This window comes from Carassius gibelio, chromosome A5 (genome assembly GCF_023724105.1).
Source record: "Carassius gibelio isolate Cgi1373 ecotype wild population from Czech Republic chromosome A5, carGib1.2-hapl.c, whole genome shotgun sequence".
Lineage (NCBI taxonomy): Eukaryota > Metazoa > Chordata > Actinopteri > Cypriniformes > Cyprinidae > Carassius > Carassius gibelio.
This window is the reverse complement of record NC_068375.1, coordinates 25,690,019-25,795,557: the sequence shown is the minus strand read 5'-3', so window position 1 is coordinate 25,795,557 and position 105,539 is coordinate 25,690,019. Positions and strand designations below refer to the sequence as shown.

Sequence of the window (105,539 nt, the reverse complement as noted above, 5' to 3'; positions counted from 1 at the left end):
CATACACAAACAACAACCATCCACTCTCTTTAATACAAATCACACAGACAGACACACACACACACACACACACACCTCAACACCATACTCTGCCTATCTAAAATGACACACCAGCCAGCTGGGACACTCAGTAAAGTAGAGAGAGAGAGAGAGAGAGAGAGAGAGAGAAGGAGGGGAGAATATTGGGCAGGAAGTAGGGTGTTTGATGGGGTCGGCAAGACCGTTAATCACAGAAATGGTTCTGTTAGCCATGACAGTTGAATCCACAGCAAAGCACACAAGACGACGCTGGCACACACATGATGTCATCCTTCTTTCCAGATCCCCTGGATTAATATTCCAATAACAGGAGAGAAGAGCTGGCTGAAGGTTGAGACGACATCCCTCCGTGCATTACTCGCCGTTTCACCACATGACCCGGGCAACCCGGCGCTCTCATGGCTTGGCGTTCTACACAGTGATGGGCTTTTCATTGCCAGTGTACAATATCAAATACAGACTTTGCTGAACTGTTTCTTGTAGATGTAAGTTGCATCTTTATAGCTATTGGTATAGGTAAGTAGCTTTTTGGTGTATATACATGTGTGATTTCTTTTATGACTTTTTTTTTTTTTTTTAGTTATAACCACACCTGATTATATTTGGTCTGAATAAGGAACCATTATTTACTGTGTTGAGGGTAAGCTCACCTGAAGGCCACCCCTCCACCAGCACATTAGCTGTGTTCTCCCCCATCCACGCTTCCCCTGCAGCTGTCGACCCCCGACCTCCTGATCAAATCAATAGCTCTCCTCTTAGGCCTTCTGCTGGCAGGCAATTGCTATAGTCTACGTTTCCTCACCTAGACAAAAGCTAACCAGGAGAGATTAATACTTTAATCCAGTGCAAGTCCTTTAGTGCAAATATAACTACAGTACACACATATGTATTATTTTTTTTTCTTTGAATAAATGAATACTTTCATTTTGTAAGAACTTGTTACTTTGAACTAATGAGTAAAATGCTAATAATAAGAAGATGTTTTCTTGAGAAAAAAAGCATATTAGAATGATTTCTAATTTTTTTTACATTGTAATAGTATTTCTCACTAATATAGTTTTTACTGTATTATGATCAAATAAATGCTGCCTATATATATATATATATATATATATATATATATGACTCATGGTATGTCATTCAAACAGCTGTTTGTCTGTTGGACCAGTTGCTCTTTGACACCAGACAAGGTCACATGCATAAAAAGCAGGATCTCCCTGACTGAGGGATCCATGTTAAAGGACTATGAGGAGCTGACGAAGGTTAACTGATTATGTGGGGGTGTGTTCATGAGGAAAAAAGAGAGAAATAGTTATGTAAAGAGAGAGAAAAGAGAAATAACTTATTCTGTTCCCTATGCTTTCGGTTTAAAAACAGAGCCTCCATTGTGTCACTATAGCTTCTGGCAAGAGTTGGAGCTCTAGTCTATGACTGACAATGAAAGGGCCTTAGAGCCGTATGAAGTTCAAGCTGGAGCTCTGTGTATGTGTTCGTGCCTCCCTGTATGCTGGGGGAGGTGGTGGGGCTGGTTCAGACACCAGTGCTACATGATTCACTCTACAAGACATCTGGCAAAACTGAGCAATTTGGCTGTGTATGCCTGGTTTCCCAGCAACTGTGGCCCAGTTCAAGAAGCCACAGCTAAAGGAGGAGATGAAATAGGCTTTTGGTTTTACTCCAAGAAGGTAACAGAGTGGATCTGGTCCTGTGATTTAAAGAAACACTTGTCATTAACTAAATTCAATTAAGGCTGAGGCTGCATCTGACAATATCAAGCCAGTCTCCTTACATCTATTTCCTTTGAGGTAAAACCAAACAAAACTTACCAAATATCACTGACAACAAATGATGCTTACCAGCCTTTCTTCCTTGCTTGTGGTGTTGTTGGATACCACTGCAAACATCTATCCTTGAACATGGTGTTGTTTGTGTTTGTGTTTCCTAAAGTTCGGCCAACAATATAGGGTTGTGCCAATAGATGATAGTATTGTAGATTGACATTGTCGGAGATATCGCCTTTTGCTGATGTCGTTGACGATATAAAGGCGATAAAAATAATAATTATAATTGTCATAGGTGAGATATATATAGTATAAGCATTTCAGTGAAAAGCTCAAATGAACATTAACTACAGAATTTCTGTCCCTTTTTTGTTGAATGACAGTAGTAAGTCCAAGGGCCCAATTTTAACGATCATGTTCTTCAGCATAATTTGAGATGATCTGAAGAGCATAATGTGCTTCAATTAAAGAAAGAACATCTGACATCGGTACAGTCACAAGGTACATGTCAATTTTTTAACCTAGCTTTGTTTATTTCCAACAAAGTTTAAATTAGATTCTTTCAATGACGTTTGCCCCCTATGTCTACATTATCAAACTCATCTGTAAACTGCTTAGAAAGTGAAACTGAAAAGAGATTTCTATTCCACTAGAAAGGAAGAAAAGAAAAATTGAAAAAATGGGGTTTAAAGAATGAAACAGTCAGTCCATCCATCTGGCAAGCTAAATCTGGTACCACCCTCTATCCGTCTTTTGACCACAGCTGTTTAACCCCCCCAACCCCCCCCCCCCCCCCCGCCTTCCAATCACTTGCACACGTACACGTACACGCTCACACACTAAGACCCCCCGTCTAGTCACCACCCAACACTGTCTCAGTGAGATAAAGCAGTCATTGACAGCCACGTGTCTCAGTGTTGAAGTCTGTGTACGGGCCAAGTGTCCAGACAGCTGACCAGACATCAGTCTGTCAAACCAGCCAGCAGACATACATACATGCAGCTCAAAGGGACATAATGAACCAGGATTAGCAATGGATTTCTCCCAGACACTCTTATACAGTGATGATGCTGGTGACTAATCCAGACGCGCTCTGTGCATTTCCACCATAGAGAAGGTTGCTCTGGGCCAGTTGATATACGTGCTGTTTATTATTAGTACTGTTTATTATCATGCAGCACAGCTACTTCAGCCATTTTATTTTCTCTATCCATCTAAAAGACTAGTGGCTAGTCTAAAAGACTTGGCTAGTGTTCTTTTGAAGTTGCTTTCAATGGGAGCGCCACATTTTTTTAAACGCGGGGCCGAGAGCTGATCAATGTTCAACTTTGGGTAAAACGCAGCGCTTATCACTGTCTTTTTAGTCTTCAAACCAATCACAGCGGAGGAGGGGCGGGACTAATACCAACCAACCATAACACCCTGCTTGTTCTACGACTGAACTGAACAACAATGGAGAAGTTAATATTGCTTGTCTCCGAGTATTTACTTCTTTACCAGATGGAATTGCCAGACTACCATATTAACGTTATGAAAACTAAGGCTTGGAGAATGATTCTGCCATATTACTTCAGCGGATATTCTGTATCATAGCAACCACAGCATCTCAACTGAAAGAACGCTGCGCTCTCAATCGCTCACAGCTGGGAGATTTCAGCAAAGTGCTGGCGTTTTCAACACTTTGGTGAACACGTGGCCTAATACTCTAAAGAAAGATGAAGGACAGTCTGTTTGTGGCCAGGTTAGTCAGGTCACTGTTCACTTCTCAAGTCAAAGGAACCATGGGCTTGGCTCTGAGAAAATGTAACAGATTCCCAGTCTGAGCAACAACATCGACACCAGCACCATTCTGGTGGAAAGTTCAAATCTCATGTAGACGGGCTTCTGAAAGGAAACAGCCGTTTGACGTACATGTAAAGAAAGTGAGAGTTTACAAAAAACAGATTATGTCACAATAAGCCAGTTTGGAAAACACAAATGCAATTATTGCCACAGCAATCTCCACGTGCATTCAAGACAGAAAAATTGTGGATATTATAGTGTATAGACAAGCTATAAAAAGCCAGCCAATCAAACAGGAACAGATGATTTCAGCCCGTTTTTGACATTTTTGTGTGCAATATTAATTTGACAGTAGAGTGAATACTGAGGGTGAGGTGCAGGTGTGGGGTCTGCAGCTGTGGCTAGCATAACTTCACCTCTTTTATTAGCTGCGCCACTATTAGCTTTAGTTTTGTTAAGTACATTACATAACAGAAACTGTCCTCATCCTACACTACCATTCAAAATGTGGTGGTCAGTATGTTGAAAAATCAGTTTCCACAAAAATATTAATTAGCATAACAATTTTTGTCGTTTTTAACATTGATAAAAAATATGTAATATTTCTTGAGCACGGAATAACCTTATTAGAATGTTTTTTTTTAAAGGATCATGTGACACTGAAGACAGGAGTAATGGCTGCTGAAAACTCAGCTTTGCTATTTCAGGAATAAATTACATTTCTAAATATATTCAAATAGAAAACAATTATTTTACATTGTAATAATATTTCACGATAGTACTAAGATCTGATTAAAATCTACTGAGAACAGTAGTTCACCTTAAATTGCCTTCATTTTGTGTAGTTTCATTACTGTTTTTTAATCAATATTTTAGTATAGTACTTATGGCCAAATGACGTCATTAGCACACAGGTCAAAGGTGAACCTATGTACCATGCCATATCTCAGAAAGCAAAGAACCGAACATCATTTTCTCAGTCTTTCACTAACTCCTTCCCTCTCTTCCCTCTTGGTTGCACTGTGCACTCGCTCTTCTCCTTTTTCTCTGGAACGTTCCACCCTCCCTCCCTCTCTCAGTCTCCTCTACATTCACTCCTCTTCCTCTCCTCTGTTTTCTCCAGGGTCATTGCAATTACTCCTCTCTCCTTCACTCTCTCCCTCTCTCTGTCTGTTTCACTCTCCCTTTTTTATTCTCCCATCGCATACATGTGAGATGTACTAAAAGCATCTCTCTTCTTAAGTCTCTACATCTTTCACCCCTCCTACTCTAGATCTTTTTGTTTTCTTCTTGTCTCATTTCCACTAGCCTTGTCTCACTTACTCTCCTTAACTTCTATTCCAGACTCTTCTCTTCGTTTTTCTCTTACCTGCTAGTCTCTCTTCTCTTTTCTTTGGACTTACACTACTATACTCCTCACTTTTCACTCGCTCCTACTCCAGTTATTTACCCTGTTCCCCGTCCCTTGTTCCGTGCTTTCTCTCTCTCTGGTGTGGGGAGGAAAGTGTTGCTGCAGGACTGCAGGGCTCAGCAAAGCCACATTCTATTTTCTGCCACTTCCTCTTCCTCTTCTAACCGTTTCTATGGTTACAGCAGGAGCCCACAGAGGCCGCTCCCTCCTCAGTCATGGAAGAGGAGCCAGGGTTATCACTCTCCTTTCTCTAGAATTCTATTTCTTTTTCACTCTCTCTCTCTATATTCATATCACTCCATCCATCCATTTCTGGGTGTCCTCTCTCGTTACATTGCACTCGCTCACTCTCTGTGTCCTTCATGACTCCTCTCCCTCGCTCTATTTTCTCTCTTCTACGTCCTCTTTATACTATTTCCCATCTGTTTCATTGATTTGACATTTCATACGGCCTTCTCTTTCCCTCAATTTCAAATTTCAAAGTAAAAGTTCAAAGTATTTTATACATACAATATTATCAAGACATCACATATACAAAATAACAGTGACAGAGGAACAATAACTGTCCTTTCACCTTGACTTTTTTGTTTTCCGTCAGCTGTTTGGGGCCAGCATACACAGGAAAGATGCTTCTTCAAGGGTGAGAAGAAAAGACGTGACCTCTATTCCATTAGTGAGACACACCAAACCAACCACCTGCTGAGTTACACTCACAAACATGGAGCGTGGTGACATTTCTTGGTGATGATAGGGACAAGCAACCAACACCACTTGCAATGGATTTCAACAGACTCATTCTAAAACTGGGCCAGTGCAACATACCGCACGAGTCACTGGGCAAAGGTCAATGACAATGAGAAGGCAGCAAATTCTTCTCCATCTTTGCTCACACAAGCAGCAATTAATGTGCATAAACACTGCTTCATGTCTACTCTTCAGGGTCTCTTGCTCAATAGTGCCAGTTCCCTGAAGTAGTTCTATTTGATCAAGATTGTAAAATGTTTTTGTGATTTTGTTGATGTTATACTTCATGCACTTGGCACTGTATTCTGTGTTGGAGTGGTGGCAAGCACTTAAGGTAGATCTCTTCTCTAACCAACAAGGTCCCAAAACAATATAGCACTCGCGGATGCTGTCTCTTGCAATGATCTTAGAGCTAAATGCAGACTGTTTTAAAACCTCAAATATAGAGGTTTAATGGATAGTTTTGATACTGGTTTACATTAAAACGCTGCGCTTTTTTCAAGGATATTTCGATTTTTTTTACCTTCAGTGTTCAATTATTTCAATGGGTCATATATTTCAAAACGAGTGTACCAATAGTCTGTCGTTTTACCAGTATCAGAGTGTATATTTGTATATACCCTCATGTTGTTTCAAACATGTATGACTAACAAAAGAAAACTTGTTTTGGATCCCATTAACCTTTATTGCAAGTATAAAAACAGTTCTTCTTCAGAACATTTTTGGTGGATATGAGGAATGACATGGGGGTGAGTAAACGATGACAGAATTTTTTTGTGCAAACAATTAATCCTTATTAATCCCTTTTTAAAAAGTGCTTGAAAGATACATCCAGTATGTTAGTATTTGTCTGTACAGATGAATAAATGTTTTCAACTTATTCTCACTCAGAGCAGTCAAGACATGTTTTAGTTATGTTCACTTAAAGTGCCAAACCAGTGACTGTGTATTTCTGTTTGTCTAAGGTGGACACCTCTTTCAATCTCTTTCTCTCTTTTTCTCATGTAATTTTTAAGGCAAAGGTGTCTGTGTTAGTTGTACTCTTATTTTCTTATGTACAAGAAATATGCACAACTTCATATTACGCGGCGAGCCCTGTTTGTCAAAGTAAGCAGCTATTATTTTACCAGTCATAGAATGGGAAACATTAACCTGTCAACAGTAGTTTTCTGTGTTCATATATTTAAGTAATGGGTGATAATTTTAATAAGTACCGCATTTTCTTTACTCGTCTTATTTTTGTATTTGCAATCAATACAGCCTGTGCGTAGTAACACTTTATTTCTTTATTCAAATCTATTAACAGTTGGTCGCAGTGCCATGGACTTAATGTCTCATCTGCTGTCATTATTCTAAAGGTTAATTAGTTAACATTAGTTAATTACATTAGTTGACATATATACTGTACATAACATAAATAATAATGAACAATATTTCCACAACATTTATTAATCGTAGTTTGTGTTAATTTCAGCATTTACTTATGCAATATTAAAATCACAAGTTGTGTTTGTAAACATTAATTCACTGTGAACTAACATGAACAAAGAATGACTCTATTTTTATTTACATTAACAAAGATGAATAAATTGTGTAATAAATGTATCGTTTATTGTTCATTCATGTTAGTTAATACATAAATGTTAACAAATGGCATCTTATTGTAGAGTGTTACCAAAAATTCTTTTGAACTTGACAGTATTTTCACTCTTGTTATTTTATTGGAGCTTCAAAGAAGACGGAGAAAGCCAGAGACTTGTGCCCTGCTGTTATCAGTATCCTTATGTTTGTTGGGTGAAAAAGAAAAACTCAATAAACAAAAGTACGAAATAATTTGATTGATGCCCCCCACCCCCAGGGTTTCTATAGATATCACGATATATTGGTATCATGAATTCTTATGGCCACAATAACCATGATATAAAAAAAATCTAATATCATCACAGCACTAATATATACAAATTAATAAAAAGATATAAAGGTCAGATATATGGGCCATTTCTGACCCATATTCTTAAGTTGTTTATCCTGCATAGTATAAAATTAGCTTAATTACAGGGGTAGGTTTTATTCTTCTGTATAGTCTCCAACAAGACTTTCTCCTTCAGTCTTTTCTTTTTATTTCATCTTCCATGTGCTTCATCTCCCCTCGTCTTCCTGTTTGTCTGTGCTGCTTTAAGGACACTCAGCTCAAGGTTGTATTTAACCTTGTGGTGTGAGCTCTTTTGTCTCAAACCTCTGCAGGTCTGGTGTTTATGAGGAAGAGGTTTGGATTCCTAAATCAGTTTGTTTGCTGGTTTTGCCAGTCAAAAAAAAAAAAAAAATGACACCAAACGCCCTGCTGCTCTACCATTACTGCTCATATAAACACAGCACATTGTCAGATATAAATACAGCATCATGGCAGCAGATAGAGGTCGACCGATTGATTGGTTTTGTCGATTATTCGGCACTGATAGTTGACTGCCAGAAAAATCTGCAAAAATCCATGCCGATAGTTTTTCCGGGCTGCGTCCATTGCTGGAGCGGCTGAGAAAGTCTGCTGTCATTAGACAGTATGAAAGCACCTCTAGGGGCGGAAATCACTGACACCACATGCTGTTTGTTTTGACACATGATACTGCGTGCTGCACAGAGAGACAATTCAGATGAAGATTTAAAACAGACAGCAAAACAGTGTGTATACAACATAGTGCATGTTTTCACCTGCTACATCATAAGAAGAATGTCATCTACGCTAATATTAGTCTCTTTCATTTTTATTTTGAGGTCATCCTAGCCATACGGATCCAGTCTGTATCCAGATCAGATGGTCATCATAGCCAGCCAGATCCAGATCTATCGGCCCTGCATTAAAGTATTAATGTTGAATTTTAGTATTCTTATAAATTGTACTCTATTCACAGATTTGATTTTTTTTATTACGTTTTTTCACTTCTGAAAAGTTAAAAGTTAATACAAATTGTATTTGACCGCTCTGATTTACAGCAGTGAATTAATGCCTTTAAAAGATCATAAGGACTCTTAGAATCTCCCCTTGAATCATACCTGCAATGCTATGGCCTCTGTGTAGATATTTAAAGATGGCCATCTTTAAGCATGACTTGAAATGAAATGGTAACAATCCATTTGTTACGTTAACTAAGGCAGATAAAAGCTGCAGAAGTGTGTTAATTTCAATATTTTCTAATACATTTTGATATTTTAAAGTTGCTTCTGAACTATGAACTAACTTTAATGATTTATATATAATTAATATGAATATTTTTTTATTCATTTACAAAGTATGGTTCAGTACACTTTAAATAAAATGGTAAAACACAACTTTAGTTTTCATTCAGTATCCATTTGAAAAACTATCACTTGATTAATCAGTATCAGCCAGTGTGGTCCAACCTAGCTATTGGTATCAGTAAATCCACTATTGCTCGACTTCTAGTACAGAGTACAAAGCAGTAATCACAGTTATTAATCCAGTGGCTGTTTCTAACACCGTGTCTACACCTGATGCAACAGCTGTCCCGCCGCACCACAACAGCTAAAGTCAGTAAATCACTGCGCCACATCCAGTGTAGACAGCATCACTGATTTTAATGGGCTTTAATCTTAAAATGGAAGGCAAAGCTGAATTTTCAGCAGCCATCCCGCCAGCCTTTGAACATGTCTTAATATTATCAATGTTCAAAACAGTTCTGCTTGATATATTTGTGGAAACAAATAATTTTTTTGGGATTCTTTCCAAATTTGAATTTGACTTATTTAACATGTTTATTTTTAAAAAGCTACTCACACACATGCCCAACCATCTTTAATCACAACTGCTATCAATTCCAAGCAAACAAATATGACTGATAATGAAGATTTTTGCCACATCATTTCAAGCCCCAAGTGCTACCCAACACAGTCCTAGATATTACATAATGTAATTTAAATATGAAATGTTCTTTCTCGTTTGAAAGCCTTGATTTCCATCTACCCATCATCAGGTAGTAACAAGTTGTAAAATGTCAGTTCTGTTGCTACTTTCAGTTGTCTTATGAAGATCATGGGCAGTGCATGTGTAGAATCTGTACATGAGTGCTCAAGTACCCATGGGTAACAGCTAAAGATCTGCAGGCAGCTCATGTACTTCACAACATCTGCGTTCATGAATCTAGCATAAGAAAAACAGAAGTAGAGTGGAGTTAGTTATCACAGAGGAACCCACTGCCAAAGTCGAGAAGATTTTACACAGCACAAAAAAACCCCCCCACACAATTAGTTTTTGTAACATGATAATATTACATTGGGGCAATTGGTGTATAGAGACCATCCAGGACATATTTATAACATGCAAAACAAACAAGACATTTCCACCAAAAGGTAGACACGTCCTCTACAAGAGAGAAATTGGAGGACACCACGGAGGTGTCAGGTGTGTCCTCCCCCTCTCATCCTGCTCAGACCCGGTGTGTGTTTGTTCAGCTGGGTCCCAAACACAAGCAGCCGTCTGCTGTGCGCCGAGGAAAACCAGGGGAGGGGAGGACTGGGAGGAAACAAAAGGCAAGCGTGGTTGGAAAGGAGAGCCTCTCGCCGGGCACAAAGCGACGCTCTGAGTGGGGGTGGGTGGGCGGTCGTTGTTTGGGGTGTTGTTGCCGGAGAAGTGGCAGCTGAAGGGGACGAGAGAGAGGGAGAATGAATGAATATGAATGAGAGAGGACGGCTGTCCTTCTACAGGACCCCCATGACCCAGTCAGGGGAACAGACCCTTTTTCTGCGTCTCTGTCTCCCTCTCGTACTCTTCGGCTGAGTGAATTGGCAGCAGGTGGGGGCACAAGAGCACATACACATATGCATGCGAGAACACACAAACACATTCAGAGAGTCTGTCTGGGACTTGTAGCCACTGTCTTCAATTGAGGCCACACGCTACAGTGAGTCAAACCGGTAATGACGATTAGACGCACATGTGTGTGAGTGTGTATGCTGTGCGTGAGTGTTGGGTGGGGTGGGGGGTCTTGAAAAACCAAAGCTTTCTATCTAATTTATGAGGTGAGGGTGTGGGGAAAGAGAGAGAGAGTCTGACATAGGAGGGTCTGACAGTAGTTCCTCCATCCAGGATTTCTGAATCGATTCTAGAGACATATAATCATTGATTCGAGCATGGTCTATGAAAGATGTGGCTGTGTGACAAGGATCCTCACAGCTACACCTCCAGACAAAGACTTGAACATTAATCATTGCTATATATATTCATCTGTATATAATTCTATCAAAAAATTAAAATATAAAAGCACAGATATCAAATTTTACACATACCAATAAATAAGTAAATCATTTATTCAACACGTAAACTTCTAGATGTGTATTTTCATTTTGTTTTTGTATTTTGATAAAATTCTGTACAATCAAAATAAATATTAAATTAATTAGACTATCAGACCCCACAGTGTTGGTGTCATATATTCAACAGAGCATTTGAAGAAATAGATTGCATTGCATTGAATATTTTGTTGTTGTTAAATTATTATCTGTTTGCCTTGTTATTTCTATAATTGCTATAATGATGCTAGAACACCTTTATCTAAATCACAAAATAAACCAATGAGGAGGGGGACAGAGAGAGAGAGTGCCAGCTGAACAAGTAGTGAATGAAAGGATGCAGGACAGAGGATAATAAGGCTGCTGGTAGCACAAACACTCACACTTTTTCCTCCTTACACACACACACGTGCACACACGCATGACTGACTTATGTGTGGAAGCTTTCGCATGTCTGTATGAGAAGCAGACACCATGTAAAACATGCAGCTTCAGGGAAGGGGAAGGAAGAATGAGGTAGAGAGAGAGAACTGAAGACACTTTACTGCTTTACGGTGCTATATCTGTCTTTCTCCCTCACACACACACACACACTGGCCAGAAGGCTAATTACTCTGCCTACTGTCTATGTTCAACAGCAAGACAGCATCAGACACAGTCCTGATCTAGCCAAAGGCCACACTCACACACACACAGGCCCATCATCCAGAAAGAATTCTACTCTGAAACATTACAGAAAATAAGATGGCCAGGGAATGCTAACAAGAGTTAATGCAGAGCTAATGCTAATAAGAGTTCAGAATCACCATCTATTAGACAAGATGCACTTACAAACGATACAATAAACAAACCAAGTACTATATATATTAGTTAAAGTTGAGTTTAAAAAAAAAAAAAAATTATGTATGCAAATTGTGTAATATCCAAGGTACACATTTCTAGTAAATGTGCAGTTTATTCTCATATTGTATTTTCAGAAATTTTGTCCTGTCCCCAAATTTGTCACTGCCAAAACCCAGTAATAATAGTTTAATTAGAAGGGTTACATCTACATTCTAAATACATATGCTTTTTCAGAGGTAAATCAATAATTCAATTTTTTACAATATTTCAAGTGTAATTTATGGGATTTGTTGTACTTTGAATCAAATGTTTCTTTGCTCAAGACAAAAGTTTGATCATACTGAATTCAAAGTTAAGGATTCATTAGTTTGAATATTCATTGAACTTAAAACTATCATAACATTTTAGTTGATAATTCAGTATACTTTTTTTTCTTTGGAAAAACCATCCCATGTTTCGGAAGTGACTGCACATTTTCGGTAGTGACAACAATAATGCTCTGCTGGAGACTACATCACATTACAGAATTGTAACTCGCATACTAAAACACTACTAAACCATAAAAAAAACTTAACCCTACACACACACATATATATATATATATATATATATATATATATATAGCGGCTTACATACAGTGACCCTGCACAGTGTTGGGAAAATGTGATTGGTACAGACTGGGCCGATCAAACCGAATGGTTTATGACATCAAATACTACGAGATTCGGTCTCACAGCACTTGGCCATTTTTATTTAGTGTGAGATTTACTTGGGCAGCGTGAGAGCATGAGAAATGTGTGTGTTTCATGCCAAATTCATGCATACATACATAGTCAAAGTTGTTGCTATACAGTAGATTAGCTGATAACAATACATAAATAGCTCTATTTCATTTTTTTTCCTGTTTTTATGATCAAATAAATGCAGTCTTGAGGAGCATAAAAAACTCCTTTAAAAAACTATATGTGTGTTGCTGCAAACCCCTTGCTGACCTTGACCTTCACATCTCACACACATTCTCCTGCAACAGAACTGTGATATATCGGTACTACTCTCGGTAAATGGAAAATCATGTCAATAGTCTTAACTACAAGGTCATCAATTCAGTGTGGATAGACATGGTAAAGCTTATATTTGAGAAGTCCTCCTGCGCACACATTCACAAACACACCCAATTCTTCCCTCTCGTCTCCACATATAAACACATATGCACCCTGCACACAAACACACTGAGAAATCATATGGCCCCAAGCCCTCATTTGCATGGATTTGCATGAGATGCTGTATGGGGATTATTTATTCATGAGCCATCACTACATGCAGATTTCAAAGAGGGACCTTCACCCTGACAGAACGAGAATACAGTGTTTGCTTCTGGACAGTCCGTGGCCTGCATCAGTTGAAAATGAGTTCAATCCAGACCACGACATGCAATTCAAAATACACAAGCTTTTTAATGAAGCCATGAAAACAAAGGATCATACGTTTACACAAAGGACCTCATTGTCACTATTTTATGTAAATATTTTGTAAAAAAAAAAAAATCTGCAGTACATTATTTAATTTTTGCAGTTAGTTTTAAAAAATTAGATTTTTGCACACAAGGAGAATCATGATTTTAGACACAGCAGAATGTTTAACAAACAAGTAAAATAATAAGGATATGACTGATGAACTGAGGACTTTGTTAACAGGTATCACGTGTTAAATAAAATGAAGGATGAAAAAAACAAAGGAGCAAGGAGCCTGTTCATAACCGTCAATCACAGCCAAGTGTGTAACAATGTATCCCAAACCTTTTGACAATTCTCCTATCCTTTCTCCATCCTGACTATGTGTGTTTGTTGAGGACCTTATTGCTGTGTGCATAATTTTTACAACTAACTACAAAAAAGAAACTAGATACTGCAGAGCATTTTTTTTAAAATGTGACTTAAAATAGTAACAAAGAGGTCCTTTGTGTGATCGGAAGTTGGAAATTCTTAGGTCCCAGTATGAACTTTTAACTGGAACGCCCTCCCAAGTAGAGGTTCCAACTCAGAATCTCGAAGGAATCGCAACAACTCCAACTTCAGGATCCAACATGGGTGTGACATCATTCCCAGCTCTGACATCAGACTTCCAAGGTAAATCGAATGCAGCGTAAGTTCAGAAGTAGAATTCACCCATGGGAGTTTGATTGACAGGCCATCTGACCAATCAACATGCTGAACCTGCCATTATGTCCGACAAAAAAAACAGACAGGAGAGTATATTAATATGGCTGCACTTGTACTTGAAAAATGGTGTGTACTGATGTCTTTCCATGGTTGAAACAAGATGTTCTGATGTACATTCATGTTTATTTCATGCAATAATGAGTAAAGAGGAAGAGATAATCAGTTCACGTGCTGCTTGAAATGAGGAGCTACAGCACTCTGTCACAACTCATTAAACAGCCACAAAACAGTATTTATTGTTTGAAAAAATGACAAAATTTGAAAACTGAGACTTTGTTTCATACCAAAAGTATGTTGCTCTTTCTTGTCTGTCAGAACGTTGTCAGTGTCCTCTTTGCTCTGCACCTTTAGTTTCAACTTTAGTAACTAAAGGGGGTGGGTCTTTGCAAATGGTCAGTTGAGTATAGATGATGCAACAAATTGAGAGATTGAATAATACTTAAACAAATTTTTTTATTAATGAATATTTACACTACAGTTAAAAAGTTTGGTGCTGGCAAAATTGTTTTTGTCTCTTATGTTCACCAAGGCTGATACAGTAAAAAAAAGAAATATTGCTAAATATCAGTTTAAAATAACTGTTTTATATTTGGATATATTTATTTTAACATGTAATTCAAATAAATAACAAAATACTGACCCCAAACCTTTGAACAGTAGTTTACAAAAAAGTATCATAACCTTAAAAAAACTGTTATTTAGTCATTAATTTAAATAGGTAGATCTCTGATAGCAAAGCAAATGGAACCACTCAGCCAGACAAGTGTTGAGTAAATATTTAAAAAAAAAAACTTGTATTAGTGTGCACAATCATTTTTAGTAAAAAATAAATAAGGTTTTCTTGTTAATAATAATCTAAACCTAGCAAATAATCAAACTTCCTTGGACAGCTTCAAGTCAAAAATTATCCTAAAGTGTCCTGGGTAGGCCATAAAACTATTTAAGGATCACTAAGTTCCCAGACATGTTTTTTTCCCCTTGAGCAACTGGGGCTTTCCCAGTCTGACCTTTGTCATAATGGGCTTTCCCATACAAAGCTTACATGCTAGTAGGCTACTACGATGCTAACACTAGCTACTTGTTTTCAAGTTACATTAAGACAATCTAAGACAGCTAATTTTAAATAAATCGATTCTACTCCAATAGTAAAAGTTAGTACACACCTGCTCAACATTTCAGAGAGGTTCTCAAGACAGTTTGACCTGATGTTGATATCAGTCAGAACAACACCTTGAATGCCAATAAATACACTAATTTTAAAAGGTACAACTGTAGAGAGTTTTTTAAAGATTTGTAAAACATAACCTCATTTAGCACGACATAGAACTGCTTGGAGAAGCATGAATTTGAGGGTCAGTACATGCGACGGAAATACTGAGCAACAGAAGGAGAAAGAAAGAGAAAGGGTGTACAGGAGAGGTGAAGCTGAAGCAGACCCAGTCAGTCCATATAAGGCCAGTCTGAAAGAGGAGAGCAGCCTCAGGAACGTAAGCAAGAGTTTATGACCTCTACGCTGTAAAACCATTGGAAGAACATTTTACACTCTTCCCATCAGCTTATTGATGATACGGGGCAAAAGATAATACATTTAGTGCCCAAATTTAACTGAGGCTTACTTGTGCAAAAGTCACTGCTATGATGCTAAGGTGGTTTCCAATAAGTTGCTACAGTATGCAGTCGCTAAGGAGTTGTTAAAGTATTCTGAGTGTTTATAACTAGGTCTGTTTAAAAATTAATTAAACATGTTAATTTGGTGCAATTAATTTTGGACAAATAACACAATGAAGTCATTAAACACCTCGCCGAAACATGTATATCATCTATTACATGCAGTTGCTGGCAAACATGATGTAGGATGATGACAGACTGCATGATGTAGTCTATTGAAATGCAGTTTTATGCCCCTAATATTCAAGATACAAGTGCAAAAAAATGCCCTCTATGGGTTTTTGGCCCATACTTATATCATATGATATAGTTGAGCAATATCACACAAGCAAGAGTACTGTTTTTCCCGAATATCTGCACAATTGCAAATGTCATACTGATAAAAAAAAAAAAAAAGTTTAATAAGGAAGTCAAACTTGTTTTGTTTTGCTCAATTATTTTTTATATATTATTAAGGGTGAATTAAAAAAGTTTATTTCTAAAGCTATTTTTTTGTAATGTTGATTCAATGCTTTCTCATCCAATACAATGACTTAACATTATGTTTTGGAGAGCAATTTCTCAATTTATGTGGGATTAATTTGTGATTAACTAGATGTATTAATAGGCACATCATGTAATCAATAAGACTTAAACTTTAATAGCCTATATAGGACCCACTTTATATTAAGTGGCCTTAACTACTATGTACTTATATTTTAATTAATAATTTAGTACAATGCACTTATTGTGTACATACATGTTTTTACATTGTACTTATATTTAAAAAAAAATGTAATTACATCTGTTTTTAATTTCTGTAATTAAATTTATAATTACACTGTTGACCCATGCTTTACACCTTAACCCACCCTTAAACTTACCCATACCTCCAACCCTCTCCCTAACCTTACCCCTATCCCACCTCAATAGCAGCAAAAGTGTTTTACAATACAATAGGAACACAATTAGTACATTGTACTTATTTTTTATGTAAGAACATAGTAGTTAAGGCCACCTAATATAAAGTGGGACCCTTATATTTTATTTATTTACTGCTATGTGGTTGCTACAGTGTCCAGAGTGTTCTTAGTGTTCTGGCGATTGCTTGATTGTTTTGGTGGTTGCTAGGGTGCTGCTAGTGGTTCTAGGTGTTCCCATACTAGCTCAAGCGAAAGTCAATTTGATTTCAGGTCCTTCATATGGCTTGGTTACCTGCCTAAAAATAAGAATTTGGAATTGTCCACAAGTTTGATTGCTGAGAAAAGTAACAGCACATCATCAAGGCATCATTTGCGTAACAACAACAGTGTGGGACAAGTTATGCAGTGGCCACTCGTGTTAAGCCTACGTCAAATATTCTCATGAACGTCTTTAGTGAGAGTGCTAGTGATGGGACCTGAAAGAAGCACATGAAAGACTTGCCAGTCTTCTTAAAAATTAGAATAATTTCCCTTCAGTTCTGCGTCCCCTGCACTGCTATGCAAATACATGCACATACACTCACCAAGACGCACAGAGGGTATCTGCAACTCAAACATATTTGATGGATTTACAATACAGTGCAATAGCCTCACATGTTCCTATAAAGGAGATGCGTAAATACTCACATCCAGACACACACGTGGCATCTATACATTTTAAATCAGCCTTCTCAGAAAATAGAGCGTGTTTCCTCTCTGAAGCAGAGCCTCTTTTTATTTCAGTATTAAAAAACAAATTCCAACCTGCTGTAAAGACTCCCTCCTTCTCTCTCCCCCAATAATCCCCCCACCCTTCAGCCTCTCTTCCTCTCTCCATCATCTTCTCCCTCTCTCTAGCCTTCTCTTCACAGTATTTGCATAATTCCTCTGCCGTATTCTGATGTATGCGTGTGAATAATAAAGCTCATGGGCGCGGCGTGCCAGGCTGCCACTGTTCATTACGATCGCGCACAGCAAAGCTAGGCTCCGCAGGGCCCTCATTAGCTATTCCACTCCGAATAAAGGCTCGCTCACTCTCTCTCTTCCTAATGCGCTCGCTCAAATGCACCCACAACTCTCTCTTTTACTTTCTCTTTCCCTCACACACACACACACACACACACACACACACTTTTTTCTCTGTCACTCACTTTTTTTCCTCCTTTTTCGTATTTTACTTATTCTCTCTCTAACTGATGTGTGTCTGATGAGTTTAGGGTCAGCATTGGGAAACCTATTTTAGTGTCATTAGTTAGAGATAGTTCATCCCAAAAAGAAAATTCTGCCATAAACCTCATCAGTTCAAAACAGTATGATTATTATTATTATTTTTTTTTTTTGTGTGGAACAAACTAAGATATATATAAAAAAAGTATCTTTCCTTCTCTTTCTTTCTTTGACCCCATTGACTTAAACAGTTCAACATTGACAAAAACAGCTAAAACAAATAGCTTTTATAACTAACATTAAGAACCTTATTGTAAAGAACCAATTATTGGTTAATTGTCTCTTCCTATAGGTTTGCTACTATAGGACAGCATTCCATTAGCAATGGCGATGTCGTGTCTGTACAGTACAGTGTACGGTTTGGGTGCAATGTAAGTAGCTGTGTATAAATGTACCTGACAAATACATAAACGCATCAAGCTAAATACAAATGGTTCAAATGAAACTATATGGTTTAAATAAAAAATAAATAATGAACCCCCCCCCCCCCCCCCCATCTCTTTCTAACCCTGTAGTTATGGTTATAATGACCATGTTAAGATTCTTGACCTCATCTGACCTCCATTGCCTTCGGAGTGAGATGACCCACTGTTATAATCCTCCCACCGCTCCAATGTGCCACTTGAATACACACGCCTGTCCAATCATACACACACTCACACATATCCACCTAAAGACACACACAAACACACACACAGACTCTCTCTCTTCCCTTCTCTATTTCACCCTTCCTCATTAACCACTGTTCTAGCTAATTAACACATCCAGAGAACCATTAACATCTCCTCCCTGCACAGGGAGACGGAAAGAGTGAGAGGGGAAGTCCCCTGAACACTGAAGGGCACACACACACACACACACACTGTCCAGTTTCACCAGACAGTGGAAAGACTGGGAATTGTCACCTCGGTGAACTTAACTGTTGCTTTGTTCATTCAAAATGAGTTGGCTTTGCAGTTGTTCAGGCAAATTTCTTCTTAAATATTCAAATAACTGTGCCTCTGGGTTTGTTAATTGTGTCAGTCCAGTGTGTTTTTATTATTATCATTACTATTCCTGATCATTTCCTCTATAGTGAGTTGGCTTTGGTGGTAGCATAATTGTTAAAGCTCTGAAGTGGTAACACAGACATGCAGGTTTGATTCTATTAAGAGGTAACCCATAAACAGAGTAAAAAAAAAAAAATAATAATAATAATAAAAATCTCACCATTGTGACCCAACATGAGGCACATTACCCCAGTCTGTACGAGTAAGAACCACCGAAACCTGAATAAATGTACTGTAAATAGTTGGAAGAGCAAATTGAACAACAATTTACAACAGAAAATATAAAATATAAATAGAAACAGGGGTAACACTTTAAAATGAGTTGGTAATGCATTAGGTATTATGTAGAAAATACATTGGGTATTATGAATAAAAAGAAACAATAATGTTTTTTTACAGACTTTATTCATTTTGTTTAACATAAATTTCAACATTTACTAATACATTGTAACATTTAAAGTTGTCTAAATTAAGGATGTAACACTTGAATAAACAATAGCTCATTTATAAATTAACCTAGATTAGAAAGTTGTAAAAATGTTACAAAAAGTGTTCCCGATTAAGTCACGGTCATGCATCTACTCATGTTATGTCAAGATATTGATCACTGAAGATAAATCAAATGAAAAGAATGAAATGTATTCTCATCTGTGACATTTGCTGCAGTTCCCAATGTTATGATAGCGAATTGAAAACTTTTCTGAAGATTCTGTATTTTACATAAAAATGATATAAAATAAAGACCTGTTAGCTAAACACTGTAAAAAGGATCAAATAAAGCAAGCTAAATATCTATAATAATTAAATTATAGCATGTGACATTGCAATAAAAGCCTATTCAGAATAACTTCACTATATCAGATGTTTTGATATACATCAGAACAGATAAAGATAGCTACAGTAGTAAGTCATAGAAACAAAGACAGAAAGATAGATAATCACTCATAATTGTAGACAGTATTTTATACAGATTAATAGCTTGTATTTAGCTACTCATTGTTAAATGTAATGCTTAAAATGGACAGTCCTGGAAATGCAGTTATATTGAAAAGAAAGGAAATCAAATGGGTCCTCCACCCTTGTTCATTCCCACTGCTGCTGCCTTCCCTCTTGCCTGTGTGTGTGTGTGTTGTCTGGTTTTGGTAGCCTGTGCGTGCACACCCTCCAGTGACAGATGGCGTCAAAGGATCATGGCTCTCATTGTCCTCTGATGGCTATTTGTGTGCGTGGAGGGCAGCCCTTACTGAAGTGAGATACTGAAGCAGCTCCACACACCACTGAGGCCCCCTACTCAGTGGAGGAATCAGGGCTGCTGCTATATTCACTGAAACTCCTGAGAGCAGGGCTGCTCATCTTCATCGACCCACTCCCTCTACTTTAATTAACCCTCTGGGGTCTAAGGGTGTTTTAGAGGCCTGGAGAAGTTTTGACATGCCCAGACTTTTGTGATTTTTTTTTTTTTTTTTTTTTTTGCTGTTGCTTATAAACATATACATGGCTAAAGTCTGAAAGCACTGTATTCAGTACAAACTGGGTTACAATAATATGTATGTATGTACATGATTGTGTTTTTGAGAAAACAACATTTATGCATGGTTAGTGAAAAACTAAAATTTTGAAGTCACTGAATCACTTGTGTGCTAAATAAAAGTTTTAATTTTTATATATACTGACTCCAAGCTTTTGAATGGTATAGTGTTAAACTTGGAGTAAGACTAAAGAAATGATGCTGAAAATGTAGCTTTGATCACGGGAATAAATACAAATTGTTTAGTAAAAAATATTTCATAATATTAATGCTTTTGCAAATGCAACTATGTATTTCAGATCAAATAAATGCAGGCTTGGTGAGCAGAACATAATTCTTTACAAAAACATGAAAAATCTTACTTTTCGAAAGATTTTGACTGGTATTGTGTATATAAATGAACAATACATACCAGGAATTTCCAAAGTGTTCATATTTTGTTTATGTGCTCTGAAGGACATCAAAAAAAAAAAAGAAAAGATTTGAGGAGACTCATGGGAGTGTGTGCCTCGTTTGGGCTTAGATGTGTTCCAGGTTCCTGAGTGGGCTGCTTATTTGCATGGGCTCCTTTTCCAACAGGTTCTTTTGCACTCATATCTGAAATTAAAAATAAGCATGCTGTTTACACAATTAAACTATATTATTAACATCATTGTAATGGTCACTGATAATTTACTTCCTATAAGTAGTAATTTATAGGAAAAAAAGAACACAATTACCAAATAGCACATTTATTAGCAGTGATATTTACAGGTGCTGGTCATATAATTAGAATATCATAAAAAAGTTGATTTATTTCACTAATTCCTTTCAAAAAGTGAAACTTTTATTGTTTATTATATTATATATAATTTTAATATACTATTGTATAGTATATTATATTCATTCATTACACACAGAGTGATATATTTCAAATGTTTATTTCTTTTAATTTTGATTATTATAACTGACAATAGAATATTTATGAATTAGAATATTACTTAATACCAATACAAAGAAAGGATTTTTAGAAATCTTGGCCTACTAAAAAGTATAAAAATGAAAATTATGAGCATGTACAGCAATCAATACTTAGTTTGGCGCTCCTTTTGCCTGAATTACTGCAGCAATGCAGCGTGGCATGGAGTCGGTCAGTCGGTAGCACTACTCAGGTGTTATGAGAGCCCAGGCTGCTCTGATAGTGGCCTTCAGCTCTTTTGCATTGTTGGGTCTGGCATATTGCATCTCCCTCTTCACAATACCCCATAGATTTTCTATGGGGTTAAGGTCAGGCGAGTTTGCTGGCCAATAAAGAACAGGGATACCATGGTCCTTAAACCAGGTACTGGTAGCTTTGGCACTGTGTGCAGGTGCCAAGTCCTGTTGGAAAATGAAATCCATAAAATTGGTCAACACCAGAAAGCATGAAGTGCTCTAAAACTTCCTGGTATACAGCTGTGTTGACCTTGGACCTCAGAAAACACAGTGGACCAACACCAGCAGATGAAATGGAACCGCAAACCATCATTGACTGTGGAAACACTGGACCTCAAGCAACATGGATTGTGTGCCTCTCCTCTCTTCCTGCAGACTCTGGGACTCTGATTTCCAGGCAGTCCAGTCCTTTTTGTGTTAAGACGCTTCTGACGCTGTCTGTCGTTCATGAGTGGCTTGACACAAGGACTGCGACAGCTGAAACCCATGTCTTGCATACGTCTGTGCGTAGTGGTTCTTGAAGCACTGACTCCAGCTGCAGTCCACTCTTTGTGAATCTCCCCCATATTTTTGAATGGGTTTTGTTTCACAATCCTCTCCAGGGTGCGGTTATCCCTATTGCCTATTGCTTGTACACTTTTTTTCTACCAAATTTTTCCTTCTCTTTCCTTCAATGGTCGTCTTTTGGACAACTGTCAAGTCAGCAGTCTTCCCCATGACTGTGTAGCTTACAGAACTAGACTGAGAGATCATTTGACGACTTTGCAGGTGTTTTGAGTTTATTAGCTGATTAGAGTGTGGCACCAGGTGTATTCAATATTGGACCTTTTCACAATATTCTAATTTTCTAAGATAACTGAATTTGGGATTTTCCTTAGTTGTCAGTTATAAACATCAAAATGAAAGTAAATAAACATTTGAAATATATCAGTCTGTGTTTAATGAATGAATATAATATACAAGTTTCACTTTTTGAATGGAATTAATGATACTTTTTGATGATATTCTAATTCTATTACCAGCAACTGTACAGCTTACTTGATATATTTACACCTCAGACGGTCGCAAACACCAGTGACGGGGCATAACACATTCAAAATATTTACACCAGAGCAGATTTTCATGAACAGAAGTTTAGTTACATTCATAAACACACATATGCTTTGTATGTAGGCCTATACAATCCAACAACTAGTTATAAACATATATGGCTATATTCATGAACAGAGAATAGCCTATCACAGTAAGGTTTTGTTTAATAATTCTTACTGACAACTCATATTTAATTTTATATCGTATTGCTGTCTATGTTATAGAACATAAAAAAAAAACATCCTGGTATCGTGAAACATTTAGATGATGTGAATGAAACTTCATAATGTTTCACCTGATTATACATTTAGTTAGGGATTATAGTTTGGAACAAGTCTAACTAGTAAAATGTGTACAAGTTATTTGAAAACAAATAAAAGTAGATTAATAAAATAAAGACTTACTCATGTTTATGATTTTTTCTCGATCAAGCCACTTCATTTTTTTTTCTTCATTCTTCACAGCGAGTCTTTTCTGAGGTGAATTCTGTCTTATTCCTCTCTGCGCGAAGCGAACAGTAAAACTGAAAAAAACCTGAGGTACAGTCTCGCTGCTTTGTTTGCTGTGGTGTGGGTGTTTACACGCTGCGAGCTTCACGTGGACCTTTATAATATCTTTGTTATATTTGATGTTTTCTTCAATTATGTAAGGCTGCATGCTAATATAATTTTATTAACATTATTAACAGCATTAATAATGAACTAATATAATTTATTAAATATTTTTATTTATTTATTTTTACTGTTGTTGGTGCTAGCTACTTAAATTTGGTAGTGTGACATAGGGGTGTGCACGTATATTTGAAAATTAGATTATTCGTTCTGCTCGAATTATTCGCTAAATAAAAATGATCTTCGAATTGCGCAAACAAAAAGTTCACAATAAAACCTAATTTGGTTACTTTCTGTGATTCTCCACGGCATATTTGAAGATGTATGCAAGCAAAAAATAATTAATTAATGAATAAGGGGCCATTCACATATCGCGACTAAAAACGTGTGGAAACACTAGGCGCACCACTTTCTCCTTCTTTCCAAAGCGCTCGGGCAAAAGCGCACTTGAAGCGTCTGCCGTTGCTAAGCAACAATGACGCGCTCGCTCCATGAAGACGCAGAAATTTCAGCAAAGGATAAATGGATTTGCAGCACAAAAAATTGCTTTCAGTAGCTCTGCTACTAAATTTATTTCAAAATGGCAATCCATATACAGCTATGATCAACTGTTCCTTCATCTTGGCTGAGCTTTCAATTTTCAATTTCTTTGTTACAGGAAAGGATGAAGCTGAATGTTTAGTTCTGGTCACATGACCCTCGGTGCGCTTGCAGCATTCTGAAAAGTTGAGATGTTTTTAACTTGATGCATCGCTACCGCGTTGCTTCCATTATGAGCGCCTACATTGCAAATAACGAACTTGAGCGTGCAAAAGACGCGATATATAAACGGCCCCTAAGAACTGCGGCCTTCTACAGTACTTCAAATATGCCACAGAAAGTGACCGAATTCAAGAACGTTGTTGCGACATCTCTCAAGCAACGAATAAATGCTGCCAACTTGGAGAATGCAGTGAAAACTCCTCTTCTCGCGTCTGCCCTAGACCCTCGGCACAAACATCTCCAGTTTCTCGATGAAAACATGAGAGAAGTAAGAAAAAAAAACATTATCAGAACATTTTCTTTGATGCGAGTGGTGCGGATGCAGTCGCCGCCACCAACGATGAAGATGATGCAATGCCCACTCATTGGAAAAGGCTTAGCCAGTTCTTCAGCGATGATTACAGAGTCCAGCCGAGACGAGTGGGAACAGTTCTTGCTGGAGCCATGTATTCCACCAGGAGGATCCCATTCAGTGATGAAACACCGTTATTTGTGTATCCTGGCAACGTCTGTACCGTCAGAGCGCGTTTTCTCCGCGGCCGGCCTTATTGTTAACAGACTAAGGAGCCGACTTTTCCCCGATCATGTTTACATGCCCGTATTTCTTAACAAAAATGTACAACAATATAAAAAAAGGAAAAAAAGATTTGATGACAGTTTAAAAGTGTCAAAGTTACGGCTACGTTCTACAATAGCCTATTTGCTGCAGGCTGCTTTACGCTTTTTCTTTGTACACTTTTTTTTTTTTTGCTTTTAATCTGTACTTTTGTTTGTTTGCACGCATTGTTAAAGGTTTTCAGCTACAAAACACGATGTGTAATGTTAAAGTTTATTGTGTGTAAGCTTGTTCAAAATGACTGAAACAATGTTGCTGAAAAATAACGTCTGTCTCATTAAATTTAATTTAAATAAACAAATATTCGAATATTCGTTTTTTTAGCTCAAATATTCGAATGTGATATTTGCGGAAAACGCCCATCCCTAGTGTGACAACATTACCAGAAACATATTCAACTATGTGAATAAAGACACTTCCAGCTAAGCGAGATCAATTCTGTTGTGAAATGTATCAGACTGCCATAAGTGGCGCTATAGTGGAAATTAGCATAAACTTTCTTCTTTTCCAGTCCATTTTGTCATTCTTTCAACTACTGTCAAGGCTTAGAAACAGCCTGAAAAGCAAAGTCAAAGTCAGGAAAGTCGACATGTTTACAGCAACATATCTGAATAACACATCTGGTTAAATAAAAACATTTAAGGGGAACTCTATCGCCCCCTTGAGTACTGAGGTTTGTTACCACCAGACCAACGCAGAGCATGTCTAGTATGTTTAATTGGACCACATCAGCCATCTGTGTACTTGTGTCAAGTATGTTTCTGGCCTTATTTCAAGAGAACAGGTGAAGCCTTATGAAGAGTGAAAGAATACGGAAGTGAGCATGGGAAACTATGACTTGCTTAAAAACTGCTGCTGCAATGAAGGAGTGGCTGAGACTAGTGAATAGCACAAGGAAGAAGCGATTAAGGGTGAGAATGAGCAGGTACTTGAGTACAAATGAGTGAGACAGGCTGAAAGAATCTGACAGTATTCTGGGCCCAGTTTCTAATTTAATTGTGCATTATTAAGTCACTCCTTCGGTGTGTCTGCCTCCTGGTGCATGCTGATTAAAAATTTAAGGCTTAGCCATGCAGCCAGCCTCACTCTAAGACAACGCTCTCTTTCTCTCTCAAACACACACACACACACACTTCTCCTCTGTCGCGTCCTCTGCTGCCTATTTCTTCCTGTCTCTCCTTCGACTGTACCCCACAGTCCCACTTTACGCGATCTCTCTGCTTTCACTGTTTCCCCGGATAACGCACACCCTCTTTCCCTTCCTTCTCTTTCTCTCTGCTGCTGTCAGGGAGCACAGAGCGCTTGAAGACCCGTGGGAATGTCGCCATGGTAACGCCTGCCACTCAATCCCATCTCAGATGTAAATGACCTCGAATTTTATTAGCGCACAATTTCAAGATCCTCTCATTGCTTTCTTCCCTCCCTCCCTCCCTCCCTCCCTCCCTCCTCTCTCTCTACCTCTACACCCCCCCCCCCCAACCCATCACTCTTTCTCTCCCCCCTCCAGTTCACTCTGCACCCCGCAGCATTCGACCATTATTATTATGCTCATATGCAGAGCTGGATTGTATTCTAACCCAAATAAGAGGAATATCATGAAAATCTACATGTTTTTCCATATTCATTTCTTTTCCATAATTCAAGCATAAGAGAAATAACTGCATGTGCCTAGGATGATGTATAGCTTGTGGATGTGAAATGCTGCCACTTGTGATTGTACACCTACTTACACTGTTTTCTTGGCAAAAAATATGTGAAGCTGTATTATACTCTATAAACAGGTGTTTTGAATGGACTAAAGATGGTAAAATAGGGTTGACTGATGTGGTTCAGCATATACCGAGACAGCTTTAATATTAAAAGATAATTACAGATCAGTATGAATATTTGTATTAATATTTTAATCCACAGTTTTAAGCTACCTGCTCAAATGTTTCTTGATCTTATAATGGTATTTCCATTTCCTTGTAAATCACATTTATTACAAATAAATAAATAAGTCATCAACTAATTACACTATACACTATGTACACTAAAAAATGCAATTAACCTATTTAATTATTAAAAACTATCTTGAAAATTTTGTCATAATACACTAAATACAAATTTTCAATTAAAGACTTGGATGTACTACAAAACTTTTAAACTCTAAAGAGATTACAAAAAATTAGGCATAACACACTTGTATAATGTTACAGAGGGAAAACTGGGCATCATAGACTAAGTGAATGAACATTATAGACAACCAGATTTTCAAGTCATTCCAAACAAACTCAGGCAGAAATGTGCACCTCGTTGTTTGGAGGTGCATGGAAATGAAAACAATACGTTTTCTAAGATTGTCTCTAAATATCAAACATGTTTGAAATCCTATGACTGAATGGTATCATAGTCCAAAACTAATAACAAATGATATATATATATATATATATATATATATATATATATATATATATATATATATATATATATATATATATATATATATATATATAGATGTCTTTGGTAATCATACACTACTTAGTTTTCTATAAAATCGATCGGACTCTGACTGTCCAAAATCTGAAGCCCGACTGTGACTTCCGGCAACTAACATCAACCCCTCTAAACTAAAAAACTGAGGCAAAAATCTGGGAAAAAAATCATGTAGTCTATTTCAGCCTTAATTTACGTTTGTAAAACTAAGACTAGAACAAGCGCATTGAAACAAATAACATACTAATTACAATGTAATGTATGAGATGAGCAAGTAATCAGTAATGAACATGTAATCAGTAACACAGCGATTGCTTAATGAGTAAAGTTAACGCGGTAGTCATCATCCACCCTCAACCTAAGCACCTGCTTAACCTCCGTGAATTTGGAACCCCTTAAATAGAAATAGGCTAATCACCAAAACTATGCCATTCATTTATGCTATTTTTGTGCCGCAAAAACATACTTTTGTGCTGTGTTGGTGATTGAGATATTAAACTATTTTTTGCCTGTGTGATGCCACTCTCTACCTCATGTTGTCCTAAACAGCGTAGTTCATTTGTGAATGGTTTGTCCCGGTTTGTGCCATTAAAACAAAAACTGTATCCATTTTCCTTCCTTAGATTTGTTTGTGCTTGATTTGTGCATTAATATGAACATTGCATCTATTTCTCCTTACAAAAATAAACAGAATTCAGGGCAGTGACGTTATTCTCCACCCCATCGGTCCAAATCTCTCTAAACCAGTGTTGTTTGTTTGTGCCGGTTTGAGTGACGTCACTCTCCAACCCATGCAGTCTAAATCATTCCAAAATGGTGCCACTCATTAGTGCTCGATTAGTGCCAGTGTGTAAATTAACATTGTATCTATTTCCGGTCTTCTGAAATAATAAGTGCAATTCGGGGCACTGACATCACTCTCCATCCCGAGCCATCCAAATCCCTCCAAACCATAACCTCTTCTTAAATATCATTTCATTCATTCATTTCATTTCACTTATTTACAGTCAAACCAAAATGTATTCAAACACCTTCAACATTTCACACATTATCACAGTTTATTCACTATAGTTTAGAAGATGGTAATAAAATATGACAAGAACTCAGAGTTGAACTGTGTCAGAACAACTTCATCTTGATAATGTCAGATAACACTTAAGCAAAACATGGTGAGATCAATGTATCTCAATTTTTAGTCCCAATTTTTTTTGTTTTACACTGTATGAAGAATTTTTGGGTATAATGTGTCACAATTTTAGAAAAAAACTGTAACATAATGAAATAAATACATAATTAAGGTTTGTTAGGAATCAGTTTGGATCATTTACGTCACTCTTGTCCCCATGTACGACAGCCACAGAGTTAATATAACTCAAAATTGCAGTTGTCCTTATAAAAAAAAAAAAAAAAAAAAAAAAAAAAAAAAATGAACGAAATAAAACAGCCAGTGTCCATGCCTTACAATTTTAAGTTTAGTCACCTCAAATATCCAAGATGTTACAAGTTTACTCAGTTAAAATTTTAAGGCAGCACCAACACAACACGTTGTTTTTTTTTACTGTGAGTCTAAATCATTCTAATTCTTTTGTGCTCAATTTATGCCGTTAAAATGCTGAACATTGTATTTATTCCACCAAGAGCTAAAAGATATAGGCTAATACAGGGCACTGTCCACACCAAACCATCCTAAACCAAATCAACCAGCACAGTGGTAACCACAAAAATGTCAAAACCCAAACTCTTCTCATTTTAAACATAACTGAATATCAAACACTAACAAGTATTTCTCTTTACTCAAAAGCAGTTACATTTCATTTCAACATTTAAATGTCCAATCCAGTCCCATGCAAACCGTGCTGTGAACTAGAAATCCACTGTCCAGTTTCAGTTATTGACAAAAATCATTCATGCAGTCCAAACACAAAAGGACTAAATAAACTTACACTGTATAAATCCAAGTAGACTCAATGTAATGAAATTAAGTTACAAAAAACTGTTCAAGAATTACGCAGCATTAGCTGATGTCAAGCATACTTCTGTTTGAGACAAATACACATTCCAGAAGTGTTGTGTCCAACTTCAGTTTGGTTCTGTACACATTACGCTGACTACCTGACATGCACTTCACAACATTATTCAAGAGTGAATTTGATTGCAGAATGCAGTTGTTAGTCGCAGAAACCAAACTGTTTGTGTACAGAATGAGATCAAGCACTCATTTTACTGCAGTGTGCATGTGGTCCCATACTAACTGAATCTGTGCAATGTAGTATTTTAGCAAAACAGCTCGATGCACTGAACTCCACTCCCACTACTTTATACGTATATCTGTGCTTCGCGACAGCTGAGATTCTCACCCAAGAATGAACTGTCTAACTGTGCACCCACACAGCTCCGATTTGTTTAAAATGATAGCATTTTCTTTTTTATTTGGCTTCTGTGTTGGTCCCTCTATGATTAAACCCTCGATTGTTCCTCCAGTGTGGAAGAAGATGGTGTGTGGGGAGCAGTACTAGTAATTGCAGGATCACTGATCAAAATGCTGATTTTCTTTTCAGAATATGTACTTCTTTTGATAAAACTGAGCTACATAGACTAACCTTATAATACATAAATGGAAACATAATTCTGGTCCTCACTGCAGCCTGTTCTGGCCAAGAACCACCCACCTTGACAGGAGGAGGAGACCATTTGAGTGACTTGTAATGCCAGCCAGTCATATGGGAACTATTAATTCGAGCCAGCTCTTACTATTTCTGCTTGCAATATGCAATATCAGATGGTCAAAAAACAGACTTCGGTGGTCCATAGGTTTTCCCTCTAGCTGAATAGCAAAGAGCATAATACTGTGTAAGGAAGATATGTTGCTATCCTGTAGGGATGAAAAGTTGCCACTGTCACAAGTATTCTGGGTGAGAATTATTTATGTAGAATTTTTTTTTCAAGTCAATGTATAAATTAAAATGTAGGTAATTTAAGCCTTACAATTTAGCCAAACTCACTTCAGAAAATGCTAGTCAATTTTACAATGTATACAAAGGAACGGCAATTAACACATTTAATTAAAAGTGAAAGGAAATTTTTTGTAAAATCTTTTTACATTTACAGTATTTATATTTACAACAATTTACAACTTTGGGGAAGAAGTGGTTTATTTTAAAACAAATTAGTTGTCATAATTACAGTGAAGATCTCTGACTGAAAAAAAATTAAATTATATTCTACACTGTAAAAAATTTCTTGTTGTTTTTACAAAAACTTTTTGGCAGCTGTGGTTGCCAGAATAATTTTGTAAAAATACAGAAAACTGTAAACACATTTACGTCAAAAACTGTTAATTTTACAATATAAAGCTGTAATTTACAAACAAGAAAATGTGAATATAAACCAGTAAATTCAACAACACACAAAATTAAATCTGTTTTGTACCTTGAAAATACTGACAACCACCATAATAATAAAGATGGTACTGTATAAGAGAAAGCCACATGAAGTATCAAAGCTCATCACAAGTAGCTTCACCACAAGCAGAAGTATATATTAACATATAGAAGGTGCACATTTATGGAAACACAAAACACCATCATGGTAACACACGTGATACTTAAATAATGCAAAAAACTTTCATTAAGCAACAGAAGATGTAACATAAAGCTCAAATGTACATAACTGATAACAAGAACTATTTAAAAACATGATTATTTAAACAAAATACTTTCAAACGTGGAGTGTCACGCAGGGAATTCTGGGAATATCAGTTTACAGTTTTAGACTGTAAATTATACATTGATTTGTTCTTTTTTTACTCCTAAAAGCTGTATAATTAACAGAATTTTACTGTAAATTTACATTAAATGCTTTGTTAGATCTTTTACAGTTTTTCCCTGTATATAGTACGGGAACTTACTGTTAACCTATTATCAGTTTTTTTCCGTAGCGTTTTTACAAAATTTTACAGTTAAAATTACACTTATTTTTTACAGTGTACAGAAGAAAGTAAGTCATACAGGTTTGGAACGACATGAGGGTAAGTAAATATATATATATTTTTTTTTTTTATGGGGAGAACCCTATCCCTATAAGTAAACTTGTATAGATCTATAAACGTATATACTTTTCAAATGTATATAGGGAATACCACAAAGGAAAATATCTGACACAGTTCATGACTCTGGCTAAAGAACCTGCTGTTTGAGCTCAGCTAGCAGTGTGATGATCACATGTTTGCGCATCATCACTGAGAAAGCATGGGAGAATGACCTCATCATTGCTACACAGCCTTATTCCCATCAACCAGAGTGTCATCATTCTGTTAAGCAGTAGAATGGAGCTGCTCGTATGTGGCAAGGCCTCTTCTGATAAGTACTAACTGAAATTTTTTACTTTACCGTAACTTTTGCAAGGGGGGTGTCATAACCGAGAGTAAGGTTCAAGAGAGGAAATACCACAGAGGAAGGCAGAAAAGGAAGCAAAAAAAAAAAACCAAATGAAGAAGTAGCATAAAATGGAAGATGAATAGAAAAAACGAATAAGAAAAAATGTGTCAAGTTTCAGTTTTTTTTTTAGGCATCGCAGTAGATGGAGCTTGTAGTAAGTCTTTTCCTCATAGAAGCTGAAGTGGAGCAATAGCGAGCTCATGAAACATTGATAACTCAGATATTTACTTGGACCCCCCCAAGTAGAGAAGAGAAAAGGCACATCCCAAATCATTAATTATGGAGTCTCTACTTCTCACTGTAATCCTGGCAGACATAACCTTCACTGTTTGATGGGCTCTTACTTAAGTAGGTCAATTAATCACAATATTTTACTATTATTATTGCTATTGTTTTGAAGGATTCAGCTTTCTTTACAGTAACTATACTGTTAATAAAGTTTATCATTTAATACATACACGAACAGAAATACTGTGGCAGAAGTTGAATTACATCCTATACTATGTACAGTATAAAATGAGGGTATAAAATAATCAAGACATTAAGGACCACATTGTCGAATACAAAAACACACACTAAACAAGACCACACAGTCAGCTCATTCTCAAGAAATTTTGCCACTTCCATCACCACTAACTACTGATATAATTTACATAAATCACATTTACAGAACTAAGTTACAATATTCAAATTATTATTTTTCATCTGAAGATTTGCCAATTTCCTCATTCAATTTCCCCAATATCGCCATCCATCATTACTTTTTGATGGGGTCTACAAAATAATAATCATTTTTTTAAATAATAATAAAATAATATTTTATTGTGGAAAATAAATTATTAAAAAGGTGTAAACTTTATTTTAAGGACCAATTTTCACTATTAACTAGCTGCTTATTAGCATGCATTTAAGATCCCTTAATCCACCCTATACCTAAACTTAACAACTACCTTACTAACTGTTAATAAGCAGCAAATTAGCAGTTTAAGAAAAAACTCTGAATTTATAGTGAATATTTGTTTTTTTTTTATTCAAAAAGCTTTTACATTAAGCATAAGCTGATTTAAAATTTGTAAATAATATTTTTTTTTTAAATCATAGCAATAATTTTTGCTAACTTTTATTACAAAAAAAGGTGAATAATGTGGTGTGGTGCCATAAAATTTGCTAGTTAATGTTGTTACTAGATATTTTGGAATTGACTTTCAAACTTGAAACATTTAACCCCAATGTTACTGATTCTTATTTAATATTTAAATTTGAATGCGACAGAAAATTGAGAAACACTGTATAAAATCACTTAAAATTATTTATTCTAAGTCTTTGTTGTTTCCACTTTGCCAGAGTTTCATACTTGAATCTTACAGTGGCTTATCCTGATGATTCCTAGCATCATCATCATAATAACATGACAGTTAAGGAAATAATACACTGGGAAACTTTGAGCAATGTTGTTTGGGCACACTGTAAAAAATAATTCAGTGGCTTAGTAAATTTCACAAAAATAAAGAGCTATATTAACTTAATAAAATCTTTTGAAATCATTTAAGTGATATTTTGAGTGGGTCAGATTAAAAAGAATAATTAAAAATCCAACAAATAATTTCTCTAAAATTTACATATATTATTTAAGTTTATGTAATGAAAATAAATAAGTATTTAACTAACTAATTATATTTTTAATATACCTTCAATATTTCTGGTGAATTCTAATAGAAATATTTGATAATTATTTACTTGTACTTATCTGTTTTAGAAACTAAAATTATTAAGTATTTCCAACCAATTTTCCTAAATAAAGTTCCAACTTAATAAATGACAGTTTAAATAAATTGAGTAAATTTCGCGGCTAAAGTGATCACGTGTGCAGCTCCGCAGGGAAAAAAAAAAATCTGCTTTCCTCAGCAGCGACGTCGACTAGCCATACTCCTCACAACTCCTGGTAAGTAAGTCAGCTAATCCTACTTACGTTTGTAACACTTTATTAAAAAGTTAATAATTATTAAGCATTTTCTAACAATTGTCTTTGTATTTTACGTCATATTCAACAAGTTTCGTAGCTTAATCGAAGTCACCTGAAGGACGGCTTTCCTCAGCAACGGCAAGACCCGCACTCCTCTCATATTGTGGTACGTTATGTAATTTAGCCAGCTAATACTAATTATGTTTGTGATGTTTAATTCAGAAGTTAATTATTAAGGATTTCCTAACAATTGTGTTTGTATTTTGCGTTATCTTAAGAAGTTTAACAAGTTTCGCGGCTCAAACAAGAGGCACCTGTCACTGAAGGACTGCTTTTCTCAGCAACGACGTGAACAGCATTACTCGAATTTCCTGTAAGTAACGTAGTCCTTTTATAACTATGTATATTTGCAATGTTTTCAAAAGTTGATTAAACATTGACCGTGTGTACGTGTACATAACAGTGTAGTTTTCGAAGTTAGTTAGTGGGGCAGCCATATGTATGTTAGTTTTTTTTTTTTTTTTTTGGAGTGGGTTAACGTTCGTACTATTTGGATCACCGTTTATTTCAACCGCCATTTGAAAGTCTAACGATAAGTGTACCGTGGTCCAGCAACTATAACTATACATGCCCAATGGAAAACGATTTTGTACAGGTTCCCCTTTGGGGTCAGTGGCTTGTCAAAAGGGAACACATCATTTATGAACTTTCAAATGACAACATTCTTTCTTGTAAAAAGCTGTCACGTTGTTGTAAAACATCATAATTACTACACGAACTCAAGTATGAGCTCTTAAATCACCACTACAAATACGCCATGCAAAAGTATTTAAAATGGCGTGGACATAACATAGACTGGTGCGTTTTAATCAGCTCCCACTATAGGGAGTCGGACAGTTTAAGGCCTGCTCCATTGTAAAATCATTCTAGTGCACTGAAACCTAGATCACATACAATATCGGTCAAAAGTTTGAAAACCGTAAGCTTTTTAATGTAACAAATCCAGACCTGGTGGGTATTGAAGGACAGCGGAGACTGGGGGAGGGGTACGTTGTTTTAATTGAGTAAACTTCCTAAATTTCTTAAGAGTGTGTTTAAATATATTCATTTTGATTTGAAATTATTTGTAATATTTTTGTTCCCTGAAACAGATCAGTTTAATTTTCCATCCTTAAATAAATTGATAGAAATTTCACAAATATATTATGTGTATTATAAATAAACAATTTGTTAGTCTAATACTAAATTGTTTTAGTGGAAAAAATAAAATATAACTGTACATTTTAGATAAAATAAACTGTTGTATTTTTAGTCCGTTAATATGTTTACATTTATGCATTTGGCAGAAACTTTTATCCAAAGTAACTTACATTGCATTTCAAGGTACACATTTACAATTTAATCAATTTTTGCTAGCGCCGACGCTCTACTGTTTGAGCTACAGGAAAGCCATCTTTTGTATAATCAAGTAAACTATATTCAGAGATTTTATTAAGTTAATAAAGTTAAATATTACTGTAATATTTACTAAGCCACAGAATTATTTAGAGGGTTAAGGGTTGAGTGTGAGGGTTAATGCAATGCATATTTTTTTCCAAGTAGTGCAATTAAACAAGCTTTTTTGTTTCAAAACCATTAGTCATTTTACTTAAATATTAAACATGTTTATAAAGAAATTGGTTGAAATAATGCGGACCTCAATAAAAGCCTATAGCATTGATTTACAGCATAGAAGCTCGCAGTTGGTCTCTTTTCGTTTTTCTTCTAGGTTTATTGTTAAAAAATAAATGTCCCTATGTAGAAAATTAACCTGTCCTCTTGTTAAGAAGAATGCTGGTAATTTTTGCAACTCCTCCCCCTAGTAAACTTTGTTTGAGATTTTACCTATCATATGGTCCAACAGAATGTTTGCTTCTTCAGGTGCTACTTGTTTTGTGTATTTGTAACTTTCTTGTAACATTCAGTTTTGAATGTTAGCTCTAACCAGTTATCTTTAAAATTTGCCTGTAGGGTTCAGCTGATCTACTCGTCTTCGTACAAGCAGAGTTGGCAGAGGAGGTCATAAAAATCTACATCCTTCGAAACAATAATGGGGCAGTCAGCGATGTAATCTTGGGAATCTCAGCAGAGCCTGCTGCCATCTTTCAGGAGTCACATTGGATTTGAGATATCCCAAGACCCACAAATACAGTTCTTTCTCCAAAAATTAGCATATTGTGATAAAGTTCATTATTTTCCATAATGTAATGATAAAAATTAAACTTTCATATATTTTAGATTCATTGCACACCAACTGAAATATTTCAGGTCTTTTATTGTTTTAATACTGATGATTTTGGCATACAGCTCATGAAAACCATAAATTCCTATCTCAAAAAATTAGCTTATTTCATCTGACCAATAAAAGAAAAGTGTTTTTAATACAAAAAAGTCAACCTTCAAATAATTATGTTCAGTTATGCACTCAATACTTGGTCGGGAATGCTTTTGCAGAAATGACTGCTTCAATGCGGCGTGGCATGGAGGCAATCAGCCTGTGGATCTGCTGAGGTGTTATGGAGGCCCAGGATGCTTCGATAGCGGCCTTAAGCTCATCCAGAGTGTTGGGTCTTGCGTCTCTCAACTTTCTCTTCACAATATCCCACAGATTCTCTATGGGGTTCAGGTCAGGAGAGTTGGCAGGCCAATTGAGCACAGTAATACCATGGTCAGTAAACCATTTACCAGTGGTTTTGGCACTGTGAGCAGGTGCCAGGTCATGCTGAAAAACGAAATCTTCATCTCCATAAAGCTTTTCAGCAGATGGAAGCATGAAGTGCTCCAAAATCTCCTGATAACTAGCTGCATTGACCCTGCCCTTGATAAAACACAGTGGACCAACACCATCACTTACTGTGGGTACTTGATACTGGACTTCAGGCATTTTGGCATTTCCTTCTCCCCAGTCTTCCTCCAGACTCTGGCACCTTGATTTCCAAATGACATGCAAAATTAGCTTTCATCCGAAAAAAGTACTTTGGACCACTGATCAACAGTCCAGTGCTGCTTCTCTGTAGCCCATTTCCTGCACACGCCTGTGCACGGTGGCTCTGATGTTTCTACTCCAGACTCAGTCCACTGCTTCCGCAGGTTCCCCAAGGTCTGGAATCGGTCCATCTCCACAATCTTCCTCGGGGTCCGGTCACCTCTTCTCGTTGTGAAGCGTTTTTTGCCACACTTTTTCCTTCCCACAGACTTCCCACTGAGGTGCCTTGATACAGCACTCTGGGAACAGCCTATTCGTTCAGAAATTTCTTTGTGTCTTACCCTCTCGCTTGAGGGTGTCAATGATGGCCTTCTGGACAGCAGTCAGGTCGGCAGTCTTACCCATGATTGCGGTTTTGAGTAATGAACCAGGCTGGGAGTTTTTAAAAGCCTCAGGAATCTTTTGCAGGTGTTTAGAGTTAATTAGTTGATTCAGATGATTAGGTTAATAGCTCGTTTAGAGAACCTTTTCATGATATGCTAATTTTTTGAGATAGGAATTTTGGGTTTTCATGAGCTGTATGCCAAAATCATCAGTATTAAAACAATAAAATACCTGAAATATTTGGTTGGTGTGTTAGTTGGTGTGCAATGAATCTAGAATATATGAAAGTTAAATTTTTATCATTACATTACGGAAAATAATGAACTTCATCACAATATGCTAGTATTTTGAGAAGGACCCTGTACTCACTTGAGTTGTTCCAAAAACTGTTTCTTGAGCTGGATCCTCCAAAACTCTGTTAATGTTCAGAGGTTAAAAAATTATCTTCTTGCATAGTAGTGGTTCATGGTCATCCCACAGAATGGGTATTCCTGATGGAAGTGTTTCTGTTATCTGATTAATTCTGTTGAAGACATAGTTCACCCCAAAAGATGATGTTGTCATAATTTACTCTCCCTCAATTTGTCCCAAACCTGTACGAGTTTCTTTCTTCTGTTGAACACAAAATATATTTTAAGTGAATTGACGTGACATTCAGCCAAGTATTAAAGAGTGTTGGTTAACGCAGTTAAAGGTTGCCATTGACTTTGCATAGTATACTTTTTTTTTTTTTTTTTTCCTATCATGGAAGTCAGTGGCAACTTTCAACTATCTGTTAACCAACATTCATTAAAATATATTTTGTGTTCAACAGAAGAAAGAAATTCGTACAGATTTGGGACAACCCGGGGGGGCGAGTACATTATGACAACATCATCTTTTTGGGTGAACTATCCCTTTAATATTGATGTAAGTGTTGCTTTTATATTTTTTTATGGTTTAATGTTGAGTGTGACTGCAAATGGCTGGTATGCACCAGGAACAAAGATGTCATTTCTCTTACGGCTATCGTATTTTACATGTAATCTACTTGAATACTAAGATGGATGAAATGTTTCATAAGGTTTAATCATTTCCCTTATGGCTACTTTACAGTTTTTAATTTTTGCAATCTACTGGAATATTAAAATGGATACAATGTTTCAAAGGTTGATTTTAGACTTTGTCTTATGTTTAATTGACAAATAAATTTTCAATAAAAAATGTGTTTCTTTCTTTATTTGGTTTTATTATATTAATTATAAAGGGTAAATGGTGTAAAAAAAAAAGTGAATGCAGCATTTTGATAATTTATAGTCCAATATTAAGTTAAATTCACTTTTACATGTAGTAAACGTAGCACATTTTTTTTTGGTAAAATTTCATCCAATATTTCAATTATATCTACTCAATATTTTTATTTTTATTTTACATAGAATTACAGTTGTGGTGTTTTATAATTTTGATTATATCCAATTAATTTTATTTCTCATATAAAGTAATTCAGTTACTCAGATTTACTTAATTTTTTTACTTACAATTACTCAATTTAAACAGTATATTTCATTGATTTCACAGCTTTAAAATTTACTCAATTTTTTTGAGTGTAAAAATGTTTCACCAAAAAAATTGAGTAAATAATAGTTAAACTTTTTACAGTGCACTGTGATGAGTGGGGCGGGGCCGAGAACCGTGGGAACAGGAGCGAGGCCGGTGGAGTGAGTTGGAAATGAGCGACACCTGCTCCACTCACTGGTCTCGAGTCCCACGGAGGAGATCGGAAGAATATAAAAGAGGAGCGACGACAGTGAAGGTTTTATTTATGCCTGGTTTTGGTTGTGCACGACAGTCGTCCGCGAGGGGCTGTCGCGCTGTTTTGTGTTTATTTGATTATTAAAGTTTTGATTTGAATGTTCGCCGGTTTCCGCGTCCTCCTTCCCCATGAATATGAAGTTTTTATAGTGTTACAGACACTTTCCCATTGAGAATGGGAAAAACATTTCTTTCTGGATACTTTAGATCGGTCATGAACCCTGTGTCTCACCTAGTTGCATGTTGACAGCAACACTGTTCCCTCGTGTATCATAGGATTTAGACCCTTTAGAGATGGATTTAGAAGTTAGATTTCGATTGGTCCTTATTTTTTATATTTAATTTAGTGCAATCAGTTTCTATGAAATTGAACCAAACTGGTCATATTGCATACAGCAGGGCCATAATGGAGACATGAACATAACATGACAATGTCAAGCCATGGGCCCTCAATTGGAAGATCAAAAACAGCGGACATTATGATCTCTTCATTAGTGTTAGAGAATTATGGTTATGAGAACAGCTGCAAAAGAGGCAGTGATGTGCACTCAGCTTATCTGAAATCATTACATCATAGAGAAGAGTGCAAGAGAGAGACCATCGTGACTGCAGTCAGAGGTCCAGATGGCTGTGAGGTTTACTCAGTCTACCAGATTAACATGGGATGGAATAACTGCCCTGTTTTCCTTCACTCGTGGATTTGCCTCACCACTTCTGTTTCTCTATGAAACCACTTTAGCTCTTATGTTCTATGCAAGATCTTTCGTCCTGGTTAAGAACAGCAGTCACTGTAATACAATTTTATTAAATCAAGTTGTAATAAAGATAGACCAAACAGGCCAGAGCAGTGGTTCCCCCAACACTGCAAATTTCATATGTCTCTCTAGTCAATGACATCTGGTTCAACTTATCAGCTTATTAGTACAGACTCAAGAAATGGGAGTGTTAGATAAGGGAGACCTCAAAAATGTGTACTGGGCTAGACTTGCAAAGAGTTGCAAAGACCAAAGTCTCAACTCCAAAGAGATATTCTTTATAAAAGTTAAGAGTCAACCACTACCTAAAACGGCTCATTCTAACACACCCCACATCTCTACATCACTATGTGGGAAGATTTCCATAACATTGCCTCCATGTCTTGGAGACTTTGTGTGTTTCGTTGTGAAAGCGAAACTACTTTGTTTGGCCTTCCAAAAGAGGACACAACTAGAAATCAGTGGTACAACACTGATCCGGAACAGTTCAACCCAAATATTCAGATGTGTGCAGAGCATTTTGGGGAGGATGAGGATTGTTTCCTGGGAAGTAGCCTACAATGCTAGTGTCGGTTTCTATAAAGTGGAGCAGTTCCAACTTTGCAAGGACAGTCTGGCACTTCTGACTCACAGACTGTAATTGAGTTTTCATATTTAAATAATTTGCCACTAATGATTCAAATGTGAGTCGTTTGAGCAGTGTATAGTTACAATTGCCATTTCTCCGATCACAAATGCAGACATGGTTTTATGTTTATGCAGCGCGATATGCAACGCAGCGTATAAAAACACAGTATAGGTCATTATAATCAGTAATTATGTCTCCACTGGGTGCTACAAATGCCTCTTTTTTTTGTTTTGTCTCGTTGTGCCCAGAGACAGCGTTACTGTATGGTAAGGGGCGTAACATTTCTGTCACACGCTTGATGAATTTGGCCAATCACAATGCACGGGATAGCTGGTCAATCAGCATACATTCTTGCTTTTCAGAACGATGAGCTTCGTAAAAAAACTATGCGTTTCAGAAAGGCAGGGCATAGAGGAGCAACAATGAACATTATGGGGAAAATAATGTGTTTTTTGTAACCTTAAACAGCATAAACACATTGTATTACGCCAAATACACAAAATAATGTTCTTTTTACCAACTTCATATGACCCCTTTAAAGTTATTGATATGCAAGAGTAACGAGAAACATGCAAGAAAATAAAGAGCCGGACGTGCCTGATGTTAAACAGAGTTAATAAGCGCAATAAGCAGTGAAAAAGAGCCCAGTGTGGTGCTCTCACGCTGACTGACACAAAGACATGGCACTCGCACTTGAACAGCATGAGATCCAAAATTCAGTTCTCTTCCACACATTTCTTAGCTTGAATTGTTAAATACACATGCTCAAAATGCCCAACGAATGGAGCATTCACATAAACAGTCAGTTAAAAATTCAGATGTGTGGAAGTACATTGCAATAATGATTTGGTCCTAAAGTGACAGCAGCCTAACAAACCTGCTGCTGTGAGTGTCAATAATTAAATAACAAAATATTATTTTGAGTATTTTTAATTCATACACTGAAGACTTAAAAACAGCTTTAAATTTAAACAGTTTTTAACACTGTTGATAATTAGAAATGTTTCCTGATATTTCAGATTTTCTTAAACAGTAATGTCTTTAAACAACAATAATGTGATTTCTCAGTACTGAGTAGAGCAGGTTCACATTCAAAGATAAATTCTCAGAATTAAAAGTGGGAATGATCAAAGGAATTGTGTATTTGAGATCTAAATTAACTGAGAAATTAGAAAAAAACGTGTACACCGAATCAGCATTATAATTTTATTTTCTAGTAAAATTATCAAATTGTAAGATATATTTACTTGAGAAGCTTAATGCCTTTATTGCTTAAAACAAAAATTAAGTCAACTGGGGTCATTGGAGTTAAAAAAAGAAAATAAATTAATCTTAATTTAAGAAACATTCTGTTAAAAAAAAAAAACCTTGCAGGGTTAATAGTTCACCCAAAAATAAAACAAGCCTTAATAGTTACTCTCAAAATCTCAAAATTCTTGTTTAGATCAACATATATGTCAATAAATATATGTTGAGCTAAACAACCTCAAATTAACATATGCAATTTGTTTTTCTTTGCCACTGACAGTGAGGGAGAGAAATGTGTGCGGTACAAAGCTCATTATTCTAGTCACTCATTCTCAGCACCGTTCCCCCTTTATACCAAAAGGTGGAGAGAAAGACTACTGACAGAGATTGCCCTACACAATCTCTCCCTCCATCTCTCTTCTGCCAATATTTCACAGCACCAGGTAATGCTCTCCGAGACCATTAGGGGAGTGCTATACAGACACTTCATAGTCTATCTGTTAAAAATACATTTACTCTTGAGCTTTTCTTCTTCTCTGATGCAAAGATTGGTTGCCAAAACATATGGATCTAGAATTAGGATAGACTGAGAGTTATATAATGCAAAATATGCAAAATATTCTAGATGAATACTTTGGGTGGAATGAGTTAAAATGCAGATGTTTCTAGAATACACGTTTAATGTGTTTCTGACTGTCCACCACACAGCTACGATATAAAAATAATTTAGCTCAGCAAGCAGAGCAAAAGGGGCAAGCTAGCAGCATCTAGTGAGAGAACAGGACAAAAGCAGATGCCACAAAATGCCTTTCTCATCACGCACACACACACACACACACACACACACACACACACACGCTCCACTTTCCTCTGCAGACTCTCTCTCCCTCTTTTTCTTTCCTTCTGTCTAATGTGCACAGCTACAGAGGAGAGTGAAAACTTTTCCATCTTTGCCTTCTTTCTTTTTCCTCTTCAGAACAGGAAACCAAGCATAAACTGTGTAGCAAGAACCAATCTTCTATTAAACTTTATGGAGACTTAAGCAAAATTCCAGCATAGTTGGGTTGATTTGCATATGTGAAACACTACAAAGTGGCACAGTAATTTATCTAATTAATTTGAATAAAACAGTGTGGAATTAAACCTGTTCTACCTTCTGATAAAAAAAAATTTCTGTATTTGTTCATACATGCATATATACACACATATATTAATCTCTTTTGAAAGGCATGGATATCCGAATGGAAACGCTTACATGAATGAAAAACTTGCTTTCAGAACTTTATACTGAGATCAAAATTTGAACTCAAATTTGATTTTATGATTGCAAACATTTATCACATAATTTTATATTATTGCTGAACTGTCTGAAGAATGGTATAATATAACATATGCTATAATACAGTTGCATCACAGTAAATTACATTGTCGTGGAAAAGTTAATTTTTTCTGTAATTCTACTCAAATTGTGAAAGTTGTGTATTAAATAAATTCAATGCACACAGACTGAGTTAGTTTTTAAGTCTTTAGTTCTTTTAATTGTGATGATTTTGGCTCATGTTTAACAAAAACCCACCAATTCACTATCTCAAGAAATTAGAATACTGTAATGTACTCAATACTTGGTAGGTGCTCCTTTTGCTTTAATTACTGCCTCAATTCAGCTTGGCATGGAGATGAACAGTTTGTGGCACTGCTGAGGTGGTGTGGAAGCCCAGGTTTCTTTGACAGTGGCCTTCAGCTTATCTGCAGTTTTTGGTCTCTTGTGTCTCATTTTCATCTTGACAATGGCCCATAGATTCTTTATGGGGTTCAAGTCTAGTGTGTTTGCTGGCCAGTCAAACACACCAACACCATGGTCAATTAAGCAACTTTTGGTGCTTTTGGCAGTTTGGGCAGGTGCCATAATCCTTCTGGAAAATTAAATCAGCAGCTTCTCCACCCTTCCTCCAGACTCAATGACCTTGGATTCCAAACAGTTCTTCTTCTCCTTAGCCAAGGTAAGATGCCTCTGAGATTGTCTGTGGCTCTGGAGTGGCTTAACAAGAGGAATATGACAACTGTACCCAAATTCCTTGACACGTCTGTATGCTTTGACCCCAGCCTCAGTTCGTTACTTGTGAAGTTCACTCAAATTCTTGAATCGATTTTGCTTGACAATCCTCATAAAGATGCGGTTCTCTCGGTTGGTTGTGCATCTTTTTCTTCCACACTTTTTCCTTCCACTCAACTTTCTGTTAACATGCTTGGATACAGCACTCTGTGAACAGCCAGCTTCTTTGGCAATTAATGTTTGTGGCTTAGCCTCCTTGTGAAGGGTGTCAATGATTGTCTTCTAGACAACTGTCAGATCAGCAGTCTTCACCATGATTGTGTAGCCTATTGAACCAAACTTCATTTTGAAGGCTCAGGAAATCTTTGCAGGTGTTTTAAGTCCATTAGGTGATTGGCATGTCACCATATTCTAATTTGTTGAGATAGTGAATTGGTGGATTTTTGTTAAATGTGAGTAAAACTCATCACAATTAAAAAAACCAAAGCCATAAAGTACATTGAACTGCATTGAATTTAATACATGAGTTTAACAATTTGAGTTGAATTACTGAAATAAATGAACCTTCCACGACATTTTAATTTAATGAGATGCACCTGTATATACAAAATTATATATATTTTTCTCTTGGAGATTAGTGTGGATGGTTGTCTTTACTCTCGCCATATTCTGAAAAAAGTTGGGGGCAACTTTCTTAGCATTAGTGACATGCAAATGTGTTCAAATATGTATATTCATATGAAATATATAATTTATATTGATACAATACTTTTACATAAGTATATTTTGTACGTCAAAATTTACCAATAAATGTTTAACTCTTTTGCCTTAAAGGGTTAGTTCACCCAGATAGCAAAATTATATAATTAATAACTTACCCTCATGTTGTTTCATACCCGTAAGACCTCCATTTATCTTTGGAACACAGTTTAAGATATTTTAGATTTAGTCCGAGAGCTCTCAGTACCTCATTGAAACAATCTCTGTACGGTATACTGTCCATGTCCAGAAAGATAAGAAAAACATCATCAAAGTAGTCCATGTGACATCAGAGGGTGAGTTAGAATTTTTTGAAGCATGGAAAATACATTTTGGTCCAAAAAAAGCAAAAACGACGACTTTATTCAGCATTGTCTTCTTTTCCGTGTCTGTTGTGAGAGAGAGTTTAAAACAAAGCAGTCTGGATATTCAGTTCGCGAACGAATCATTCAGTTCACCAAATCGAACTGAATCATTTTAAACGGTTTGCCTCTCTAATACGCATTAATCCACAAATGACTTAAGCTGTTAACTTTTTTAATGTGGCTGACACTCCCTCTGAGTTCAAACAAACCAATATCCCGGAGTAATTCATTTACTCAAACAGGGCACTGACTGAACTGCTGTGATGAACACCGAGCCGAGCCAGATAACGAACAATAGACTGACTCGTTCGAGTCAATGTTTTTCTTACCTTTCTGGATATGGACAGTATGTCGTACACAGAGCTTCAATGGAGGCACTGAGAGCTCTCGGGCTAAATCTAAAATATCTTAAACTGTGTTCCAAAGATAAATGGAGGTCTTACGGGTTTGGAACAACATGAGGGTGAGTTATTAATTACATAATTTTGCTATCTGGGTGAACTAACCCTTTAATAAGGCTTCAATAATACCAACATAAAACTGTTTATGTTGACTGTTGTTGACACACAAACATACTTCTGTGAATTACCAGGTATACATTAAAGGCTTCATAGTTAAACAGTTAAATTCTGTCATCATTTTACGTTTGTACAATGAAAGTCAGTGGAGTTTTTACAACAAAACAATAAGGAAAAGAAAGTCGTATCGGTTTGGTATGACATGAAATTGTGTTTGAATGAAACTTCCAAGTAGCAACTTTCAATTCTATTTTAAACAATTGGCCAACACTGATTTATAAGTGTTTGATATTCTTTTATGGTCAGCTCACACAAGCTCATATCTGGTCATAACTTCTGTAGAAAAATAGCACATACACTACAAAGATGAAACGGTATCATTCGACTGTGTTCACATGCTATCAAATGACATATACTTTGAAAGGCTATGTGATACACAAAATATAATTGTTTGTGTCAAAACTGAAATATACTTAGGCTTAAAGGAGTAATTCACCCAAAATAAATATTCTGTCATCAATAATCTTTGTAATTATAATTATCATTTGCTGTCATCATTAACCTCTTTCCAAACCTGTATGACTTCTGTGGAAAATAAAACAAGATCTTCTGAAGAATATCCAAACAACCAAAGTTAGCACTGACTACCACTGAATGAACAAAAAAACTTATCTTAAAATATCTAATATAAAAAGAAAGCGATACGGATTTTAAAGGACACGAGGGAAAGAAAATGATGGAATTAAAATTTTTATGTTTTATTATTCGGCAATGCCTGTTAATTTACTGTACATAGAAGAGCATGTTTGTAAGAAATAAAGATAAATAGGAACGATTTAATCTGAGCTTTGCTCTGAGATACAGACCAAACTATGAGTTTTAAAGTTTCTAGACCACAAGTGATGATCCCACAATGGCTCTGTTATTACAATGTTCCATTCCACTAAACTGCACAGCGCTGCTATTGGTTTTTCTGCTTTAATGTGTGCAGGTGGTGCTCCATAACCGTTTTTTATGATGGCAGGGAACTGCAGTCAAGTGGACACAAATCGATGTCTGCCTTTTCTCCTTTCACACTCTGTTATGTACACACACATGCACAGACACACAAACTGAAACTGAGGTGCCTTATAAATGAAACCTGCCAGACATCGCCAAACCACTACACAAAAAACTCCTGACGTGCCATCTTATCAGTCCTTTTTTATGGTTTGCACCAGATCTCCCGAGACAACCAAGTAAGCAGATTGATACATTTTGCAATTTTTCCACCCCTGATAATTAACCAGCAGACAGAGGCAGTTGTAAATTTGACATGAGTATGCTGCTATATGATTGGTTGTTGTTGTTTTTTGGTCAGTGAAACCCTCTGGTCATGTGTCAGTTTGCCAATCTGACATGACATGCAGCGTTTTCCAATTAGTGATTCTAGAGAGACAGTGAAATCTTCACAAGGCACTTGGTGGAGCCAGTAGCTTTAGCTTCAGGAGGACAGATGAGCAGAGATATGTGAGGCTTGTGGGGAGGTTTGTGCTTTAAATGTTTGTAATTCATTTGAATGCAATGAAAGCAGTCACGGGTTGGTAGTAAAGTTAATCAGGGAGATGACTTGTGTTGGCAATGTATAGCCAGAGTTAGACTGATCATTTCTAATGCAATGGTCTACATACAAGACGATAATTATATATGTGTAATCTGAATATATGTATATATAAAAATATATAAAAACAAAGATATTAAAATATATTGGCTAATTATGAATCTGAATATATCAATGTAACATGTATTTATACATTTAAATATATAAAGGGTAGCTCTTTTTTCATTTAAATTAAAGGTATTAAGCAGACACCATATCAGTGAATTTCATAATGATTTATAATGACTTTGAGACTACGGCCCGATTTAAATTTGTATTTATATTTCACTTGCATAACTTGCTCATTATGGCCATCATATAGTAAATACACTAAATAACTTAATAGAGCATGCTTATTGCTTGAATTAAATATGGAAAACACATATGATTTGCTTCAAAGTTAAAACATAAACCTTAATTCATGAAATGCTTTCCTTAAGAAGTAGTTGTGCTGTCTTTAAAATAAATGCCACTCGGTTTTCTACACTTTCATATTGTCGGCCAAAAAGGAAAATTATTTTAGAGACAAAGCAACTAATTACATTTTGGTCTTTACAAAGCCCACTGAAGTACACTGGTTATATACACATGATATTTCTGTTACGTTATCTTCCCATCTCTCCTTCAGGGAAACACCTACTCTTATCAAATTAAATAAGTCCAGAGCAACAGTACAAAATGACAACAAACTCCTGAAACAAAGCATTTTGTTACTTATAAACTAACAGTTGGTAGAGACATGGCAACAAAGACGAGAAGCTAGTGAACAAAGCTTAAAAATATTTAAAAACTATCTGTAACACATTCTATAAGGTGTTTTTTTCTATTTCACTGATGCCCAGTAGAGAAAATTAAAGGGTTAAATTAATCTTCTGTTAAATAAACATTCACTGAAATTAGTTAGTTTAAACATAACAATAAGGCAAAATACTGACAATCTAGACTAAATTAAAGTAAATTTAAGAAATCATTTAAAGGGTTATTTGAAGCCTGTATGTATAATACACTGTAAGGGTATTCTTAAGGCATTATAATGAATTAATAATCCATTGTTAAAAACCTTATTATATGTTGTATAATCTCATAGATAAACATAAGAAGTTTTAATGTATATAATGCTTACTTATTTGTGGTTCACAGGAAACATTTTAAATTACTCAACCATTCCTAGCACTCACAACCTGTAGTAAGATACTTGCAGATCTTAAATAAAAACGAGATATGAGATAATCCATAAAAAATTAAGTGGATTTAATATGGTATTAATTGTGTGTTATGAATAACCAAACTCTTAAAAGTTATAACCACAAATACATAAGTATTATAATGTATTATTATTGTTGTTATGATTATTTATGAGATGATAAAACAAAGTTTTTTTTATAATGTATTATGCATTCATTATAATGCCTTAAGAATACCCTTACAATGTATTATAAATACGGGCTTCAAAGAAAGTGTTACAGACAACTCCATTGAAAAAAAAGAACATTTATAATTCAGTTATAAATTAGAATTTAATTATTCAATTTAAATTTAAATGTTACATTTATTTGTGGAAAAAAATACTTTGTGCAAGACTTTGTATACAAGACTGAAATATGTTGTTTTGGGAGCTTTTTCGTAATTTCACAGCAGTTGTTCTCTTTCTCAGAATGAGTTTTAATTAGATCTTTGTGTACAAAAAAAAAGAGAAGGAAAATATGAAGGGTGAAAAAGATACACATGGCAGTGGCATCATGCAGACTATAGGGATTGTGTGAGATTGTAACTCTGGACTGGTAACCAAAAGGTTGTACGTTTAAACCATGTTCTGAGAGATCCATGAACCATCACTGTGCCCTTGAGCAAGGAACTTACCCGCTGATAACTCCTGTAATAAGTGTACTGAAGCTGCCTGCTAAGTTCAGGATTTTATATAAACTAACTAAAGTCTTCAAAAGATCACAAGGAACGATTCATATTTCTTGTTTTCACTGCAGCGATCATATGTCAGCTACCAGTTTAATGACCACAGGAAAAAAAAAACGGATTATTAGCACTGGATAGAAGACTACTTCACTGATAGTCATAAAAACGTTCAGATGCACTGTTAGAATAAGAATCAAAAGGATTCTGCATTCAAGTTCTAAATTGACAAACTGCGCACTGATTTTCAAAACTATCGTCAGCTCTTAATGGAGTGAGAAATGGAAACGAAGACTTAGCCACGGCACTGTGTGCTCAACAACATATTTCTTAGAGCACATCAATGTTGTTCATAACCAAGCACACACACAGAACCTAGAGCCTCTTTTCCAGCGCAACCAATCAATGAAACGTTGCCTAGGAAACAACCTCTACCCTTGGGAGGCTTTTCATAGATTTCTCTCTTTCTTGATGTTCCCTCTCATTCCCGGAATACAGCAGTTGGGTGGAATGAAGGCAGAACCGAAAGCTGGTTTTTACCATGCGAAGTCCAATGTTCTTAAATGAGCTTAGTAAATGGACTATATGTTAAGTATATGGTTAAGTATCGTTTCAATTGTATTGATTCCGATTCTTATCGATTCCTAGTTTTGATCCAATAAAGTTAAAAGAAAGTGAAAAAGTCAAACATTTATTCTGTGTCTTCTTACAAAACATTATGCTGCAGCTAAATAACATGAGCAAAAATCAGCATCCTACAGAACACTTAGAGGAAGACCTAACACCTACAAGAGGAACTTTTGCCTACGGTTTTAAATACCACAGCAAAAACAACTAGACTCATTAAATTGTTAAGGACAAGTAGGCAGTCAGTAATAATAAAAGGAACAAACAAATTAATTAGCAATAGCATAAACAAACACAACTAAACACATTTCAGATAAAGACATGCATAGCTTTCTTTTCATAAATAAAATATAGAATAATCCTCATTTACAAAAGATATTCAATTAAGATCAGTGTGTGATTTTCTTTTGTTCTTTGAGCAGATTTATTAGACAGCTGTCTCTAAAATACACAGATAAAAATACTTCTTTCTCAACTGTTTACATTCACTTAAGACAAAAAACTAACAAAATAGGCCCATGTTTATAAGCATATTTTGTGCATATTGTGAAAGTGAAGTCAGTTACAGCCCAGAACTACCTTTCCTGCAATTTAAATGAACGGTTCCAGAATCGACACAGCCTGGGAACCTGCGCTGGGACGGTGGTTCTCTGTGCTCACGCTTCAGATGTGCGAATCGAATTCCATGAGTCTAATCCAATCCCCAGTTCTTGGAAATTTGTAACCAGTTCTCGCCACCCAAGTTCCAAGTGCTACTTAAAATAAAATTACATGTTAAATGTTTATAAATTCATTGTGTCCTGTGGTGTTTTAAAACTTGCTGCTGGTTGCATTTGCTAGTAGAAAACCGTATTAAGTTTACCTCAGAAGCAAAGCAAATGAAACAACGTGTCTGGCTCCTTAACAGAAGTCTAGCTTGTAGACCAGTTATTGAATGGCAATAGAACAAGCTAGTTCTTGCTAGCAAAACCCTTGTTCCATGGATCATATAGTCACTGACCTGACTGAAAGCATTTTAAATGTTCCATGAAATTAAACAATTATCAATAGAAAGCACATATAGTTTAAAGGGTCATGAAACACTAAAGTATGTTTTTCGTACATATTGAACATGTTGAAAGACAATGATAACACGCATCAATATACTGTATGCCTGTGAAAGCAGTTCACAAGCAAACAGTTTAAATGACATGCATTAAAAAATGTCCAGTGTGTGTTTGTGGATTGCATTATGAGCTTCCAAAACTGTGTATAATGTATTTGTGCAATTTGTTAAGTGCAACTGCACATTTGTGAAAGGTCTTGGTACCATTAAACCAATAAACGTGAAATAAAACTGACTGGACTGCAGATCGTTGTGCTTTGTCCTCATCCTCTCTGCAGCTTCAGTAGCGTTTTTTTAAATTATAGTGAGGATGAACTCATCCTGAAAATGGAGGTTTCATCATACTTAAATTTGATGTTCATGTTAATACAAAATAGAAGTTAAATATTTTGGAAAAAAAAAAAGAATTGTCTAATTAAGAATTTTGATTTTAAGCACTAGTGGAAAAACACCTGATTGGAGAAGCAGTACTTATACCTGAAGAATAAGGCTATGTTCACACTGTCAGTTTTTGGGATTGACAACCATATTTACTTACATGTATGAATCTCGAAATGTCCCATTCACTTAGCAGCTTACAGTAGCGTCTTGAATACTGTCTGTGGCCACATACACACTGAGATAAATTCTGTTGTCAGTTTACCTTTTACACCTTATTTGTGTTATGAACACACATAATTCACTAAAATACAGGAGTAATAACCACATTCAACAACCGCATTAACTCCCGAATAATACAGGTAGTGACAATAGCATTTACAGAAATTCTATTAAGTGTATACAGAACCGAACTGAACCAACTGGTTGTTTAATGATGATATCACGAGAAGAACGTCAGGCGTCAAAAAAAGATATTAAAAGAAATATGTAAAAATTAGTGGTGGGCCGTTATCGGCGTTAACGTGCTGCGTTAACGCGAGACTCTTATCGGGCGATAAAAAAAATATCGCCGTTAATCTATTCTCAAAGTTGGGTTGCGAGCTGGGTCTATACTAAGCAAGCTATGATGATTTTCAGCTTGATATTTTATATAACCGACTGGCTGAGGCCAGCCTAACGGAAGTTCTCCTCAAAGTCCCTCCTGCACCTGAACGAACAAATACCAATCGCAGTTTGAAACAAACAACAAGATGTGAAAGAGCCCGATTCAGTACTCGCAGTGTTTTGGTGTTCAGGGCTCACGCAGAGAAAGGCGTCTCGAGACGCAAAAAATAAGCGTTTTCAAGTGTTTTGATCAAAACACTTGAACATCGAATTTGCTTATTTTTGCTCTAGTGCCGACAAATACATACAAAATATGTCAAAATATCCACCTTGGAAATTATGCTCGAAAAAACTGTCAGTTATTTCTTAAGTGAAAGTAAATGTTGACGAAAAAAAATGGGCTGTGTATTATATTGGATGCGTGCATCGTCTCTTAAAGAGACTGCGCCTAATTTAGCTGCTGGCTGCTGTGATGTTAATCTAAGAAAATGAAAATGAAAATCACTCACTGCTCTTGACTACTTTGTAGTTTTAACAGTCAAACCAAAAATTATTCAGACACCAGATATATATAGCAAAACTGTAATAATGTGAGAAATGTTGAAGGTGTCTGAATAAATAGGTTTCATTGTATATTTCATTTTTACATTGAAGACTATCCAGTGCTTTCTTACATTTATTTATTTAGTTTCTGTACCTTGACACCTACAACTTGAAAAAAACTTAAACATTGTGTAAATATCACAAATAAATAAAAATACACAAACATACAAATTAGACAATTTCAAACAGGGCCCACTGGTAAAACCTTCACCGGGCCCCCGCTTGTGCAATGTGTAATTAGTTTACAGCTTGTTCAAGCAGTTTGTGATGCATTTTGGAAACAGGAGATGTACATTTCTAATGCACCATCTAGCTTGATAAACCCCTTCTCAAAGACTTACTGTTTGTAAATTTTATTTGGGTAACACACATATTCTGAATGCCGTCGGCAGAATTCGAATGAGCCATTTTAATCTAGATTAATCTAGATTAATCTAGATTAATTTCAAGATCACAGTGAGATTAATCTAGATTAAAAAAATTTATCTATGCCCACCCCGGATCATCACTGTATATATTCTGCAGATTTGCATTTAACCAGATTAATATGGAGAAGCATTCTCATATAGACATTTGTTTATGTGTTTTTGAATTTCACTGCACAGTACATGAAGTGAGAACAGTCCACTATTTAGTTTTGTGCAGGAACTTTAATGCTAACGTTAGCTAGTTTTAGCCAGATATACCTTGCTGAAGCACTAGATGACATTAACATTCTGCTTGAACAGATGAAAAGTGCAACTTAATGAGAGTATGACAACCAGACAATGAAGGTTTGGTTTTCATCTTCATGGTGATTGGGGTTGAATGACATTTTGCTCTGTTTTGGTTGGATTTAGTAAGTGGAATACAATAAATTGCATTGCCTATCCTCTGCGGGGTTACTGGAATTAGTGTTACAAGTACCCCAGTCACATAATTTTCAGTTTTTGTAGAATAAACCCCATAAAAATGATGCAAGCTTCGGATCTTCCAATGTTTCTCTATGGCGCTGAAATCTACAGATGTCCGAGTTCCACTCCCCATGCAAATGATACTCGACTGTCATTGGCTCATCTGCGTTCGAGGGGAGGGGCTTACAGATAGGTCAATTGTGGTGTGATTGTCCTCATAGAAATTAATCAGAAAATTTGGTAAATTTTGTTATAAATTCATTTTTCCTGATGGGTGGGTGCCAACTGTACATAAATGCTTAAATAGAATGCTTCACATTTCATTATGCAGATATTACAACTGACTGAAAATTAGGGTTGTCATTTCAACACATGAACTTAATTTTATTACAAAATAAGAAAGAATGGAATAACTAAATGAAGTTAAAGTTGCCATATTTCATCATAAAGCCCTGACCACAGGCAAGTTTCCTCACCAAACAACAAAAAGACCAGAGAATACTAAATACCTCTTAAAACTTGACACTCATGGCTGTTCATGTAAACAGACCAACAATAACAAAATTATGTTTATTGCTTATGTTCAATAATATGGAAACTTTATAACCTTTATAACTTCTAAAGCCACTTTTGGGATGTCTATTAAATGCTTTACTCATCTACCACAAACTTGTCTGAATTATTTTCATTTGAGAGAAAACATTAACATACACAATAAAACAATTACTGTAATCAATATGATTGACTAAAATTTTTAACCAAATGACCCATACTGAACACACACACACACGCGCACGCACGCGCGCACACACACACACACACACACACACACACACATATATATATATATATATATATATATATATATATATACACATACATAAATACATACATACATACATACATACACATATATATAAGTCTGAACAGAGTCTATACAATAAGCGGAATGAGCTGAATTAATTACTTAAATTTATGTAGAGCAAAAAGAATAAAAAGAAGTAAAAGGATTTTCAATAAGAAGAACTCCATTATAATATAACTGTAAAACATACTCACACAAACCACTTTCAGAAAACATGAAAACTGATATGAAGACAGACACAGATATATTCATTTACATCCAAATGCCTGATTGACACAAAAACATCCTCACTCACCCCGCCTGTCAAACACTCTCCTTTGTTATCTGTTTCCCATCATTTTAATAAGATTCGTTGGGTTTACTTTACATTTGTGAAGTTACATTACACAACACTCCAGCACATTAACTGACTGGAGCTCCAAGTTCTTCTCTTTACACTACATTTCCATTCTCTTCCCATTTCTACATACTATGAAACCATATTATTCAACAGCATCTCTACCTCCTGGCAATTATTGAACATGAGATACTGAATATCGAATTGGCCAGAACAAATAGACTCAGTGAAATGGCAACTATGCCTTTCCAAAATTATTCATTTCTGTAAAAAGTCTGCACAGATGTTTTGAATGAACATTTGGGGCCCAGTGAAACTAGTAAGCAATACTTTAACAAAGGGAAACTGGTGCTGTATCGGCACAAAATGATGATTCCTATTCAAATGTTAAAATAGAAAACGTATTTAATAAGGAAAATGTCAAAATACCATCATCTTCCAGAAACAACTTCTTATGAAGGGGCGTTCAACACCTCAAACATAATCAATGATAAATGCATATCTGCCACACAGGGCACTATTTTACAGTTAAAACAAGAACTAACCCAGCTTTCGCAGACAATTCCACAGATATTTCATTTAGATGCTGATTTACTGATCATCAAACCAACAACCTACATAAATCTATACAATGTCAAAACTCATTCAATCATTAGGAAAATAAAATAGTTATAGTTTCCCCTCACCACCTCCTCCTCTTCTAGGAAAAACTGTTGCTTTCAGATAGATTTATTGTAATTCTTGCTGTTGAAATCACCAATGCAGGTGACAAGTACCCAATATTGTATATAATAAATAAATAAATAAAATCACCTTTAACATCATCTCAAGGTTATGTGTTTGAAGTGCTTGCATGTTGCAGCAGCAGATCGTGTGTGATCAGCAGCTCACATGGTGTCAATAAACCTGCAGTTTTCAGGTAGATTGTATAGGAAGAGCACCACCACCACAAGAAAAGTTGTCTGGCATATCTAAGGAGGTATAAGGAGTTGGAAATAGCTACAGGCTATGGCAGATTAGTGCCAAGATTGTGCCAATTTAGTATGGAATTGGCAGTTGCATATTAGAAGAGAGAAGAAATGAAAGGGTAATTGTATTGTTTAATAGTACTTTCGCTTCATGTCTCATTTTCTATCATATCCAATCACAGTTACCTAAATGAACCCCAACCGTTCTAGTACTTAGACATCATTTGATCACAAATCCCTTGTTTCAGAATGCAGTGCAATTTATTGTAAACAGGGCTTTGATATGGGCAGTTACATATGCTAGCTAAAGGGTAAATGCACCAACAGTGCCATTTTTGGCTCTTACTGTGTACGTTTATCAAAGTGACAGAATGGCATAACCCTGCCATAGCTTCCTGAGCTCAGGTGCAGGTTTGGTGATTCTGCCAGCAGAGGCTAGTGAGGAGAGCTGAGGCACTGTAAAACACAAACACACACACTGACTGCTGGAAGCCAGACAATTAAGGGGATGGAGGACGGGCACATTTGCATACATATTAAAGTGAGACCGTTATAGAAGAGAAAAGAGGGAGCAGGCGAAAGATTGAGGCGGGGTGGTGTGGTGAACCGGTGGGGGGGGGGTGTAGCGATAGAGAGAAGGAGAGAGAGAAGGAGAGAGAGGGAGAGGGAGTGACTAGAAGCATATGAGCAAGCCTTTCTCATAGATCTCTTTCATCAAAACACACAGGGCCCCGCCTTTGCTTGCGCATAAATCTGCATCTCTTTAACAGGAGGCTTTCTGGTCCTCTAGGTCTAGGCAGCAGGGTAAGTAAGAAAGGTCTGGCACAAAAATGTAAAGACTGCACCATGGAGCTACACAACAAATCAGCAAAAACATGTCAAGAATAAACATCACGGCTAATGATCACAGAATATATTAAACAACATGGTATATCCTTTCTGAAGAGAAGCTGCTGCACCACATTAGCATTAATTTCTACATAAGCCCAGTTCTGATACCAGTGATGTAATGCAGATAATACTCACTGAGCTTTGGACGTAGAGTTAAAGTGTCTCACTGGTGGTAGAAATGAGACCATTTGAGTTTAAGTCTAGATTAGTACACTTTGATAGGAAGTGTGACTGTGATGTTGAATTCAGAAAAAAAATAATTCATAATTTTTCCTTATGATAATGCCGTTCAGTGGGTGGATGGGTGTTATTAAGTTTAACTGCATGATGGAAGATTTGCAATTGTTTTCTGTTGAAAATAAAATCACTGATGAAGCACTCAGGAAAAGATTATGAGCAAAAGATTGCAAGCTCTAAAATGAAATCAGTCTTACAGATCAAGTATAGCTGTCCACTCTTGTCAAGATTCATTGTCCAGATACACATGTTTATTTTATTCCACCAAAATTAACATGAATGAACATCTCATGCCTCAGCTAAATGCTCAATTAGCATTTCAACCACAAAAAGACAGCCACAAAACAGCTTCTAAACAATATATGTATATATACACACACACACACACACACACATATATATATATATATATATATATATATATATATATATATATATATATATATATATATATATATATATATATATATTTATGCTGAAGCATACTTTACAAATACCATATGAGCATATATATATATATATATATATATATATATATATATATATATTAGGGGTGTAACGATACGCGTATTCGTATTGAACCGTTCGGTACGACGCTTTCGGTTCGGTACGCGGTACGCATTATGTATACCGAACGGTTCGTTGGAGTAATTAATTATATTTGAAAAAAAAAAAAAAAGAGAGAGAAAGAAATATAATGATATGCGTTCAACAAGGCAGCCCAATAACCCAAACAACGTAACAGGCAACGCCCCTGACACTCCCGAAGAAGAAAAAAACACCATCTTATATGTTTATGTTAGGCTACTCAGCAGGCGCTCGCTCACTCAGTACGCGCTGAAGGCTCGTTGCAAAATAGCCAATGCGTTTAACAGACTAGAAATGAGAAGATCCTCCAATAACCAACAGGTCTGGTGTTTGGGTGCACTTTGGATTCCCTTTAAGCTATAATGGTGATGGCAAGAGAGTGGTGGATAAATAAACAACGGTATGTCGCATCTGCAACATGACAGGGTACACCAGCGGGATTACAAAAAAAAAAAAAAAAAAAAAACCAGCGGGAATATCTGGGATATATGCGTCAGTACTATCTGGGAAAAGACGAAAAAAAGGAGAAACATGCACGCAGCAAACTATCCCTGCAGCATTTAGACACTATAGCTTACAGGGAATCCAACCCAAACACCAGACCTGTTGGTTATTTTAGGATCTTATATTTCTGGTCTGTTAAATGCATTAGACATTTTGCAACGAGCCTTCAGCGCGTGCTGAGTGAGCGAGCGCCTTAGGGGCCGTTCACATATCGTGCCTAAAAACGCATGGAAAACGCTAAGCGCGTCTTTCTCCTCCTTTCCAAAGCGCTCGGGCAGAAGCGCTCATGAGGCGTCTGTCTTTGCTAAGCAACAATGACGTGCTCTCTCCATGAGACGCGGAAATTTCAGCGAAGGATAAATGGATTTGCAGCTCTAAAAATCGCTTGCAGTAGCTCTGCTACTGAATTTATTTCAAAATTGCAATCCATATACAACTATGATCAGCTGTTCCTTCATCTTGGCTGAGCTCTCAACGTTGTTACGGGAAAGGATGAAGCTGATTGGTTGGTTCTTGTCACATGACCCTCGGTGCGCTTGCGGCATTCTGAAAAGTTGAGATGTTTTTACATTTTGCTGTATCTAAAACGTATCGAACCGAACCGAACCGAACCGAACCGTGACATCAGTGTATCGTATCGAACCGAACCGTGAATTTTGTGAACCGTTACACCCCTAATATATATATATATATATATATTAGTGCTGTCAAAATTAGCGCGTTAACGCATTCGATTAATTTGAAATATTTAACGCGTTAAAAAAAAATAACGCAATTAACGCGGTTGCAGTTTTTTTTTATTTCCAGTTGTGGCCTATGTGTGTTCAACGTGCAAAGAAATATGGATAAGACCAAGGAAGGACTTTTAGACGGAAAGTTTCAGTATAAAACTCTGCCGGATTACTCTTCAGTCTGCCACAAGAAACATTACTCTTCATTCAGTCTGCCACAAGAAACAGCAACATTAAAATCATGAACTCAAATGTCATTGTTTAAAAAAAAAAAAACAATGACTGTAACAGTGCGTAAATCAGACCTTTCTGTAACGCTAACGTTAATAAGCTTAAACGAAATAACGAAATAATTGTGTAGCGGAGTATTTTTTGTACACAGTGCCGCGAACTGTCAATCACTCCTGTACGCGTGCATCACTGTCCTCCTCAGCTGCAGCAACTTGCGCTCTCTCTCTTCATCAAGCTTTAAAACAAAAAGGGGACAAAAAGATCATATTGTCTTTGTGCATAGGCTATAGATTAATTAGATAAATGAATATCTAAATTTGTGCCTTGCCGTCTATGGTATTTTTTTAGAACTTAGAAAAAAGATGCTGCAGCCAATGAGCAGCCAGCGGGGGCTGCAGGACGACTCAACCTCCGCAGACAGTTTTTAATGTTTATCAGACAATAAGTACTCAAGATTTTGCTTTAGTATAACTCACAACGAGTTTCACACACCTTCTCCGGCCACGTTGAATTGTTGACACTTAACAGTGGGAAAAGCGACACACGCGCTATTCACTTGTGTAACTTAAGGGTGAATGGGTAATGTAGTTTCTGCTCTGGGTGGGATGAATTAGGAAGCTCGCATTGTGAAGGGCGCTCTGAAAATCGGCAGTGCAGGTAAAAGATTAAATCCTCTATTAAAACAGATGTCCAAATGAGCGTACCGGCACGCTACAAGCACGTTCTGGGCGCACGGAGAGGTGGCGGTACGCTCAAGAGCTATATTTGGAAGTGGCGGTACTGAGTACTGGTGCGTACCGGCCCACTTAAAGCACTGGCAATGACTATACTTTGGAATTTTTTTGCAGTCCACTTAGAATTCAACATAGAAATCATTTTTGTTTTTTATTGGCATTGATTGTTTTGAAATTCAAATGGTACTTACATGCCTGTGTTTTTATTTCTGTAATAAATATGGCTTTCAAGCCAACAGTTAATTTGGAGAATATTGATGGTTTATTGCAGGTATGTTGTTTACATGAGAAAATCTGTGTTAAGTTAAACAAAAATTCCAATAAACAATCATATTTTGAATTTAAATAGTTTCTTTGTCTTGAGTTTACATTAATTATTTACATTTTACATTTACATATCCAAAAAGTTTCAGTCTTTTAATTGCGATTAATCGCGATTAATCGCGATTAATTTTAAAAAATTGTGCGATTAATTAGTTAATTTTTTTTAATCGATTGACAGCACTAATATATATATATATATATATATATACGTGCTCATATGGTATTTGTAAAGTATGTTTCAGCATAAAGCTTCCTTAGATATGCCACTTTAAGTTATTTTTATTAAATACAAAGATGGTTCCCAGGATGTTTATCATACCACTATCTTCATTTCATGTCATCTAACTTGTCAATATGGCAGAACCCTCAACCTTTGAGCCTTATCTACCCGTAAATGGTGCATTTTATTAGTTTTAGGTACTAATATCAACCCTTAGAGGGATATTTCCACAAAAAATTAAAGTTCTGTCATTATTTACTCATCCTCATGTTATTCCAAACCAATAAGATTTTTGTTCATCCTTGAAACTTAGTATGTAATGGGAACCAAAAGTTTTCTGTCTGTTCATTAAATGTCCATGCAATCAAACTTTTCATCTAAAATGATCTAAAAACCTCATAAATGTGAATTGAGCGGCTTAATCCAAGTCTTGTAAAAAGAAAGGATCACATTTTATGATGAACAGACTTAATATGAGGGTTTATTTTACTTTATCATTAATGATAACGGCACAAATATAAAATATGATAAACACAGAAACTCAAATATCCATGCCTTACATGCCAGAACAAACTTCTTTGGTTTTCAGTCATCACACACGGATGTTTGAGATTCTGTGTTTGCTATAATTGATGCTCTGCTCTATTTACGTTTATCGATTATTGTTTATATGGGAATAAAAGCTGTTCATCATATAAAGCAATACTTTCATTAAACTGCTTGAATCATATGGGTTAGTTTTGCTTGTATGACCTTTTTGGATCTTCACAATTTTGGTTGTGTGGATTTCATTAAAAAGATTTTTAAAAAATGTTGTTGTTTTTTTGCAGTTTGTAACGTAGCTATCCTTCAATGTAAAAAGTCTGCAAAGTTGTAAATAAAAAAACGTGCATGATAAATATAGTCTCTCAAAAGAAAGAATCGTTTCTGAACCGCCTTAACGAGTTGTCATCTTTACGAATCTTCTGTCTGTTAACTATATACGTCACAAAGTAACACACTTGCATAATCCCCACCTGCCTGAGAAATACGAACATTCTGACCTGCCCACAAACACTTCCGCTAGATAGTGTGTTAACATCAGGTCTAGAAGACACTGTATCCTGCATGGTGAAAGCAAGTTTGTTTTGTTTTCATTTCCGAAAGATGATGATGTGAAGACAAACAAAGTTTAAACTTACCACCGAGAAGCATCGTGTTTGCGATTGAGCTTCCAGTTGTGCAACTGCATCGGTATCATCCTCAGAATCGGGCTCGAATTGATAAGGTAATATTGATGCCGTTTTTGTAATCTTATTGCATCTTTGTTTACAAATAACCCTCAAGAATGTATTATGGTAATGTGCGCTTCGTTTCTGACACGCATTGTACTGAAAGACAAATCACAACAGACTAGGCCAGCTGACCAATCAGAGCAGAGTAGGCTGATGGGAGAGAGGATTTACAAATCTTAATCCCTGAACTGCTATGAACGAATTATTCGAAACTATTCTAATATTAAATGTATATTCTGAGAAATTATAATGTTTTCTGATCTTAGATGCATTTAAACCTGTCGTAGGGGAATCCAACACAATATTAGGACACTTTAAAATACCATATGACCTCTTTAAAATATCTTTTTTTGTATTTCAAAGATGAATCAAAGTCTTATGGGTTTAGACCAACATTAGGGTGACGAAATAATGACAATATTCATTTTTGAGTAGAAATGGATGTAGTGACAGATCTTTTCTTCTATATTGTGAGTGACAAACATCCAAAAGAAAAAAAAAATGCATCGGGTGTTGATTAGACTTGTTGATTAGACATCAACAATGGAGACAGGTGACTGTGGGCTTGCAGGAGCAGGGTTTAAATTATTAAGATAAGTTATTAGAGAAGTCCTGCAAATGTCACCAGAGAGAAGTCCGTCACTTCCAGAAGTTCCAGTTGTGACATTTTAATTAAACATGGTGATTTTTTTACATTAAGTGCATACATATATGAATCATTTACAATAAGCTCTATAACATACATTTAGAAAATAGATACGGCAAATTATTTAATAATTAGCACTTTGAGGTACTAAAATGTCCAGTGGCATAAGACACAAAATGTGTCAGTTTGAGGGTACAAGCTTTCATGCAAATTTTAAAGCTTGTAAAGGTGCAATTCTTGCACTTTTTTCTGACAATACAGTTCCGTGAAACTTTTGGCACAATATGTACAAAGCAACAGAGGAAGCATAATCAATTTGTAATTGTCTTAAACGGTGTAACAAAGGTAGGGTCTGCAGAATGAAGCGCTGTTGCCGTGTTCTCTCCTCCACAGTAACGGTTGCCTTGGAGGCTGCAGTTGATGGTTATAACAGCAGCTGTCGCTGCAATGCACTCTTCAGCCCATGAGGAGCGAGAGAGAGAGCGAGACAGAATGTGAGAGCGACAGAGATAGAATGAGAAAAGTGGCAGAAGGGTAGAGCTGGTGAGAGAGAGAGAGGGAGAGGGAGCGATATTTGAAGAAAGCTGAGAGACATTTACCAAGGGAGGGAGGATCGGAGAGAGAGGAAGAGAAAGAAATCTGAAAAAAAAAATAGGGTTAGAAATAGCAAGCAAAAGAGAACTGCAGGCAGAGTTAGCAGAGAGGGACTGCAAGGGAGAGAGAGCAATAGAAAAATGCAGTGGGAGCTGGTTTAGATTGTAATAGGACAGGCCCTGCCCCGCTCCGTCAAGCTGAACTTGCTCCACCACCTCCAACCTCCACAATCACACATCACACACATTCCAGCCTAACCCCAGAGAACGTGAGCGTGTGCGCCCGTGGGAGCATTTGTGTAGCTATAAATGGTGGTGTACACTTTCTGCGTGAATATGTGTGTGTTAAAATCCAGAGCTGATAGAGGGTTTCTCCTCTCCGAGTGCAGAGGGATACAGAACAAGAGCAACTGTAGACAAAACAGGATGAGGGTGAAGCTCAATTTTAACTGTTCCACCTCAGATTTCAAAAGCGCGTGTGCGTTGTGCATCTGTTACCGTGCATGTATTTACAGCACTAAACGGAGCCAGGCATTGAGGAAGACTGACGCAAACGAGCAGTGACTAACTATGTAAACACTGTAAAAATAGAGTTGCAGCAATAGTCAGGGACACAAGAACGAGGAAGCTTACACTGAAAATATACAAATGTGACTTTGTACCCAACAACACAAACAGAGACTCGAAAAGAGAGCAATTTTTCAAATGAGTACTTGCAATTTAATATGCAACATAATGTAAAATGAAAACATCAACTAAATTGGCAACAGATAGATGAACCAGGACACTTCATAGTTTTATATACTCAAAAATACACACACATGTACGCACATACACAGGGTGAGAGGGAGGGGTGAGTCTCCGGCAGAGTTTCCTGCCACAGGATTTGAAACTAGAGCTCCTTCAGCTGTGGTCTCCTGTTTCCTCTCCCCATTTCCAAACACATTCATACGTTGGGATGTAGTTCCGTAGCTGTATCCGTTAGGATCCATGCTTATTAAAAATGAGGCTTCACATGTTTATAAGAATTTTGGTACAGTAAAAGAAATGGCAAGAAACAGTATTGTATTTTGTAATGCATTCCCAATTATTCCAAATTAGCATGAGGTTACTTTACTTGGCCTATACCAATGCTAATCTAACCCACACAGTGGCAGGGCATAGGCATCAGGCAGATGGGGTTGTGCTTGGCCCAAGAGCACTGAAGCAGAGGTCAAACAAAGTACGCTACAGAGAATCTGAAACACTATTTAAAGTGCTTTTCCATCGGACAGTGATGGTATCAGCAACACCATGGTATTGTATAGTTACCATACACTACCGTTTTTGTTTAAGAAATTAATATTTCTAATTAATTTTCTAAGAAGCATTTTATTGATAAAATATGATAATTATTTTTTTTACATTGTTACAAAAGTATATTTTTAATATTATGCAGCACACCTGTTTTTAACATGATAATAAGAAATGTTTCTCGAGCAGCAAATCAGCAATATTGGAATTATTGACAATGAAGACTGGAGAGAAATGGCTGCTGAAAATTCAGCTTTACCATCACAGGATTAAATTATATTTGAAAATATATTACATTGGAAACAGTTATTTAATTGTTATAATATTTCACAAATTTATTTTGTATTTTTGATCAAATACAAATCTAGGATGTTTCAAATAATACCTATATATATATATATATATATATATATATATATATATATACAGTACAGACCAAAAGTTTGGAAACATTACTATTTTTAATGTTTTTGAAAGAAGTTTCTTCTGCTCATCAAGCCTGCACTTATTTTATCAAAAATACAGAAAAAAACAGTAATATTGTGAAAGATTATTACAACTAAACATAATAGTTAATAAATAAATAAAAATATTCCTGTGATGTAAAGCTGAATTTTCAGCATCATTACTCCAGCCTTCAGTGTCACATGTAACATCCAGTCTATCACATGATCATTTAGAAATCATTCTGATTTATTATGAGTGTTGGAAACAGTTCTGCTGTCTAATATATTTGATGAATAAAAGGTTAAAAAGAACTGCATTTATAAAAAAAAAAAAAAAATTTTTAATAATATATATTCTAATAATATATTTTCTTTACTATCACTTTTTATCAATTTAACACATCCTTGCTGAATAAAAGTATAATTTATTTTACTTTTTATTCATCAAAGTATTATAAAAAAGTATCACACGTTCTGAAAAAATATTAAGCAGCAGAACTGTTTCCAACTTTGATAATGAATCATCATATTAGAATAATTTCTAAAGGATCATGTGATAATGATCCTAACAATTCAGCTTTGCATGACATAAATAAATGATAATTTAAAGTATAATAAATTTAAAAACAATTATTTTAAATTGTAATAATATATCACAATTTTACATTTTTTTCTGTATTTTTGATCAAATAAATGCAGACTTGGTGAGCAGAAGAAACTTCTTTCAAAAACATTAAAAATAGTAATGTTTCCAAACTTTTGGTCTGTACTGTGTAATATATATATATATATATATATATATATATATATATATATATATATATATATATATATATATACACACACATCTTTAAAGAAATTTTATTTGTTTATATGATAATGTTGAATGTACTGTACATAAAAAGCTCTGAGATGCTTTACTTGGCCATTGTTGCACTATACTGAATGAGGACTAGACCATATAAACTGCCCTATCTGAGAGGAGAATGATAAAAGAAATTACTTGCTGAAAAACATTGCAGACATTTTTTCCACAAGTTAAGATCTGACAATACTTCAGGATCTAGAACATTGCATGTTATTAACGTAACCCATAACTTACCTCCAACTGTAACACAGGTTTATCATATTAGAACTCAAGAGTTCATGTACCTTTACAGCAGACTTCACTTAGCTGTAGGCGGTGTGAAAATTGGGGGGGGGGGGCTATAATTTCACTAGATTCTGAACACTGCTGGTTCTGTTCACTAAACTTTAACATTTCTGTACGCCTTGAAATCCTTGGAACGAGCCTGTTGCCTCCAGCTTGCATATTAGTGTCATGGCACATGATTGCAGCACTGAATGGATTCTAACACCTCATTTCTCTCCACGGGTTTCACCAAATCATCCAACGCTTGAACATTTTAAACCTTCTCAAGAATAAAATGATGGTTTGGAGCAACAGTATTATTGCCACTGTATCATCCCAGGAGGGAAAAAATTATTTACAGGACATCTTCACATAAAACAACTGTGCACTGCTCCACTCAACCCAACCTATTTAAATATAACATCTATTCATTTCAGTAGCCTGACAGCGTAACAATTGCCTCAGCCAATGGCATGATTTTGAAATAGGGCTATCTGTTTTTCTGACCCTAGTCCAGAAATTACATACTTCATCTTTACCTTTCTGTGCAACTACCCGTTCAACAGAAAAAATGTATAAATAATTGCTAAGTTGTTGCAAAAGGAAGTGCAGATAAAAGATACAGGATAGTGTTGGGTAGAAAGTGTTCACATAGCCTTGAGCAATTTGGTCTTTTTACCCGTTATGCCAACCATGAGGAAAGACTTCAATCGACCAAAACTGAATCCAAATTAAAGGGATATTTTAGGGATAATTCTGTCATAATTTAATCATCCTCATGCTGTTCCGTGCTGATACATAAAAGAACATGTGATACAAAAAAAAACATAAAAGATATTTTAAAGCATGTTGGTGACCAAACCATTTTGTTACCATCGACTTCCACTGTTTGTGTTCCAGAGATGAAAGTAAGTCCTGCAGGTTTAGAATGTCATGAGTAAATGAAGACCAAATTAGAATTTTTGGGTGCACTATCCCTTTAAACGTAATGATCCTCGGCCAAATATTTCTAAGATTGGTGGAAACAATAAAAGAAATACATATGTGATACATTTTTAATGCAGGATGTTCGAGTGCGAGAATCAGACCTCTGGATTCAGTTAATCTCTGCGTCACTCAAGGAAGCAGACTTATGTGAAAGGTCAAGGGTCATCTCAGACCAAGACAGGGAGGGGATTTTTTTTTTTTTTTATAAGTATTTTCCAGAATGTGTGTGTGTGTGTGTGTGTGTATATATATATATATATATATATATATATATATATATATATATACATATATATTCTTTATTAAATCTATTGCAATTAGGAACTGAACTGCCTTTTAATAGTGCAATTGAGTGACTAATGAGTACTTCTGCTAAATACGGTGTGCTTAATCCTCCACTGCACTACTGTGCAACCAGTTTGTAAAGATACAGACCAGTCTCTTTTCTCAAACAAATAAGTTTCACTAATGCCAGAGCTGAATTCATCTCATTTCATTTCATTTAAAGTAATTTCAGTGGGCATGTTTAAATGGCTGATCATGGCTAACATGTTCATCTTCATGGATCTAGATCTTGGCGCTTCGGAATGGACGGTTTTGTCTGTCCTCTTCATCCCCTAATAGGTTCTACAGCCTATATCACTTAAAAGCAGAGAAAATTTTCTTATGACTACAAAGAGGTATACAGATATAAGAGCTTTAAAATGAAGCAAGGGAAATGTGGGAATTAAAGTGACAAGAGCCTAGCCTGGTAAAACCAAACTCTGCTACTTCGCTTTGCTTCGTAGACAGAGTCTGGAAGGGCATTATTGACAAGTATTTACTTTCTCGTGGGGGGGGCGGGGTTCTTGTCTGAAGTAAAATCATTGGTGTACCCATAAGCCAATCAGATAACGTTTGGTTATGATGTAGGTTATGTGCCTGCTCAGCCACCTGAAACGTCCGCTGTAAACACAGGTATGCTGTGAAAACAAAACCATCGAGCGAGTTTTCTGCCTCCTTAACCTGATCCAACATCACAAAAATGACTGCAAATATATATATCAAAAGAAAATGAATAAAATCCTATTCTAGTGATAAAACTATATAATAATCACACCTTTATGGGCTAAAATATATCTGAAGGAGCCTCTGTTATGGTCTGTTTAACACAACAAAACAGGAGTATTTAATAACTCGCAAAAATGATATATAGTTCATGAAAAAGAGCAGCTTGGATAATCTTCTAGATTCTTCTACTTATTTTGTGTTCCACAGAAGAAAGTTAGTCATACAGTTTTGGAAAGACAAGAGAATGAGTAAAATTAATTTTTAAATAAATTAATTTACTCATGTTGTCCAAAATGAAGTTATTTGAAGCATATTACTAATCAAAAAGTAAGTTTTGATATATTTACGGTAGGAAACTTACTAAATATCTTCATGGAACATGACCTTTACTTAACATCCTAATGATTTTTGGCATAAATGTGTGTGTGTGTGTGTGTGTGTATGTTTATGTATTTGAGTAAACCATTATTTAACACCTGAACTTTAAATCAAACATTGCATTAACAATTCACAGTTTTTATCCCTTCATTTCAAGTGATTTTTTTTTATTTTGTCCTCCTGCTGTCTGCGATAAATCTGCATGTTGAGTGTTTAAAGATTAATGTTTCTCTCTCTCTGCATCTCTCCCTCTCCCTCCCACCCTCTCTCTCTCTCTCTCTCTCTCTCTCTCTCCATCCCCGCATTCTTTCTTCATTTCAACACCCGGCAGTACCCTCACGTATGCATATGTAAATTGCTCTGCCTCTGAGCTGGTGGAAGTAATTGTATGCATTTTTAACTGGCCAATCGACTGACAGATAGGCATAGATTGTCTCGTCTACCTCTCTTCCTCTCTCTCTCTCTCTTTCTATCTCATTCTCCCTCACAAACACACACACACACACACACACACACACAGACACAGACACAGACACACGCTCAGTGACTTTTTTTATTTATTTTTAGCTCTGTGCCACTGCCTACCCCTCCAGATGCACAGGAATCATTATGTGGTGGTCTGCTATAAGGCGATCAGAAACTAGAAACCAGTGCGATATTCTTAATCCATCTGTTTTCTTTCATAAAAACATCATTAAGTGACCCAAAAGAAATAAGATTTTTTTAAAAGAAATATTTCACTTGAATATTAAAACTCTTATCATTCATCATGCTGTTCCAAACCTTTATGACTTTCTTTTTTTCTGCAGAGGACAAAGAGAAACTCTGAAGACTGTGTGGGTCACTCTTTTGCTTACAATTACAATGAATGGAGACTGGGAAGGACAACCCTATACACTGCGAGTAAATCACTCGCATATGTGACTAAATTTTACTCTGGGCGACTAAATTATGTCTATCATTAGCCATTGGCTAATAAATTCTTAGATTTTACTCACCATTGTGTGTGTTCAAGGCTATTCTAAGATTAGCACATTTTCACTCGCTGAACACTGACTGAGCGCTTCAGAGTTTCGCTCTCCATCAAGCGATCTGTACTTTTCAGTTCATCTCAGTGGACGCACAGTGCACCTGCATTTGTCGAACTGTAAACTCTGTGTGAAGGCACATGATTTGCCGTTGCTTTGCTGATAGAGCTGTTTCTCGCACATGCAAAGAGAACGAGAGAGAGTCTTACCACGCTGAATCAACATGCTACATATAAACTACATTCTTTGTTGTATTTTCTTGTCAAAATAATGGAGGTCATTTAGAATTATTCAGCTTTTTAGAACAAGCAGAGGATATGCCGGTTTCTCCAGTAGTGATCGGAGCTAATGTGCAAATTGCAATTTCATTGGCTGGCACTCATTTATTACAGTCCTTGTTTTGTTTTCAGCAAATCAGTTTGACCGAACACAGACAACGTGATTAATATTCATGAATCCAGCAGCTCCACCAGTCTTAAGTTCAGTTAAAATGACAAATATGCATTCATACATGGTTACCAAGTTTTAGTTCTAATCATTAAAGTTCTATCTTTAAATGGTGCTTAAATATCATACACAATATCAGTATCAATATAATTTTATAATGCTTGATTAACTAAGAAGCTAAGATTTAAGAAGCTGTGCCATTTTACAAAGATAAACTGCTTGGAATCATGTGTGTGTGTGTGTGTAAAATCAGTCTGGCGAGTAACTAATAAAATGTACTAGCCAATGGCGATTATTTTGCCAAGGTGCGTGTAGAGGGTTGAAATTCGAGGTTGACAGATATTTGTCATTTTTTAATATTATAGGCATCGGCCGATATATGTGTTTAGTAGCGCTGATTTAAAGTCAGGCACATCAGCAGGCAGCCCCGTGTTATTGGTGCATTGGAAAGTGCTGCTGCCGCATGTGAAGGACCCCAAGCCAAAACTTTTGGAAGATTCAACAACAGTCTTGGGAGATAAAGATAGTCAGAGAATTTCACTCTGTAAATGGGGTGACATTTGTTCGGAAGCATAGTTTGATGCAGACAATAGCCCGGTTTCCATCCAACTCATTTGCATTTAGGGATGTCAATATTCGATAATTTCCATGATTGTTTGTCATTTAAATTAACGATCAATTAATAACCTTAATGCTGCAAAATGAGTGCAGGTATTATTATTATGTGCAAAAGCCACTTGGAAAAAAAGCTTTCTCACCCGAGTTAAAGGAGTTTTAGTCTGAATAAAATGCTAGGAGCAGGACTGTAAAATGAATAGATGTGATTATGATCATTTGGTAAAATGAAGAGGGCGCCATACGTTTGAGATCATTTTACTTTGTTGACTTTTCCATCATGGAGACCGCTGAATGCATTCTTTAGGGGCCTTTCACATATCGCACCTAAAAACGCATATCGCTTTTTCGATTTTTTCCAAAAGCCTTAGGGCACTTGCACTCCTGAGGTGTCTGCCATTGCTATGCAACCATGACCTGCTCTATCCATGAAGACACAGAAATTTCAGCAACGGATAAATGGATTTGCAGCACTAAAATTGCTTGCAGTAGCTCTGCTACTAAATTTATTTAAAAATGGCAATCAATATACGGCTATGATCAGCTGTTCCTTCAACTTGGCTGAGCTTTCAACGTTGTTACAGAAAAGGTCAGGAAGCTGATTCAATGCGATGCGGACGCACCTGGAAAAAGCATCACTTCCATTATGAGCGAGCATACCACGCACCGGAAATAACGAACTTGAGTGTGCAAAAGACACGATATGTGAACGCCCCCTTAAATGGTTTTCGTGGTGCTCATGGTTGTATTTTAAAACACAATTGCAATGTTTTCAAATGACACTATATTATTAAAAATAAAATTATCCCAAATGTAACTGTGGCACTTGTGGCTGTGCTGCGCAGTCAGTGAACCGCTTTTTTCACATCAAACATTTTATGCAAGTATTATGACCAGTACTTTATTTAATCCTGTTCTGCAAAAATGTTACATTTTTTATTTTTGCGTTCTGCTTTGCCTATTTTTTTTTTTTAATTCGGCATTTCAGTGCATTAGATCGTGACAGTGCATGTGTGCGTGCATACGAGGACGAGCGAGCGCGGGTTTGGCTAGATGTATTTGGAGGTTATTGCTCACGCCTCGTTTTGCACATATCCAAATGTTTCCATATTCGCAATGTATCTGAATGTTAAACTATAATATTTTTTATTTTTTTAATGTAAACTAGATGGAATAGATCATCCTCTTCACATGAGCAAAAACATCCTTGGCATAACAGCAGAGTGGACCAGTATACTACGGTCTATTTAAACTGACAAGTGTAATCTTTTATATTTTTGGTTGACTGTACTTTCTAATTTATTTTTTATATTTTATTTATTTTTTTATTTTTTTAATTGAATTTTATTTATAAAATTGTATTTATTTTATTTAAATGTATATTTCAGTTTACATTTATGCTCAAACAAACTTGAAAAATGCTCTTAAACTAATAAATGCTATAAAACTTTTATGTAAATGATTGCTATATATATTTTACCTGGTTTATATATTTAATACTCAGTTTATTGATTTATTTGGTTAACTTTGGATAATTATTTTTTTATAACGTGCAGTGCACAAAATTAAGTTTCGAGAGATGGTTCAAGTCAGTGCTCAATAAATGATAAGTTTAGAAATGTTGTGCATCCACTTATTATTAGTGTGACATTTTAGCATGCAAATGAAGGGGAAACTTCAAGATATCGGCCCTAAAAATCGGCAGCACATATCGGCCATCCGCTGACCCTGACCTCTAAACATCGGCATCGGCTATAGAAAAACCCATATCGGTCGATCTCTAGTTGAAGTATCATAAAAGTCTGTTCAACCTTAAATTTCCTTAAATTTTACATTTTTGTTTAATAATAATCTTCACTCAATAAGTGAACAATTCATTCAGTCTAGTTTTCTGAGACAGGTCAACAAATATTTGAAAATCTCAAAAGAAAAAGAAAAAATGCATTAAGTGAGTAAATAATGATAGAACTGGATGAACTATTGCTTCAAAGCTATACCAAATATAAAAATTTACTCTGTAGCAGCCATTATGCTGTGTTTGCAACTGTCTAGTCAGCCTGTCAGTGAATAAACACTTGGTGTAAGTATAGTGGAAGGAATTCATTTTTCATGATTTAATAATGATCAAAAACTGACATTTTAAGTGATAGAGCCTCTGGAATTTAATTTTCTTTCATGTATGAACTGATAAAACTCGTACCATTGCCTCACAACATTCACTGATTCAGATTAGTACTCAGCATTTGCAGCTCTGCCTTAAGAGGTTAGCCTACAATTATTATACATGTTAATATAATATGTATGCATTCACATATGGCTTTTACTGGGGTTATTAAGTAGACCAACCTGCTTGCAGTCATATTTTGGAATAATTCAATTATTTAATACATTCACACTGTGTGGTTAAGAAGGTTGTTTAATTGTCATTACTTTTGAAAGTAATGTGGTCCCTTGATGGAAATTAATATCATAACAATGAGATAACTTTGCTTATGGCACACCAAATCAGGATGCAAATCATTGGTGTTTCGCACAAGCTTTCTTGAAATTGTAAGCCTTCAATTTTTTTATTGCCATAGATTCGGTCTTTAACTGTCAGTAGATGAACGCATTTAGCATTTGTTGAATTTGATTCAGTGGATAATGATTATAACAGATCAACAATGCCACAATTTAATCTTCTTTCAATGCGGTTTGTGACAGTTTTAGCTGTGGCACAAACAATGTCAACTTCCATGACAACAGAAAACATGTTATAATGTTCCTTTTTGTAATTATAGTTTTCCAGTTTCTTTGTCAAATGAACAGCCTATTGTGGAATACGGCGGCATTCAGAAGAATTCTTCTGGTTATATGGATGGATATGATATGAAAAGACACTAAACTCACTAAATTAAGAGGTATCAAATATGTTACCGAATGAGATATCGGATTAACATGAACTATGTCCAGAGTTAACTTGCTAACCTGGACATTTCGAGCTTAGCTGTGACAAAGAAATATATCATTTACTGAAGAGAGTACTCATTATAACACTTTTCTGTTCCTTTTCTATCATCTTTTATTGGCAAAAGTGACATGAACACTTTATGTTTGGGAGGATATTCTGTAAAAGTCAGAGATGACTCCACTTAGACAATCAGAATCACTTCATGTCCCAATGCATTGTCAAAGCTGAGGTTGTTTTGGGACATTTTCTGATAATCTCTCCTGTTCCACCCTCTCTCACTTTATAACACATTCTGAACATGAACAAAGTTGAACAAAGTTATCAGAGAGCTTGGGTTGTATACATAAAGTGACTGGTTTAGCAGACTATCACAAATTAATACAGGCTTTACGTGATTATTTTCTGCAAGACATAAAAATTTGTGTCTCTCTAAAACAATGTGCATATTTGAATGTTGCACATAGAGCTTACAGAAATAGCAAAACATTTGTCTACAGAATTAGCACTGATGCTAAAAACAAAGTTTGCGGTGATGAAAGGGGGGTGGGGGGTTCTTCACCTGGAATAATTACAATCATTTGTTGTTGCACTTCAACTAACGGCCTGCTGGTTGCAGCAATTTAGACTATTTATCAGGGTAATTTCACAGAGAATTGCTCACTATTCTAATTTGCACAAAATAATTTATATACAGCATATAGTATCACTTTCGGTGCAAGTAATGCCTTGCACGGATGTCTATCTGACATTGCTTCACAGTCACTGATAGAAACATTTAGGAATAAAATTGAATATGGTGTTGGTTGTAGTATAAATCCCAGAGGAAGTGCACATTGTCTAATCTGCAAAAAAAATTTTGGACAAGTTACACATGTTGTGGGGGCATTTGTGGTGCTCAGTGATTGAAGTTTGTCACTTTAACCAGTAGGGCCCTATGATTTCCACAATGTGGAAGGTCAGTACACTTAAATAAAAATGCAATATGGACTAGTGTCCATTAAAATGGAAGGTAGAAAATTACAATAAAAAATTTTTTTTTGGTAAAAAACTGAATTTGGGAAAATAAATAAATAAAACAGAATTTTGGGAGAAATAAAACTGGATTTCATAGGGCTCTAAACTAGCTAGTAGGTTTATCAGGGTATCAGAAGCTTTGGGAGTAAATTAATAATCTCAATCCATATTACATGCAAATCCAATTATGCAAGACTTGTTTAAAACAATTTTAATTTAAATTGGAATGACAGAAGGTGGAATTTGCTAATTCTAATGTCATTCTTCTTCGATATTAGTCCAAAAAATGAAAATAAATGTGTAAAACATAAATCACGTACAAATTTCTTAGTGACATTTCAAACAAATCTGTCTGTCTGTCTGTAAGGCTATTTTCAAACTTAAAAAAAAATGACAATCATTGAATTTATATGAATTCCTTATTTTCATTCTAATACCATAAAATCAGTGCTGCATTCTGTTTACAATTCTACAACAATTCAAATTTAATTCAAATTCACAAACTCAACTGGAAATTAAAAAGTATACTCAATTCATCTTTGGTGCCAAGACCTCTAACAGCTTTAAAAAATAGCTTATCACAGGTGATTTCCACAATAATGTTCACCAGGGTCTTGTGGGCCTTGAACAAAAGTATGACCCTAATATGTCCACAACCTCAGCATGACGGCACTGCATCACATACAGGAATGCTACTGTAATGGAAATCACAACATGGGTTCAGGAATACTTCCAATAAACATTTTTGGTGAACACAACCCACCGTGCCATTTGCCGTTGCCGGTTAAAACTCTGTAGGTCAAAAAAGAAGCCGTATCTAAACATGATCCAGAAGCGCAGGCGTTTTCTCTGGGCCAAGGCTCAATTAAAATGGACTGTGGCAAAGTGGAAAACTGTTCTGTGGTCAAACGAATCAAAATTTTAAGTTCTTTTTGGAAAACTGGGATGCCATGTCATCCGGACTAAAGAGGACAAGGACAACCGAAGTTGTTATCAGCGCTCAGTTCAGAGGCCTGCATCTCTGATGGTATAGGTTTGCATGAGTGCATGTGGCATGGGCAGCTTACACATCTGGAAAGGCACCATCAATGCTGAAAGGTTTATCCAAGTTCTAGAACAACATATGCTCCCATCCAGACATCGTCTCTTTCAGGGAAGAGCTTGCATTTTCCAACATCACAATGCCAGACCACAACTGCATCAATTACAACATCATGGCTGCGTAGAAGGAGGATCCGGGTACTGAAATGGCAGTCCAGATCTTTCACCCATAGAAAACATTTGGTGCATCATAAAGAGGAAGATGCGACAAAGAAGACCTAAGACAGTTGAACAACTAGAAGCCTGTATTAGACCAGGACTTGTTTGCAGACTGTTATAAAAAGAATAGGGGATGCCACACAGTGGTAAACATGGCCTTGTCCCAACTTTTTTGAGATGTGTTGATGCCATGAAATTTTAAACAATTTTCCCTTAAAATGATAAATTTTCTCAGTTTAAACATTTGATATGTCATCTATGTTGTATTCTGAATAAAGTATTGAAGTTTGAAACTTCCACATCATTGCATTAAGTTTTTATTCAAAATTTGTACAGTGTCCCAACTTTTTTGGAATCGGGTTTGTACTGTATACAAAGTGAGATATCTCATTAGATCTTCATCTATCATCTTGTTTGTCTGTAATATTATGTGGTAGGTCTATTAAAGCCTATCAAGTTAAGAGTGTTATCTGGTTCTTTTGTCCCTTCTTCTTACGGCATATTTTACTTCTGAAACCAATTTTTCATTGTCAAATAACTTCACGCCTTTAATTTTCAATGATTAATGTGAATATAAATGTCATGTCACTACCTAAACATCCTTCTAGATCTTCAAAGTATTATAGCCCATTGTAAGGCAAAATTTTGTAGCGGTGTGACACTATACATTCTGACTTCAACATGATACCAACCTCTTTATTGCAGCAAGTGCAGGAAAATTTACTTAAAACTACATGCTTCCAAATATAAAGACAACTGCATGTCAGTTCAGAAAGGATTCATTTCCAGTGCTCCACTCACAGCCACTACGTGTGTTTAAATTAAGCAAATATTCCTGTTTCTCCTCATCTAAACACGACCACGCAGCACTGCTGTGGAGCATTTTCAGTGCCGCAGAAATGCACAGGCACCAGCGACACACAAGGTGTCATCACGACCACAAATCACTTCCATGTGAGTGTCTCTCTCTCTCTCTCTCTCTCCCTCTCTCCCCCACACAAACTCCCTTTCTCTTCCTCTCTCTTTCTTTTTCCCCTCTCCAGCGCGCCATATAGGACGGAGTTAGTATATATCTCAATTAGAGAGCAGGGGTTGGAAGTGGCGAGGGGGAGGGCTTGTGTCCAGGCTGACTCCTCCTCCTCGTGCCCCACACCAGCCCACTTAAAGTGGAAGCAGCAGCGCAGTGCTGTGTGGAGCCCTGTCAGTCAAAAGCCCTGCAGCCCTTTATGCAAATCAGTCCGTCTGTGGTGGACCAGGAGGGGAGGAGGAAACATGTCTAGATTTGTTTGTTATCCGTTCTGCCCTCCCCTTCAATTCTTCCACTTCATCTTCTTTCTCTCTCACATACCCACACACACAAAAGCAAAGACTCTCCTCTATTCCATCTTTCTCTTTTCTTCACCTTCCCTTGTGGTATGCCTTGACACTTTTATTCCTCCTTTTTCTCTCTCAGGTCCAATAACCTGACCATTTCTACAGCCTTAAGATGAGAAATTGTGACACAGCTGTGAAACTGGGAACCAGTGAGGTGAAGCATGCAATGCTACTGGGCTCGAGAAACTGGGTCGTAGAAAAAGGGAGGCTAGATGTCTAGTGTGTGAGGATGTCTGTGCACATGTATAGAGATTGTAACACAGATCTTGTTTTCAATAATGTGCAGACTGAACTTGATTGAATACAGGGTATTAATATAAGTTTTAATTCCCCAAAACTGGAACATAAATTTAAAGTCTTTCATCACACATGCTCATATATGGGTCAGTTTTAAAATTGTTAATGCATCTAGTTCTGGACCTCTTTGAAAAAGCAGACTGATTATTTAAATATCCCTTGAGGAGAAAGACCACAATTCCTAATTTCCCTCCACAAATAAATCCCCTTTTAAAACTCTAAGAAAACATGATGTCTCAGTGAATCCTTTTGGAATATACCCCCTGTTGTGAAATTCCTCAAGATATCAAACTAAGACAGACAAGTGAGACAAGAGCTGTGATGTTCTTTAAAAAAAAAAAAAAAAAAACACTGGTGACCAAACATCACCCATCACCAAAAAAGCAGCATCTTCATCTGTATAAATAAAAACAGCAGGTAACATTTAACAATAAACAATAAACATACAAATAGTACTGATAGATCATCTGCTTGTCTTATCCAAATCGGCAACTTCAAAAGTAGTAATGCTAAGACAACATTGTCTGTCAAACGAAGACTGGATTATTGGATGTTGCCATACTAAAGTACAGCACAAAAATAAACTGATTTTTTTTTTAAAGTAGGCAGAAAGGATTCAAAAAGGATTCAGAAACGACTTTATTTAACATGCTGGATGTCTTTCACTGACAGGATCCAGATGTCCTATTATATTTTACAATATTTTAAAAAGATGTAAAACAGCAACATGTAACTAAAAATACATTACATTGTATTTACCTTGAAGTTAGATAGATTAAAGTGCACTCAACTGCATATTTTATTCAGTTATATTTTATAGTGGCTGTTTTTGTTTTTTGTTTACACACAGTAAAGTCCAATAGACAAGGGTTAATATGTTTGAGGAAGTTAAGAGTGAAAAAAATGCCTGCAATGACATGCCTAAACTAGATCTGAAAGAGGGTGTGTCTGTGTGTGTTTGGGAGGAACAGTACTGACCTGTAAAGGCCTGTCGTCTTTCCCATCTGAAGACAAGTATGTGAGCACTGAGCAGCACACTTCTGAAAGACCACATAATCGTAACTGTTAATCGTAACTTCAAACTGACAAACTATCCAAGAGTAACAAAATAGCAAAATCCAAAAAATGCTATGATCGAGGCCCTGGCACACACACAGCAGCAGAATACTGTTGCCAGTAAGTTACCGTTTTAGGAGCCGTTCACACAGAACGTTGACTGTTACATACGTATTAAAAGCGTTATAAAACAACTTCTTACTCAATGGCATCTTAAATCACGGCGCCCGTGTGCAAGACCCTGGAAAAAACAGCTAACTTAGGTCTATATATTATAACGTTACAGTATGTTTACACAGAAAACAGTAAAGTTGAAAACGTTTGCTTTCTGTGAACTGGCCATAAGTGCTAAATACAGTTACGTTCACACACAGTTCAGTAATAAACAAGCGTAACACCCCTACATTTTAAGGACTCACAACCATATTTCCATTAACTCGTGGATTTATAACCCGGACTGGTTCAAATCACACAACGTGTGCGCGCGTCTCGTGTGTGGTGCGTGCTTTAGTTTCGGAAACTTACAGACGTAACATACATTATATAAACAGTGTGTCATTCGAAGGTTTTAGATCCAATCTTCCACTGGAGCAGTTCCCGTCCGCTTTGTGGTCCAGTTGCTGTACCTCAAACTCCTGCTTTCCATTAATCAAGATTTGGCAGGTAAACTAGAGCCTACTGAGGTCGCCATCTTTGATATACTTCAGTCACTGTCACCATGGTGATTATCGCGGCTATTCTGAGAATGGAAATTTGGCTGATGTTTACTTTTCAGAAATATGTTATATTTGTTAATAGCATTTTATGCGATTTTCAATTTGTTGTAGAAATGTAATGAAAATGTACTTGTAAACAAAGCAGCACATTTTGTGATTACACTAATATTGTGCTGCATGTCATTATGTTTCAGGTATATTTAAGATCAGTTAATATGTTAATCAGTATCACACAAGAGTCACTCATGACTGATGTTTCACTGAAGATTAACACAAGGCCCAGAGCTATGGTGCTAATACAAGAAGTTTGTGTTATATTGAATACAATAAAAAAAGTATAAAATACAAGCAAGTGATTCATAATAAATATTTACATAAAATTTGAAAGTATTTACATTCTTTTATATTCATTAATATTAAAAAATAAACAGGAATTTACTTAAATGCATTTGGGTGAAGTATTAAAATACAGTAATAAAATACAGTGACATTAATCATTTTTACAAATTGTTAGATTTTTTTAAACAGTCATATTTTTTACATTTCAAATGTCCTCTTTTATTTTAGACATTATTTCTAAGAGTGTTGATTGGAGACAAACAGAGCATTCATTGCTTCTTCATCTCCACCTGCCGTAGCCATGGAAATTCCTCCCAATCCAGAGCCTAGGAAATGCAGGGAGGCTGGGAATGACCCGGAGCCCTCCTTCCAACTCTCTCACACACACGGCATGATTCAAATGAGCGAGGTAGATATTTACATGCATACATATCTACACTGTCACTGCTTTCACCCTCTGTCTCATTCACTTACACAGTGACACTAACACGCTTATCAAACTTCTCTCATTCTCTTTCTCTTAAATACATGGTTCACAAGAATTTCAGAAAGACTCGTTAAGGTTTTGACTGTCATGTAACCAACACTGAAAACTTACCTTAAAATTGATATTTCATTAAATTCAGTTAGTATCAGTTCAGTTAGTAAACATTAAATTCAGTTCGTAAACATGGAAAACTGTTTTTTATATGACCAGAATTCCAGTTTATTTCAGTTTTTACAGATGTGTTGCATCTGGATCATTTCCATCTAGGATCTAGGGCACTTCTTCCAGCCTCTGTAATATCTAGTACTATATTTTCTTTCTCTCACTAGACTACACTCTGCAGTAACCATAGCTTTAGCAACCATCAAGGCTATTATATGGACAGATGGTCATGGGTGAAGTGTGTAATATTTTTAGTGTTAGAACGATATCTCCTAGACAACTATAAGTGTATAAGGCAGATTCCTCTGCAAAACATAAACACAGCAGAACAGTTCTTAGTATAATATTTGAGTTGCTATTATAGTTTTTGTTAATATTTTGAATTAGATTTATTTATATACATTCTATTTTCTTTTTAGTTTTAGTTAAAGATTTGGTGATGTGGTGGGTTGTTTGGCTTAGGTTTTTTTTTTTTTTAATGGATTTTTTTTATTTATTTATTTTTTCAGCTTTAGTTTTTTTAGTTTATTAAAGTTAAACTAAATGAAAATGAGAAATGTTGTCTTGGCAAACAGCTGAAATTAAATAAGTTCAAGTTTTTTCATATTTTATTTTATTTAAAAGGGAAATGTTGAGAAAAATTGGGAAGGAGAAATATATTATTTTATCAATTTAATTTCTCTCTTTTTTTAAACAGAGTGGGTCTGTACAATGTTTTTAAAGGAATGCTCTTATGCTAACCAAGGCTACATTTATTTGATTAAAATTACAGTATAACAATTACAGTAAACAGTAATATTATGGAATATTATTACAATAAAAAAATCTGTCTTAAAATATATTTTATATAATATATATATATATATATATATATATATATATATATATATTCTCGTGATGACAAAACAGAATTTTCATTAATCAGTGTCACATGATTGTTTAGAAATGATTCTAATATGCTGATTAAAGAATCATTTCTTATTATCAATGTGGAAAACAGTTGTGCTGCTTCCTATTTTTTGGACATTTTGTCACGATGACGAATAGAAAGTTCAGAAGAACAGCATTTATTTGAAGAGTTTTGTAACATTATACTTGTCTTCAGTGGCATTTTCAATCAATTAATACATACTTGACAAATAAAAGTAACTGAACCTACCTTTTGACCGGTTGAGTGTGTGTCTGTGTGTGTGTGATTTGTACATCAATAGATATTAAACTTGTATTTACATTTGACATCTATTTTAATGATTTCCTATAAGTCAGCATCTGCAGATATCATAAACACTGCATATTACAGTTTACAGCAGAAACATTCAAAGCTGCTTAAAGTGGCATAAAGATTGTGATGCTTATATAGAGCTACCATACTGTATGCTAGTCTTCATAAACAGTTCGTTAAAATAACAGTATTATTTTGGATGGCATGCAAGTGTCCACATAGGTTTCTACAGCTACATCACACCATTAATGTACGTTACTGTGGCTAAAATCACCATTGTCACTCAAGTACACTGTACTATCTTTCCTTTGGATAAATAACATCTAAAGCTGATATATGACACTTCTTGCAGGTTGCCCAGTGCTCTCTTCTTCTGTTTTCGTTTTTGAAGGCAGTGTTGCAAGCATCTGTAGGCCTACAGCAGCCAGAAAGAGAGACTGCCAAAGAGGCCTCCAGGACCCAAAGCTCCTTAGACCCCATATTGGTACCCAGCCTCCATGCCTTGTAAACCGAATTGCAATTTCTTCCCATCTCCTCTCTAACACATTCTGCAACACCAAATATAGCTGCCTATTTCCAGCTCCCCGGCTCTAACGCGTATCCTCCCCCTCAGCTGTCTTGCAAACGGGGCATCTAATCTGCTTTCTTCTTCAACACTCGCTTGCATTGTAAACCAATCCAAGAAAATATGAAGGGAGAGGGTGGAAGGTGCAAGGATGTGAGAAATACTATAAAAAAGAGAGTGAAAAGAAACAGAGCAAGGCCGAAAGAGAACGGGGGAAAGGAGAGGATGACCTACAATTGCCCACAGTGTGAACCATCTCCCTTTGAAGAACACAAAAACTGCTCAGAGACAAGGAAAGCCAGACCAGCCGTGATGTGTGAAACGCACAGCAGAAGAGGAGTGCAGATTGAGTATGGCTTGTTTTTGAAATTCTTATCACACATTCGTATCTACATTTCAGTCAAGTGCACCAAAGGAAAGATTGTTAGCTGTTCCAGTGATGTTTCATTCAAAAGGTCTAGCTGTCTCCTAAAAGCTTGAAAAACTCTGATGCCAATGTTCTATATTGTTTAGTGTTCTTCTTTTGAAGAAAATGATCTTGTTGCATAGAAAGATAAAAATGTACCCTTGTCAAAATTCTACATTTTGCTTGGATGAGAGGTATGAAAGTAAACAGTGATTCATGTGATTGTCATACTACACAGCTCCCCTCAGGTCACCGAGCAGTTGTTGTTGGAGAACATCTGTACTGGTTATCTTCATTAAATACATGAGTTGTAAACTATTTCCAAATTTTGACGATTCATACCAAGATCTAAAAATTCAACGTAACTAGTGGTGAAATGTAAACCTAGAGTCAGCTACTATATTGTGTTTAAAATATAAATATGATGCATTAATTATTATATTATAATAGTAATGTTACTGAAATATTCTCAGAATGGATCTGAGAGTTCTGATTACAGATAATACAGATTTCAAAATCATGTACACGCTCAACTGTTCCTTGGTGGCCTGATGGGGGTCTCCATAATGACATATTGCCTCCACCAGAACAAATATGTAGACAGTATCTCCAATACAGGATGACAATTCTACTGAAATGCTTTTTAAGATACAAGCCCTCAAAGTACATGCATGCTTAGATATATTATTTAGACAGATTTTCTAAAGCAGTCGAGTAGAGAATTTGAGGTGAGAGAATACTAACTTCTGTCTATAAGAAATGTGTCTGTTTTTCTACCTCTTTGACCTAATTAGCAGCAAATTCCCTACAACACGTTAACGTTAATTATCACTTTCCGATGATTCATAAAGCTAATTAGCTACACCTTTGAGTAAGGGATGTGAATTCAGTCCAAGCCATCACATCCTCTCAGAAAAAGAATGAGTCATATAAAATAGTGTTTTGTCTTTTTCTATTGTTGGAGAATCAAGATTCAACCTGAATGCAACAATAACAAAGCTTGCACAGAAAGGATAAGAAGATTGAAGGGGTCCACAACCTTACGCATCATTAACATATAAGCTATAAGAACAAGAGAGGTTAATATTAATTTAAATGTATTTATTTTATTAATCAGTTATTTTTAGATTCATTTTAGATTTTTAGATAAATGTCAAATGACCCTTTACAATCCTTCCTCATAGTCATGATCTTGTTTTAATTAGTTATGAGTGGTATTTGGAAGGCAAATGCTTTAAAAGCAACTTAACAGCACAGCATGGACAAATGATCTGTATGCTTCACGGGACAGTGCATTAGGTTAAACAATGCAACTTGTTGCTTTTTGTTCCAAGAATTATTTTTTTATTTTTTATTTTTTTCAAAGTTTTTACAATCTTTTGAATAAAATGTATATTACGGTAACTGTTTAGCAAACATTTTCCTTACCATTCCACACAATAAAACACAATGAAAGTGACACCCAAAATCATGTTATTTATAGAAAACATATGACAGATAATGGAAACGGAACAACAAACATGACAACACCACAGCAAATGCAGTAAACAGTAAAAACTGGTCTGGTGAATTGCATGATTTAGTCATACCATGTTGCATGCTGGGAAACTGGGTTCAGCAAAGTGGTTTACATAAATGAGCTTCAAAACATAGACACACACATATTTTTGCCATCCTCACTTCTGGACCTCACCCAATCTTCTTGCACTGCATAACTGCTGTGCTATCTGTGACTTTCAGCACCACACACACACACACACACACACACACACACAGAGGGAGAGAGAGAGAGAGAGTTGTATTCAGCTAACCTCTACTGAATTCCCAATGGAAGCAGTTTAGTATGGCTACAATAATGTATACATGATATGTTCCTCTTGACCTAACAGATTTTCACTCATCATATACAGAGAACACCTTGCTAACAGTGAGTCTCTTTGAGATCCCTGAGAAGTTAAGCTTTTAACACAACATTTTAAATGCCTTTTTGACATTTAAATGTAGGTCATTTTACTAAATAGATGGTATAAAGGAAATCTCTAAGGGTGTTTCCCAGCCATTGCTGCCTCATTTTACTTCCTTTTCTGCATAGAGTAGCCCACATTTGAATGGAAAAAGCATCAGATTGATTGCCGTTCTGAAACAAGGCACGGAGACACAGATAAAAACAGTGTAGTATTATAATGTTGATTCATCCCAACTAGACAGGTCTGGGAGGAGGCAAAATGAAATATTTAATGCGTTCTCTTCAACTTGACTGCATCTGTGCTGAGAGGCTGAAAATATCCAACTGGCTTATGTAAGAGCCTGGTGTAGCAACTGGAAGGAGGGAGAAGAATGGAGAGATAGAGGGTGACAGAGAGAATGAGAGAGGGAGGGAAAGTGTCCCCGCTCTGCAACAGCAGTCTTATCAGGTTAACGCCTCCCGTTCTATTTCCTGCTCCCTCGCTATACCGCTGGAGATTCATGGGTGATTCGTGCCCAGCTGGACGAGCTGTCCCTTCAGCCAAAGGCAGAGGGACAAGAACAAATAAAAGAAAGAAATCATTAAATGGCAAATCTGGTAAACAGGATACGTAGCGTTAGTCACAACAGTGTCAATTTTGCCAACAAAATTACTGACAATTTCTTTTTTTATTATTATTATATCAGTAATGCTAAAGACAATGTGCATAATGAGGATAAGGAGTAGATTTACAGTAAATTAAAACATACTAATAATGTTAACATGATGAGAAAAGATCCATAAAATAAAAGTACCAAAAGTACCATAAAATATTAATAATACAATGTTTTTGAAGAATAAAAATCTACATAAATATGATTGTTGAATGGCGAAAAAGTAAAGCATCAAGAAGCACAACATGGGGTACTCAAAGTTATTTCAGGTTTTCAAAGAATGGTTTTCACAAGTTCATACATTTTTAAAAGTTTGGTGTCCGATATTTTTTAGCAATTAATTTTATTCAGCAAAGATGCATTAAACTGATTGTAAGTGACAAAGAAAACATTTATTACAATAGATTTTTTTTTTAAATGCTGTTTTTTTATTTTATTTTATTTTTTTACTTTATCAAAAAATCCTGAAAAAAATGATAAGAAATGTGTCTTGAGCAGCAAATCAGCAATACTGGAGTTATCTCTGAAGGATCGTGTGACACTGAAAACTGGAGTAATGACTGCTTAATAAACAGCTATGCATCACAGGAAAAAATTACATTTTAAAATATATTTCAATAGAAATCAGTTATTTTAAAATGTAATAATATTTCACAATATTGCTGTATTTACTGTATTTTTGATCAAATAAATGCAGCCTTGTGAGCATAAGAAGCTGTTTTCAAAAACATTTAAATCTCTAACCGACCCAAAATTTCTTATTAACAAAACAGCATAACAGCAAAAATTCATATTTTCATCGAAAGACCAAAACTGTGTAAAAATGAACTGTGCCCATGGGATGGTCTGGTACCAGTCTACTCTACCAAGCCACAAAATAATATATAACAGGAGAAAGGCCAGAAGTGTATTTAGATCAGAAGCTCATCCACGTCTCATTTTACAAGCTACTAAAACATTTTTAATCAAGACAATCACCCGAAGTCTTAGTTCTCAACAGATTCTGATGCATGAGTGTTCAATTTCTCTTATAATTATCCATTTAAAATGAAAAAAAGTTTGCCCAGGATAGACGTTTCTTATACTACAGATTGGTGATTAGGCTTGAGATTAAAGACGGAGAACAAGCGTGAACCAAATGAACTAAATGGAAATTAGATGAAAAGACTATGTACACAGGTTTAGAGTCCAATGAAATTGTATTAATTCAAATGTTGAATATTTATATTCAGATGTATAACTATTTGATCACAAGTCTTTCAGTATATGCCAGCATTTGTCAGTGTAACTGGTCTGGACACAGTTGGAGGGCTGGGGCGCTGAGGTTTACATGTAGGAGGATAGGAAACATATTTTATCACTCACTGAAGCTCACAGGCTGTAAATCAGAATTTGTGCCGTATCGCTCCTCATCTCTGGCTTGTAAAACGGATTAATGAGACCTGCCCCTTCTTACGAGTGCCACACACACTCACATGTATTTTGTGTGAAACATGGTTCCTCTCAGTAAATCATCATTTTATAATTGCTTCTGGCTTCGTCAGTTGTGGTTAGAAGGTAAACGTAAAGATGTAAATGTGTATAATTACACTCTGCTAAAGCATTGCCAAACATTTCTCCATCCATCCCAGAAACATCAGCAGAAATCTGTTACAAATAAACATATATACAATAAATTTACATACCATCATGGCTAATGGGTGTTATTAGGCATGACGCAGAAATTATTCATTTCAATTAATACAGCACAGTTTAAAATCTAAAGGGTCAGGATGGGATTATCTTTTATAATATGTATTTCGTAAATGTATTTTGCACACACACACATGCACACTGTCTAACTGCAATATATTTCTACAAGATTTTTTGACCTTATAATAGAACCGAAACAGCTCATTCATGAAATTAATATTTTCCAGAAATTGGCTTCTTGGTTTCTAAATAATTTTCCACTCATAGCTAGCATAACTGTGGTTTGTTTGAAAGATATTTCTTACTCATCATTTTTAACCATAAACACATATAGTACATTTGTCCACAGTAATGAAATGTGTAGATATTTTTATGAACATTATCGCATTACTTACACCAGCATATAGTGTATATGAGTCTTCATTGGTCAGTTTCTGATTGAATTCTCAGAAAACAGCACTCATGTGTGTTACTCTTCTGTGCTCGTACAGTTTGAAAATCAGTCATATATCATAAAGGACCAGAAGTCCATTCATTCTACATACATACTGCATTCACTGAGACAAGGTACACAATTCAACATATTTGACTGTTGGATTGTTCAAAACACTATGACCCTACAAATATGCAGATTATTAAAACTACAGATGCAACATACACATTCTAATATATAAAGATGAATGACATTCATGAAGAAAAAAGTAAAGACGATGTTTGTTTGCTATTGGCTCACTATAGACGACAATTTCAAGATTGTCTGAATGTCATTTTTACTGCACAACTTCCTACAAAGCAGTATGTCAGTGTGCGTTAGTGTGTGCAATCACTGTTTAAAAGACACCGTCATGAACCTTCCACTGGAGGCACCAAAGTCACTGCATCTACAGTGTGTGTGTATGTGTGTGTAAACACCTGATGTGTCCCTGAACAAACACAGAAACATGTACATACAGATGAACGTCATGGGAAAACACAGTAAACTTATTTGCACATCAACAATTTACTCAGAAAAACAAAAAATTGCAGTAGAGATTACATTAAAAACAACGTGCACAGATGCCTAAACGATTTATTTACTTAGTTTACTAAGACCCTCATAGCACACAAATGTAGATATGTGATGTTTGCAAATGGCTTGTTTTACTGTCATGGCTTTGGACAATCACGATTTTCAGAAAGCAAATGCTCAGTAAAAGTGGCTAATAGATAAACAGACATTTGAACACACATATATGACATGGCTGTCAGCTATTGTTTTTAAATGTGCTGATGCTGTCTGTTGGCAAAAAAAAAAAAAAAAAAACATTCTGTAAAGCCACATCTTCAAAATCTAACAAGAAAACTGAGACCTATTATTTTGTCATACAATGAAGGATCCTGAGCAAGTCTTTGTCTTGTATGGGGACAGTGGGATAGAGTGACCCATAGAGCTCTGGGCTACGTGAGGGTGTGGCAGAGCTCCAGAAACAATGCTGGTAGTTGTTGGGCAGGTACTGCAACCCATAACAATGTGTTGAATCATTCCAAGTAAAGGTGCTAATGTAAATGCTTTTATCCAAAGCAACTGACAGTGTGTTCGATATTCGATATATACATTCATCAGATCAAATGGTGGGGATCTATTTTCTACCAGTGGAGCTATACAGCACTGTAAAAAATTTCTGTAAATTTACAGCATATTAACAGCGTAAATATACAGTACTGAACTGTTTTCTAAAATTACGGTGTCTTACCGTAAATGCACACGTGATCGGTGGGAGAGGGGGAACCAAAGGCTAGCTGACACATGGAGGAGCATGGTTTCAGTCAAAGTTTTATGGATTTCATCAGTTGAGGCTCATTTACAGGTAAGCAGATCAAAGTCTGAATACATTTTTATCTTAAACTGCAGCGTTTTTTTAATGTGGGAACAATATTTTAATTTACCTTTGACAAATCTTGCCAAGATGGTGAACTAGCATGTATGCAATTTTTACAAATTTCTCCTGAAAGTTAAGTGTGTATGAGTGTGTTTGTGAAGGATTTGCATCGTTTTTTTTTTCTTTCCTGGTGTAAAATCCTGTAAATGTTAAACTTGTAAATAGTTAAATATAAAATACTTGCGTTCGCTGATTATTTAATTGGATATGAATTGAACATATTTGGCAACTTTAGAAGATGAGCACGTGATCGGTGGGGGAGGGGAGCAACGGTTAGCGTCTGATACCAGAGAAAAGCATCATCAGTCTCTGTGAATAAAACGGATATTATCAGAAAATATAATCTCGATTACAGATTGCAGATAACGAGGATATGAAGTAAGTGTGTTTTCCTGATTTTCTGAAACACTTATTTGCACAATTATATTTACATTTTGCATTGGCGCCAACCCAGTGTAGTTTAAAATGGAGGATTTGTTTTATTTGCATTAATGTTGCTAAGTTAGGTGCGTATAAAGTTGGTAACTTATATATTATCCTTATATGGTGGGAAATCGAAAATAGGCCTGTAAACTTAATTTTACTTAGGAAGCATAAACTCATCGCCTTTTGCATGAGCACTTGACTGGATAGATGGAAAGAGTAGCGTTAACGTTATGGTGAGAAACGTTTGTTTTTTTCGGAGTCACACATTAGTCTTTCAATATAAGTCGTATCTAAAACTAGTTAGAGTGTAATCTAAATATATTCGAACTTATTGTTAATAAAGTGGGCTTTGTATGTGAGCACATTTTAATTTTAATTTTGCACTGGATTTATTGGCACAAATCTCTATATCACAGAGGAAACGTTACTTCATTCACTTACATTCTAACTTGTTCCTCAGCCTCAAATACAGTTTTGTGTGTGTGTGAGAGAGAGAGAGCGAGAGTGTGTGTGTGTGTGTGTGTGTGTGAGAGAGAGAGAGAGTGTGTGTGTGTGTGAGAGAGAGAGAGAGAGAGTTAGAGAGAGAGGAAGAGGAGAGAGCAGTAGACAGAATATTTTTAAGTGTTTTTAATGAAAAGTTGGAGGATGTCCCTGGATGAGAACAAAGATATGGTACACCTGCTTGTCAAGATTCTAACGTTAATGTCCCACTTCCAGGAACACGAAGATGGACTGGATTCGCATGCAGATGTAAGTATTTTATTTTCTTCTTTCCACTTCACCACATTATATTATGTAATATTATTATTTGTGTATTGTGTGTTCTCTACAGGTTGCAGCATCTGCATCTGATGTTGAGAAGACACTCAATCTACCTGCCAATCCTCATCTGATTTTGCTGGGTTAGTGTGTCATTGCACATGATGAAGAAGAAACATTTACTGATGGCTGAGATATAAAATTGTTAACATTGCTGTTGTGCACAATTGTTAAAATTGCTTCTTTTTTTCTTCTTTTTTTTGTGAGTGTCCAGTCAACATTTTTGACTGCAGTTGCAAGTGTTTGCTGTGCACTACATCTTCAATCTGCAGTATCAAGAGGAGGCCTGTTGCACGTTAGAGTTTTTTCAAAGGTAAGTGTTTTCCCTTTTGCGTATGTTTTAATCACTTTCTTAGAATCTGTGGTAACACTTTATAATAAGTATACAGTAGTAAAGTAATAAATTATTTGCAAATTAGTTACCTCAACCTTTCTCCTGTGTTCTACTTGTGTTCTTCCATTTCAGTTTTTTCAGTTCATCATCTGAAACACTGTCAAATGTGGTTTTATTCGCATGCCAGACACGGAGAAAATAGGAGAAAGGCATGTAGATCCACATTAAATCGAAACGAGTCAGAATATATATATAGATCGTTTGCAAATGATTTATAAGTGCTTTATTACTTTATACTTATTATAAAGTTTTACAAAATTAATCTAAATTCTAAACCAAATTAATTAATCAGAATTTTGAAAAAGGGTTATTATACACTTCGGTAATGTGTAATGCAACTTTCCTTAGATGATTCTATGGAATAAACCCAGAAAGAGGCTCAAAGACCTGCCGAGGCAAGGTAGTCTCCAAGAAGACGGGGAAGGTGGTGAATAAGAAGTCCACTACAGTCAATCCAAAGGTTGCCACTCTACAAAAAAATCGAATGGACTTCAAATGGGACTTCATCTAGGCAAGTGAAGTTACACATACATTTCCATTAAATACAGTTCTTAATACAACTTATTTCACAGTTTACACACAGAATATTTCTCACATTTAAACAAAAAAAAAATCAACATTTAAAAGTAGTCAGTTGAAAAAGACTGGTGTGACTCATTTTGGCTACTAACGTTGCGTCCCTGTAGTTTGCATTGCATAAAATAAAATAATTTACAGCAAAGAAACGGTTTTATAAATAAAATCCACAAACCTATATTTGACCCAAAAAAAAGTCGTCAGTGGCACTGAGAACTACCCTGAAGAGGATACAGTCCGCACTCATTACAACCCCTATGTTGTTGCGACTGTTCAGTCCCAGGTTACACAAAAACTATCCAAACACACAAAAAAATTTCGAGGTTGAATTAATATAATGATTTTATTAAAACCATGATTTTTTTTTATTTTTTATTTTTTTTTGAGTACATGCACACTATTAATCAGTTTAGTTGGTCCACTAATGTTGCTCAAATGCACCGTTACCTCTCCGTCCTCTAACCGGTCACCCCACTTAATTCCGGGACCTAGCAATTTACAAATTAAGTACTGGTCATACTAATAGTGTGGAAACAATGAGAAAAAAAAGAGAAAAGAAGCATTTCCCATTTCTATGAATTATAAAAAATTGTATGCAAGCGCTCAACTTTGAAAAAAATTAAATAAGATTTACCTTGCGAAAAGTAAAGAATTTGCACAAATATATTTTAAGTAAATTTGACTGTTCTAATATAAAGTGCAACTCACCTGTCATTCTCAGGTAAAATCTGCTTAATATTTAACTTAACACTCATGAAGAAATTAAGTAAATATGTTTTATAATTTTTTTTTGTTTTGTTTTAACTTTTTCAAATTACATCTTAATGGTTAAAATACATTTTAGAAATATGTTTTATTCTCAAATTCCATTTTTATTCCTGTTACAATTAAAACATGGAATAACAATTGTGTAATTATTCCTTAAACATCATTTTTAATGATTATTATTATTTTTATTACTATAATTCTTATTTGTATTATTATATTACTTTGAAAATGACATATTCTACTGTACAAAAGTGATATATTTCCGTCACAATCACATCACATTAGACCGAACCTTTATTTTGAAGGATTGATGTGAAGACGCTTGATTTTTTTTTTTTGTGTATGTGGGATAGAGCTGCAACTATTGATTATCTTTTCTGTAAACTAATGTGACGTGTGGGCGGAGCTAAAGAATCACGAGCGCCAGTAGGCTTTTGCATTGAGAGCGTTTGGAAGTTGTGACATTAGCATGAGGGAAAAAAAACATCATCCAAAACAAACCATGGTTAACAGTCAGATTCAGCCGTTTATTTATGATCCAGAATCAGATCCTGAGGCTGAAACTGAACGAAAGCAGCAGCAGCAACGACTCGCTCCGAGCGGGGCTCGAACCCGGGTCTCCGATGGGAGGCGGACGCACTAACAAGAAGGCAGAGATATTTTAAGCAGTTTTACTCACCGCCTGCGGTTCCAACACACGATTGTGACCCTTTTTCGTTGGGATTGCATCATCCTTAAGAAATAAAAGATACGCAAATCCGTCGTCAAACTGGGCCTTGTTTGTAAAACAAGCATCTTCAAAATGCAGGGAACAAACAAAAACACTTGCACAACTCCGTTGATGCTCTGTAAAAATAAACTCCATCCACTGGTCCCTTAATGCTGTTTTTTTTGGTAATCTGTGCAGCGTTGTCTTGCCCTGGCAACCAAAAACACACTTCTTTTGTGACATTTTGCGATGCTCTCGCTCTGATCAGTGAAGTCTGTTGTGCTCTCAGTGCTCTGCTATACGGGAGCACGCGCTCTTCCGGCAGAAGTGCCTCAGGACCCATATAAGGAAATTCTGCTCCATCTAACGTCACACAGAGCCATACTCGAAAAAAACTTTCCGAAACTTGTGACAAACCGGAAGGAGTATTTTTGGAACTTTGTCGATGTTTAGCATGGGAATCCAACTCTTTAACAGTGTAAAAAACTCAGTATGCATGAAATAGCATTTCACCCCCCCCCCCCCCCTTTTAATCTAGTGTTCCTTTTTTTGATTAACTAATTAATCCTTTGGATAACTTTACAAAAATTATAAGTACAACTTCTAACATAATATTGCAACTTTTATTAATTAATACACTAATCCACATCGCGATTTCAGTTAGTGTACAACACTATTTTATTGTATTCATCACAAATGTGACAAATTCTGTGACAATCCACATTATTTGCCTAATTCCGTTTTCATGATTTGATTCTGTGATTGCCTCCATGTTTTTCACATCGTGGAAATCGTAGGGTCCTAAGTTTCTGAAATGTTTTATATTATTATACAGTATACATGTTTTTTGTTACGTTCTATTAAAATTCTGCTGATGTTATTTTAACTTAAAAAGGATTTTTCTCAATGTTTATGTTTCAGACTACACCCCTCCCTGGCTACACTTGCATCAGAGTTGGTGACAGTTTTATGCTTCTGAAACGTTCTTGGACTGTTCTACAAATCCTTGCCAGGTTTTGACTTATTACACCAAAATAAGATTCTTGTTCAGAAGTTGTTTGCCATTTCTTAAAGGCTGTTTTTAGGGGAACGTACACTCCAAGCCCATGCCCATGCATTGTCATACTCATAGCACAAAGCTAGACCTAAAACGGCTGCTTGTTTTGTGTTTTATATGGTCAACTTAAATTAGTTTAAATATGTCCACAGACTTCTGCAGGGTTCATTTTGCACATTGTCTGTTTTGTAAATTGGTTAATTTTCTTCTCTCTTCATCTCATCTTTCTCTAACACATACAAAGACTGATTCTTCCATTTTGATTGCTTATTTTATTTTTATTTTTTTTGAGAAAGCATTTGAATTATTGGTTGGGCACTTAAATAAATAGTGTTCTATAAGAAATACCCCCTTGGTCTTCTCTTTTCTGTCTATTTGCTGCCACTTTTTAGTATAAATGAAATGCCAGTTTGTGAATTTGTTAAAATACAGGTATATTTAATAAAGTTAATGGTTGGCAAAATTGCCAGTTCTATGGTTTAGAAAACAAAACAAAAACTAGAATACAGTAATGATCCTGAAAAATTACGGTACACCGCTGGAAACCCTGCTGCCAGTATATTACTGTTAATTTACAAAAAAAACTGTAATTCAGAAAACTGTAAAATAACGGTACACAGCTGGAAACCCTGCTGCCAGTATATTACTGTTAATTTACAGAAAAGCTGTAATTCTGGAAACTGTAAAATAACGGTACACAGCTGGAAACCCTGCTGCCAGTATATTACCGTTAATTTACAAAAAAGCCGTAATTCAGAAAACGGTAATAAAACTGTAAAATTACGGTACACTGCTGGAAACCCTGCTGCCAGTATACTACCGTTAATTTACAGGACAATTTTTTACAGTGAGGTTATGATGACTTTTGAAAGCCTAAATTGGCATTAGAATGATTTATGAAGGATCATGCGACACTGAAAACTAATAGTAATGTAATGGCTGCTGAAAATACAGATTTCGCCAGGAAAAAAAGACATTTTAAAATATACTGAAAATAGCTAATTTAATAAGAAAACTTTAAAATGCGAAAATATTTCACAATATTAGTTTTCACTGCATTTTGCAATCAAACTTTTGAACGGTATGGTAAAAATAAATCATTTATTTACTTCATCGATCAAGAATTATCTAGAACTGTGGCTTAGTGGTTCATGCTTTCACACATCGAACTCTAATGGAGATATGAGTTTGAATCTGCTCATAATTTGTTGAAATATTTCTCTTGTATTTTAGAATTTTTTTTTAGGAATTGAAAAATGTAAAAGATACAGCAGCATGTTTAAAAACACAGTACAGAGAAAAAGTAGAGCCAGATGAGGGATAACAAGACCGAGCAGAGTCCTTGAATCTGTTGCTGAATCTGTCAAGGGCTTGCTCATACCTGTATCATCTTCAGTCTCTGCTGCACACCTGGCCAGGCCGCCCTTTTAGGTCTCTCCCAGACACGACACAGCATGCTTATGAGACAGCGAGAGTGGGAGGTCTTCAAGAAATGAGCTAATTTCTTTAAAGGGGACTTTAGGCAATGACTTTGAACAATTAATAATGTTTGTAATACAATATTAAAAATGGAGCTTTTCAACATCTGGCTTCGAAAAGTTTTGATACTATGATACTAGGAGAACACATAGTAGAGTAGCTATTCTCTGAGCAAGTAATTAAAACAAGCAGAAGCCTTCTGACAATTTAAGAGTCAAGCTGGACCTCTAGTGTTTCTCACAAAAAACTATTTTTTCTCTCCCCTCTCTCATTCTGTGTCTCTCCGCTGAAGCCCCTCCTGGTGGGAGGGGTAAACCCCCGTGTCAAACTTCAAAGAAGAGACTGAGCTCCTCTTGCATTCATCTCAGTCTACCAGCTTAACCGCCGAGTTCAAACAGCTCATCCACACCCTGTGAGCTGAAGATCGGAGGAGCTGCACACAGTACGCAGACACTAGCGCAAACACAAGCACATGCATGCACACAAAAGGCACAAGCTCACAAACGTACATGCACACACATGCATAGAGCTTCATCATAAGGTTCGGGGACATTTCTGAATGCAGCCTTTCAGAACTCTCTCCTGAAATTGCTCTGGAACACTTCATGGTAGTAATTTTCATTCTTCAGCATATCCAAGACGGACTCTGCTGACCTAATTTTCGAAACCACTACTGCTATCATGCTATTGGAAAAGGTGGAACGTGTATCTAACTCTTATAAGCTGTAAACTTACAAAAGTTTCAAGAATTCACATGCTGTGGTCTGCAGGATTTTGAATGTTTTTTGTTTTATAATCACTGCACAAGGTTGCATTTATTTGATCAAAAATATATTACACACTGTAATATTGTGAAATATTATTACAATTTAGAATAATTTTCTATTTAATTTTAAAAAGTAACTTTTTCATGTGATGGAAAGGCTGAATCAGCATCATCCAGTCTTCAGTGTCACATGATACTTCAGAAATCATTCTAATATGCTGATTTGCTGCTCAAGAAATATTTCTTATTGTTATCAATGTTTAAAACATTTATTCTCTGTAATATTTGCATGGAAACTGTGATATTTTCTGAATTATTTGATGAATAAAACATTCAATGCTGAATTAAAGTAATAATTTAACAATAATAACAAAAAGATAAATAAATTATATTCTTACTGACCTCAAAATAGCAGAGCACTCAAAACCTCTCTTTTCATTCTGCTTCAAACTGTGTTATTGCACGATTGCTTTAAATATAATTTTTGTTGTTTTCAAAAATATTAAAAAAAGAATGTTCAAAAATTTCAAAATTCTTTTGTATTCCACAGAAGAAAGAAAGTGTAAACAATGTGTTAAACTTTCATTTCTGTTTGAACTATCCTTTTAAGAATTAAAATAATGATAATAACAAAAATGACATTCTTAGAATTTTTTTATATGTAGGAAATGATTTATTTAAAAAAAATTAAACTCTGCTTTGGGGCATATATTTTATACAAATAACATACTGAGTTTATTATTTGTGATGAAATATTTCATGCTTCACATATTCAAACATGCTTTTTAGGTATTTATTTAAAAAAAAGATAGACAGCAGCTCTAATATAGCACAATTTTGGTTGTCGGGCCTCATATGAGAATAAGAGCGCTTACTAGTGCTACATTAAGTGCTGACTTCAGTGGAGTACTTACTCTCTGCCCTAGATTCAGGCAACCCACACTAGAGCTCCATACAGTCACAGGCTCTGAGCAAATTGCTTTGGATATTGACACTGAAGAAAAGGGTGAATGACATTTAATTTCAGCAGTCATTTAGGATAAAAACAGTGCTTCACCTGATTGAGCATTAGTGACTTTACACCAAGGCAACAAAGTGCACGCAGCTCTGTCTATTTCCGACAAGGTATGGGCTTCAGTTCACAGTTTGTCAAATATGTTTAAAACAGCAATTTTTCTCTCTCAAATGAAGCTTTATTTAGATGTGGATCAGACAGAATGCCTAAAGGAGTGGTTGTTAAAAAGTATAAAGCATAAATGAAAAGCGTTTCAAGTGTCACAGAGTTTTGCACTCTTCGCAAAAAAGAGAGAGGCGCACATTATTAACAAGAACTTTGCAAACTCAGGGAGATTTTCTCTAGGAGACTTGGAAAGTACCCGTACCCTCCCTTTTCTCCCCCTCTTCTTCGTGAGAGAGAGCATGTGTGTTCGATTAACATTTGCCTGAGTATTTGTTTATGGAGCCCTCTCTCTCTCTCTCTCTCATTCTCTCTCTCTCTCTCTCTCTCGCTATGGCCCCACCCCCCAGGAATTCCGGGTGTTCCATATTTCCCGAACATGGTTCTGGAATTCTTTGTCCTGATTCCACCAACTAAGACTAAGACCATATCTTGCTTTTTTATCCAAAACTCACTTACCCATGCACGTGTAGCTCTGCAGATAACCTGTTAAATATATCAAATGTTCACCATATATTCCTGCTAACAAAAGAAAGACCCAAACTTACTAAAATATTTACAGGAAAAAAAAAATGTCTGAAACATAACTGTGTTTTCTTTTGACCCCCTCTCCTCTCTTTCTTTGCGTGTTCCTCTCTCTACTTCTCTCAGCAGACAAACGTGTCTTGTTAATCCTTTTGGCTTACAAAACTCTGAACAGGAAATGCTTCTTTTGCACTGGACAAATTTAACATTTCAGTCCTCTCTCAAATATTTGCATGAAACGGATGTGGTGTCAAAGCTATTTTCAAAAATGAATCATAAAATTATTTTAAACAATAATATTTTTTTTTAATATTATTTTAAACAGTTTCATAAAAACATCAATGCAAGGAAGGACAAATAAACAGGTCAAGGTGTCTAAAACATAGATAATTTCACATTTCACATTGGCTATACAAAAACTCTGTCAATACCCCTCCAACAGGTTGTGTAAGGTAGAAACCATAATTCTGACCGGGAGAGTGACCGGGTGGACACCAGTAGAGGGAGTGTATGAAGAGTGGACTGCACATGAAACCAACCTATACGCCACTTCCTGAGAAGAATTTCCTCAATACAGAGACACTCCCTAAAGCCGCACACAATGCATCCAGCAGCAACCAACACTGCAAGCTTCTGAAGGAGAGCAGGCCATGTTTGTTTTGCGTTCCAATCATAGTCCTGTACGTCTGAGCTTGTATGCGTAAACTATATGTATGAGGAGACACAAAGATCATATGAGAAACAAAGAAGAATGCTGCACTAATAAAACGTTCGATAATACATTAAAGGCATGCAAAATCTGTATAAATGAAAAAATCTCAATTCCAATATGAGATGAATATTATTCATACTAATGTCTTTTTACACACATGTATTTTAAAATGCAAGTATTTGTAAAAGAAAGATTTTGAGATACAATTTCTAACATTTAACTATTTTGTCTTTTTTTTAAAATAGCATTTAATTACATAAATTTAATCAAATTTAAAATTCTTTTTTTATGTTTAATAAAAAAAATCTGGCAACTGATATACTTATAACTTTTAGGATGCTTATATTTTAGATGTAGCCTAATTTTTCCTGCTGCCCGTTTGAGCATGTCATTACTGGAAGAGCTGATTTGAAGCTCGTATTTTCAGAAGAAATTGTTCATTCTAATATTTCACACACACACACACACACACACACACACACACGGCGGTCTAAGCACTTCAAGGAGAAATGGGCCCTCTGCAGGAGAGCATTAGTAGGCGAACCTCGAAATCAACGCTAAGTGTCAGCACAGCCATTGGATTCGTGACGCACACAAGCTGAAGGATAAAAATAGGGCACCGGCTACACTCTTGAAAACGGCCATATAGCAGCTGACACTTCCACGGGAGCTCTAACTTTTGTATAAACTAAATTTTATGAATTACAGTTTGTAGTTTAAATAAAAAATAAAATAAAAACCTTTCCCACAAATTCGCTCATTCCTACGCTTATAGTGCGTGCTAAAAGCGCAACCTCTGTCTTCCGCTGTCACCCTGCAGCGCGCACACGTGGGCGAGCCCGCGCACGCTCTATTGAGCTGGAAGGAGGAGTAGGCACGCAAGTACAACATGCATTCTGGCATGTGGAACATTTAACTTGTGTGTCTCTACCGCACTATAGAAACCATATTATTAAGAACGATATTTAATTCAAGAACCATTTTTAAGATAAGTCTGCATGTTTGTCGTTTATACGAAAAAAACACGTTATTCACCTAAAATTGCATTTTAACTGTAATTTATGTTACTCTTAAACTTTGGACGTTCATATGAAACACATTAAATACACAGAGTACGTTTTGTTTTCTTGCATACATTATACTGTTATGTTGGCTGTGTTCCACGTGTGGAAAGGTTTACCTATTGCAGCGTGCATGAGTCCATGCGCGCGCACCTCGATGTCCATATCCAACTAGAAGCCGTCAAAAATGCACCCCCCTTCGACTGGAGAGGGTAGTGAGGAGAATAATTCCTGGCACTGTGACCTACAGTCGTGTTTAAGATTATCTCATTTTAATTTAAACCAGGTGATATTTTACCTAGAGAAAAACACTACAAAGTCGTGGTGTATTTTTAAAACCCCTGGGGTCATTATTTATACTTTGGTCAGAACCAAGGCTGCCATTCGTGTTGAAATCAATGAAATTGATTACCAGATCAAGGACAGAACCAAAGAAAACCCTATTTCTAGTCATTAAAAACAGAAAGGCTGATTTTTTTTCTCGGTTTGTTTCTAAATTCTGAAATAAAGGATCCAAACTTTATGAGGTGTAGCCTTTATGAGGTGTATACCCATATGATTTTTTTTTAAATAACAGAATCAATGTGATGCTTAAAGGACAATTCAGAATCGAGCCAGAGACCAAGGTATTTAAATAGGTAGACTTTAGATAGGAGTGACACATCTTCAAAACTAATATCTAAATCAAAATACTGCGGACGATGGCATCTTTTCAAGAAAACCATACTACAGGACTTTTTGTGCAGGACTCTTTGTTAACGACCTTTTTTTTTTTTTAAACCAATCCAGTAATGAGTTCAAGTCTAACTGCAGAGAGGACTAAATATATGAAATATCATAATGAGAAGAGTAAATAACAGTGCCGTCTGCATAAAGCTGAATAGAGGAATGTAAACTAATTTCGTGAACGTCATTAATAAATAAACACAATAGCTAAGGACCAAGTGTTGATCCCCAAGGATGTGTAATGTGTATTCGATTATATGGATATAGTGTAGTACACAATCATAACTGCATAGCAACAAAATATCAAGAGTAACTTTAGATGGAACAGAGGATGAAAAAGTAAACACCTTATGTTATTAGAAGAAACCACTGCACTCCCATAGCTGGGTTATAGTAACTAAACTTTGAGTGTAGAATCAAAATGAAGTCAAATGAATTTAAATACAATTATTTTCTTAAAGATATTCTGGGTTCTTTATCAAATATATGAGCAAATACATGAATACTTTGCATGTGTGTTTGTTTGTGCTTGTGTTGGAGATTTAAAAAAAAAAAGCAAAAAAAGATTTTGACTGTGTGTGTGTGTGTGTACCTGGGTGAGGGAGAGATACAGCTCCCTCTTTCTTTCATTCTCTGTATCTCTCCAGTTCCCCTCCCCTCCCCTCCCCACCCACCCCCATCCCTTTGGCGAACACACCCTCAGTCCATGGCATGCAGATGAGTCTCAACAGGTTACAGGAAGCTGAAATTCCAGAAGAGCTAGAAAGGCTCAGACAGGAGAGGCTCATTTGTCACATATGACATCAACTCTCAAACATTTCCTAAGAAAGCCGTTGATTCAACTGAAAAACTAGGGTGCATCTTAAGCAGGGCTGTTTATTTTTTAATGATTTAGGTCATTAAAGGTGTTCTGTGTGGGCTGTTTGTTGCCAAATGCAGCCTGCCCGAAGAGATGACAATTTCAAACCTGTGTATTTTACACTTGCTTAATGCTTGCAGCTCTGTATTTATTTAATTGGAAAATAGTTTATTTGTATTAGTGAAAATAGTCACACTTGGTTTTACCCTGCCCTATATATATATATATATATATATATATATATATATATATATATATATATATATATATATATATATATATATATATATATATATATATGTCGCATTTTTTCAAATCACATTTTCCTGCAGAACTAATGCAGATAGAAATTGTCCGACAGACTTTGGAGGAAAGCAGGCGACTTTCCGACCGTTCGCTCAGCTCGCTTTACGGGAATAGAAACATGCGGGGAGATACAATCATTACCATGGAAACCAATCTTGCCTGAGGGGGATAGGGATGGGGAGGTCAGGACAAGTGGTTGCCTTGGTAACCGCACACATCGCTCACGCTCAGAGCCCTCCCTTAGCGGGATGACGTATTGCAGAGGGGGTCGACGACTTTAATTGGCCGAAATTCAGCCTCTGGGCTTGACACCTCCCTCCCAACACAGTTCGTGCTCTTAAAGGGGAAATAAAATACAATTTGTGGGCCGGGGCTAAAAATAATTCAGCAAAGGATAAGTCAGAATGGAACATGAATATAGGCTATGCAGGATTATTATGGAGACTGGTGCTCCTGCTCTAGACGCATAAAAAAATGAAAAGTCAGTTGCGCAACAGACAAACGCAGAAGAGAGATAAGAACAGTTGTTTTTAATTGTGATATAATTCTGCAGCTAGAGCAAAACTCACAGACTGAATGATTGTCTTGAAAACTCTCTCCCATAATAATGCACATGTTATCCTACTTTCTTATTAATAAATAAATAAATAGGATAATACTCTAACTTGCAAACCGAGATATATAGGCTACATTTACGTTTTATTTGTTTTTGTCAAGGAGCCGAATCGTCAACACTCTATTGAAAGCGCGTGTGAAAACGTGGCCAAATGTAGCCTAACAAAGCACCAACATATTTAACTCGTTTTCCTATGATAAAACATAATGTTCAAAATCCAGACAGAAACATCTTACCGTACAAAGCACCGTCGCGTCATACCGGTAAATTTAATCTACCAAAGTTCGATTAAGAAAAATATGTTAAAGATCAATGCGCTTGCCTCGTGGGTTATTCATTTGTGCCTTTTGAGATGTGTCAGGATGTGTTTTATCTCAGCAGCTTTGTCAGTCACGTTGTAGTAGCCTATACTATTGTCAAAAAATGTCTACTACAGTCTAGAACGTATGGTGGCGTCCGACCCTGTGAAATTGCATCTTGCGATTTATGTTGAGTTGATTACTTTGCCTTTAAGTTCACAAGCCATCCATCTGCCAAGCGGGGAAAGCTCCGCCCTGATATTTCACCCACTGGTCCTCCTGCCACCGGAATGCCCGCGAGTGTCCTGAGCAACGCAAATCACACTTCAAATCCCACAATGCTCCTCCTTTGATTAAACTACCTCAAGACCGGGGAATGTAGTTTTTCTCACGTTAATTTAGAATAACGCTCATTGAACATTTTATTTTTGAATTCTGATTAGGCCTATATTTTAGTTCTTTAAAGGCATTTGACGACGCAGCAAGGAACAGAAAATTGTCTTAGGTGAGCTTGTACAACGATTAAATTTTTTTTTAATAGGCTACAAAAGTCAAACGCAAATATTCGTGGTAAAAAAACTATAAATAAATACATAAAATAACTTGAATTAGTGATTTTTATTCAAATTAAAGGGACTTCCAATGCATGTCATTCATAGTAAGTTAATAAAATCAGCAAATATTACGTTTTAGATAGGCCTACTTCCATTACTGTTTTATGTTTTTGTAATCTTTGTTCTGATCCCACTGAAGGATGTTATTGAAGTATATAGCAATCATATCTCTTATGACAGACAATAAGAACGAGGTGATCACTTTAACTAACAAGAAAACAGTAAATCCTACATTCCTTCCTAAGCTTTTAGAAGATAATTAATTTTCTTTCTGATGAATACAGAATACTGTTTGCATTTCAGTGAGTGAAATAAGTATTTGATCCCCTATTAACCAGCAAGAATTCTGGCTCCCACAGACTGGTTATGTGCCAATGTGGTACACAGTTTAGTCCTGAAGTTACTCCTAATGTCATCTTGTTAGGTGTATAAGACTCCTGTCCACACGATCTGTATCTTCCCACCACTTTGGGCAAGACCTGAGTGCTGTCAAAGCATATCAGAGACAAAATTGTAGATCTCCACACGGCTGGAATGGGCTACAAGACCATCATCAAGAAGCTTGGTGAGAAGGAGACAAGTGTTGGAGCAATTATTCGGAAATGTAAGAAATACAAAACAACCATCAATCGGCCTCGTTCTGGAGCTCTGTGCAAGATCTCGCCTCATGGGTAAAGGATGATCATGAGAAAAGTGAGGGATCAGCCCCGAACTACACAGGAGGAGCTTGTTAATGATCTTAAGGCCGTCAGTCACCAAGCAAAACATTGGTAACACGCTACGCTGCAATGGACTGAAATCCTGCAGTGCCCGCAAGGTCCACCTGCTCAAGAAGGCACATTTAAAGTTTGCCAGTGAACATCAATGATTCAGAGAAGGCTTGGGAGAAATTGCTGTGGTCAGATGAGACTAAAATTGAGCTTTTTGGCATTGACTCGACTCGCCGTGTTTGGAGGGAGAGAAATGCTGTCTAAAACCCCTAGAACACCACCCCTACTGTCAAGCACAGAGGTGGAAACATTATGCTTTGGGGCTGCTTTTCACCGCATTGAGGAGCAAATGGACAGGGCATGTACTGTGAAATCTTGGACGAGAACCTCCTTCCCTCAGCCAGAACACTGAAGATGGGTCGGGTCATGGATATGTCTTCATGGTTTACAATGACCCCAAAACATACCACCAAGGCAACAAAGTGGTGCATGAAGAAGAAGCACATTAAGGTCATGGAGTGGCCCAGTCAGTCTCCAGACCTCAGTCCTTCAGAAAATCTGTGGAGGGAGCTGAACATTCAAGTTGCCAGATAAGAACCGAGAAACCTAAATGATTTAGAGAGAATCTGTAAAGAGGAGTGAATCGAAATCCCCCTTGAGATATGTGCAAACCTGGTGACCAACTATTAAAAAAAACATCTTACCTCTGGGTTTCAAAAAGGGTTTTTGCAACAAGTACTAAGTCATGTTTTGCTTGTGGATTAAATACTTATTTCACTCACTGAAATTCAAATCAATTTCTAAACTTTATATAATGTGTTTTTTGGTTGATATTCTCTATACATTGCACAAAACCTACCATAAAATTTACAGACCCTTCATTTTTTTTAAAGTGGGCAAACTTACAAAATCAGCATGGGATCAAATAAATATTTCCCCCTCTGTACCATTGACTGATTCACTGTCGCTGGGGGTAGTGTTTATGCTTTTTCTGTTTACCAACGTATGAGACTATAGGACATGAAATAGAACATGCATTGTAAATAAATGTTTTATGTTACTATAAAAACAGTTACAGGACTCTATATTACAATCTGCTCAAGCTCACCTATAACTTCTTGTGTTCTACACAAAGATGCAAGAAGGCATCTTGATCTGAATCTTGAAGTTTGATTTGAAGTCTTTCGAGTATAAGTTAATGTGCAACCAAGATGAAAATGTTAAGGTCAGATTCAGGTGAGAAATTAGCAAGTATTTCCAAATGTAATTTTAAAGCTGTAATAAAAATCCAATGATTGGTCTCACAGTCTTTATATATGTTATTATAGAAGAAGATAGTTGCTTCATTTTAGATTATTTTCATATTATTATTTTTTTTTTTCTAAATGAACTAAACTAAGATCTGAATCAGTTCTCTCTGAGAGACTGCCCAGCAGCCAGCACCAGTATTTGACTTACTTTTAAACTATTTTTATAGCTCACTTGACAACAGAGTTATACGATTTACATTTTAACGTTAAAAATGACAAATTTTAAGTTAAGCAAGTTAGCCTGTCAGTAAATACAATTATTTAGTTCTTGTGATGGATATTTCATAAATGGATAAGACTTTGTTCCAGTGAAGCAGAAATGAAGCATAACTTTGTGTCTGAAAAAGAAGTAATACAAAAATAAATACTGCCCATACAGTATTTTTAACTTTCTATGCACAAAAACATACATTTATTTTATATTTATTTAATAGGATTAAAAAAAACATTTACATTTCAAATTATAATGAAACCTGATTTGATTGATTTTGAAATCTCCATTCATTATCCAACAAGTGTTTTATAGGACCATTTACACCACCTTCAGTCACTGAATGTGACACTCTTACCACACCCACTCACTACAAAATGTGAGTATTCTTTGAAAAAATGTGAGAATGCCTAGCCACTTAAATCTGTTAAAGTTAAAAGCAAGAAGCCTATAGTGCACCTAGAGACTGTTTAAAATGCTACTAATTCCTCATGATTAGTAACAACCCTCATGAGGGTTTGCAGATCCAAATACTGAAACTGACCCCAACATGTATGTAATGTCAGCATATCATTCTCAAGATAGATAGATAGATAGATAGATAGAGATAGATAGATAGATAGATAGATAGATAGATAGATAGATAGATAGATAGATAGATAGATAGATAGATAGATAGATAGATAGATAGATAGATAGATAAGAATGAGAAGGTTAGTGTTAAAATGGTCACCTCTGAAGATACTGTTAGGGTAATATAATAGAATGGTATGACATTAAATGAGAGGTTAAGCATTTTTATTTAGCTCTATGTTTTAGACAAATTACTAGACATTAGATAAAATTAGCCTGCATTAGTATTATTAGTCTGAAGTCACTAGATATCTGTGAAGAATCCTGATGTACCTTAAACTTTATTTTTGGAAAGCAACAGGATATAATTCAGCTGATCTTTCAAAGGTAGAAAGCCTGCGTATTTGAAAATCTTTAAAATCACAAATGGTTAACATTATAAACTGGTTACTCTGCTTGGACACCTGTATGAAATTGACACGAACTGACTTCAGATATCTACCAAAATCACCTTGAGGTTAGATGATTTAAAGTACTTGCAAAAAAATAATAATAATAATAAAAAGAAAGAAAAGAAAAGTTAGATCGGAGAAACAGTCTGCATCATTTGCTGATGCCACTTGGTTGGATATTTTGTTTTATAATGCAATGACATTCATACATTTTAAATGTGTCTTAAGTGTCCAAATAGTATAGAGTGGATGGATGCACTGCTGCTCAAATGTGTTGCATGAAAGGACAAAATTGACTCAGCAGTGGCAGATTTATTAGCTTTTCACCACTGAAAGACTGAATGTGCTTGCATGTATTCCTTAATTGCAAGAAACAGCTTATCATTTAGTACTAAATTACAGTAGTTTTTTTTTTATTATTAAAGATAGCTAATTTTCTAAATATCTTCATAAATCTATTGCATATCATACTGTACCTAGTAGACAGCTTTTCTAAAACCAGTGCTGCATGACAAAACCCACTTTCGAACACAACTAAACTGTGCTCTAAATGTGTACATAAATATCACTTCTTCATTGCAAAGATTCCATCAGATACAAGATACAGATTCAGGACAATTACATCTTCCTCATATTATAGGACTTAAACTTCACCTGAAATTATAAATGTTTGGTATCTTCACTTCTTTTTGACATTACATTGTTTTAACACATGACTGTAATGTGCTCTTTTCATCATCTGTTTGATGTTGTGAGTGTTGGTTACTTTTGTTAGTTCCAAAACATTGTGAAGATTTGGGTGTTCCTGCTGTGGTCTATCACAATGAGCAGTTAGAAAATGCAGCAACTATTTTACTTTCTCAGAACCAAATATGATATTTAGAAAAATC

At 35.9% G+C, this 105,539-nt stretch overlaps 2 long non-coding RNA genes across 3 annotated transcripts; one reads left to right on the top strand and one right to left on the bottom strand.

The window, feature by feature from the left end:
* Positions 1-20,952: 20,952 nt before the first annotated feature.
* On the bottom strand, positions 20,953-77,354 carry LOC128007089 (uncharacterized). The gene is made up of 2 exons (XR_008179167.1): positions 77,300-77,354; positions 20,953-21,130 (listed from the first exon to the last, which is right to left on the bottom strand). It is a non-coding gene; the product is annotated as an uncharacterized LOC128007089 (long non-coding RNA).
* Positions 77,355-77,627: 273 nt separating this feature from the next.
* Positions 77,628-96,915, top strand: LOC128006764 (uncharacterized). 2 transcript variants are annotated; one of them, XR_008179128.1, is made up of 4 exons: positions 77,628-78,040; positions 78,661-78,841; positions 80,695-81,218; positions 96,643-96,915. It is a non-coding gene; the product is annotated as an uncharacterized LOC128006764 (long non-coding RNA). The 2 variants fall into 2 exon arrangements; XR_008179127.1 differs by lacking the exon at positions 96,643-96,915 and having other exon boundaries at positions 80,695-81,471.
* Positions 96,916-105,539: the final 8,624 nt, after the last annotated feature.